At 46.7% G+C, this 121,896-nt stretch overlaps 6 protein-coding genes and 1 long non-coding RNA gene across 12 annotated transcripts in view; 4 read left to right on the top strand and 3 right to left on the bottom strand.

The window, feature by feature from the left end:
• Window positions 1-793: 793 nt before the first annotated feature.
• On the bottom strand, window positions 794-18,911 carry arhgef37 (Rho guanine nucleotide exchange factor (GEF) 37). Of its 4 annotated transcripts, XM_085287411.1 has the most exons (18): window positions 18,183-18,911; window positions 17,459-17,541; window positions 14,827-15,196; window positions 13,639-13,838; window positions 13,341-13,439; window positions 12,027-12,481; window positions 10,868-10,997; window positions 10,216-10,363; window positions 9,925-10,124; window positions 9,718-9,848; window positions 7,786-7,890; window positions 7,177-7,290; window positions 6,641-6,810; window positions 6,010-6,157; window positions 5,804-5,932; window positions 4,835-5,030; window positions 4,479-4,648; window positions 794-2,758 (listed from the first exon to the last, which is right to left on the bottom strand). In XM_085287411.1, the coding sequence occupies exons 6-18, from the start codon at window positions 12,468-12,470 to the stop codon at window positions 2,540-2,542; spliced, it is 2,304 nt and encodes a 767-aa protein (XP_085143537.1). In that variant the 5' UTR covers window positions 12,471-12,481; window positions 13,341-13,439; window positions 13,639-13,838; window positions 14,827-15,196; window positions 17,459-17,541; window positions 18,183-18,911; the 3' UTR covers window positions 794-2,539. The 4 variants fall into 4 exon arrangements, with proteins under 4 accessions (XP_085143537.1, XP_085143527.1, XP_085143554.1 ...); XM_085287401.1 differs by lacking the exon at window positions 14,827-15,196; XM_085287428.1 differs by lacking the exon at window positions 14,827-15,196 and having other exon boundaries at window positions 13,341-13,436.
• A 4,817-nt stretch (window positions 18,912-23,728) lies between these two features.
• Window positions 23,729-26,916, bottom strand: LOC146581838 (uncharacterized). The gene is made up of 3 exons (XR_014893943.1): window positions 26,254-26,916; window positions 24,117-24,284; window positions 23,729-24,016 (listed from the first exon to the last, which is right to left on the bottom strand). It is a non-coding gene; the product is annotated as an uncharacterized LOC146581838 (long non-coding RNA).
• stard15 (StAR-related lipid transfer (START) domain containing 15) lies at window positions 26,451-42,124 on the top strand. The gene is made up of 6 exons (XM_085287470.1): window positions 26,451-26,775; window positions 38,139-38,286; window positions 40,185-40,288; window positions 40,622-40,739; window positions 40,954-41,006; window positions 41,142-42,124. Exons 1-6 carry the CDS (start codon window positions 26,629-26,631, stop codon window positions 41,355-41,357), a joined length of 786 nt encoding a protein of 261 aa, XP_085143596.1. The 5' UTR covers window positions 26,451-26,628; the 3' UTR covers window positions 41,358-42,124.
• Window positions 42,125-47,358: 5,234 nt separating this feature from the next.
• arap3 (ArfGAP with RhoGAP domain, ankyrin repeat and PH domain 3) lies at window positions 47,359-76,124 on the top strand. 2 transcript variants are annotated; one of them, XM_085287381.1, is made up of 36 exons: window positions 47,359-47,489; window positions 55,955-56,117; window positions 57,022-57,951; window positions 58,327-58,367; window positions 59,895-59,977; window positions 60,074-60,138; window positions 60,299-60,538; window positions 60,627-60,749; window positions 60,896-60,965; window positions 61,287-61,407; window positions 62,269-62,453; window positions 62,529-62,635; window positions 62,915-63,114; window positions 63,916-64,001; window positions 64,315-64,497; window positions 65,237-65,372; window positions 65,727-65,831; window positions 66,525-66,678; window positions 66,758-66,860; window positions 67,040-67,238; window positions 67,322-67,385; window positions 67,471-67,634; window positions 68,986-69,198; window positions 69,378-69,483; window positions 69,623-69,770; window positions 71,924-71,992; window positions 72,324-72,398; window positions 72,483-72,600; window positions 72,677-72,805; window positions 72,886-73,022; window positions 73,294-73,376; window positions 73,753-73,788; window positions 73,943-74,006; window positions 74,083-74,220; window positions 74,320-74,358; window positions 74,433-76,124. In XM_085287381.1, exons 2-36 carry the CDS (start codon window positions 56,023-56,025, stop codon window positions 74,913-74,915), a joined length of 5,292 nt encoding a protein of 1,763 aa, XP_085143507.1. In that variant the 5' UTR covers window positions 47,359-47,489; window positions 55,955-56,022; the 3' UTR covers window positions 74,916-76,124. The 2 variants fall into 2 exon arrangements, with proteins under 2 accessions (XP_085143507.1, XP_085143516.1); XM_085287390.1 differs by lacking the exon at window positions 60,627-60,749.
• Window positions 76,125-78,984: 2,860 nt separating this feature from the next.
• Window positions 78,985-85,179, bottom strand: LOC146581835 (proteinase-activated receptor 4). The gene is made up of 3 exons (XM_085245796.1): window positions 84,731-85,179; window positions 84,046-84,605; window positions 78,985-79,871 (listed from the first exon to the last, which is right to left on the bottom strand). The coding sequence occupies exons 2-3, from the start codon at window positions 84,155-84,157 to the stop codon at window positions 78,985-78,987; spliced, it is 999 nt and encodes a 332-aa protein (XP_085101922.1). The 5' UTR covers window positions 84,158-84,605; window positions 84,731-85,179.
• A 288-nt stretch (window positions 85,180-85,467) lies between these two features.
• rnf130 (ring finger protein 130) lies at window positions 85,468-98,073 on the top strand. Its single transcript, XM_085287366.1, has 9 exons — window positions 85,468-86,091; window positions 86,227-86,529; window positions 91,023-91,214; window positions 93,367-93,617; window positions 94,433-94,504; window positions 95,205-95,281; window positions 95,444-95,540; window positions 97,443-97,629; window positions 97,845-98,073. The coding sequence occupies exons 2-9, from the start codon at window positions 86,256-86,258 to the stop codon at window positions 97,955-97,957; spliced, it is 1,263 nt and encodes a 420-aa protein (XP_085143492.1). The 5' UTR covers window positions 85,468-86,091; window positions 86,227-86,255; the 3' UTR covers window positions 97,958-98,073.
• A 6,113-nt stretch (window positions 98,074-104,186) lies between these two features.
• Window positions 104,187-121,896, top strand: part of tbc1d9b (TBC1 domain family member 9b) — a 22,421-nt gene continuing 4,711 nt past the window's right edge. For both annotated transcript variants that reach the window (XM_085287328.1, XM_085287320.1), the window contains exons 1-14: window positions 104,187-104,530; window positions 106,887-106,997; window positions 108,115-108,233; window positions 108,309-108,540; window positions 111,645-111,903; window positions 111,997-112,204; window positions 112,350-112,547; window positions 112,621-112,767; window positions 112,846-112,996; window positions 117,986-118,200; window positions 118,372-118,489; window positions 118,604-118,806; window positions 118,912-118,994; window positions 119,074-119,203. In XM_085287328.1, the coding sequence (XP_085143454.1) occupies window positions 104,413-104,530; window positions 106,887-106,997; window positions 108,115-108,233; window positions 108,309-108,540; window positions 111,645-111,903; window positions 111,997-112,204; window positions 112,350-112,547; window positions 112,621-112,767; window positions 112,846-112,996; window positions 117,986-118,200; window positions 118,372-118,489; window positions 118,604-118,806; window positions 118,912-118,994; window positions 119,074-119,203 (2,292 nt within the window). In that variant the 5' untranslated portion in view covers window positions 104,187-104,412. The remainder of the gene's footprint in view (window positions 104,531-106,886; window positions 106,998-108,114; window positions 108,234-108,308; window positions 108,541-111,644; window positions 111,904-111,996; window positions 112,205-112,349; window positions 112,548-112,620; window positions 112,768-112,845; window positions 112,997-117,985; window positions 118,201-118,371; window positions 118,490-118,603; window positions 118,807-118,911; window positions 118,995-119,073; window positions 119,204-121,896) is intronic.

Below are 121,896 nucleotides of genomic sequence, written 5' to 3'. Positions count from 1 at the left end.
CTCAAAGCACACTGTGTTCTGTTGATCTTATGTGCTGCACAATAATGTTTAATATTTAGTATTTACTGTCATATTCCCATATATCATTGTGATGTTGTTTATTCTATTACTCTTGTTTTCTTCTGCTTGTTTTCTTTTTTCTTTCTCAGCAGGTGATCCAGGTGATTGATATATGCATTTTTTTTTTCTTTTTTTTTTTTCTTTTTTTTTGCTGCCCATTCTGTTGGTTTTTGTCTTTTGCCCTTCTCCCCCGTCCCTCTTCTCAGCTGTTTCTCTTTCCCTCTTTCTTTCTCCCCTTCTTTCCCCCAGTCAAGTCTGTCCCGTATTCAGTAAGTGAAAATAAAATAAACAATAAAAGGTGAATCAAATGGACCATTACGGCAAGGCTGGGATGGTCAATTTGGTAAAGTAAATCCGTTGGGCATCTTTCTTTGCCTTTAGACAACAATTCTGATGGCAAAAGAGCCAAACGGGACAGGCAAAACAAAAAAAACAAAAAAAAACAAAAACACTGGCGTGTATGGGGACTGCTGCCTCTGCTGGACACCAGAGGAACTGCAGGTTCCTCTTTCAGCTTGTTATTCAGTAGATGGCGAAAACTTGTAGGCTGTGTGCAAATGTGCACACTGATGATGATGATGCATGAACAAGAACAGCTGTGTCTCCAGATGTTTAACTGTAAAAGGGGCTGAGTGGGTGTGGACCCCACAGCGTCGTAAATCATCACAAATATTCAGGTGCTTCTTCTCACAACTAACATCTGATTATGAAATGATGCAATGCCACAAAAAAGTTTTGAGTTTAGTTTTATTGAAGCCACACTCTCTGCTGCTGCTCAGCCTCCCACCTGCTGTGTGACTGAGTTCAATATCACAACTGTGGCAGCTCAGCAGAGGTCACGCAGCTCTGCAGCATCGAGGAAACAGAATGACTCAGCAGGACCGACTGAGCAGCAGGTTCGTGAAACCACACAGAAACAAAACAGGAAGTACACACTGTGGCCACGATTACCAAACATGCATACACACACACACAGTTAGTCTGATCATGCACACACGCTCCGAGTCTCTGCCTCCCTCTGGTGGTGAAAATGAGAACAGCATGTGAGGAAGATGCTGACCAGAAATGTTCCCTCTGTGGTTTCCGTGTGCGTATGGGTTCAAATATCTACTTCCTCCAAATAAGGAACGCTGCAGCTTCATCTGCACGTCTGTGGAATTAAAACTTCCCAAAATAACTGAGGAATGAACCGCTCCCCTCATCCTAAACCGGGCTCTGAGGAGGGGAAATCAGGTAAATGTTCTCAGGCTGAGGTTTCAGTCCATCTGACTAACCCTGAGGACATCTGGTATTTTAGGAGAGAAGAATCCTCCTCCTCCTCCTCCTGACATTCAGCCTGATGGGAACAGCTGAGCAGCTCTGACTCTCGGCCTCCCTCCCTCTGCTCCACGCTCACAGCAGCTGAGGCTGCTCAGCCCCACAGGAGGAGGCCAGGAGAGAGTCTGTGGTGCTCAAACATTCAAGCTGTTGTTAGCTGCAAAACTACTTGAGCTCAGCTTCCTGTTTATGACCTAAGAGCCAATCAGGAGGCTCAGAGATGCTTTCAAATGATTCTGACCCAAAAGTGCGGGAATCAAGAAATGCTGCTGCAGCTTTAGTCCGGCCGAGCAAATGCCACAGACGTGACCTGCACTGACTGAGCCGTATCCATAGCAACAAGCATCGTCAGGTGAATGTGAATGCAGGAGGAGGTTATTCTGTCCTGACCCATTTCACTCCTACGTAAAACTCTGGAATCAAAGTACAACGAAATTTAAATCCGCTCATAGGCAAAGCAGAAACTGCCGCTGTCCTTCGCCCCTCTCCCAGCTGCTCCTCCTGCTGAGTCTTGTTCTTCCTCGGCCTCGGAGACGTTTCACATTTACATCACATTACTCAGTCTGAGATGATGAGAGCGCTGTGTACCTGTCAGCGCTGCTGCAGGTGAAGAGGGTTCTCACACACACACACACACACACACACACACACACACACACACGTTACAGTTAGCTTGAGAGAGCTCACACCCTGCATGTATGCAGCATCACTCTGAGGTTCATGGGAAATGAGCGCTTCACCGTACAGCAGCCATGAAAATCGTCCTTCATCTTAAAAACAGCTTTGTGTCCTCGCCGCACACCGAACATCGTCCAAATGTTCAGGCTGTTTGAGGTGACACGCCGTCAGAGCTTCATGGCGTTACAGACGCCATGTTTGAAGAGCGTTCTTGGATGATTGTGCATGTTAGTGCAGAGATCACTGCAGACCAGTAAACCTTCATTATTAAAGCTAAAGTCAGTAAACTTCATTTGCTGCTCCTGAAGCTTCGATCCTGTGCACGCTGCACAGGAAGTGGAAGCAGGAAACGCCACAGGAGAAACTTTACACTTCCATTCGTAAACTGGATAAAGTGGCAGGATTAACACTGAGACTGTAAACAGCTGATCCCGGGAGGCTCTTCCATCCATCCTCTCATCTGCACCAGCTGCAGTTTCCCCCCCTAAAGGAAGAAGCCGGGGTTCGGGGGCAGCCCCGCTCCCACGGGCATGATTGCCAGGTAGTTGGAGGGCACGTAGCCTCTCTGACCTCCTCTGACCTCCACCAGGCTCCACTCGGGGCTCCCTCGTTTGTCGTGAGGCTCCAGGATACGAACGGGTTCTCCGGCCCGGAAGGATACTTCGTGTTTGGATCTAGCCGTGAAGTCGTAGGCGCCCACAACCTGGAAACATGAAAAAAAAGCAGCATTTAACAGTCTCCGCCTCCACACCGTCACTTGTATCCACACATCCTTCCTCCATCACGTACATGCACCTCCTGGCTGTCAGGAGGAACACACATCATCAGCGTTACAGAGCCCATCTGTGATTAAGCTCCACTCAGTCGCTCCTTTCATACCTGCAGACCGCACACAGGAAACAGAGGCAGGAAGTGACAGCGTCTTCCCTGACGGCGTTTAAATAAAGGTCAGAACAACACTGCGAGTCGCAGATGTTTCCAGCTGCAGAGGCTGATACAGCAGCATTACACACATCAGTGTGTCATCACACATCACACACACACACACTCGGCTGTAAACACCAGCGTGGGGTCGTTACTACCACCTGACCCGGCTCTTTCTAATGAACCGTGCTCAACAGCAGCAGCGCTTATTTTGCACTGAATTACGCTCAGAGAAGTGCAACGCATCAACACGAAGACAAGAAGAAGTACTCCGAGCACACATCGTCACGTGTAAGACGAGGGCAGCACAGAACATATCTTCTTCTACCGTTTAAGAAACAATCAGCAGATGATGGTATAAAAACCGTAGGTTTGAGAGACCGGTGTGGACTGCGCCTCTGAGGTACAGAAAGACAGCGTGTGAGGACAGGTGGACACAGGCCTGCTGCTGCTACTGAAGACGTGTGCATGCACTGGCACAAAGCAGATCTTTCCATGAACGCCTCACAGAATACCCACGGGCTGTGGGTGGAACAGGATTGTATCTGACATTCTTACTGATTCAAATTCAAATTCAAATTCAAATTTTATTTGTCACACACACACAACCATACACAGTATGACATGGGGGTGAAATGCTTGTAGCTGTACAATGCCCGACCATTAAATGACAGAAGAAAAGTTCTACAATATTTACAATTTACTACAAAAATCCCTACAAACCAAAATGATCCCTACAAACTTGTGCAAACACTGAATGAAAACGTGAAGCTTCCTTGGATGCTGTGTTGGAGCATCAGCAGCGTGTCGTAGGAGCCCAGAGCGTGTGACCGAGTCAGATCCACGTGAAGGCTGTTACTGGGTGGGCCAAACACTGTAAACACTGACAGCTTAGACAGGATCCAGTATCAACAACAAGCTACCTGTCTTTAAATCACCTGCTCAGGTAGAGCCACTCTGTGTCACATTACTGTTCAGGAGCAGACCGCTGAGAGTCCGGCGCTCCATCTAGCAGCGTATCAACGCGTACAAGGATGTGACAGCATCGCATTTGCTGTGCACAACAACAAATTCAGTCTTACTGTCGCGACCAGAGCCGTCCTCTGTGCTGCTGCATGCTGGGACGGCCAGTAACAGGCAGAGCTGGACGCTGTCAAGGTGGAGAGGAGGGTGTTGTCCAAGATAAGGACAACACCTCCCACCCACGCCACAACGTGCTGGCCAGTCACAGGAGCACACGCAGTCAGAGACTGACATTACCTATAATGCACCACTGAATGACACAGGACGTCATTCCTGCCCGTTTGTATATATCAGAGCGAACTTTGTAACATGTTGTATTACTTAATTAGTTCAGTCTGTTCTTATTATCTCGGGGCGACTGTCGGGATTATTAAAGTATTCTGACTGCAGCTGGATGATCAACCTGCAGCCCTGCGCTGGTGGACAGCACGTGGCCTCCGTCTCCTGGACAGTCTAATGCAGAGGAATTCAATTACCTGGAAGCAGGGCTGACTCATGGGCAGTGGGGCATTGCCCGCCGGGCTGTAGGAGTGTCTTCTGCGTGCGGTCACGTCTTCTGTCAGGTTCGGGTGTGGTGAAGGGGGCGGCTCGTCTGTTGGCTGGTGATAGCGAATGAGTTTCGAGGCAGCAGCGTAGCCTCGCTTCCCTGCGTGAAGATGTAAATATAGTTTAACATTTATTTGTTGACAGTGTCAGACCAACCCGGTGTGCCCTCACAGAGCGATCCCATTGGCTGCTCGTCTGTTTCAGTTGCAATAACAGCGGCTCGCCAGCAGATGGCACCACAGTTCTTCCTCTCAGGTTTTAGTGCAAACGTCATAAAAAGTCTCACCTCCTGCATCGACCAGCCACCTCCTCCTGTCTCCACGGCTGTCGGCCTCGCTGATCACTGCCACCAGCTCGCCCTTAGTCAAGTTCAGGTCCAGGTCCCGGGTGCCCACGACCGTGCTCATCACCTGGAAGATCTTTCCAGAGCCGTGCTTATCCGTTAGCTGCTTCAGACGGCGCTGAGAGGACGGGCTGAGAGGCTGAAAGACACGAGCAGACGTCAGATCTCAGAGAGGGCAGAGCTGCTGAATTACTCACACGTGCTCAAATTTACCTGGAAGGTGTTCAGAAATGAAAACAATGGCTCAGAAAGAGACACTTCTGGTTCTGCAGCTGCAAAGTTGAAGAACCAGAAGTGGCACATTCACCGCTTCCTCGTCTCTGACTCATTATCGCCTGCGAATGACGTATGATGGTGATTCGCCACATTCTTCAGCCAGAACCTTGTATTATAACCTCCAGCTAAGTGTGACGTGACTGGAACTTCAGATCTTTACTGGGACCAGTAGCTGAACCAGTTCACACAAAACACGCGGCAGAACAGGAAATACAGGTGGCGTTTTTTTAGACAGATTACTTCAGGAACGATGCTCGATGCTCACACAGCAAACTCCACTGCCCCCACCGAACACCAACAATCTCAGGAAACTGAAGCTCAGACTGGGAGCGTCGGTGTGACACCATCGCGTCGGTGTGACACCATCGCGTCGGTGTGACACCATCGCGTCGGTGTGACACCATCGCGTCGGTGTGGTTAAATATTCGGAGAAGGATGTTTGCTGGATGATAAAATCACTGTTATATTTTTTATTCTGACCTTTCAGCAGTAACCAATCAGCTGAAACATGTCAAACATGTCTGAGGTCAGCTGAGTGGTCCACTGTTGCCCATAGTGCTCTGTAGCTTACAGTGTAAAGCTCCCTGAGGTGGTTTGCTGCTGTATAAATGAATGAAAGCCGATCTGAACGCTAACCTGGGCATCTGGCGCGTTGAGCTTGTCCTCCACCATTCGACATAAATGCTGCAGCCTCCTCGCTCCTTCCAGCACCGAAGACTCTGCCCACTCCCAGAATGCACCAGGAGAAAGGCTGCTGTGAGGGAGCTGCAGGGAGACACGTGAAGGATGAGCACAGATATCCAACGTGTTTTTGTGCATCAGCCTGTCTGTAAGGACGTCACCTGCTGAGCGAAGCTGTGAAACAGCTGCTCCATGTCTGCTGCGAGATCTCTGTGCAGACAGCTGAACGTCCCCAACGTGCTCCACATCATCTGCAGAGCCAGCCCGTTAAACTGAGGGAGCTCCGTCAGGAGCAGTGTGTTCAACGTCCTGTCAGGAGGAGAGGGGAGTAGAGGAGGTCACTCGCACGATCTGATATCCTCGTGTTGGTGTTGTTCCCAGATCATCATACTAAATGTTGTTCCAGGATCAACATCGCAAGTGACCAATCAGAATGTTGTGACATCATACTTTTGCGACTTCGGGAAAAACTGGCGTAAAACAAAAAACTGTACTTAAGCTGCATGAAACCGCCTCTGTCCGCCGATCAACGGACCCTAACCCTAACCGTAACCCTTTAATAAACAGTGAGCAGAATTGATATTGTCCTTGCAACATTGGAATTTCATAAATGCACGAATGGCTTGGCGCGCAAAAGAATAACGTCACAACAATGTGATTGGTCACTTGCAATGTTGAACCTGGAACAACATTTTCACGATGGTCTGGGAACAACACCAACATGAGGATATTAGATCATCCGAGGTCACTCACAGCTCCAACCATCAGGAACCAACAGAAACCAGTTCCCACCTGTACGTGTTGGCCACAGCCTGCTCCTCGTAGCTCAGGTTGGGTTTTCCTTCGATCACCTCATAGTCGAGCAGCTTGTCGAGTCTCTTCCTGATTAGGTTCCTCGGGCCCACCAGGAGGTCCCGGAGAGCGCAGAGCGGCTGGTGGATCAGCTTCCTCATCCTCTTCTCCTGGAAGAAGGAACAAAGAACAGATCGACATTAGCAGACCGTCGTTCACTGCATCATCCTTTCACAGGGGGCAAAATATGCATGTCCACCTCTGCAGGCGCTCAGAGACACAGCGGCCTGTGTCTGACCTCTGATCATGTTCTGAGCGTGTGCAGAGGAGATCGGAGGTGGGATGCAGACCATCCACCAATCAGAAGCTGTTTACACAGAGAGAAGTCTGTGATGTAATCTGTAAAGTTTGGTGCTGTGTCTGTAATCGCAGCTCATCCTGTCCTCTTAACTGGACACGAGCTGACAGGATGCAGTGCTGCGACATTTCCTGCACCTGTAAAGACCGCAGCACCGTTCTCAGAGTTAATCACTCACAAACATCGGGAGGATCCACTGTCGAAGCGCCGTCGTGATCTCTTTGTAGCAGATCGGTGCCTTTTCTCCATCCATGTCCAAGTCAAAGTCCTCCGTGCGGCAGGACAGGAAGCCCTGCAGAGCAACCACACACAGCTGAGCACTTGGCTGTCCAAACACGACTCGCCGCCCTCAGCACGTTATTTTACAAACCAAACATGTACAATCAAACACATCAGAGTGAAGCTGAAGCAAAGAAACGTTTCTGAGCATTTCTTAAAGTCTGTGTTTGTGCTGCAGACGGAGAGCAGGAGATGTGGGCGGGTCATCCTCGCTAACGTCTAAACAAGCTAAACAGCAGAGAGATACAAAGAGCTGAGTGTTGGTGTGAAGGACAGAATGAGGAAAACAGAAAGGTACGTGTGTGTGTGTGGCCTCCTGACAGAGACTCACAAACTCATGACTGCACGTCTGTAATTATAGCGTCTGACCGTGAGTCACAGCCTGAAACAGTGACTGCTGCAAATTTATGTTTTACAAATGAGTTTATTCAGGTTTGAAGTTTTAGTCAATAAAGTCCACTAAAGCTTTGAAGTCGAGAGCCAAGACAAAGTGTGACCGTGAGTTTACCTGGAGGTGCTGCAGGTACATCTCCACGTTGTCCAGCAGCTCCAGGATGCCGTTTTCCAAAACATAGAAGAATCCTTCCAGGGCATCAAATTCCTCGTCCACCAGCTGCAAGACATCCAACACACCGGTCTAAAGAGATGCTCTGAGCTCACACACTGCTGCGCTACATAAACTAGCTGTGTGACACACTGCTTTAAAACGTGTAGTAATGGGGTCAGTGTCAGTAGGAGCCAGAGGTTCAGAGAAGACCTGCTGTTTGTGAGGCGCAGCCAATCAGAAGACATTTGTCTTATAGGAGGAGCACCGGGATGACGCACAGAAGGATTACTGTGAACTGTGGATCATGCAAAGCTGCTCTGGTGGAGTCCAGGAGTGAAAACAGCAGGTTACAGCTCATGCAAAGCCTCAGTCAATCATACACTGTAATGATACATGTGGAAAGATCAGCAGGGGGAGCAGGCTGCAGACAGGAAGTGTCTGATCAGACCTTCCACTCTCCCTAGTCCACAGCTGTGCTTCCACCTAACAGCATTTGGTCGATCAGACCTGCCAGTGGTCACCTGAGCTTCACACCAACACAAATGCATGTTAGTGTAGCCCGGCTCAGACTGATGCTGATCTCCCTGAGCCTAGCTCTGACGTCTATCTCCATCTCCCTTGTACAATCCGTCTCTGGACCCTTCCCAGATGAGTGTGAGTGAGAGTGAGCAGGGTGTGGACTCTGGATTTGGACTGAGCGTGCATTCCCCTTTTTCCCAGCCCCCTTCTCCCTGCCTCACTCTATACATGTACACATCACCGGTGTTGTAAATAAACCCACTTGTCTGATTCCACAGTTCAGAGTCCAGCGCCAACAAACTTGACAGTAACTTACTGCAAGACATCGATTGTAATTTTTATACTCATGGAGGACGTGTGCTGTACAGTCACTCTGGCTCGGACGTTCACACCCACTGTGAACACAGCAGTGGCCTGGGGAGAGTGGAAGGTCTGATCAGACACTTCCTGTCTGCAGCCTGCTCCCCCTGCTGATCCTTCCACACGTATGATTACAGTGTATGATTGACGGAGGCCTTGCATGAGCTGTAACCTGCTGTTCTCACTCCTGGACTCCACCAGAGTGTCGTGGTCTGGGTGGTTTTCCACAGCATCGGCTCCTCCCCACTGGGTGGAGTCTTTGTTGTTCCTCACCTGATGGCAATCGTACCAGCAGTATTTATGACCGGCGCACTCAACTGGTCTTCGCCAGATTATCTGCCAACTTTAGTCAGTTCTCGGCCTCATGTCCATTCCTTGGTGACTCATCGTGTGTATTAACCGTATCTCTGTTTTTCTCGTCAGCCTCTGAAACCCACCTACCAAGTTCTCCTGGATACCAGTTTGCTGCCGCCGGTAATCCCTCTCCGTTTTGGAACTGCCATTCTCTCCTGCCTGCCTCCCTGCATTGCATACAGCACCCACCTGGACCTCTCCTGCCTCCCCCTCCATGCAACCCCACCTGCAAGCTTTGCCCTGGCCCGCCACAGTTTCCCCTGCCCAGTACCTGCACCCAGTTATCCCTGCCATCTAGTTATCATCACAGTATTTTCTCTCGCCTCAGACATCTAGTTTATGTTCATTGATTCTAGTCTGCACTTTCTGTTAGCCTCTGAGCATTGTAAAATAAAATCTCTTTTCGTTACACCTCACCCCTGGCCTCCGGTTTTGAATCTGCACTTGAGTCCATCCCATTTCCACGGGCCACTGTGCCATGACACAGAGCAGCTTTGCATGATCCACAGTTCACAGTAATCCTTCTATGCGTCATCCTGGTGCTGTCTGACACAAGCTGTTTTAGCTCCTCCTCCTTTAAGACAGCATTCTGCTGATTGGCTGCTCCTCACAAACATGTGGGCGGAGCTTCCTGTGGATGAGGCTCAGGGTTCGGTCTACCTTAGGTTTGAGTCCGGCCTCGTGTTTGATCTGCTGACCGAGCCTGGCGGTCTTCTTGGCAATGCTGTGGGTGTTGAGGCGGACGATCTTGTCCTTGATGGTCAGCATTTCCGTCTTCCTGTATTTGTCAGCTAGAAAACACGAGTGACAGTTAAAACCTTCTGCTTTTTCACGCCAACATCCGGCCCCATTAGTCACGCTCCTCACCGACTTCCCGGAAGCGCTTGTATTCGTTGATACGACAGTTTAAGGCGACAGAGGTGTGAGCGGTCTGCTCCAGCAGGGCGTAGGCCGGGTGGGAGGCGTCGGTGTGCTTCTGGATGGTCTGCAGCAGCAGGGGGTAGCGGGCAATCCGCTGCACGGGCATCACCAAAAAGAAGCTCAGCGACGTGGCGTTGACGTCAGGCCTGAAGGTGAAGAGAGACACAAGACTCATCAGTCAGCTCCTCGGCTCTGAGCACTTCCTGTCCAAGGCGATACGAGGCGCCGTAAACTTACGCCGCAGCCTTGATGACTCTGACAACCTCGTTCCACAGAGCCTCCTTCTGTTTGTAGCTCTTCTCCACCTCCGTCACATGATTGTAGTGCGCCAGGTACTCCTTATAGGCGGCTTCCATCTCTGATGACAGGCTGAGAAACGAGTCACCTGTCAGCGAAGGAAAACACACCTTTACTCCTTTACAAGAAGCAGCAGAATGGAAGTTTTAACGTTCATCACGGGAAACGGCTGTGCCGAGTAAAGAGCGAAGACAATCATCATTTTCACTGTCTACCTCCCGGGTTTCTCGATGATGATCATCTCGTGTTTATCCAACAAAAACTGTGAGAAGTTAGAGAAACATCAGCTTATCAGACGTCAGAGCGCCACAACGTCTGACTTTAAGGTGGACTTTACATGCTGAGCTGGTCAGTGAAGAAGAGTCTTCCCCGGAACAAAAACAAAGAGGTGACACCTGTGTGATTCAGGAACTCACCTGAGCTGAATCACAATACTCCATCTTTAAATTTGTGTCAATAAAGAAAAAGGATAAGAGTCAGAAAAACAACAAAGAACAACCACTTCCTGTTTGACTTCCTGTTTACAACGACAGAAAGACTGAAGCTGTGAGGGTGACACGTCAAAGTAAATGTCTGGTGTCAGGTCGCTTACAGAGACTCTGCAGGAAGTCAGGCTCTCCAGACTGAAGCTGCTTCTGGTCCAGCAGGCTCAGGAGACGGCTCGATACATCGATCACCTCCTCAATGTGCAGAAACATGCTGTCCAGTCCAGCTGGAGGCGGCTTCGGTCAGAGCAGGTGGAGGGGAGACAGAAAATAAGGGTTTTTACCTGATATCAGACACTTCTTTAACCCCAAAGTCTGAAGGTTCCCCATTACAACCCATACGCTCCCATTATAACCCATATTACCCATTATAACATATTGTGTTCATGTATTTTGAGTATATAAAAACATCTGAGGAACGCTGAAAAAGTGATGGGGATGTGCTGCAGCAGCGTCAGAGCTTGGCTGACCTTTGACCTCTGATAATAAAGATGGATCTGTGCTCATGCTGGACAGACGGGGGCGCTGGGCGCTGGGAGGCTGAACAATGCACAATCCAGTGGCTCATCTGTCTCACAGAGCCGCCATTCACTCACGCCTTCACCCTGCTCCCTTGCTGTGTTTCCACAGCTCAGCTCTTCTTGCCCATAAAGCCTGATTTCATTATGTTTTATGAGGCCTCATTTCATTAGCACAGTGATAATAAGCTGTCATTTAGCAGTACTAAGCAACAGAACAGGCATAATGAAAAGCAGGTGATAAGAAGCCACTGAGAGGGCGCAGGATGCTAAAACCTTCACCTGCTGCACAGGTGAGCAGTAGCTTTACGTTCAGCCACTTTCTTTTTGCTTCTTTGTATTGTCACTATCAGAGTTTGTCACTGTGACTGTATACACCCCCCTGCATTTATTCACTGCTTATTATTAATCTCTGTCCCCTCCCTCAGCCCTTCTTCCTCCCCAGCTGGATGAGCTCGATGAACAAGTGCTTGTTCTCAGACGTCCTTGTTGGGGTGTTCTCTGTATTATTATATATTATCATTATTTAGCTTACAATATAAAGCAAATTGAGGCCACCGCTGTTGTGATTTGGTGCTATATAAATAAAGCTGAAGCAGCTCTGCATGATTCACAGTCGATAATAATCCTTCTGTGTCTGATCCCAGGGCTCAGTGAAGGCCCTAGGGTCGCCCTCCGTCTGAAACAAGCAGTTTGGCCCCTCCCCCTGCTTCCTGCTTCGATGGGCAGGTGTGTTCCTAGGTCCTACCTGTAGCTGCTGCTGCAGGTTGCTCCTGATGGTCACGGTGCTGAGCTGCAGCAGGCGCAGGTAGCTCCTCTCAGACTCCACAAGCTCTTGGATGGCCAGTTGTTGCCTCTGGGCCGCCCTCTCCTTGGCTGCTGCCTCCTCCTCCTCGGCCCTCCTCTGGGTCTCTCTGGCCTCCTCTTCCAGCCTCTCCTCTGATAACGAGCTCTCCTCTGAGAAACTGTCCTGAGAGGAGAATCGCCGAGCAGCTTTTCCATCTTCAGGTGGCGCCTCCACCACTACAATCACCCCTGACTCAGGCGTCTTCTCCTCTGAGATGAACTTTTCCCCTCCAGTTTGATCTTTGCTGCTTCCAGCTGTCTGACCTGCAGCTCCCAGAGGAGACCGAGCAGACGAGGCTGGTTTAGGGAGAACCAGTGGGAAGGACAGCCTCCTGGGCACCTCCATGATGGAGACGGCTGTGAAAGAAACAGACTGTCAGGTATTTCATTACATGTCTGAGCATTTTGCTGTCATCAGTCTGCTCTGGAGCTTGCAGACTTTACATTCCCTGATGACTGAGAGGACGGCGCGCTGTCTCCATGGGAAATAACAGCAAATGACAAAGACTCACACAGACGTCCTCAGCCTGACACAAACAACCAGGTCGCCAAAGAACAACTTCAGCTGGAAGGAGAGTTTTCAACCAATCAGCACTCTGCTCACACACAGCATCATCATTCGCAGGAAGAAAAGCACAGAGACGGTTGCAGTCGCCGTACAAACACAGGGCACCTACACGTCATTTAAACTAGTGTACTCTACCACTGTTAATCAATATAGATCATCAATAACTAATAAAGATAACTCTGAACTACAGACGACAGAAACTAAAGAAAAAGATTTTCCAGCACACACACACACTGAATAAATGACTGAGGAAGTGTGTCTGCACGTCTTTCAGTTTCCTTGAGAGGTGAAACGTCTTTAAGCAAACTTAAGAAGTCCAGACACACCCCGAGCTCCTTAGACTGCAATGACCTGGATGACTGAGAGCCTTCACAAATAGTCAGGAAGTGTCCACCCCCCCCCCTCTCCACCACCACGGCTGGAACATCTGGGGGGGCACGGTGACCCACAGAGGGGATAACTGAGATTTAAAATCCTCAGTCTAAACAGCCCCAAAGCACTGCCTCTGATGGTAAACTCCTTCACCCTCTGTAGAAAACCGATGATTCACAAATAATCCTGATCACCTAAAACCCTCAGACCGGGTCTGAACCGGGTCAGAGCCATTTTTATGCAGGCGGGGACAAACTGAAGGAAGCACACGCTCACCTTTAACCCCGAAACGCTGCGATCCCCTCAGCTCCGATCCTCACCCAGCTGCAGCGTCCTCGCTCACTCCTCTCCCCCGCTGCACTGAAGCAAAGTCTGCTGCAAGGACAACACACAGACAGACACACACACAGAGTGTAACTTTCTCCACTGACTCACACACACAGGCCGTGTGTGAGGAAGGGGGATGGGAGTGGAAAAGAAGGTGGGAGGGCTCACACAGGACAACACACACACTCGTGCTGCTGAGTAAGCTGAGTGACTGCAGCAGCTGGTGGGGAGAGGAAGTGGCGCTCACCCAGACAGAAACTGATTGGCTGACAGATCTTCAGACTGAAGGGAAGGACCAATCAGAGGACATGTTGATGAAACACGGTGGGGTCCATGCAGCAGAGCTTCAGGCAGCAGAGGCTGAAGTTTCCCTCTCACAGGAGACAAAGTGCTGTGGGTCCTCCTCCTCCTGCTCCTCCTCCTCCTCACAGGGATCACTCAGATTCTCTGAGAACAAAGAGGGTTTACATTTAGGTTCTCTCTGACCTCTGACCCTGACAGGAAGTGAACACCACCCCAAACATAAAGACTTTATCCTGTATTGTGAGTGAACTGCACATCCAGACTCTAACAGAGCAGCTTTGCCTGACTCGCAGTTCAGAATAATCCTTCTGTATCTGATACTGCTTCATCCTGTGTGTGAAAGAAGCTGCTTTAACCCCGCCCCCTTCCAGACGTCACTAGAGGGCAGTGCAAACACGGCAGGCCGGGTGGGGTGACAAGGAGCAGCAGGCTGACAGTAAGGGGGATACGTTTAGAAACAGAGAGTCAGATCTGAGGTCTGCAGCACATAGCAGGACTTCACCTGATCCAGGTAACCCCGGTAACTCCAGGTTTCTGTGAAGGGGGTTAAAAAAAATAAGCTGATGCTGTGAACCGAACCTGCTCCAGATTAGCGATCAGCAGGTATGAAATCCCCACCCAATCAGATCTCAGGAAAACAACGTCCCCGTTCCTAAGGATCCCTCAGAGCGTCGACAGCAGCAGGTCTGAAGTCTGTGTGACTCCGAGTGACAAATGTTCATTCTCAGTCACAACTTTGATGCGATTCGTTTTGGGTTCAGTTTCTGTTTCATAACCTTTAACATGCGATTCGGCCCTCACACGCACACGTGCCGCGTTTCTAACGGTTACTGACTTTACAGACATTTATTTGATAAAATGCCTGAATGATGGATGGTTTCCTGTCCAGGCTTCAAACTTTATTAACACACACACTGATGCAGAGCTGCTGACACTGACCTCTGAGTCGTCTTGGTTTTATACTTTATTCTTCTCCTAACATAACTGTGATTGGTCAGATTCCGCCAACTTTCAGGTGAGCGCCCTCGTGCCTGGATCAAGAAAGCCATGTTCAGTCAGCGGGCTGGAAACCGACCGCCCTGATCTCTGACGTCAGGATACCCGGGGAACCGAGAGGGAACGGTGGACTCACCTCGTAGCGCACACCATCCCATCGTCCTTCCTCAGTGACATCATCCAGGTCCAAGGGCAGGAACAGCTGACAGAAAGCGCCTCTCACTCGAAGCTTTCACTTCAGTTTATTATTCCACAGAGTTGGTGTGCGGCGCAGGTTCACACCTTCTCAGCCCGAGCTTCAGCCTGATGACCAGCGTGTCAGTGGGAATAAACAGGAAGACGTTTTCGTGCCGCAGCCCGGCAGGCTGATGAGATTCACAGCGGCGTGTTTGGGTGAGTGTGCAGGGCGGGAGCGGCTTATCCTGCTCATAACATCCTCGGAAATGTGGGCAAGGAATGCTGCGGGGCCGGATTCGGTCAGCTGATCGGCTGACGATTCAGGTGTGCTGCAGGAAAAGAAAGGCTTAAAAGTGACGTGACACTTCAGGCATTCACCACCTGCAGAGCAAACACGCTGCTCAGAGTCCAGAGCTCGTACGCTTCGTACCTGGAAAGCTTTCAGAGCCGTGCACATTCCAAGCCGGGATTAGACCACGCCTTCATATTAAATCACAGCAACTATGACAAACCTGAGAGTGAAACATGACACAGACAGGCCTTGTCGCTCCTCACCGATCCGATCGTTCAGCGAGAGGTTTCACTCAGCTGACAACGTCTACCTGTGAGCTTCCTGGGACGGACCTCTACATCAGCAGCAGATCCAGGGTTCCTGTCTCTTCTGCCACACTTCCTTCACACAGTGAGGAAAACTGATCCGATGCTTCGTGCTCAGTAAACTTCAATGTCCAATGACTGACTCTAACAAAGTTTTAGGTTTGGTGGGAACGCTCTCAGGCTGCGAGGTGACCTCAGGGAGAGGGGAGGATGGGGGAGGATGGGGGAGGAGGAGAGGATGCACTGATGATGGGCGGAGCTGCAGAGACGACAGGGGGATTCGCATCAGAGTGGATGAAAAGATGGAGGCAGATGATCCGCTGTGGCGCCCCCTACAGGCAGTGTCAATTTGGAAACGTTTATTTTACTGTTTAGTTTCAGTAAATATTATAATACGTGCTGTCGACAGGAATCTGACTCACAGCTGTACAAAGTGTCACCTGTCACACCTGACACACCTGAGCTCTCTGAGGTCTAAATCTAGACCCATCACAGCCTGACTGGACAGAGTAAAGCTACAGACATCTCAGTCTGGTTGCTATTGTTGTTCCAGCAGCTCAGGTGATGTCAGCTCGACTCTGACTCAGCGTGGGTGGATCGTGTCTCAGCCTGACCTCGGAGTCTGCGGTCACACTCTCCTGTCAGGCACGTCCAGTCGCCTCTTTGGGTCCACAGTGACCACGACCGGCCACAGAGTCACGTCACCACTGACAGAAACCGTCCAATCAGAGAGCAGAGTTCAAGCGGAGCGAGTGAATCACTCAGGAAACTGCTGTGAGTGTCTGTGACAGGGTCACAGATGTGTCACTGCTGATGTCGCTGATAGGGCTGGGTATCGTCACTGATTTCTAGAATCGATTCAATTCCGATTCACAAGGTCCCGAATCGATTCGATCCACGATTCGATTTAATTCGATTCGATTTGATTTAAATCTGGGAAATTTTGACAGTGAGAAATATTATAATTCAGATCAGTACATTTACATATTTTTGTATCAATAAAAAGGAAGCTGACACATGCAAGACTTTATCACAGGTGTGAGCGTCACAGCAGATACCTTTGTGTCAAAGTAGCTGAAGATAAAACACAGAAAAACATGAAGGTGATTTTCCTGGCCTGGGATTTTATAAAAATATTCTGCAGTACATCAAAAACGAACGAAAAACATTGATCACCTTATGAACATTACCTCTGAAATTACAGCGGGTTTTTTTACAGACACAGCTGAGCATTTTGCATTTTATATAATTTTAAAAAGTTTAAATTTGTTCAGTATTGAACAGCAGAAATGAGGTTGTCTTTTCGGAAGAATGTAAAAGGGAAAAAAACAGCGGCCGACAGCGCTGTAAACAACAGTAGACTTGTGCGTAACAAGCAAGCGAATAATGACGAAAGGGAAACTGTTCTTGAAGTACAGAGAGAGAGAGAGGGAGAGAGAGAGCTGTGCATCGCGGTGGAAGCAAAACAGTAAAAGTCAGAGTGAATTCATGATGATGTTTATGTGAAGCGTTTGGATCTTTTTTTGCTGCTGGTTCGGTCAATATTGTTTGGAGAGAGATCAAACTAACAGCTTTAGAATCGGCGCAAAAAGGGCGTGAACACAAAGCGCGAACCCGCCGAAACATCAGGATCAGCGAGCTGTCGGCTTTCAGCCCCGACCGTGAGAAAGGCGACATCTAACTGATTCTGATCCGCGGGTCGCGCTGTGTGTTTAAGTCTATGTGCAGAATCCGTGTTCCTGCTCTCATTTACTGTCTTAACTGTTTGGTGGTTCTTGAAATTTTGTGAGATGTCACCAGAGATTCTGGCATTTCGGGCAAAATAAATTTATATTAAAAAAATCGATTCAGGATTTTAATGAATCGATTTTACGTTATCCAAGCCAGAATCGATTTTAATCGATGAATCGATTATAAAAACCCACCCCTAATCGCTGAGCCGTGACCGTGTCCAGCTGCTTAAAGCGACGCCACAAAGAAGAAACACAAATTACCTTCATGGATCTTCATCGAGGACCGCGGGGACAGCAGAGGACTCCGCAGCACGGGACTCAGCAAACACCTGAAACACACACGTCTGCCGAAGCACATCAGGCAGGAGATGCACAAAATTAAGTTATTACTTAATTTTGTAAGATTCATGTGGCAAAATGGTAACAGAACTGAAGTCCATGGGCAGAGGGCTAAATCAACCCCATCATTTGTAGACTAAACCTGCTGATATTACCAAAGTGTTTATTTTAAGGAGAAAGTTTGGACTCTAAGGAAAGACATCTACAACATGAAAGTGATTGAAATAACACAATAAATAAGTCATACAAGGTTTGACAGAGATTGAATGAAACTATAAATGTGTTGAAACCATCAGTGTGTTACTCTGAGAGGATGGTGGAAGAACAGTGTATGACCTGACCTGTGTGTTTAATAATAACAATGAACAGCGATGTAACTGATGACTGGATACTGAAGATGACAGCGTCGTTAGATCTGAGCGCGGCGTTTGATTCAACTCCTATGACTCTGCTCGGCGCGTCGATTAACCGAAGCCTGGTCGATCATTAACGCGAGCAGGCGGAAACAAATCACGGACTGTTTTTCCGGAAAGTAGCGGACCTCCTCCTCCGCAGGTCTGCTACCCTCTGCCGTCCTCCGCTCAGAGAGGAGCGGAACCCCCTGACACCTCCTCCCCTGACACCTCCTCCCCTGACACCTCCTCACCTTCCATCCTCTCGCCTTCGCACCTCTCCGTTTCCTTTGAGCGCGCGCCGTCTCTCTCACCTGTTGATGTACTGCAGCTCACGAACTCGATCGACACACACACAGGACATCCGCTTTCTGCTCTACAAAATAAAAGCATTCCGGTTTTTCAGAATAAAAGCGGCTCACCGGTCTGACTTTCAGCGTGCTGTCACTGAGCGCATCAAGGCATCAACGAGGACTCACACAGAGGACCACCAAACACCTGCAAACACCTGAGTGATGACGTTCACCATAGATCGGCTTCACTGCTTCCTGTCTGTTAGAAACACCTCCGTGAAGTAAAGCATTAATTCAAATAAGGATTAAAAGACATGAAAACACTTTAAAGACAATAAATATATGAAATAAGTTTTAAACTGATACCTTTGGTTGGATTTCTGGGGAAATATTATCCAGTGTATCTGTCATCTGACCTCCAAAGGTACCTCCACATGTTCTCATGTGCTTCAAACCAGTTTCAGATCACAGCATGTCTTTCTGTCTGTCCTCAAAACGTGAGGAGGAGGAGGCTGATGAAGGCTTTAATTAACACACAGGCTCAGTTTGGCCTCACAGGAAGTAGTCTACATGTTTCTGTCCATGTTTGCTATGTAACACAGAGAAGGTTTCAATGTGAAGGCTGCGGATCGCGCTCAGTGTTTTCATCAGAGACAAAGGTTTATTATCGGTAAAAGCACAGACTTACACGCTCCTCCTGTTAGTCTTTGATTTTATTACTCAGATAATTATTATTGGAAGAAGACAGGAGAAGAGGGCTTATTATAAATAAACATGAAATGAGTTTTAGGCTCAAACTGGAGACCAAACAAAGATAAGCAGGCTCCTGTCTCTGCTCTCCTCTCGTGGTGGCACAGTGATGACAAGCTGCTTTTAAATAAATCAGGAAATGTGGATTATTAAATATTAGGTCTCTCTCTTCCAAGTCTCTGTTAGTGCATGACTTAATAATTGATCAACAAATTGATTTACTGAAACCTGGTTACAGCAGGATGATTATGTTGTTTAAATGAATCAAAAATCCGTCTGATTTCTCAGACTTTTTATCTGATTTAGTTCTGAGCTCAGATAAAATAATTATTGTGGGTGATTTTAACATCCATGTAGATGCTAAAAATGACAGCCTCAACATGGCATTTAATCTGTTATTAGACTCAATTGGCTTCTCTCAAAATGTAAAAGAACCCACCCACCACTTTAATCACACTCTAGATCTTGTTTTAACATATGACATAGAAACTGAACATCTAACAGTGTTTCCTGAAAACCCTCTCCTGTCTGATCATTTCCTGATAACATTTACATTTACAATAATTGATTACACAGCAGTGGAGAGTAGACTTTATCAAAGTAGATGTCTTTCTGAAAGCGCTGTAACTAAGTTTAAGAATATAATCCATTAACATAATCCACCCACTGTTATCATCTTCAATGCCCTGTACCAACATAGAGCAGAGCAGCTATCTGAACACTATCCCAACAGAGGTCGATTATCTTGTTAATAATTTCACTTCCTCACTACGTACGACTCTGGATACTGTAGCTCCTGTGAAAACTAAGGTCTCAAATCAGAAGTACCTGACTCCGTGGTATAATTCTCAAACATGTACCCTAAAGCAGATGACTCGTAATCTGGAGAGGAAATGGCGTGTCACATATTTAGAGGATCATCATTTAGCCTGGAGAAATATTTTGTTGCTTTATAAGAAAGCCCTCCACAAAGCCAGAACATCTTACTATTCGTCACTGATTGAAGTAAATAAGAACAACCCCAGGTTTCTCTTCAGCACTGTAGCCAGGCTGACAAACAGTCAGAGCTCCGTTAAGCCAACCATCCTTTTAACATTAACTAGTAATGACTTCATGAACTTCTTCACAAATAAAATTTTTATCATTAGAGAAAAAAATACCAGTAATCATCCCACAGATGTAATATTATCTACAGCTACTCTTAGTACCATTGATGTTAAGTTAGACTCTTTTTCTCCAATTGATCTTTCTGAGTTAACTTCCATAATTACTTCCTCCAAACCATCAACGTGTCTTTTAGACCCCATTCCTACAAAACTGCTCAAAGAAGTCCTGCCATTAATTAATGCTTCAGTCTTAAATATGATTAATCTGTCTCAGGCAGGACTCAGAATTGTGCCATTAAAGGGAGGTTTATTTACAACACCAGGTGACATATATACATATGTACTGTGACGAAGGGACTGGGACTCCAGGGTAAAAGTACAGGGCAAGGCTAACTCGTTCACACTCCTCTACACACAGTCTGTGACTGACACACTCTCAGTCCAGTCCCACGCAGAAACTCACTCATGCTCATCCAAACAGGGCCCAAAGGAAACAGGCAGGGGTCCAGGAAGGTCTGCTGGGGAGGAGCGCCACCCTGCTGGGGGAGGAGTGAAGAGGGAGCAAGAACCACAAAGAGAACACCAGAGAAGACGTGAGGACCATGAGACTATCTCTAATATTCACAGTAAAAAATCTTAGAAATATGGTGTCTAACCAGATTCTTACTCTGGATGGCATTACCTTGGCCTCCAGTAACGCTGTGAGGAACCTTGGAGTCATTTTTGACCAGGACATGTCCTTCAACGCACATATTAAACAAATATGTAAGACTGCGTTCTTCCATTTGCGCAACATCTCTAAAATTAGAAATATCCTGTCTCAGAGTGACGCTGAAAAACTAGTTCATGCATTTATTACTTCCAGGCTGGACGACTGTGTTATGGGAAGGCTGTGTGCAGGCAGGAGTGGTGACATGAAGGTAGTGATGGGACGTTCTGTATCGAGGCTTCGGAGCGTGTGTCGAGTAATGGAGGGGGCGTTTCCGCGAAGCGCGTATCGAGGCTTGCTTCATTTATGGGAGGAGCTGAAAATGATGACGTCCGAAGCCTCGCTGCCCGGCTGTACCACGTGACTGGTTCATGAAGTGGTTCGAACTTTGCCGCGAGATATGACAGCGATATAAACCCCTCAGACTTCATTCAAAAATGTGGGTGTTTGATGGAGAGTTGCGGTTAGTGAGAGTTTGGAGACAGTTTGGAGGTTTATGAGAGTGAGGAAAGTCAGGAGAGAATGGAGCCAGCTAAGAAGAGGAGGATGTCCTCCCCTGTGTGGGAACATTTTGATCTTATTCCTCCCAACAAGGTATGTAAATTTCTACAGAAGATGTATTTTCATGATACTGATGGTGCAATACAATTTATGTTGAGCTGTCTTGACTTTTGTACAAGGTGAAGTGTTTGCTATGTGCCAGGGAGCTGGGATATAACAACAACAACACCTCATCCATGCTTAGGCACTACAGAGCTTTGCATGAGAATAAGGGGGACACCGATTGTGGAGCAAGACCAGGTGAGCCATCAAATGCAATGATAATATAGGATGCAGTAATGTTACTAAATGATATAACAATATTATACAACTGTTATAAGTTACGTGTGTGATATTTATATTTGTGCTTTATCTTTATTGTCTTTCCTCAGGAGAACAATCTCAAATAGATGAAGACCTGGTCAGCATGGTGATTGAGGACTCCCAGCCATTTAGCATTGTGGAGGACAAAGGATTCAAAAGATTTGTTAAATCATTAAATCCTAGCTATGTTCTCCCCACTAAAAAGGTCATAAAAGCAGTGAAAATTTTGTTTTTACAGAATAAAATGTGAACAGGCAGGACTGAGGCTCAAAGCCTCAGTGTGTAGCTGTCCATACCTCAACGTTACAAAAGCACAACCACTGTCCACACCCCAACCACACCTCACCTCACAGTAAATGATCATTTCCATTTCAAGCATTTCCAAATAATCATTTCCCATACTGCCACTATAAATATACACAGTATACTGCCATCACTACAATATACATGTTTTACACACTCCTTTTGTTGTTGACATTTACAGGCTGTGTGCAAAATGCCACACTCTTCAAATTCATGCCAGCTATTATTTTTACGTCCAGTAGGTGTCCTGCTAGAGCAAATGAAGCTTCATGAAGCTTCGCGTTGGGGTGAACCAATTGGATGAAAAGCTTCAGTGCTTCATGGGGCTTCATCTGCCCATCACTACATGAAGGACCCAAAATGTAGACTCACAGAAATCAAAGGTGAACTTAAATACAGCTTTAACGCTGAACTCCAAAAAAGTAACAAAACTGAGACTACAAGGTAAACTTTACACAGACAGAACATACAGCAAAATAAGGGTAGATCATGACACGGACAAACTGAAACACAGGGCTTAAATACACAGAGGGAGCAATCAGGGAATTGGTAACAGGAGGGAAACACAGCTGGGGCAAATCAGGCCTAACGAGACACAGGAAGCACAACCAGACGCATTTACATGAGACAAGGACTTTCAAAGTAAAACAGGAAACATAACACAGACTGAACTTACAGACACAGACTCACAGGCAGGCACTACAACAGGGGGAACAGAGACGTGGGACCAGGGAGACACAGAGACATAAACCATAAGATAGAACTCTAAGAAACCAAAGACTACAAATGATAAATAATATAATAAACTCAAAACTCTGGGTCAACGACCCAGGCATCCTAAAAACTCCCTGAAAAGCCTTCAGTTAATCCAAAATGCTGCAGCAAGAGTACTGACAGGGACTAGAAAGAGAGAGCATATTTCTCCTGTTTTGGCTTCCCTTCATTGGCTTCCTGTTAAATCCAGAATTCAAAATCCTGCTTCTCACATACAAGGTCTTAAATAATCAGGCCCCATCTTATCTTAATGACCTTGTAGTACCATATCACCCTATTAGAGCACTTCGCTCTCGCTCTGCAGGCCTACTTGTTGTTCCTAGAGTATCTAAAAGTAGAATGGGAGGCAGAGCCTTCAGTTTTCAGGCCCCTCTTCTGTGGAACCAGCTTCAGTTTGGATTCAGGAGACAGACACTATCTCTACTTTCAAGATTAGGCTTCAAACTTTCCTTTTTGCTAAAGCATATAGTTAGGGCTGGACCAGGTGACCCTGAATCCTCCCTTAGTTATGCTGCAGTAGGTGTAGGCTGCTGGGGATTCCCATGATGCACTGGGTGATTGATTGAAGCAATAATTCTGAGTACAACACAGCTGAAACATAAATTTCAAATGTTTATGTTTTCCAATAACCAATCATTAAGGAAAACGAGTCTGTTATAAACTAAGAATCTGCACAGACACGTGTTATTACACCACACCTCATCCTCTTATCAACGTGTGTAAACAAACATAGTAATGTTTGATTGTGTTATAAAGTTCAAACCGTTCAGCTCAGACCTGACCTTAAAACACACACACACACACACACACACACACACACACACACACACACACACACACACACACACACACACACACACACACACACACAATAACATAAGATAATCTTAGAGTTTATTTATTCTAAAAGTTGGTATTTCCTTTACTGAATACATGAAATAAAATAAAATATAATTTTAATCAATAAGTCACTAAACTGGAAGCACTGCAACAGAACTCTCTTAGATCTAATAGAAACAAAGTAAAGCCACACTCAGCAATAGCAGGCAGCAGGCAGCAGGGGGCAGCACAGGCTCACAGCTCTGAAGCTGAATCAGTGTGAAGTCTGCAGCTCTGAAGCACGTGACACACTCACATACTAACTTTTAACCTTTACCCAGACACAGCACACTTAAAAAAAAAGCTTTATTTGACAAAAGGACAAGAGCGGAAAGTTTGATAGTGTCAGTATAGTTGTGCATTTCCATCATGACAGTGAGGACATGGAAGATAGAGACGAGTTTATGCTGCTGTCCTGATGTGGTCCAGATAAGACGTCGTTCCAAAACCCCTGAGAGTCACGTTTTATAGCAGTTTTAAGGACACCTTTGGTAGGACACACCTGTGGACACGTTTAAAGGACACGTCCTTCTTCCAGTTAATAGCAGAGATGAGGTGATTCCAACAGAAGACTGTATATGGTTAGGAACAGGATGGTCCAGGAACAGAGCTCTGACCGCTTCACCTACAGCAGAGCAGGAGGGTGGTGCTCATCCAGTCTGGGCCCGTGATGAAACACTGATTTTAGATGAGACACACCAAAGACATGTTCCCATGAGTTACAGGAAGGTGACGAGGTGTTCTTTAATTTTCAATAATTAAACACATAACGGTCTATAACAGTCTATCACAAGGAGTGTTTCAGAACCAGGAGTCACAGAATTGTGATTTTTTCTTGTTGTTCCAGAAGAAATCGTGATGATGGGAGGAGTTATGATTTACATGAGCGACCAGAATAAGAAGACCTGATGATGAAAACCTGAAAGCTTAAAATACATTTTGTCAACATCATAATTACAGACAAGAAATTAATTTAAACCTGCGATTTTAGAAAGGATACGAAGAGGATGACATTACACATATTTGTAGGAAGCTCAATAATTGTTGAATCCAGCCAACCTTAAATGTGAAATGAACAGTGGGAGGAAGCCGGAGTACCCAGAGGGAACCCATGCAAACACCAAACACGGGGAGAACATGCAAACTCCACACAGAAAGACCCCGGCCTGATGGTGGAATTGAACTCAGGACCTTCTTGCTTTGTGGCAACAGTGCCAACCACCGTGCCACCATACTGCTTGCACCAAAGCATGAAATCTCATTCTTAACAGGAACAATAATATCTGAACAATATTTAATTTGCATTAATTCACATTTATTGGTGTTAAGAAGGAGACCTGATGCTGTTGAAAGTACATGAATGGTTTTAATTGCTAATGAAATTTGGGTGGTCCCCAGCGAGGCCCCGGGGCAGACCAGGACACGCTGGAGAGATTGTATCTGTCGGCTAGCCTGGGAATGCCTTGGCGTTCCCCCAGAGAAGCTGGAGGAGGTGGCGATCTGACAGCGTCCCCGTGACCCAGATAAGCGGAAGAAGATGGATGGATGAAATTTGGGTCTCATCGTTTTAAAATAAACTTGCATCATCTGCCAAGCTTGTGCACGTATGCAGCACGCTGCTCTGAACAGACAGCACCACATGAGATCACACGCAGCTTTAGTTTGTACAGCACAAAGCACAGCAGCTGGAAACAGCTGGAGAAACCACAGCAAACCCAAAAGAAGCATTTTCAGAGACAGTCCAGCACTGAGTTCGTTACAGTGGAAATGACCCCTGAACTGGAAAATCAAAGTGCAGAAGTTAAAGGTTGGAGCCGAGTTCTGCAGGTTTCAGTGCACTGTCAGCAGGGGGCACACTCACATCACATCACACTCACTTATCCAGGTAATCTGTTTCACTGACAGATCAGGCAGTACCTGAACATGACACTCTGACCTTCATCACACTTTACTCCTCCTCTTCCTCCTCCTCTCTGACCTTCATTACAGACTCAGTTACATGATGGAAAATAACACCTGATCTGACTCACACGCACACACTTTGCTCCGCCCACTGCTTCACCTGGAGAACAGGTATCAGTTATCGATGCCTTCAAGAGCCTCTGGAAATCAAACAGTCAGCATTAAAGGAAGCGCTCAGACATATTTCAGCCCTCTGTCTCTCCACCTTTCGGGAGATGCCTGCCTTTACTTCAGCGTGATGGAGCTGACTCCCAAAAATAAATACTGAAACCTCAGCAGCTCCATCAGGGGGTCAGGGCAAACAGTTTTATGTAGGAACTATTTTCTTTCAACCAAACTACACCGTCTCACTGTCTATCTGCTGTACCAGGTGACAGGCGGAAACGCTGACTTGTGTTTTTAATCTAAAGCTAATCTAGAGCTCAGATTAGAGAGATTCAGGTAGCTCTCTGCGGCCGGGGAAGCTCACATTTCCAAAGGAACGTGAAGGCAGCACGCTGCAGGGCCTCAAAGGTGATGCGCGAAGACAGATGACTCCCTCCGCTCTGATTCCTGCAGCTCCTCGCAGGCAGGAGGAGGAAGACACACAGACAATCACATCTTAGTTACCATTGAGATTTCACCCCGCCACACCCATCGGATGGCGGGGTGAAATCTCCAAATGTGTGTGTGTTTGTGTGTTTACCTCTTTTTGTTGGTTTATAGCTTCTCTGTGTCTTTGTGTCCGTGTAAAAGTCGTATTTGTGCATCTCCTGTTGGTGTTTCTGTCCTCCATCTCATTGGTGAACCTTCCACCTGGACTACTTCAACTGTGCCTTCACCTGTCCAGCAGGTGCTCAATAGGCCCCGCCCTCGCCGAGCCTTGTGGGTATTGTAGTGTTTGAGCAGCAGAGTGGGACCTCTTTCTCTCCGTCCTATCTGTGTGCTGGAGCAGATAAAAGCGGCATCATCAACCGCTGCCGCTCACATCCCCCCGCCGGGACAGCAGCTACCTGTTAGTGGTGTGAGGGCGGCGCGCAGGCGCAGTGAGGTGCAAAGGTCGGTGGGCAGCTGATCGGAGATGCCGGTGCAAATCCCGGACGACTCGGACTTCTGTTCGTTCAGAGAGCAGTGCCTGAGCACGGAGGGCTGGACCAGCCGCTACAGCAAGGGAGGGGTGACGGTGTGGGGGCGCGAGGAGGACAGCAGCACCGTGCAGAAGCTCAAGGTGAGCGCTGACGCTTTTACTGCGAAAAGACCGCGCTCCTTCACAATAAAAGCAATACTCAAAGTAACTGAGTACATTTACTCCATTACTTCATCCCAGAGTTACTCTGGAAACATTATGGTGAAAGTTTCCTCTGAGAACTGCACGGGCTAGCGCAGACGGTCAGTTAGTCGGTGGGTTGGTTAGTCCGTTAGTCACTAACTACAGGGTTTGATCATGTGTCATCATCTCTTCAGAAAGTTTGATTGGTTGTTTTATTTTGGAGTTTGAGGTCACCATGGTGATTCACAAAGATTTGATGCTGAAGCTACTGGAGTAAATGAGGTACTTGGACTGTAAACACAGAAACACATCCATCAATCAATCGAATGATCGGTGAAATCTGATCACTGATCAATCGATTGATGACTTTTACTGATTTATCTTTAAGGTGGAAACAGGAAGTTGCTCAGTGTAAACACCTGAAAGTTCCTGGAAGTGGTGCAACCTGTGAATCTGTGTTACTTTGGTACAAACAGGTGAAATCTACACCTGTCACAGGGCGTCAGCCTCATTAAAGTGCCAGCTGTCAGAGGTCCAGGTGCATTGTGGGTAACAGAAGGGTTAACAGGCCTGCTTCATCAGAACTCCTGTTACGGTTCATGTGTGATGCTGCCCACCTGACAGGTGTCACCTGTACCTGGAGGCAGGTACCTCAGCAGCTCTGCAAACATTTAACCAGCTCTCCTCCCGAACCTGCTCAGCCAGTTTCAGCTTATTGACGACCAATCAGATCTTGGGAGCCACTGTTTGATGTGAGAACAGGGGCGGATCACAGTACTCTGGGTCCTGGACGCTGCAGTGGGCCCCCAGACTGCCTACATTCACTTTATGGAGTGTGTGCAGTTTTGTTTGGTGCTTTAAGACTTGAAACAAACTTGAGCGTTTGTTCATGTTTAAGTATTTTTACAGTTTCTAACAGGCTCTTTCGATCCTCGGAGTAAGCTTCATCTTTCAGCCTGTTAACCCACTCGCAGCCGCAAACTGGTGCTGAGGAAAGTCAGAGGTTCCTCAGCAAGAAGCTCCTTTGTAGGGTCTGTTTTTTTACAACATGAAGCTTCTCTGGGCAACTGTTGCTGTGATTTGGTGCTATATGAATAAAGGACGACTGAATCGGTTTTGAATCCAGATCCATGGTGTGCAGCTGGATCACTCTGATGGATGCAGTCACACCTGAAGGTTCATTTTCAAATACACAAAGAACATTTTCCATGAAGTTAAAGGCGAAAAGTGTGAAGGAGGTTAAAGCTTTGCTCAGTCACTTCTGTGAGGGTGGGTGGTACAGAACTCTGATGTTACAGCAACCCACTGAAGGTTTGAATCCCTACCTCAGGCTAGAGCAGCTAATGCAGCATGGGGACAGTGACGAGTGAAACCAAAGCTCTCGGCTTCAGTCAGAGCGACTCTAAATTTGAGGATTTCTGCAGAGGGAAAGTCGGATAGCTTGCTGGAGAAGGAGATTCTTCCTGAGAACAAGGGCAAACAGGTGAAAGAGGGCACCCCTGACGGGTGGGTCACTGGATATGATTTTGGTCCACTTGAGAAAAGTATTACCGAAACTGAATGTGGGTAACTCCTTGAACAGAGCTGACAGCAGCAAAGGGCCGTGCATCACACTGGAACCTGGGCCGGCCGCTCCCAGTCATGTGGCACTTGGTCACCTGCTACTCTTTACCTGTTGAGCAGTCCATCTTGTGATCTAATCTGAAATCACCCCCAGTTATACATACGCCAGCACCCAATGGGGACACTGATTATTTTGGGCTGTGCGCACTTATCAAGTTCTCCTTTGAAGTGTTATAACATACCCCCCAGAAGTCCTGAATGATCTCAATAACCTGAGCCGGTATTGTCCTGTGATTAAGTACTCTGCCACAATAGGTGTTAAAGGCTGCGTATATCACTTGGTCGGGCCATCTAGACTCGATCAAATTAATATCTGTAACAGTTAAGTGTATTTCTTGATCAAAAGCTTTTTAGATTTGCACCATATTGCATCTATTTATAACCTCTTTCATTGTTTCAGTTTCCTGAATCTGCCATCATTCCTTCCTGTAGTACTTACAGTCATCTCACTCCTCTTGTCCATCCCTACCATTGCACTGTGACTGGCTGTGGTTAAACAACACATGTGGCTGTACATTAGAACACAAAACATACAAAGGTTATTTAATAAAAAATGTTCTTGTAACTTAAAAATGAGAGTAAATCTGATAAATATGCATACAGTCTTGTTGTTTCGTGTTCAGCTGCTGGAAGTGTTGTAGCGAATCTGCAGGACACTTATGGATGGTGATAAATGAGCCAGGTGTTGTGCAGGTGGATGTGCACACCAGCATTTCCACACCTAAGGAAGAGAAGTGAAGTGAGCATTCAGCATTAAGGCTCACTCCAAATACCTTCATGTGAAGTTACCTGGTGACTCTAAGTTAGTTAAGTAGACCTACTAGTGAATGTGAGTGTGACCGTTGTCTTTCTCTCTGGGTTAGCCCTGTGATGAGCTGCCAGCCCATCCAGGTGTTTCCCACCTCTGTGATAGGCTCCAGCCTGGCCATGACCTGGATAAGAAGATTGGAAAGTTCTTGTTAATGGACCTCACTGAGCTGAAGACATTTTAAAGTTTGCTTGTGGTTAAAATGTGACACAGTCATTGGTCGTTGGCTGTAACTCCAGTTCTGAGTCTTGCCAGTTACCTGACCAGGTAATTGGTGTGTTTTGTTAGCGCTGCTGGTGTCTTGTTTACACCCAAGGTGTCCTCTGGCATCTGAGTCAAGACATCAGCAAGATGACACGCTTAGCTGGTATTTGGTGAATTCAAGGGACTTCTTTGGGTGATTCTCTCTCACGTCTTTTCTCTGGTGACCCAGGCCCAATTACAGAAAGTCTCTGAGCAGACGGGAGGAAGTGTGAGTGCGAGGAGGAGTGTCTCTGTTCTAAGTACACAGAGGTGATGGTGAGGTGATGATGATGATTCCTGTGTGTAAATAATTTATAAACTCTTTGGAAAGCAGCGAGGCATTTCTTCTTCTTCTGCCTCATGACTAATTCAGAGCTGCTGATGGAGCCAGCGACCAAACAGGTCACATGATCACCTGCTGATTTACCTAAGTCACAGCTTCCCGTCATGTGAAAACCACAAAACCGAGATTAAAAACATTGTCCTGCAGACTGATTTGTCTTCCTAGCACACGTGGATTCAAACACGGACATGCTTACTGGTTACTGGTTAATGGTTCCATGTAAGCTTTCTGCATGGCCCAGTCAAAAACACGGGCTGCTTCCTCATGTCTGACCTGCAGAAGCCCATCTATGTGGGGGTTGGGGGGGGTGATACTCCTGTTATCACCAGCTGAAGGGCGCTGTGGTAATTCTGGGCACTGACAGAGCTGTTTTACCTGTTCAGCTGATTTCTGTCATCTTATGTGACTGGCTGTGGAGTCTCTGCCGTTTGCGAGTCACATCTCTTGCTGCTGAAGGCTGTAAAGAGTAAATGAAACTCTCCAGCACCATAAATGACCTCGCCCTGCTGATGAAAGCTGGAGATGATGGGTGGAGGGGGACGTGTGGATGACCTCAAGGGGGAGGGGACGTGTGCACGACCTCGGGGGGAACTTGTAGGTCTTTGTAATCGTGGTGTCTTTATTTTATCTGAAGTAAATGAACCTCTGCTCGTCGTCTCCAACGTGCTGTGAAGCAAGGCAGTGCGTAGAACTACAGACCCTGGCTCAGCTCCTGAGTGAGCTGAAAGGTTTCCTGCAGGAGAGACGGACTGAGTGACAGACACAATGCCTCGGCGCTCGGGACTTTATGAATGATTAACGGCGAGCGGAGTCTCGCTGATTGAGTTACACGGAGAGTTTACAGCGCTTGCCATCACCATATCAATGACCGCGGCTCCAGCACGATTACAGCAGTGGAAAAAAGTGACGTCCTACAGTAACAAACCATCTCACATGACCACTGTGAAACTCTGACAGGTGGAAATCTGGAGCTCAGATCTCTCCATGCCTACAGGGGGAAATTACAGTCTGGTGTTTCCTGGCTGAGAATATTTTACATGAACACTTTGGTTTGTCATCGTTCAGGCTGCGCTGCAACAACGATGCAAACAGTGACCAAAGCAGCAGAGCTGGAAATGGTACAGAGAAACTTCCTGTGGTCCACATGAACGGTCAGCTCCACGTTAATAATAACCTGCTCCACATAATCATTCACAGGGGGAGGCAGCAGTTGTCTGTCTGATTAATGTTCAGATGGTTCAGTTTGTTTCAGGCAGACAGAGGAGCTGATCTGGATTAGCTGGTGAGCTCTTGTACAGTGGGGCAAAAAAGTATTTAGTCAGCCACCGATTGTGCAAGTTCCCCCACTTAAAATGATGACAGAGGTCAGTAATTTGCACCAGAGGTACACTTCAACTGTGAGAGACAGAATGTGAAAAAAAAATCCATGAATCCACATGGTAGGATTTGTAAAGAATTTATTCGTAAATTAGGGTGGAAAATAAGTATTTGGTCACCTCAAACAAGGAAAATCTCTGGCTCTCACAGACCTGTAACGTCTTCTGTAAGAAGCTTTTCTGTCCCCCACTCGTTACCTGTATGAATGGCACCTGTTTGAACTCATCATCTGTATAAAAGACACCTGTCCACAGCCTCAAACAGTCAGACTCCAAACTCCGCCATGGCCAAGACCAAAGAGCTTTCGAAGGACACCAGGAAAAGTATTGTAGACCTGCACCAGACTGGGAAGAGTGAATCTACAATAGGCAAGCAGCTTGGTGTGAAAAAATCAACTGTGGGAGCAATCATCAGAAAATGGAAGACATACAAGACCACTGATAATCTCGATCTGGGGCTCCACGCAAGATCTCATCCCGTGGGGTCAAAATGATCATGAGAACGGTGAGCAAAGATCCCAGAACCACACGGGGGGACCTGGTGAATGACCTGCAGAGAGCTGGGACCAAAGTAACAAAGGTCACCATCAGTAACACACTACAACGGCAGGGAATCAAATCCCGCAGTGCCAGACGTGTTCCGCTGCTGAAGCCAGTGCATGTCCAGGCCCGTCTGAAGTTTGCCAGAGAGCACATGGATGATACAGCAGAGGATTGGGAGAATGTCATGTGGTCAGATGAAACCAAAGTAGAACTTTTTGGTATAAACTCAACTCGTCGTGTTTGGAGGACGAAGAATACTGAGTTGCATCCCAAGAACACCATACCTACTGTGAAGCAGGGGGGTGGAAACATCATGCTATGGGGCTGTTTTTCTGCCAAGGGGACAGGACGACTGATCCGTGTTAAGGACAGAATGAATGGGGCCATGTATCGTGAGATTTTGAGCCAAAACCTCCTTCCATCAGTGAGAACTTTGAAGATGAAACGAGGCTGGGTCTTCCAACATGACAATGATCCAAAACACACCGCCCGGGCAACAAAGGAGTGGCTCCGTAAGAAGCATTTGAAAGTCCTGGAGTGGCCTAGCCAGTCTCCAAACCTCAACCCCATAGAAAATCTGTGGCGGGAGTTGAAAGTCCGTGTTGCTCGGCGACAGCCCCAAAATATCACTGCTCTCGAGAAGATCTGCATGGAGGAATGGGCCAAAATACCAGCTACTGTGTGTGCAAACCTGGTAAAGACCTATAGTAAACGTTTGACCTCTGTTATTGCCAACAAAGGTTATGTTACAAAGTATTGAGTTGTATTTTTGTTATTGACCAAATACTTATTTTCCACCCTGATTTACGAATAAATTCTTTACAAATCCTACCATGTGGATTCGTGGATTTTATTTTTTTTTCACATTCTGTCTCTCACAGTTGAAGTGTACCTCTGGTGCAAATTACTGACCTCTGTCATCATTTTAGGTGGGGGAACTTGCACAATCGGTGGCTGACTAAATACTTTTTTGCCCCACTGTAGCTCTGTTTGCCTCACACGTGATGCAGAAACTCATCAGGTCCAACAAAACACCAGAACTGCAAATACGACCCTGATGGACTTAAAAACTCAATACAGCAGGTAACCTCATGGAGGAGAATGGAGACGACTGCAGTCTGGTTATTACAGAGAATCAGAGCCAATCACAGCCTTCAGATTATCAGGGATTATCCTCACTAACAGATGAAGTTTCTGTCCCTGTGCAAGGAATAAAGTCTTGGGCTGATAATATTGGTCGACTGTGTTAGATAAGAACACGTGATTAGTTTTTTTGGAGATTTTGTGGGAACGATGAAATCTTCTAACCTGAGCTGAGCTTTGTTAGAAACCTCGGTCTGAGTTGGTGAAGCTGCTGAAATAAGGAAGCTGAAGATGATCTTTTGTGTCATCACAGTAGAAATGGAGCAGATGTTAAATGTCTAACTATAAAAGAGCAGAGGACCTGAGATGGATCCTTGTGGAGCTCCCTTTAGGATGACTGATGTCCGAGTTTGAAGATGGTCTGAGCCTGAAAGAGTTCAAAGAGATAAAACCGGATGCTAAAGCACTGAAACCTGAGAACACCTGATAAGGTCAGAGCAGAGAAAGTGAAGCTGCTCAGGTTAGCTGCTGAGATACCTCTGAGCAACACTTGATCAGGTGTCTCCTCTGCTAACAGGTCACTTTGGTTTATCCTGAAAAGACCCAACAGGAAACCACACGAGAGCTCTGAATGAGGCGGATTATTCTAAGATGTTGGCCTTACAGCACACAGCACTGTTGGGATTTGGCGCCATTTGAATAAAACTAAATGGAAGCCGCTGGTTCTTTTATTCAGAAAACACAGGAATCAAACTATTATCAGCCAGAACCAGAAAACTGTGACGTCACATAAACCGCAAAAGAAACTGAAGGGTTTCTCTTGCACCGCCCCAACACTGCAGTTGTGACACTGTGAAACTGAAATCATAAAATATAAAATCTTAGTTATTTAAATGTATCTGTCAAGTATTCCATGTGTGTGCGTGCGTGCGTGCGTGTGTGTGTGTGAGCACATTTTAAGACAAGAATCTATTACAAAGTGTTTTTCAGGGATATTAAAAATAACAACATATTACACAAGATTATTATCCAAATGTGTGCCTGAATAGATGTTTTCAGCCACAGAGCCACTGGTGCACAGAGGGGGAGATGAACTGTTCCACAGTTTTGGAGCTGAGATTTAGACAGCATGATCCCCTCTAGTTTTCAAACAGCTCTGTGGAATTACCAGAAGACCACGATCTGTAGATCTAAGGATCTTATAAAGATGATATAAGTTGGGCTCTCTCCTTGTAAGGCAGTCAAAGTAAGAGTTTAAACTGGTATCCGAACCAAACTGGAAACCAGTGCAAAGATTTTAACAATGAAGTGAGAATTTCTGAGTGATTTAAAAGTGTTACTGCAGCATTTTCAACAGCTTGTAGGTAATTTATAGAAGTCTTTGACAGACGGGAGAAAGGAGCATCAAAATATTTTAAGCGGGAGGAGATGAAGGCATGAACAAGCCTCTCTAATTCATTTATGGAGACAGCAGTTCTGAGTTTAGTGATATTTCAAATTCAAATTTTATTTGTCACACACACACAACCATACACAGTATGACATGGGTGTGAAATGCTTGTAGCTGTACAATGCCCGACCATTAAATGACAGAAGAAAAGTTTTACAATATTTACAGTTTACTACAAAATTTACAAATTAACTTAGGAATTTACAGTAAAGACTGTGCAAATAGCAGAAGAGATTATAAAGATTATAAATTCTAGGAATTATGGGATTATAGGAAATGTGTGGTGGTGCGTGTGGTGATGTGTGGGAGAGTCTAGTCCTACACCTGGTTCAGGGCCCGAATAGCCTGGGGGAAGAAGCTCCTCCTCATTCTCTCTGTTTTGGCCTTAAGGGAGCGGAAGCGCTTCCCAGACCTCAACAGTGAGAAGAGTCCATTGTTGGGATGGGAGAGGTCCATCATAATCTTCCTAGCTTTGGACTTGCACTGCTTGGTGTAGATGGACAGCAGGTCAGGGAGCTCTGATTGATATTTCTTAAGTGGAAAAGCAAGAGTGGGTCACAGACTTCATGTGAGCATCAAAAGTCAAAGATCAAAAATCAAGATTTTGAGCAGCATCTTTCACCATCAATGAGAAAGAACCAGGATGTTGTCTAATTTGGGGCTTAATGAAACAGTTTCGTCTGCATTAAGCTGCAGAAAATCGTTTGCCAATTGTCTTAAGACAGTTTGTCAGACTACTAATTGGTAACTTTATTGTCCCCAATGGGAAACATGTCCACACATCAAACAACACAAACATTTAAAAAATTAAAGAACAGCCCAAGTTTTATCAGTAACAAAGTGCAATAGTGATGGCAACAACACTTATAGGTTAGCTTTAATAACCATCATATCAGCAGCAGGTATAAAAGACACTCTGTGGTCTCGTCACTGCAGGCACTTTATACCAACGACCTGAAGAGAGGATGTTCAGACCATCCTCTCAGACATGACAGATGTTTCCTTCCTCAGCACCTGTCCAGAAACTGGACCTGAGACCTCCCTGAAATCTTACTAACCAGGTTACCAAGTCTGGTTGGTCAAGGACAGATTACTGTAGCCAAGCAATGGTACTAAAAAAAACCCTCTTTTTTTTTTCTTTTTTTTTTTTAATAAATGGTCATTTCAAATGAAATGTTAAAAACTCTCAACCTCAGGAAAAAGTCCAATTATTGTTGGAACTTTTTTGTTGTAACAGCACAAGTTGATTCAAAGGACAGAGGCTTATCAAGAACACCCCCCCCCCAAATACAGAATATCCACCACCATCAATGGCTGCACCCTTTACTACTGTCAGGGCAAGATGGGGCGGCAGCCCATGGGAATACAGGGAGTGCAGAATTATTAGGCAAATGAGTATTTTGTCCACATCATCCTCTTCATGCATGTTGTCCTACTCCAAGCTGTATAGGCTCGAAAGCCTACTACCAATTAAGCATATTAGGTGATGTGCATCTCTGTAATGAGAAGGGGTGTGGTCTAATGACATCAACACCCTATATCAGGTGTGCATAATTATTAGGCAACGTCCTTTGGCAAAATGGGTCAAAAGGACTTGACAGGCTCAGAAAAGTCACAAATAGTGAGATATCTTGCAGAGGGATGCAGCAGTCTCAAAATTGCAAAGCTTCTGAAGCGTGATCATCGAACAATCAAGCGTTTCATTCAAAATAGTCAACAGGGTCGCAAGAAGCGTGTGGAAAAACCAAGGCGCAAAATAACTGCCCATGAACTGAGAAAAGTCAAGCGTGCAGCTGCCAAGATGCCACTTGCCACCAGTTTGGCCATATTTCAGAGCTGCAACATCACTGGAGTGCCCAAAAGCACAAGGTGTGCAATACTCAGAGACATGGCCAAGGTAAGAAAGGCTGAAAGACGACCACCACTGAACAAGACACACAAGCTGAAACGTCAAGACTGGGCCAAGAAATATCTCAAGACTGGTTTTTCTAAGGTTTTATGGACTGATGAAATGAGAGTGAGTCTTGATGGGCCAGATGGATGGGCCTGTGGCTGGATTGGTAAAGGGCAGAGAGCTCCAGTCCGACTCAGACGCCAGCAAGGTGGAGGTGGAGTACTGGTTTGGGCTGGTATCATCAAAGATGAGCTTGTGGGGCCTTTTCGGGTTGAGGATGGAGTCAAGCTCAACTCCCAGTCCTACTGCCAGTTTCTGGAAGACACTGACACTGAACTAAACCTACATTAAACACAAGAATGCAAAACCTGAGAACAAAACCCTAAACCAGAATAAACTGAAACATAGAATATAATATTCAAAATAGGATAACTAAAGAATCAGAACATAGACCATTATACAGATAAATAAAACAGCAGTACCCCACAGCGTGGCTGGCAAGAAAGGGTATAAAAGAAGAAAAACTAATGACATGGCCTCCTTGTTCACCTGATCTGAACCCCATTGAGAACCTGTGGTCCATCATCAAATGTGAGATTTACAAGGAGGGAAAACAGTACACCTCTCTGAACAGTGTCTGGGAGGCTGCTGCACGCAATGTTGATGGTGAACAGATCAAAACACTGACAGAATCCATGGATGGCAGGCTTTTGAGTGTCCTTGCAAAGAAAGGTGGCTATATTGGTCGCTGATTTGTTTTTGAATGTCAGAAATGTATATTTGTGAATGTGGAGATGTTATATTGGTTTCACTGGTAAAAATAAATAATTGAAATGGGTATATATTTGTTTTTTGTTAAGTTGCCTAATAATTATGCACAGTAATAGTCACCTGCACACACAGATATCCCTCTAAAATAGCTAAAACTAAAAACTACTTCCAAAAACATTCAGCTTTGATATTAATGAGTTTTTTGGGTTCATTGAGAACATGGTTGTTGTTCAATAATAAAATTATTCCTCAAAAATACAACTTGCCTAACAATTCTGCACTCCCTGTACTCTTCACCATGGAGGAGGCTTACAATGCCTGTTAGCCTGTGTACTACGACAATCATTAGTGTATAAAATATATGGTAGCGGAGAGAGACAACATCCCTGTGGTGACCCAATAGAAGAATTCAGCTGATTAGAAAAACAGATGCTGACTCTCACACACGGAGACCTGTTAGTTAAAGAGTCTAAAATTTAACCCACAGGTTTAAAATCAAGTTTAAACAGTTTAAGAAGTTTATCAGCTAAAAGATCTGTGAGTCTCTGTGAATGCAATTAGACATGTATCCCTGAAGTCACATAAATGTGTGACATTCAAATGCAGTTCATTTACTCCTCAGACTGCACATTAGCCATGAATATTGGTGGCAAGGGAATAAGATTGTATTATATTTGCTTCCTCAATAGCTGAGCTAGACCTCCCTTCTTCATCATGAGCAGCGTGCTCCTGTGAGTATGGGATAATCCTGTGCTGGGAAGCACTGAAGGGTGTAAAGAATCTCCAAGACAGGCTGTTCCACTGAAGAAACTCAGTGTGGATGTAGCTCATGCAGCACTCCAATCAGCTCCTGTAGAACACAGCACACCTGCTGTTTCCTGGGTCATCACACCCTCCCCTTAAAGATAGCACTACCAGGGAAAACCTGGACACCAGGTGACTCAAATTCATGAACTTTTTTTCTTAGGAGTCATCACTGTGGGTTCCCTCTGAGTTCCCCGTCTTCCTCCTACAATCCCAACATATGTATGTTTCTAACATTTCATGCAGTTGCAGAGTTCAAGTAATAAAATCCCATGGCACATCTAAATGTCACAGTACACCATCATGGAAACTGGTGGTTAGAGTTGAGCGTGATTGGTCCTAACCTCTGCCTGACTCTCTCCCTCTCTCTTTCTGTGCCTCAGATGAGGATAGTCTGTAAGGACGTGACAGCAGAGACATTGTACGACGTCCTCCATGACACCAGCTACCGGAAGAAGTGGGACACCAACATGATCGATACGTATGACATCGGCAGGCTGACGGTCAATGCAGACGTGGGATATTACTCCTGTTAGTTCCTTTACTGAGCGGTGATGTAATACATGCAATAAAACACCTCAGCACAGCACCAGAATGGTGAGACAGGCAGAGGGAACAATAAGGTGAATGGTGGACAAAGACCTAAGGGAACAAGAGGAAGTAGCAATCGATGTTGTGGAAGTAGGGAGACCCAGTGATGTGGTTTAACATGACACTCAAATGACAGGTATAAAAGATACTCTAACCGGTTGGGCCTTTTCCGGGGGGACGGGGGGGATCTTGGGCCTCTGGGCCTGGGCTCGGCCCGCTATGGCGCAGCTGGCTCCCGGCAGAGCCTGTGGGCACATCACCCCAGCCCGCTGTGGCTACGCCGTGGCTGCTGATAAATAAATACATAAATAATAATAAAGATTTGATTCAATTTCAATTAAATTTTATTTATATAGCACCAAATCACAAGAACAGTCGCCTCAAGTTGCTTTATATTGTAAGGTAGACCCTACAGTAATACATACAGAGAAAAACCCAACAATCATATGACCCCTATGAGCAAGCACTTCCTGTTAAAACTCCCTTTTAACAGGAAGAAACCTCCGGCAGAACCAGGCTCAGGGAGGGGCGGGGCCATCTGCTGTGATTGGTTGGGGTGAGAGAAGGAAGACAGGATAAAGACATGTTGTGGAAGAGAGACAGAGGTTAATAACAGGTATGATTCAGCGCAGAGAGGACTGTTAACACATAGTGAGTGAAGAAGAAACGCAGTGCATCGTGGGACTCCCCCAGCAGCCTACACCTGTTGCAGCATAACTAAGGAAAGTTTGAAGCCTAATCTTAAAAGTAGAGACTGTGTCTGTCAGGCTTTTCAGGGAGTTTTTAGGACTTCCTGATAATAATGAATTACAGTCGTCCAGCCTGGAAGTAATAAATGCATGAACTAGTTTTTCAGCGTCACTCTGAGACAGGATATTTCTAACTTTAGAGATGTTGCACAAATGAGAGAAAGCAGTCTTACATATTTGTTTAATATGTGCATTGAAGGACATGTCCTGGTCAAAAATGACTCCAAGGTTGCTCACAGTGTTACTGGAGGCCAAGGTAATGCCATCCAGAGTAAGAATCTGGTTAGATACCATATTTCTAGGCTTTTCGGGGTCGAGTACAATAACCTCAGTTTGATCTGAATTAAGAAGCAGAAAGTTAGTGGCCATCCAGGTCTTTATGTCTTTAACCCCCTAGGACCTGGCGTCCACATATGTGGACATCACATTTTGGGTTGTCTAGACCGAAATACAAAATTTTGCTCTACATGGGCCTGATATCCACTTATGAGGACATACTGCCACTGTTCTATTGAAATTTTAAATGAATATCCTCATGTGGATCTCATTTTTGTGGTTGGGCCTTTTCCGGGCCAACCACCCCAAAAATCAGGTTTAAAAAAAAAAAAAATCAGGCAATACTTTGTTTTTACATTCATCAGGTCCCAATATGCCCAAATATCAAAGAGAAATTAAAAATGCATGCTGTGGAAGAGTTTGGGTCTTAGGAGGTTAAGACATTCCTGCAGTTTAACTAATTGCCGTGTGTTATCTGGCTTCATGGACAGATAGAGCTCGGTATCATCTGCATAGCAGTGCTAGACCTCAGTGCAGCGTTCGATACTGTCGACCATAATATCCTATTAGAGCGATTAGAACATGCTGTAGGTATTACAGGTACTGCGCTGCAGTGGTTTGTATCATATCTATCTAATAGACTCAGGTCTAAAGGACCTGGGCGGCCTCTAACTTTCTGCTTCTTAATTCAGATCAAACTGAGGTTAGGTTGAGCCGGAGTCTGTGCTGGTCCAAAAGGGTTAGCTGGTTTTTAGTTGCCAAATATCTGATTCTGTCTGAACCTTTGTGGATGTGTTTGTGTTCTGTTTGAAGGGAAATGCCCGAGCCCGCTGAAAAACAGAGACTTTGTGACGATGAGATCTTGGCTTCCACTCGGCAACGACTACATGATCATCAACTACTCGGTCAAACACCCGGTCAGTATTTCACTGCTCTGACTGTGACTTGGTGGGTTTTATACTCATTTAGTGACATATGGAGCATAAAGACACAAAAACATTTTATTAGAAGAGCAGACTCCATAGGGGAGCTTTATCACTAGGACCCAGTCAGACCCCAGCAGATTCATGGTTGCACAATCAATCACAGACTTCAGATCAGTAGGTGAAAGTTTTAATTGTAAATACCACTCCAGAGAATAGAGCACAGTATCATCAGTATACAGATGCACACTGAGGTGTGATGTGTGAGGTTATATCTGCCAAGTGGACAGTGCAGTCAATCACTCACTGCTCCTTTGTCCACCTCAGAAATATCCTCCAAAGAAGGACTACGTCCGAGCCGTCTCTCTGCTCACGGGGTACCTGATCCAGTCCAACGGAGCCACCAGCTCCACCCTCTACTACCTGACTCAGGTGGACCCCAGAGGTGAGACCTGTGGCTAGTGGAAGAAGTACTAAATACAGTACCTCTTCTACTGGCCAAATACAGTGTGTGTGTGTGTGTGTGTGTGTGTGTGTGTGTGTGTGTGTGTGTGTGTGTGTGTTATGTACAAATGTTCTCTCTGTAAACTCGATCTGTGCTTCATGTTTAAACTGAACTGACTCAGCCTGACCCTCGGCACCATTGTCTCTGTCTGCAGGTTCTTTACCAAAGTGGGTGGTGAACAGGGTGTCCCAGTTTGTAGCTCCAAAGGTAAACGACCTCTATTCCCATCAAGCTGTGTCTCTGTCCCATCAGGCTGTGTCTCTGTCCCATCTGAACGTGTCCTGAACGTGTCTCTGACCCATCTGAATGTGTTTCTGTCCCATCTCATTTTGGTCATCTTAGGCTATGAGGAAGATCTACAAGGCTTCTGTAAAGTACCCGGAGTGGAAGAGGAAACACAACCCGGGCCTGAAGCCATGGATGTTCCCAGAGCAGAACACGCTGCCGTGCATCAGCGTGTCAGAGCTGACGGTGCAGCGAGCTGACTCTCTGGAGAACATCGATGAGAGCTGCTTGAGCGAGGAGAAGACGCAGCAGAGTGACGACGAGGAGCCGTAAAGATGGCGGACTCTGTCTGGTTTACTGTTTGTTGGTTTGTTTGATCAGGTAAACTCATGCTGGACACCTTTCTGAATGCAGCTGCGCTCGCTTTGCTGGATCTCACAAACCTTTTCACAACTTTCTGAAAACCTTCTGTCAGCTCACAGTAATCGGACGGAATCTGTTTCATGGCAGCTACAAACATGAGACCGCCCTCACAGCTGTTTCCAGGTGTTCCGCGATGGCCTCTGCTCACATTGAAGGTGGCTGGAGTTTCATCTAATCTTTCCTTGAATTGTATTTGTGTTGCAGTGAGACAAAGAGCGTGCAGCAGAAACTCGTCTGTGAATCTACTTCCTGCAGTCTGTTTAGAAGCTAATGACAATCAGTGTTAGCCTCCTAACAACATCCACTTCCTGGTCGGGTAGGGGTTTGGTTCAGGTGGGTGTGGATTTCTAAATATTTACCCCACTCATAGAGAGTTTCTAACCGAACAACTGTGCGATGTCTGTAAGAGTTGATCAGAAAGGTGAAAGCTCTGTTTTCATCATGTGGGTAAAAAAGTAACCAAACTATAACCACGGTTCTGAGAGGGTCGCTGTGTCCTGGTAGATGTTCAGAGTGTAAATAATAATAGTAATGATGTGTTGATTTTGTCAGGGCTCTGTGCTGAATATTTAAAGTCTGTAATCTGTGTGGGACAGAAGCCACATGAATCTTCTGCAGGTTCTCAGATTTGTTTTCCTGGATGTTTAACCTGAGCAATAAAACCACATTAAATCAGCTCTGCAGTGTGTGAGTCAGTGTCAAGTCAAGTCAAGTCAAGTTTATTTATAGAGCACATTTAAAAACAACCAAGGCTGACCAAAGTGCTGTACAGTAAATACAGATAAAATACAATAGAACACAATTTCGTAATAACACCTCGCTGATAAAAATAACATAAAAATATATAAAACAAATAAATTAAACCTTTCTAAAAGCCAATGAAAAGAGGTGAGTTTTAAGAGCGGTTTTAAAAGTTTCTAGGCTTTTGGAGAGTCTGACGTGAGGAGGTAAACTGTTCCACAGTCTGGGTGCAGCCACAGCAAACGCCCTCTCTCCCTTTGTCTTTAATTTATACCTGGGAACATCTAAAAGCATCAGGTCGGCTGACCTCAAAGATCTCCTGGGGCGATAAGTACTAAGGAGTTCTGACAGGTAAGAAGGTGCAGTGCCATTTAAAACCTTAAAAGCCAGCAATAAGATTTTAAAATCAATCCTAAAGGCAACTGGGAGCCAGTGGAGAGAGCAGAGAACCGGAGTGATGTGGTCTCTTTTTTTTTGAACCGGTCAACAGGCGAGCGGCAGCGTTCTGCACCAGTTGAAGGCGATGTAGACAGGAACGATCTAGGCCAGCATAGAGGGAATTGCAGTAGTCTAGCCGTGAAGTAAGATGTGTGATCACATGATCTACGTCAACAGATGATGAGCGAACATGTTTCAGCTCACTGCAAGTCCATCTTTACAAATTTCTATGTTCTTACAATGGCAGCTGATGGAAAAGTTGCAACCAGCCTCTTTTTTTTTTTTTTTTTTTTTTTTTTTTTTTTTTCTAGTGTCGGGTCGCAGAGGCAGTTCCAGAAATCTCTGCTGATCCCGAGGCATTCCCACATAACATAAATTACCTCATCAGTTAGTTAGGTTTCTCCTCACAGAGGCCAGAAAACCTCTACAGGGCGTTGACCAGTGCACTCTGGGCACCCTTTCCTCGTATTGTAAAACACATGTAAAAAACCTCGGTGTCTACATTGATGGTTCTTTTAAATTGACTAAGCAGGTGAGTTCAGTCCTGTTTTTTTCAGTTAAGACAGCTAGCCAAGGTAAAGCCATACCTTCTGGCTAACGTCTTTGAGCGTGTTATTCACCTTTTTCTTACTTGCAGATTAGACTACTGCAATTCATTGTATTATGGTCTAGATCAGGCCACCATCCATCGTCTTCAGATGGTTCAAAATGCAGCTGGTCGCCTGCTAACTGGTACCAAACGGAGAGAGCATATAACCCCAGTTTTAGCTTCTTTACACTGGCTTCCTGTCTCCTACAGGATCCAATTTAAACTTCTACTTTTTGTTTTTAAGTCACTTAATGCCCGAGCCCCTCCTTACCTGTTTGAGCTCCTCTCTGCCTATGCTCCAGGAAAAACCACGAGGTCTAGCTCAAAACTAATGCTGTCCATCCCACGGACTAACCTCAAATCCTGTGGTGATAGATCCTTCTCTGTGGCAGGTTCCAGACTTTGGAATAGTCTCCCCTTAAATATCAGATCTGCACAAACACTTGAGCAATTTAAATCATTACTAAAGACACATTTCTATGCCCTGGCTTTTAACACACTATGACCCAAGCATTTTGGCCTTATTTGAATTAGTTTAGTTATTGTTTTAATTCTTTTACTGTCCTATTATTGTTTTTTTACTGTTATTATTGTATTATATTGTTGCTTTTTAATACCATTTTTATATTGTTAAGCACTTTGTGCAGCATCAGCTGTTTGAAATGTGCTATATAAATAAATTTGACTTTGACCTTGACCTTCATCCTGGCTCTCCTCAACATGACACCCTGAGCCACCAGCACACCTCTCACCTTTCTGCCTGATTCAAGCTTTCTTTGTCTCAGTGCTCTTTCAAATCATGCTATTGTTGGTTTTTGTTATCACAGCAACAATAATAATAATAATAATAATAATAATAATGGATTGCATTTATATAGTGCTTTTCGAGACCTTCAAAGTGCTTTACAATTCCACTATTCATTCACTCTCACATTCACACACTGGTGGAGGCAGCTACAGGTGTAGCCACAGCTGGGGCAGACTGACAGAAGCGAGGTTGCCATATCGCACCATCGGCCCCTCTGGCCAACACCAGTAGGCGGTAGGTGAAGTGTCTTGCCCAAGGACACAACGACTGTCCAAGCCGGGGCTCGAACCTGCAACCGGTGCCTACATCCTGGAATATACTATAAATGTAAAAAAAATAATCTAATCCCTGTGTTTATTCCATTAATTAAAGATGTGAGGACGAGGACAACAACAAGCTGCCTCTGTCTGTGTCAGACCTCATGTTTGGGTTTTTGTTAGTGAGTCTGCAGGAAGCTGAAAGTGTCCGCTTACCTCCGATCATCCAGAAAACCAAAGATTGTGTTCAGAGCAGGAAACACCAAGTCTGAACCTCACACTTCCCTTCGGTAATCTCAGCACAGACGGAAGAAACCGTGTCAGTTTTCTTCTGTCTGCGTGAGGCTGCAGCGCCCCCGAGTGGACTCAGTCTGAGCTGCAGAGTGTGTGCCCAAATCTCTGGCCCAGCTGCTTCCCATTAAGGTGTGTGAGTGAGGCACAGACACAAATCCACAGACAGTCACTGCCTGAGGTGTCTCTGCAGCTCGTCTTTGGTGCAAACAGGTGGAATGAAGCTGGACAGCTCCTCTGATGAGAAGAACTGAAGCTCTTCATCCTCCTTCTGTCTAGGCTCAACTCCCACACTTCATCCAGGTGACCCCAGAGGGACACACCTCTTTCCTGCCGTCACATTTACAGGTACGTTATGAAGACTCAGCTCACCTGGAACCCTGCTCAGGTGAAGCAGTGCCTCCACCTGAACAACTTCCTGTTCAGAATCAGTGTGTTTAAATCCTTTTATGAGGTGTAGAGGTAACCCTCCAGAACACACTAGGAGACAGGTGAGACGACCTGAGGCTGATCACGGTGGGGATTTTAAAAATATCACAGTTAAAGTTACTGCAGGAGGTGGCACATGTTCAGCTTACAGCGGTACAGTACTGATTCAGCGGTGACCTTCGACCTTTGATCTGAATCAGTCCAACCTGGTGGCCGTGGCAAAGATGAAGCGTCTTCTGATTCATGAAGCCTGCTGGGGGCGATGCAGGTAACCCAGGAGAGGTAGGGGGTGGGGGTGTGTGTGTGTGTGTGTGTGTGTGTGTGTGTGTGTGTGTGTGTGTGTGTGTGTATATATATAACAGGGCGGCCCTTAGTGGCTGGAAACACAGTGAGGGAAGTGTAGTGGAACAGAAAGTATTTATTTGCCATACAGCTCTCCTTACAACAATTCACTAATCGAGCTTCTTCACAGCACAATTAACCCTCTAATGACAACCGGCAGCCTTAAATATGTTCAGCTGTCACAGACTAAACCATTCTTCCACTCTCAGGTAAATTCTTAAATCCCAACCTTCCACCACAGTATACAATATACCAGTTTGAATAAATAAATGCATAAATACATTTCACATTTTTATATTAATAAATATTTCACACTTTAATTTTACACCAAACTCAATATTATAAAAACCCAAGCACAAAAAGATTCACCACACTCGCTTAACCCATGGTCTCTCCCGGAATCTTTAAATGGTGTCTGGACCCCCAGGGAAACATTTGCCCAAACACCTTGAAGAGGACACAGGCAAGAAAGGGGAGTAATCACTATCGTACAAACACCTATTTGCGCCACTTTTATTCCTAGATTTCTCTCTCACTCACACACACACACACATTTGCATTAGTTTTCCTTACTGGTAAACCTCAATCTCAGTCACCTTTCTTCTCTCCTGACAGACAACCACCACATTCCTTGATGAGGAGCAGCTGTGCAGGATCTGAAACAAGCCTACCAACTGATTTTAAAATTCCCAATAAATAGTCAATAAATATTTAAACTTCTTGTGTGCAAATGTTTTACTGTGCAAATCCATGCTTAAAGTGCAATGCTAAATAAAGTGCTTGAAAATGTGCTTTTAATGAAGTGAAAGGTGTGCTCTGAAGTGCTATACAGATAATATAAATAAATGTAGTAAGGGAGTCCTCTTCCTTACACTGTGTCTGTGCATGTATGTGTGGTCTCCTGCTGTCAGAGGGCGTGTGCAGCCCGGTGACCTCCTGTGTGGTTTTGTTTGAGTGCTGCTGAGCGCGCTCTTCCTGCCTTGATGAGGAAAGCTTCATGAGGACTGCATCCTCCTTTAGAGGCAGAAAAATGCAGCTGGGCTCCGGATCCTCTCAGCGCTGTATTGTCTCAGGCACTTCCTGTTTCCTGTCTGCTCTGCTCAGATTGTTGTTTGGGCAGCAAGGAGGAAACTCCACCGCTGTCCAGCTCCTTAGTGCTGAGAGGACAGGACACAGTGTCCACGAGGACCTCTGAGCGCCCACGGGACAACTCCCTCATGTTGTGAAGTGACTGACTTACCTGCAGACGAGTGTACATGAAGCCATGAAACCCACAGAGCAACTGTGAAACCTAATTAATGCAAGTGGTTTATTTACCTGCTCATCTCACGTTTTACAGTTAAATAGCAGAAAGGCTGTTGAGCGACTGAAGCCCGAGGCCAGCATGAAGGGGTCTGTGATAAAACTCCTGATTAACTTCATTTTACAGCTTTAACATCTTCTTTATATTTTAGGAGCTTTTTCTTAAATCACAAATGCATAAAGATGATATCACAGTTTTCTTTTACATTACAGAAGCACGAACATGTTAATTCTGTATGATCAGAAGTGGAATGAACTGAGCATGTGCAGTTTAATCATTTTCCTGATGATCATAAATCAAAGCTGCGCTGGAGAGAACTGAGAGTTGACCTTCTTGCAATACATAGCTATATGAATATGTGCATTGTTCCTGACTACTTTTGTTGTCTTTTTTATATGTATTAGTGAACATTTAAACGATTTTTAAGAAATAAAGAAATTAATAATAAGAAACAATCAGAATAATAATGATAATAATAATAACAGGTTTAAACAGAGCAGGTGAGAACAGCTGTACTTTGCTCAGGTTTTTAATGCAAACGCCTTAAAGCACGTTTAAAAAGAACGAAGACATGAACATGAACCTTTACTGATGATCTGGAGAACTTACGGATCAATGCCAGCAAGTGGATCTGGAGACACAGTCTGACCGGAAGCTGTACTTCCTTGGGACTTTTATTGTGAAAGTGAGCAGAGGTTGTACCCGCAGTGGTCGCGTGTAGCTTACCGTAGCTGCTCAGAGTTTCTCCTCCCGGCGCACTGAGAGCCGCGCGCACTACTTACCGGACTGAACCGAGCACAGAGACCGGAACACGGAGCAGGAGGCAGGCAGAACCGGGTCGCAGGTAAGGCGCTCCCAGTCCTTCAGACTTTACTTAAACAGTCTCTCAGAGTCCCGCAGGAAGCGGCTCCTCCTGCCGCGGAGCCGCGCACAGTCCGCGGGTCCGACCCCGCCACAGGTTCGAGTCTCTGAGGGTCTGGATTCACACAAGGGGTCTGAGGGGATCCAGACTGGAGTCAGAGTAAATTAGTGTGAGGGACAGCAGGACTTCTCTTATGTTATTGTATTTTTACACACCTCTGTTGCTGTGAAGCTCGCACACAAGAATTTCACTCGCATGTACCGTACCAGCGTACCTGCACATGTGATGTGACAATAAAAGTGATTTGATTTGACTCGAGCTTCTGATGTTAGTGGATCTCTGAGGTTTTGAAGGTCTAGGTTTGCTATCCTGGTCCTGGTTTTATGGTCCTGGCTCTGGTTTCAGGGTCCTGGTTCTGGTTTTAAGGTGATGCTGGTGTATTTGGTGCATGATCTGGTTTCAGGGTTCTAGTTCTGGTTTTAGGGTGTGTGCTGGGTTGTTGGAGTCCGTCTCTGCCTTCACTGGCTGCAGGACAACATCGTGATTGCTGACATCATGATCACAGCTGATCTTGTCCTCTGAGCAACTTCATCATGACATCATCAGCTGGTCATTCATCAGTTCCTTTTCCTGTTTTTTGATTTCAGTTGATCAGCTGATAATCAATGAAAGGATTGATTTCTACAGCCGAGTGTTTGAGGTGTTACACACACACAGAGCAGCACCGTGTGTGTGTGTTTGTGTTGAGAAGAACAGAACAGGAAGGGAAAACTCCCTGTGATGTAACATCCTGTTTATCAACGTGTCATGGCCTCTGATTGGATGTTTTTGTGTTTTATTGTCCGGTTATTGCTCAGCATGTCTCTGCTTCGTAATTCTGTGTGTGAATATTTGTAAAATCATCACCCTGTGGGATTATATCTGACCTCTGACCTCAGCCTGGACCGTTATCTTTGGCTCTGTGCTGATTCGTACCTCAGGTCTCTGATCAGAGTGAAGCGTCTCCTCGTTCGTCTCACTGTTTCAGGGCCCTGAGACGGGTTCAGGGGCAGAATGATGCTGAACGTGACACACAACAGGGTCAGAGGTCGGTGGAGCCCAGTTCCCCCGACAGCCATCAGTGTCAGAGAATAATCTTTGTTTTCAACAGAGGAAAGCAGGTTTCCTGATTTTAGAGCCATCTGTGAATGTCCCACCTGGTGCCCACAGGTAGTCATGTGCGTTCCTTGGGCTTTAATAGTTACCTGCAGCCTCACACAATGTACACCACAAACTTTAACTGTTAATCCAGTCCAGTCAGTGATGATGCTCCAGGTCAGAGTTCAGGTTCACATCAGCCTGTCTGTAAAACACACCTGAATAAATCCTGTGCTCCACCTGAACACGTCACTCTGCCCTGAGAACATGTTGCTCCGCCGGTTGGTCTGAAGGGCTGCTCCTGGTTGAGTTCTTAAAGTCAGACATCTGTCTTCATAGACTCGCTCACTGAGTTCTGCTGTGATCCTGCATGTTTGGGATCTCCTGCATGTGGAGGGGATTTCAGGTTTGGCTCAGTTTTGCCTTTCTGTGATCATGTGATGTATTTATCCTGAGAAGCTCGAACTGTGAAACTCCTGTTTATCTGATCACCTCCTGATGGCTCGCTTTGATTTCCAGGGAAGCTGTAAAATAGTTTTTTAGTGTAAGAGAAGCGTGTGTTTCTGCACACACTCAGTAAAACAGGAGGTCGCTCTGTGTGCAGAGGGCTTTTTAAACCTCAGCAGGTAAAACTGAATGCATCACGACATTCACTGCTCAGCTGACCAGTTTTCTTTTATTTAAATAAAGAATTAATCAGACTTTAGAGCTCAGAGGAAATCTATAGAGGTGTAGAATCAATAATAACCCAGTGTTCCCAGTGTTCCCAGTGTTCCCAGTGTTCCCAGTGCGCGTCAGTGTGTGGTTCCAGTCACAGCTCAGGAACAATCAGCCCTCTGTTTCACACAATAGAGGCTCACTGTTATTATACTGCCTCATTCGCCCACCCTCACTCTCCCAGCCTTCCTCTCTGCTGCTCCTCCTCATTACAGAGCAACGCCTCGGTCCGACATATCTGCAGCAAGCACAAACCTGCAGGCTCACAGAGAACCTGTAGACCCAGAGAGAACCTGCAGAGAGAACCTGCAGGACCAGAGAGAACCTGTAGACCCAGAGAGAACCTGCAGAGAGAACCTGCAGGGCCAGAGAGAACCTGTAGACTCAGAGAGAACCTGCAGAGAGAACCTGCAGGGCCAGAGACAACCCGCAGAGAGAACCTGTAGAATCAGAGAGAACCTGTAGGGGCAGAGAGAACCTGCAGAGAGAACCTGTAGACTCACAGAGAACCTGCAGGGATAACCTGTGGACTCACAGAGAACCTGTAGACTGAGAGAGAACCTGCAGGGCCAGAGAGAACCTGTAGGGGCAGAGAGAACCTGCAGAGAGAACCTGCAGGGCCAGAGAGAACCTGTAGGGGCAGAGAGAACCTGCAGAGAGAACCTGTAGACTCACAGAGAACCTGCAGGGATAACCTGTGGACTCACAGAGAACCTGTAGACTGAGAGAGAACCTGCAGGGCCAGAGAGAACCTGTAGGGGCAGAGAGAACCTGCAGGGCCAGAGACAACCCGCAGAGAGAACCTGTGGACTCACAGAGAACCTGTAGAATCAGAGAGAACCTCTAGAGGCAGAGAGAACCTGCAGAGAGAACCTGTGGACTCACAGAGAACCTGTAGACTGAGAGAGAACCTGCAGGGCCAGAGAGAACCTGTAGACCCAGAGAGAAAGCATCGCAGCGGCTACAACCATTATCGTCTGCAAATTATGCCAGGCGGCAGTCATAGCAAAGAGATGAAGTACTTTTGAAATATGGGGAAAGCCAAAAATTGCGCTTCCTCCACTTTCGTAACATTGATTCCTTAATGTTGAATTCTCTCGCAGCTGCTCTATTCCCATGTTGTTGCAGTATATTAATAACTAACCTTGTATTGTGGATGAAAAATCTTAGTTGTTCTCCTGACTGAAGTTTGGCCCGTGTATAGTATCCTGATATGCGATTGCATTTGTCCCTGACCACCAGAATCCCTCACGTTAACTTTTATCGAGTGGAAAACACGTTGGCGTTCATCCTCCAGCTTCACTGTGCTAATGTTATGCTAACATAGCTGTGTCGCTAGCAATCATGTAGCACAACATTATATACCAGGTAGTCCAACTTCAGTAACCCTGCAAACGTCACTGCTGTTTAGTTTTCTGTCTTCATTTATGTTGGAAGTAATAGCAGAGCTGTACGTTTGAATTAGTTTCAAAAATCTCTGTCAGAACATGGTATGAAATGTTTAGGTGGAAACTAGCGAGCTAACTTCCTGTTAACTTCTAACTCCGTTAAATTTAATAAATTCTGTTTTCATGGATGTATGGATGTTAAACTTAATTGTTACACCTGGTAAAGCAGCAACGCTGATGATTTTATTAAAGATGAAAGAATTTAGACTGTTTTTAACTCTCAGTGTTCGTTTGACTTTGGGACCTGAAGTTAAAGGAGTTTTGGACCCAGATTACTCCGCGAAGCTCCTCACTACGGCAGCCGTAATGCTCTGACAATCCATTAAGCAGTGCGGCTTACCAAAGTTGTACTAAAATTTTTTTAACAGATTTCTGCACGCCCAAATCGGTTCAAGGTCAGTAAGCACAACCAGAATTCATACATAAGGCACTCTCTCGATTTTTGAGAAAATTAAAGGATTTTAAGTGTGCCTTATAGTGTTGAAAATACATTATACAGAATAAAAGAATATATCGTGATATATATCGTTACCGCACGTGCTTCAAATTATACCGCGATATGGATTTTAGGCCATATCGCCCAGCCCTAGATGACAGCTTTTTGTCTTCCAGCTTCGCTCTCCCAGGTCTTTATCATGTGAAAAATCAGCTAACATACAGAAACACCAGTGATGAGGCGGGCGGCATGGGAGCAATGTCAGGGAGGTGAAGAGGGAGGGATGGGACGAGGACAGGGTGTGTTTGGTGTTTGGGGAGAAATGGGAACGGCAGAGGTAGCGCAGGTGCGTCTGAACCAAGACGTTTTTCTGCGTCTGATTTCAGCTGTCAGAGCAGGACCGCTTCAGCCAGGCCAACCAGGTCTCCATGAGAGCTGCACTTCACCGGACAGACTTTCACCGTTTTTACCAGATTTGTCTCTCAGGCTGCAGGCTGCGAGCCTTCAGTCCTCCTGAGGAAGTCTCAGACAGCCTAACATTTGGCACAGTGTAAACAGGGTTGTTATGCAAGCTTGATGTTGTAGCACTTTAACACCTTTGTACGTCTTTGCTGTTTTTCTTGGTTCAGTAACAGCGAAGACAGTGATGTTTGTAGGGACTCTTTTAAATAGTCAGTGCCAAAGTTTGAGCTGTGACAAGGAAACTGGTGCAGATACGTGTGCAGTACGACCAGCTGCTGAAAATCCCCGCGTCCATCCTTGCAGCGTGTCACGGGGTGTCATCAGGAACAAACACAGGGTGACCTGCGCACATCATTCAGGGGTTATCAGAGTCACATGATGTAGTCACATCTGAACAGAACATGGACATGCTGTAGTAATCCATGCTGCCTCACAGAAACCTGCATAACAATAATAAAGTAAGATTATTTTACTTTTTTGGCCTTTATTGACAGGTACAGTAAAGAAATGACAGGAAAGCAGCTGGGGGGGCTGCGGGTCAGACTCAAACCCGGGCCGGCTGCTCACGTGCTGTTAGCGATGGTGTCGTGCTGACCGCACAGAGCTGTGCGTCTGCGTTACTGCCTGTTTGTGTGTTGGAGCTGTGAGCTTGTGTGTCTTTGCAGTTTGGTCGGCTGACACTTAGCCAGCAGACAGAATCGGCTCTTTTTAACAGCCGCCATGAAGAACTCGTAAAGTTTCCTGTGAAAATCTGTTCGAGGAGTTTGACACCTGGTGTCTGCTGTTTGTGGCCCATTGTGTTCAGCGTGACTTTATTTGGGCCACGCGGCGTCGATGATGACCTAGTTCTAATCAGTAATCAACATCCAGTCGTGTCAAAGACCCCCACTTTGGATCAATATCATCGGAACTAAAGCAGCTATCATAAATTAGACTCCCAGCATGCATTTCCAAGCCCACTCTCTGACCTCAGGTTTGACTCTTGTCATTTATTGGATTCTTCTTCACAATCACATGGAGGGTCAGTCCCCTGCAGACCCCGCACTGTGCACCCTGAATCAGCTGGTGTGTGGAGGGAAACTGGTTCGAGTAGATCACACCACAAATGTGATTTTGGTGCCTTCTACCCCTCGCTCATGAGGACCAGCACCATCAGCTGGAGACACCGACAGAGCTGATGGTTTCACTGATTTTACACCGTGGGCCACGTATAACCCACTGTGATGTTTAGTGGGCCGGGCCAGTGAAAGATTTTTATGTACACATTAAATCAATACAGGGACAGATGTGTTGGATCCAGTGGTCAGAATATGAACGTCCTTCGATGTCCTGACTCTGACTGGGTTTTACACCCAAACCTCAGACATGAGCTCCAGCTGTAGCTTCAGTCAGCCTGCGCTCGGCCCTCCTCTCTCCTGTCTCAGCTGCAGTGTTTAAAAGTGGAAGTCGGATGGGAGGGTCTGTATCCTCTGGCTGCTTTTCCTTGGCTCGGTCTTTATCTGTGGCCTTCACTGACTTCCTGCCTGGTTCTTTAACGTTTTTCCTCCTCGGCCGCTCTTTTTCCTCTCACACCGGACTTTCTGTTTTCTGTCACTGCAGTTTTTCTCAGGCTCCTGCTTTTTACTCCTGCTGGATTTGAGAAACTCTCCAGTTTTACATTAAAATGTCTCCCACAAAGTTGATTCTGTTCATCTGGACGTTTTCAGAGAAACGTTTCGTCATCATCAGGTGACTTCTTCAGTCTCAGCTGACTGCAGGTCTCCCCAACCTTTAAACAGGACATTTACACAATGACTGACAATGAGCTATGAGATCAGTTTCATCATTGTTAATATGCAAATTGTCATGATCAATGATCAACAACCACTAATCAAAGAGCGCTGATCACTGATCGTGACAGTTTGCACATTAACAAAGATGTGACCTCGCAGCCCATTTTCAGTCATGAGTAAATGTCCTGGCTGGAAACCTGCAGTCAGCTGAGACTGAAGAAGTCACCTGATGATGATGATGAAACGTTTCTCCCACCGAGCAGATGCATGTGCTTGTATCAAGACATGAAAAGGTCTCATGTGGAAATGTTTGCAGGAGTCATGTTGATATTATTACTCAGTGTGGTTTCCTGTGGATTAGTGTTGATTCACCACCATCTGTGAACATCTCTGAGTGAACGGTGAGTAAACTAGACTGCAGCGACCGACCTCCTGTTCCCCTTTTACAAAGTGCCTAAAATGACTCTCCTCTGTTTCTACCTTTATTATCCTGGAAAAAAGTAACATGAGGAAGTTTGTGAGGGTGGTGCAGGACGTGTGTGGGGACAGAGACAGTGGTGTGCAGGTGGAGTGACAGATGGGTTAAAGATGGGAGTGGGATACATCAGGGATCTGCTCCGAGCCCCTTCTTGTTTGCAGTGCTGATGGACAGGCTGACAGATGAGGTCAGAGAGGAGTCTCTGTGGACGCTGATGTTTGCAGACGACACTGTGATCTGTAGTGAGAGTAAGCAGCAGGTGGAGGAGAGCCTGGAGAGGTGGAGGCATGCTCTGAAGAGATGCAAGACAGAATACATGTGTGAATGAGAGGGTGGATGTGTAAGGAGTACAGAGGGTCAAGGTGATGAGCCTAAATACCTGGGGTCAGCCATCCACAGAGACGAGAGAGTCCAGGTAGGGTGGAGTTTGTGGAGGAGGGTATCGGGGCGGATTTGTGACACGAGGATGGCAGCGACAGTGAAAGGGAAGGTTTAAAGATAGAGCACGATCCAGCACACATGTCAGCACGAGGCATCGAGTCTCTCAAAATAAAACCAGCTTCAGTCTGTGAGCGTGCGCTGTGACGAGTCCACGGACGCTGCAGATTTCAGCTCTGAGACGAGGTGCTGCAGCTGTCCTGCGTTTTCTTTCCTCCTGTTGGTCGCCGGCTTCAGTCTGAGGAGACGTCAAAGTCCTGACAGAGAGATGCTGGCGCTGACGACACTCGGCGGCTCTCTGTGGTCACGTGACTGCACGGAAGCATGCATTACTGTGTTATTTATGATACGATCACATCATTGACACAGCATTGATCATGTTGTGTGTCACAGCTGTTGTGTAACGTGTTTCCTGGCTGTGTGGCGGCTGATCTCAGAACAGACGCAGCTTTTGTCTGAAGAGTGGAGGAGGAGGAAAAAGGTCGGCTGGAGGAAGCTGCTGTGACTCACTTCCTCCTCGGCCTTTGTCTTCCTGCAAGACGCTGCAGCCGTGTGTGTGTGAGTGTGTGTGTGAGTGAGTTATTTTTACTTTGGTGTTAGACACATGCTCTTCTGTCTTTCTCTGAGTGACGTCCTGATGCTGACAGAGAGCTCTCCCCAGCTCCATCACACCTGCAGTTTTACTGTCACACCTGGACTTCAGTATATCTGCTGTGTTCACAGGCTCTTATTGTTAAAGGTCCAACAGGAAGCTGCATCTGCTTCTTAGTTGACATCTCCTGAACACATCACAGAGAGGTGACACACACTCACACACACACACACACACACACACAGACCCACACACACACACACACACTCACACACACAGACACACACCCACCCACACACACACAGACACACACAGACACACACACACTGGCAGGATGCAGGGAGCCGCTGAAGTGAAGCGTGCTGCTCCGAGCTGGAGAGTTCTCCTTGTCTCATTGGCTGTGTGTGACTTCCAGCTGTTGATCCAGCAGATGATCCAGATGTGGGTCTGTTTTGGGCCCACAGTTTGTTCCCTGAGTTTTTCCTTGTAGCAGCAGGGGTGTCAGGGTTTCATGGCAGGAACCCTCAGCCTTTATCCCCACAGTGACCCTCTGTCTGATTCTCTGCTGCTGTGCAGAGGTCAAAGGTCAGCCTGCTGCAGACGCAGAGAGACAATCGTGCAGCTGTGTCTGCCTGCTGACATCATACTTTCTTCTTCTTTTGTGGTTTTAGTTCTCAGAAAGAGGGGCTCGTGAGCTCCAGAGGTCAAAGGTGACAGTGGTGCCATCTACACGGTGTGTGGAGGCAGTTTGTTAATTGATCTTAATTAGAGGATGCGGTTCAAAGAAACATTTAACGCCCCCTGCTGGAGGAATGAATGGTTACAGAGGCTGGCTCCTGTTGTGTGTGTGTGTGATCCAGTGTTTCTGGTTTTCTGGTTTCAGTGTGGGGTTAGTGAAGCAGCAGAACTTAAACCAGTTTCTGATGATATCTAAAGCAGATCAATCTTTCACCTCTTTCTCCACCAGATGGACGACCGCCATCCGCCACTGCTGTAGGTCAGCGATGGCCCAGGTGTTTCCTGCTGGTGGAGGAGATGAAGCCCAGTCCGGACTCTGTGTTGGTCATCATGGGCTCCCTGGATGGAAGCACGCCGGTTGAGAGGCTGCTTTCTGCGATTCATCTGGAGAGGTCAGGATTGAGTGCAGCATGAAATGGGGGGAAACCGAAACGGCACAATCATCAGATAGTTTGTGTGGCAATGTTGTATCGATACAGGGACTCCAAATATTGATATTCTATTAAATAAGTTAAAATACAGCCGGGGCCTCTCTGTGTGGAGTTTGCATGTTCTCCCCGTGTGTGCGTGAGTTCTCTCTGGCTACTCTGGCTTCCTCCCAAAGTCCAAAGACATGCAGTTAGTGGGGTTAGGTTCACTGGAAACTCTAAATTGCCCACAGGTGCAAATGGTTGTCTGTGCCTATGTGTCATCCCTGTGACAGACTGGTGGCCTGTCCAGGTTGTACCCTGCCTCTGGCCCTAAGACAGCTGGGATAGGCTCCGGCTGGATGGATGGAAATGAACATACTGGAGGGCTCGTTACCTGCACTGCCATCCGGAGATAATGTATACGTACTGAGCTCGCCAAAGCTACCTCCAAACTCGGAGTGAGCCGATGGCTCGGCCACACGAGGAAAATCAGGGCAGCATCCTCCTCACAGCTACAAAAACAGTGTGAGGTTGTCTATGATTGCCATGCATGGTTAGCTCGCCGCTTGTTGCTGCTGCACACTCACCGTTCTGCGATCGCACAGGAGACAACCTGTCTGCGAACAGCCTCAGGCTGACTGCAGTCATTCTCACAGACTGCTTTTCTACTTCAGAAATGCAGACAGATGAAAACACGTGGTCCTCAGTGTGACTGAGTGGGCTCAGCTGCCTACAGAACTGGGTGCACGTGTAACAGTTAAAAATGAACTTCTGTCCATGTCAATAAATGTGATTTTTAACACGTTATCACAGAAACTGACAACCAATCAAAGGGCAGCTCCCATCTAGCCAATCAGAATTACTTTAGGCCTCTGTCTTCCTGCAGGTACCTGGACACCTTCCATCGAGCCGGTCTCCTATTGGCTAGAGACTTCACACACCTCGACAGCGATGCATTGGTCAGTCTGGGCATAACTGCCACAGGACACAGGAAGAGAATCCTACGATTGGTCGGTTACATCGAGAGGACAGAAGGCCAAAGAGCCAATCGGAACGCAGATCTCCCTCGTGACCGCTGTCAGTCAGTTTGTTCTTCGAAGCGCGGTCGCACCGAGTCGCCCCGTCAGGAGGTGATCAGGAACAGCTCTGCTCCCGATCTCGCCGCCATGCTGGCAAACTCCGATGGCGGCAGGCCAACAGTGAAGCCGGTCCCCAAACCGAGAACTGTCTTCAATCGCCGCAGGACCGCGCCCATCCAGTTCACCCCAACACCCGACCCTGCTCCACCCCTACCCAGGAGGCTTTCCCAGGAGTCCATCTGCCTCACTGTGCTGGAAAGTCTGAGCTCAGCGGACATGCCCACAGCAGACAGTGCTTTGACCTCTGACCTCAGTGACAAGGCGCCGTCACCAAGCCGAAGGTCGAGCCATGGGGAGAGAACTGGGAATGGCCGCTGCAGGTCTCTGTCAGACACTGGAGGGTTACCGCCGGTTCCCCCGAGGCTGAACCGCATCGTCCCCCCCGCCTTGATGCAGGGGAATCCTCGCGCTTCTTCTTCTTCCCCTGTTCCCACAGAGCATTTGCAGGCGCCGTCCTTCATTTCCTGCACGGGTAGTCATGACAACAGCAGGCTCTCTGGATCCTCCCCCTCCGCTTCTCCCCGAGGAGGAGGCCTAGAGATGGTCTCCAATGAGATATATTGGGGCACGTTACACAGCTCTGCTGCCCCCGGTGGGAAGAGGAATTATTGCAGCCAGCAGTCGGCTCCTCCCACTCCACCCAGACAGACACCTGAGAGGAACTGCGAGAGGAACAGGTTAGTCACCGTGATGCACCAGTATTTGGACCGGGGTACGTTCCAATACTCAGTTTCATTTAGCAAGGTTTGCGACTCGGTCCGAGCGGTCTGAAGTCCGCACCTCCTTTAGCGGAGGAGACACGTTCTTCATGAAAGCATCCCACAATTCATAGCTACAGACCATCTGATCATTCCTAAAAGCGATCATCTGGATGTTTTTGCATTAAAGCATCTTTCCTTCACCTGTATCGAGGTCAAGGAGGATGGGTTAGGAAAAGGAGTTTTTGCGTGTTCGAGCGTACCCCAGGATCCATGATATGTTTGTTAAAAATCAGTTTTTATGTGAAGGCCCAGGCCTGACATGATTCATCATTTTCACTGTGTTTGTTTCAGTGGCAGCACTTTAAGTAACAACTCTTCAGGATCAGCCAGAGGTGAGTTCAGAGCTCTGAGTCGCACAGAACAGCCTAAAACCCAGGCAGGTCGAGCCTTGTCTGTAAGCTCTGCCTACAGGAAGACGTCATTACTCGTTTCCTGTCAGCCTGATCGAAACATAAAACTATTTAGTGACTGGTGTGTGAGACTCCTAGTTCCCAGACAGTGCACGCACACTTGAGAACAATGTTCCCTCTAAGCTGCACGCGCGCGCAATTGCGCACTGCTGTCACGGTGTCCGCACACAGGAAATCTGCATTGCACACAAAAAAAAAAATCTAACCTGAATTGCAATGAAAATAAATACGTTAACAATTGATTCTGTTTTACAGTGTGAGTTTGTAAGTGACCGGCAACTGGCCGCTCCAGCCAATAATGCGATTCACATTCGTATATACGCAGCTAATCAACGTTGACAGGCTCTGACAGCGTCCTTATGTGCCGACACCGGTGTTTTAGCGAGCAAAGCGGCTGATGTGGAGTGAAGCCACGTTAATGACAACGTGTACAACCATTGGAGATGTGAGCAGGACAGAAGGAACAACTGACGGAAAAAGTGTGGACTTTATGCCAGTTTTTAAATTGTGTTGATCGGCCACGTAAAACCAGTCATGATAAAAATATCTGCAATGTTTGGTTTTCTTCCTGAATACTGTCGTTGTTTATATTTTATATAAAAACTGCGTTTTATAAGGAAAACGCTCGAAAGCGCTCTCTGCCTGTGAGCAAAAACAACACCAAAAAAAAACCCCACCCTTTCCTATTGGTGGAAAAATGCACCATGTTGACCAATCAAAAAATGATATGGCAACATGGCATTTAGTTGTTTAGGAAGGGGGAAGTTTTAGGAGTGACGGCGGTGTTTGAGATGTGAGAGATTTGCGTTTAGCACAAATCTTGTGTAGTTAGCGTGTAGTGTAGTCAATAGTTTTGTTGTGTGTGTCAGAACAAAGAGGCGACTGCTGAATGTTACAGGTGTTACAGCAGTGATACATCTGCTGCTGTCAGGCCTGCAGGTATCAGGCTGTTGTTCTCCTTTATCTCATAGTGGACAGAAATTATTTTTTGGAGCGGCACAAATAATTTGTGTGGCATTAGATTTGATGCAGAACAGCTGATTGTTCTGTAAATAGTTTGAAATGTTTATTTAAAAAACGCCTTGGCTGCATTTTTAGGTAAACAGCTGCAAAAAACTTTGTTGTTTGCAAAACTCAGTTACTTTTTTGAAGAAGTAACTATATAATTAATTGCCCAGCATTGGTCATTATTTACTGTATTCAGACAGAGTTACAGACTCTCTCCCAGAGCACAGACTCATAATACAAGTCAGAGCTTTATTTAAAAAAAGAAAGTTGTGTTTTCAAAATTGGAGTTCAAGTTATTTTTACTTCCAATAGTGTTAACATGCTACACAGATCGGCTTTGTCATACTGGTCACAGTTTATTTTAACTTTGATGTTATCAAATCAGAACGGACAGGGACGGGGCGCAGGTGAATCCTAACTCCGGTCATTTCTGTTTGGCAGCCTCCACGGACGACCCCGAGGACGAGATCAGCCCGTACTGTGAGACTGTTTTCCAGACCCGGAGACATCCTCCTGCCGCTGAGGTCAGACCGCCACCGCTCCTCCCCCTCACTGACAGAGACGCTCTTCTGACTTTCACAGGTCTGATAAAATGTGCTGCTTTGATCATTTATGTGCAGAGCGAGAGAAGCAGACATGAAGGAAGGGAGGCGAGGAAAGAGGAGAAGCACGCAGAGGATCATGGGTAAGGCGGCTACTCATCCTCATGAAACGAGCATGTAAACGTGGCCTTGGAACCGATTCAAAATGCAGAAACATTTGCACGAATTACTTTAATGGACGTGATGATGTCATGCCCACGCTGTCTGCTTCACGTGCGTTGATAAAGTTTTTTGTGTTTTCAGGGGTCACAGGTTCTCGTGGACGAAGCGTTTTTCGCAGCCGTTTCACCCCGGGGACTCGCCAGGTTACAGCACTGTGGGAGAAGCTCCACCCTCCCTCCGCTGCCTCTCGCTGCCCCACCACGCCCTCCCCTGCGAGGCCGACGAGGACCTTACCATCTCCCCCTACGCCAGTTACACCTCCCTGACCGAGAGAGCCCCGCCCATCATTAGCGGCTGGCTGGACAAGCTGTCTCCGCAGGGGTGCGTTTGTTTCACACAGCTGATGGGGCCTGGATGTGGGAGGAGACTCTAAGTCTGACCCTGTTCTCTCTGTCTTTGTGGTTGGCAGGGGTCAGAGGTCATCTCTGCCCGTTCTGCTGTGTGTCCTTCTGTCTGCTCCTCCCTGTGTCTCCTTCCTCCTGAGGACATGCCTCTGCCTCGTCACTGTCCTTTCCTCCTCTTCCTACACTCGGTGTGTTTCCTTCCTTTCTCCTCTGCTTCCTTCCTTCCTTCCCTTACTGAAATTCACTCAGTGTGGTGGAATTGGATGAAACCTAAATGTGTCTCCTCTCTTGTGTAAGTGGTAATGTGACCCTGGTGTGTGTTTGTGTTTTTCAGGAACTATGTTTTCCAGAAACGCTTCGTGAAGTTTGACGGCAAAAACTTGATGTACTTTGGCAGTGAGAAGGTACTCAGATCTTTATGATGTTGCTGCCGTCCTCGTGGGACGAGCTTAGAATTTGTCATCCTGCAGGTCAGAGGCGTGGGTCACTCTGCGCCCTGCGTTCAGCCTGTCAGGCTTCGTGTTCCTAACGTAACAGTCACCCCGACAGGTTCAGGAGGGTGGGCCCTTGTTAGCACCCTCTCATTAAGCTCCTGAACATTTCAGAGCTTTATTGATCCCAGCAGCGGAAAGACAAAAAAAAGGAAACACTGCTATCACCAGAGCTTGTCGCCCTGCTGACCGCACAGTTTGGACTCATCTCCTCTGACCTGTTCTCTGTTTCAGGACGCCTACCCAAAAGGAGTCATCCCATTGGCTGCCATCCAGATGGCCCGTCCAGCCAAAGACAATAAATTTGAAATTGTGACGAGTCACCGGATCTTTGTGTTCAGGACGGATAACGAAGGTAAACACACGATGTCAGATTCTCTGATTTTTCTCTTCTTGTTGTAAACGTTTTCCCAATAAAAACACAAAATGCAACAAAATTCAAGGTTGATGATAATGATGGTGTTGATGATGATGGTGGGGGTGATGATGATGGGGGTGATGATGGTGGGGGTGATGATGATGGCGGGATGATGCTGATGGTGGTGGCGATGACGATGACGATGATGCTGGTGATGATGATCGTAATGGTGTAGATGATGGGGGTGATGGTGATGATGGCGATGACGATGATGGTGGTAATGATATGTGATGACATGGTTGTGATGTGAAGATGATGATGATTAAAGCGCCTTAAGGCGACTGTTTTGATCTCATGCTGTATGATAGTGATGATGATGATGATGATAAAGATGATGATGATCATCATCGTCATCACGACCATGATAGTGATGATGATGATGGTCGTGCTGATGGTCGTGATGACGATGATGATGATGGTCGTGATGATGATGATAGTGATGATGATGATGATGTTGGTCGTGATGATGATGTTGGTCGTGATGATGATGATGGTCGTGAAGATGATGATGGTTATGATGATGAGGCTGATGATGGCTGTGATGATGATGATGATGATGATGATGATGGTCGTGACGATGATGATGATGATGGTCGTGATGATGATGTTGGTCGTGATGATGATGATGATGATGATGATGATGGTCGTGATGATGATGATGGTCGTGAAGATGATGATGGTTATGATGATGAGGATGATGATGATTGTGGAGATGATGATGATGATGATGATGATGATGGTCATGATGATGATGCTGTTGATGATGGCAAAGCAGTTGATGTGTTTCCTGTGCGTCAGTGCTGCGGCGGCGCTGGGTGTCCACGCTGCAGGAACACGTCAGAGATCAGCTGGTGTTTGGACGGCGGCGTTTTGGTCCTGGAGCTCACTGCCAGAAACATGGGGGCCTGGAACTCAAAGGAACAAAATCCAAAGTGTACGCTGCCATCAACACGGACCAGATCTGGCTCTACAAGAGCGAGCAGGTGAGGGCGCCACCAGTTGACTTCCTGTGACTTTCTCAGGGTCCTGTGACTATTTCACTTCCCATGTTTCTCCAGTGTTTCCGTAACGGCATCGGCATCACGGTGATTGAAGCTCGCGGAGCAACGATCCGAGATGGAAAACACAAGAGCTTCGACCTCATCACGCCGTATAAAACTTTCAGGTGGGTGAGTTGAAACTCAGCTCAGCTGCTGCTTGATTTTGTCAGTACTGTCTGCAGTTACCAGCCTCGCTGACGCTGCATCAATCAAACTCTTGAGAAAGACTCAGGTTTGAGTCTCTGGGCTTTCCTGCTCTGCAGATCAAACTGAGTCCTGCCCTCAGCATGAGAAAAATCTCTTATTGTCCCACACAGTTGGAGTTCTGAGTAATTCTGTTTTAATGAGAACGCTGAGACAAACAATGTAGATGTCGTTAAATGACCTTTGCTGCGCCTCCTCAGCTTCACCGCAGACTCAGACCGGGACAAACGGGACTGGATGGAGGCACTGCAGGAGGCGATCGCAGAAACTCTGTCAGATTACGAGGTGGCCGAGAAAATCTGGTCCAACCGCTCCAACAGGATGTGCGCGGACTGCAAGGCCCTGAACCCCGACTGGGCCTCCATCAACCTGTGTGTGGTCATCTGCAAGAACTGCGCAGGTACGACCTGCTCTCGAGGCTCGACATCTTCACTGATACCAGAATCAGAGTCCTCTTTCTCTGCTGTCAGTTTAGCTCTGATCTAATGACGGCGGCGGTCAGCTGTCAGCTAACATGAGCTAGCGTGACAGAAACACATTTACAACCTGCAGCAAAAGCCTACATTTCATCTCATCCGCCCATCGATCTCTTATTTACAGTCTGTGTCATCACAGAGAGAGAAGCACACTGACTCACGTTATCTGGGACATCTGGTTAGGCAGGCCAGATGTTATCTCTTACCTGTCACAACAGGTAACAGTGGCCCAGTAACATTCCCAACAAGCAGCAACTAACAAAGCAGAAATGTAACCAACAACAACTGTAAGAACCTAACAACATGCACACACGCACGCACACACAGGTTCCCCACAGATCGCCAGGGAAGCTGCTCTGAAGTCAGGAGGTCAGCATGGAGACCTGCAGCAGAAAGAAAAACACCACATGTTGAAGGTGAGGTTGTTTCTGTGGCTCACTGAAAATATCAGGCCAATAAACACACCTGCACAGGTAAACAGGAGCCTGTTTACCTGTGCAGACACGAATCACTGCAGGTGAAACTGCCACTTAGGAGACAAGTCTGTTAAGACTGCAAGATCGTCACCAGGTGATACATTGGTATTGTGCTAGTGTTTGGAGAAGTCAGTGATGAAACACACCAGTGTGTGTCACAGCTGTGTTTCCCACTGTGTGTGTGTGTGTGTGTGTGTGTGTGTGTGTGTGTGTGTGTGTGTGTGTGTGTGTGTGTGTGTGTGTGTGTAGGCCAGCACAGAGGGCTGGGCACGATGGTCTCCAAGGTTCAGAGTCTGAAACTGGACACGAGCGTGTGGAGCAACGAGATCGTTCAGGTGAGAGCGGCTTCAGGTGGCCTCTCGATCTGAGGTTGGTGTCAGTGCGGCTCTCTGCTGTTACAGGCTTTCAGCTGTAGGGGGGGTTAGTGGCAGGTGTAGTCTAACATCCACCTGTTTTTATGAAGTATTCACCTGTAAAGGTGGAAAAGCTTATTAAAGGACACTGAAGCTACTGAGAATGTGACAGAGAAGCTCTAAAGTACCAGCTCGGAGCAGCCGGTTCAGAACCAGCATTCACAGACGCCTGAAAGCAGAGCCGTGCTGTTGTGTTTGTTTGTTTGCTTATACTGTGTGTATGTTTGTGGGCCAGCTCTTCATCATGCTGGGGAACGACCGGGCCAACGACTTCTGGGCGGCCCGTCTATCCGTCTCTGAGGAGTTGGACTGCGATGCGTCGGCTGAGCAGAGGAGAGAGTTCATCGCCCAGAAGTATCGCGAGGGTCGATACCGCCTTGCCCACCCGGCGTTCAGCAGCCAGGAGGAGCTGCTCAAGGTTTGCCCGACTGCTTTCATGAAATAAATACACTTAATGTTGGCATGCTGGGGTGAGAAGGGCCACAACAAGACGGGTCATAAAGGTTCATGCGTGAAATAGCTTCATGCAGCTTTAACTACAGCTGCATGCAGCTGCAACTGTGAACATAACTGAAGCTAGTTAGGACGCTGTAATGCACACATGTGGTGTGTGCGGTGTGGTGCTGGGAGAGCGCGTCAGCCTCATAGATCGTAATGTTGTAGATGAGGTCAGACTCAGACCGCAGCAAATCATAAGCAGCTGCTCTTTGTGTGGGGGGAGCCTTTTTCCAGAGTGCACAGGGGCTCAGTGACCAAATGTTTAAAGCATCAGAGACGAAGATAAAAGCAGCTGGTAGATAAAAACAGGAGGCTTCGACTCACTCACACCTTTCGTCTAAGAAACTTCTGCATCAAAAGGTCAAAGGTTACCCTGATCAGCTGACATGCTGATCCAAACATTTAAAGCCTTAATAAACAATCGCGAAACAGAATCACAGCAGCACAGCCATGAGTCTGTCTCAGACACGCACACACTGAGTTACTGTCAGTCTATAGTACATCTGTGACATCATCAGAAGATGGCTCCTGCGTTTTGTGTGTCCGGGTTCGCAGGGCCTGAGGTTTCCATGGCAGCAAACAGCAATAACAACGATGATGATGTGATAGTGTGCAGAGATGGTTCTGGTGTTGACGATGATACTTCGTGTCTCCAACAGGTTCTGTGTTCAGCCGTCTCTGAGCAGACTCTCCTGAAAACGGTGACTCAGATTTTCTCAGAGGCGGAGTCAGCTCACCTCGCCAACGACTCCAACGGCCGCCACCCCCACCTAGCGGATCACTGCAGCACATCAGGTTGGACTCTACTGTGCTCTGCTGTACTCTAATGCACTCTGCAGTGTTGAGCTGCGAGGAAGCAGGGCGTTGTATTTGATCCGATTAAATTCAACGTGTGAAGTCGGTGACTGAGCTCGGTGCGGAGCAGCGTTGGCGCTGAAGGTCAGCCGCTCCGTTATCAGTGCTGTCCTGCAGGGAGGCTTTCTCACTGTCACGCTCGGCTTCACTGAGCAGTTTTCCGAGTGTTGGCTCAGCAGAAGAACACCTGCGTCAGTGTCAGTTTGCTCCAGACGCAGCTGTGCAATATTTCTCTTTCGTTGATGTGATTGGCTGACGGTGTTTATCTGATAATGTTGTGCTTTTATCGGTCAGATCCCAGCGTCTACGATGAAATCATGCAGCCGATTCTTCACTCTGGGTACCTCTACAAGTCGAGCTCTGCCAACAGAGGAACAATGTCCAGAAAAAACAGAGAAGGTAGGAAGAGGCGGGGTCAGAGGGTTTAAGGTTTAAACAGTCCTCAGATCAGAACAAAGAGGCGGTAAACGCCTCCAACACCTGCCAAAATTCACCTAAACCAAAAACTGTCAGAGACGTTTTCAGGTCTTCAGCAGGTTTCTGCTTCAGTGTTCAGGCTCAGAGCACAGGGCGGGATGTTAGCTGTGTTAGCTCACAAAGGCTGCTGGCTTGGTACCACAGACCAGGACGTTGTAGCACGAGCTTGAAATGTGGTGTTTTTTAACGTCATCTCTTTTCAAACATCTCTTTTCCCTCAACATAAGGATTATCTGATTTCTGAGCAGTGCTGACAAAGTAAAAGTTGCTCCTTAGACGTTTATTCAGATTGTGGTTTTGTTTCGTCCCGACGGCTGAAGCGCAGCTTCCAAACTCCATCAGATTCTCTGAGCCGTGTGCGCACTGGCAGCAAACACAAAGGAATTCTGGGAATTCTTGTGGAATTTGAGGCTACGCTGATACGATAACAATCAGAGCAGACTACAGCCACTCTGTAGCATCGTGACGTAGCTGTCGACGTATGCAGAATCATTTATGGCACTGACAGTTTGCTTCACCGCCCGCCTGTGAGCAGCACTAATGTTGCAGATGAAGAGGAGGGGAACGAACATTCATAGCTGAGTCTCGTGTAAAATTCTCTGTTCTCATCATCAGACTTCCAGAAGTTCTGGTGCTCGGTGGATCAGTCTCTGGTCTTCTACGAGTCGGATCGATCAGCTGATCCCAGCCTGCAGATCAGCGCTAAAGACATCGTGTGTTTGGGCGTCAGTCGACCCGACTCCTCCAACAACAACGGATTCATTGACAGGTTTTTATTCGCCAAGCTCCACGGTTAAACAGAAAGCTCAGATGGTCAGCCTGGTCAAACTCAAACTTTTCTCCCTCAGGTTTCGTTACACCTTCGAGTTGTATCTGACGTCGGAGAAACTCTTTCAGTTTGGCTTGGAAGCGTCCGACGAGCTGCACAGCTGGACCAAAGCCATCGGAAAGGTCTGCGCCGCATTTCGTCTGCATCCTCCTCACAGAGCAGCTGAACACGTTTGTTCTGCTGTTCATGTTACAAACAATCAAATAAATAATGTTACAAAATTGTTCTAACACAAAATATTTTCCCTAAAAACTTCCTTGAATAAAAAACTGATCCATGTTTGTGCTGCGACCGTCACCAGGCTGCCACGCCGCTCAGCTGTCACTGCCTGCTGACCCGAGAGTTTGAACGGGTCGGGCTTCTACGGTACCGGGCGATGCTGGACCCTCAGCAGTGGAAGGAGGCTTACTTTGTCCTGCAGAAGTCCAACCTGTTCATCTGTCCCCGCAACGACGGCGCCGCCGAGGACATCATCAACCTCAACCGCCTGCAGGAGCTGAGTATGTGTGCTGGTCCCGGTCCGGGTCCTGGTGAATAGTTCTGATGGAGTCTGATTGTTATTGACGGAGCGCTCTGTGTTCAGGTATCACCTCCGAGATGGAGAACCAGGAGAAGAAAGACATCCTGGTCCTGGTGGAAAAAGGAAGGTGAGTCTGGTCTAGGCTTCAGTTTGTTGTCTGCTTCACATTTTGCTTCACATTTTGACGCACATGCGTTCGGTGTTCCCGTCAGAACGCTCCACCTGCAGGGCGTCGGTCGCGCAGACTTCTCTCTGTGGTACTCCGACATTCAGCGAGCAGCCGGCGGTAAAGGAAATGCTCTGAGAGACCAGCAGATGAGCAGGAACGACATCCCCATCATCGTGGACAGCTGCATCGCCTTCATCACACAGTACGGTGAGGAAGACTGACAGACTTTCCTTGTTGGTAAGGGTTGGGGTTAGGAGACTGTAGCTACGCCACTGTGGGCTCTGCTGCTGATGGAGGATCGTCTGATTAAACTGAACTGAAGAGGTGGAGGAAGCTTCAGGTCTCAATGGTGACAGGACAGTGAGATGAACAGAGCCTCTAACCCTCCTCAGGTCATTTTAAATAAATGAAAATATTTGGAAAAATGCACTTCTGAAGTACTTTTATGGCACCGTGCTCACTCACTCGTGAGCTGCTGCAACATGAATCAAATGGCTGAATTGCCACCTCAGCATGCAGGCAGCTTCTATAGAGTCTTGCTAATGACCTGCTAGTTGTATTCAGGTGTGTTGCAGCAGGGACACATGGAAAAGTTTCAGGACAGCGGCCCTCGAGGACTGGAGTTTGAGTTAGACGATACAGTTCACGTACTTCCTTTTGACCCTGGGGCCTAACCATGTAAACACTGGATTTCAAAGGATGTGAAGACCTTTTATTCGCTCACACATGAGAAAACGATCATTTAAAGACTGATTATCATCTTAATAATTCAGACTATTTTAGATATCTCCAATTGAGGACCTACTTCCAGCAGAACATTGTCACCAGAACTGATCTATATGATCCAATACTGATCCTTCTTCGTGGAAACAGGTAAGGCTGCGAGGGTTTTGACAAAGAAGCCTCACTCTACGGGCTGTGATAAAGAAAATGAAGGAAACATTTCAATATTAAATGAAGAATCGTTGGACGAATGTTCCTCCTTGTGGAAATGTACAAATTCCAGTATATGTCCAGCTGGAAATGTCTGATGTGTTTTTTCATCTGGACACAGGTACACTGTTGGAGGTTAGGTGGGCCGTTGGCACATGTTTTGGGGCTTCCCTATTATTAAACCCGTAAAAGTTTAGTCAGTATATTTAAGGTAAATAACATACCTTTATAATTTTCTACCATACTCGTCTGCTGGGTAGAAAAGGTGCTTCTAGCAGGTGATTAACCCAAGCAAACCTGCGCTCCTCCCCGATGAGCTGCTTGAGTTTAGGAGGAGGAGGAGCAGTGTGTTAGATGCATTGTGAAGACTGAACCTCACTGCATGGTTCTTCTGCCGTTGTCATCAGGACGACTTGCTGCCGGGTTGAACTTGGCGTGTTTTTCCCTGCAGGATGTTTTAGAGCCAGAAGAAAAACCCTGCAGACCAGCTTATGTGTGATTTTACTGTTTCTGCTGATAAATGATGTGCTCAGATGTGATGAAAGAGGCACGCAGCTCTGTTCCCCTGGTTTCTCATGTCAGGATAACAGAGCCGTGTGACCGAAGCCGCTCTGGGTCTGTGCAGGTCTGGGTCACGAAGGCATCTACAGGAAGAACGGAGCCAAATCCAGGATCAAGCTGCTGATGGAGGAGTTCCGCAGAGACGCTCGAAACGTCAAGCTGCGGATCGGGGACCACTTCATCGAGGACGTGACCGACGTACTGAAGAGGTTCTTCAGAGAGATCGATGACCCAATCTTCATGGTCGACCTCCACCCACTGTGGCAGGAAGCTGCCAGTGAGTCCACCTTTCTTCTGAGCGGTGCTTCTGCTGTCAGGGTTCAGGTCCAGACCACAACCCGAACATCACCTGATTTTACTTATATTTCAGGGACGGTCGGCGGTACACCTTCAGCTGATTGTAATTTGTCTAAATGAGTGATTGGTGTCTGTAACGAGTTTGTTCTTCATGGTCAGAAATCCCTCAGAGGCGTGCGAGGCTGGACCGTTACAAAGACATCATCCGCACTCTACCCCGAGTCAACCGGACCACCCTGGCTGCTCTCATCAGTCACCTGTACAGGTGAGCTCCCTAAGAAGCTGCACTGGTTACACCTGGTGGGGGTGGGACTTAGGAACTTGCCTTTTTGTAGAAAACAGCAGGTGAGTGTAGGACACTGAGCCAAACGATGAGTCTAAAGAGGTTACCTGCGGTTCTTCAGGGTCCAGAAGTGCGCAGATCTGAACCAGATGTGCACCAAGAACCTATCGCTGCTCTTCGCTCCAAGTCTGTTCCAGACGGATGGGAAAGGTGAGCATGAGGTGAAGATCGTGGAGGACCTGATAGACAACTACCTGTACGTCTTTGAAGTGAGTAAGCCGTAGGGGCACACCAACACGTTCCCCCGTGTGTGACGTTGTCCTGTGTGTGACGTTCTCCTGTGTGTGACGTTCTCCTGAGTGTGAGGTTCTCCTGTGTGACATTCTCCTCTCTGTGTCATGTTCCCCCGTGTGTGACGTTGTCCTGGGTGTGACGTTCTCCTGAGTGACGTTCTCCTGTGTGTGTCGTTCTCCTGTGTGTGACGTTCTCCTCTCTTTGTCATGTTCCCCGTGTGTGACGTTGTCCCGTGTGTGACGTTGTCCCGTGTGACGTTCTCCTGTGTGTGAGGTTCTCCTGAGTGTGAGGTTCTCCTGTGTGTGAGGTTCTCCTGAGTGTGACGTTCTCCTGTGTGTGACGTTCTCCTGTGTGTGAGGTTCTCCTGAGTGTGAGGTTCTCCTGAGTGTGAGGTTCTCCTGTGTGTGACGTTCTCCTGTGTGTGACGTTCTCCTGTGTGTGAGGTTCTCCTGAGTGTGACGTTTTCCTGTGTGTGACGTTGTCCTCTGTGTCATGTTCCCTCGTGTGTGACGTTTTCCTGTGTGCGACGTTCTCCTGAGTGTGACGTTCTCCTGTGTGTGACGTTCTCCTGAGTGTGACGTTTTCCTGTGTGTGACGTTGTCCTCTGTGTCATGTTCCCTCGTGTGCGACGTTTTCCTGTGTGTGACGTTCTCCTGTGTGTGACGTTCTCCTGTGTGTGACGTTCTCCTGAGTGTGACGTTCTCCTGTGTGTGACGTTCTCCTGAGTGTGAGGTTCTCCTGTGTGACATTCTCCTCTCTGTGTCATGTTCCCCCGTGTGTGACGTTGTCCTGGGTGTGACGTTCTCCTGAGTGACGTTCTCCTGTGTGTGTCGTTCTCCTGTGTGTGACGTTCTCCTCTCTTTGTCATGTTCCCCGTGTGTGACGTTGTCCCGTGTGTGACGTTGTCCCGTGTGACGTTCTCCTGTGTGTGAGGTTCTCCTGAGTGTGAGGTTCTCCTGTGTGTGAGGTTCTCCTGAGTGTGACGTTCTCCTGTGTGTGACGTTCTCCTGTGTGTGAGGTTCTCCTGAGTGTGAGGTTCTCCTGAGTGTGAGGTTCTCCTGTGTGTGACGTTCTCCTGTGTGTGACGTTCTCCTGTGTGTGAGGTTCTCCTGAGTGTGACGTTTTCCTGTGTGTGACGTTGTCCTCTGTGTCATGTTCCCTCGTGTGCGACGTTGTCCTGTGTGTGACGTTGTCCTGTGTGTGACGTTCTCCTGAGTGTCGTTCTCCTGTGTTTGACGTTCTCCTCTCTGTGTCATGTACCCCCGTGTGTGACGTTCTCCTGTGTGTGACGTTCTCCTGAGTGTCGTTCTCCTGTGTGTGTCGTTCTCCTGTGTGTGACGTTCTCCTGTGTGTGTCGTTCTCCTGAGTGAAGTTCTCCTGAGTGTGACGTTCTCCTGTGTGTGACGTTCTCCTGAGTGAAGTTCTCCTGAGTGTGAGGTTCTCCTGTGTGTGAGGTTCTCCTGAGTGTGACGTTTTCCTGTGTGCGACGTTCTCCTGTGTGTGAGGTTCTCCTGTGTGTGAGGTTCTCCTGTGTGTGAGGTTCTCCTGAGTGTGACGTTCTCCTGAGTGTGACGTTCTCCTGTGTGTGATGTTCTCCTGAGTGTGACGTTTTCCTGTGTGTGACGTTGTCCTCTGTGTCATGTTCCCTCGTGTGTGACGTTGTCCTCCCTGTCTCATGTTCCCTCGTGTGTGACGTTTTCCCGTGTGTGACGTTCTCCTGTGTGTGACGTTCTCCTGTGTGTGACGTTCTCCTGAGTGTCGTTCTCCTGTGTGTGACGTTCTCCTGTGTGTGACGTTCTCCTGAGTGTCGTTCTCCTGTGTGTGACGTTCTCCTGTGTGTGTCGTTCTCCTGAGTGAAGTTCTCCTGAGTGTCGTTCTCCTGTGTGTGACGTTCTCCTCTCTTTGTCATTTTCTCCTGTGTGTGACGTTGTCCTGTGTGTGACGTTCTCCTGTGTGTGACGTTCTCCTGAGTGTCGTTCTCCTGTGTGTGACGTTCTCCTGTGTGTGTCGTTCTCCTGAGTGAAGTTCTCCTGAGTGTCGTTCTCCTGTGTGTGACGTTCTCCTCTCTTTGTCATGTTCCCCTGTGTGTGACGTTGTCCCGTGTGTGACGTTCTGTTTTGTGTTTCAGATCGATGAGGAGCATCAGACCCAGATTGAGCTGGAAATCAGCCTCATCACCACCTGGAAGGACACTCAGGTACACAAACTCACTCTTGCACAGACACACAGGTGAACCATAGAACGTAGAACATGTGTTAAGTGTTTCATTCAGCGTCCTGGTCTCTGGGACCAACGTGATCATCCGTCTCTATCCCAGCATCCTGTTGCCCCACCCTCTGCATGTCCTCCTTCACTACACCCATGAACCTCCTCTGAGGCCTTCCTCCTCTCCTCCTGCCTGGCAGCTCCATCTTCATCATCCTTTGTGCGATGCGTTCCCTCAGCCGGTCCTCGGCGGTTCCTTTTAAAGTTTAGCTGATTTTGCCTCTGTGTCTGAAACCGCCGCCTGATTGGTTGATTCTGTACAGCTCTCTCAGGCCGGTGATCTGATCATTGAAATCTATCTGGAGATGAAGATACCCGACTGCTGCATAACTCTCAAAGTAAGGCTGGGCATCGTTAATCAGAACTTTTATTGATAGCAATAATGACAATTACTAAAGCTGTGTGACCTCTGACCCGTGCAGGTGTCTCCCACCATGTGTGCTGAGGAGCTGACCAATCAGGTTCTGTACATGAGGAACGTCCCAGCTGGGGACAAAGACGTCTGGATGACGTTCGAGGCCATCGAGGACGGTCAGCTGGGTGAGCAAACACTCCTGTCTCTCTCAGGAGGTCAGAGGTCACCTGTCTCACATGTTGGTTGTTGTCATGTTTCTAGAGCGTCCGTTACACCCCAAAGAGAAGGTCCTGGAACAAGCTCTGCAGTGGTGTAAGATGGCCGACCCGAGCTCCGCCTACCTGGTGGTGAAGAGGGTCCCTAAAGGAGAAGGCATCACTCTCCTCACCTGTAGGTGGACACAGCTGTGCAATAATAAGCTTCTGATGTTGCATTAATGGCTAACGTGTCCACCTGTGTGTGCCTGTCAGCCTATAAGAGCGAGATCATGAAGGTGGGTCTGCTGAGGTGTCGCGAGGAGCCTCCGAAGCTCCTTCAGGGGACCAGGTTCCAGGAGAGAACGTTCCAGATTCGACACCACAAACTGCTGCTGCTCAAAGACAAGAAGGTAGTCGGGAACAGTAGACAGCAGTAAAACAAACAGTTAAAAAAGAATAGAATAGAATAGATATCATTGTACATGGACAACAAAACTGTAGGCGCTCCACACCAACTGTGGCCGAATACTTAACAAACAGGAGAAATGTGTACAAAATACTGGAGAACAAGAAGACGAGTAACACCTGGGAAAACATTAAAAACCAAAATAAGAACAGAAAACCAGCAAATCTCAGTAAGACAATAGTAAAAAACAAAAGTCTCAACATCTGTGTCTGCAGAGCATCAAACCTGAGAAGGAGTGGGCTCTGAAGTCCTTAAAGATCTACATCGGCATCCGCAAGAAGCTGAAGGCTCCAACCAGGTAACACACACAAGTCTGGTTTGCTATCCTCGTGGGGACCTCCCATTGACATAATGCTTTTCCTAGCTGCTTACCCTAACCATCAAAAATGAATGACTAACACTGACCCTACACCTAAACCGAACTCAAATGTAGCTTCACACATAAACCACATTTTGAGTGTGAAAAATGGCCTCAACCCTGGGCTGTTGGTCCCCACCAGTATAGTAAGAACCCGTACACACAAACACACACACACAAACACACAGACACACACCCACACGCACATAGACACACACATACACACACTCATGCACACACATGCACACACACACTCCTGCAGTCTGAACTGAGCACTGAGCGTCAGAGGCTGATGGCTTGTGTGTTTCCTGTGCAGGTGGGGCTTCACAGTGATGTCAGACAAACACCAGCTGTAAGTATCAGGGCTCACCTGTCCTCCTCAGCGTCACACTCACCTGCAGCTGATGTTTGACTCAGTCACACATGGACGTTGTGCATTAAAATAAAAGCTCTGAGGGTTTGAGTTTTGCATGAAGTCAAAAGTATCTGCCCCTCCCCTCCACCAGGTACCTGTGCTGCAGCAGTGAGGCCGAGCTGTGGGATTGGATCACGAGCCTTCTCAGAGCTCAGGTACGTTTACCTGCACACTGGTCTGGGATCAGCCGTCGCTCCTGTGCTGGCCATCATGGATGTACTTCTGTTGCAGAACGATGACCCGGGTCCTCCAGTGCTGCGCCGCCACTCCTCCTCTGACATCTCCAAGCAGAAGTTCGGAACGATGCCGCTCGTCCCCATCAGAGGAGACGAGAGCAATAGCAGCATGCTGTCGGCCAATCAGACGCTGGTTAGGGTCCAAATCTCTGCTGTTTCTCAGACATGCTCAGTAAACTCTCACAGGTCAAATGCACAAACCCGTCATCTGTACTTTGTCTTCCCCCTGCAGAGGAAACTACACGACCGGAGAACTCTCTCCATGTACTTTGTAAGTACTCTGTACTTCCTCTCGTCTCACTCATGAGCCTGTAGTTTAACCTTGGGTCTCGTGTGTGTCTCCAGCCCATGAAGGTCCAGCAGGACTCGTTCGAGGAACGCTCGGAGTCTCCTGACCTGCCTGAGCCGCTCTATGAGGAGGTCGGCGACTTCGGCCTGCAGGTCCTGAAGTCTCTGGAGACCAGCTTCCTGTCCAGCAGCATCGCAGAGACCCAGGAAGTGCCAGACCACCCCCCACTCAGGTTGGTTCCCGTGGAGTCCAGAGATTTGGATCACATGATCATCCCGGAAGTAGTCCGGATGGCGAGAGGCTCCGTGGAGACTCTGGAGCAGAGCAGCAGCAGTAGCGGAGGAGCCGGCGGAGGCGATGGAGATGCAGGCTCTCCAGATTCAGATGCTGCCAGCCAGCCTGCAGTGAGAAGCAGGCAGACGCTGATGGGAGTCTGCACGCCATCGCAGGAACTGCTCCTGCAAGAGCTGTCCTCCGCCTTCATCAAGAATACCACGGAGGAGGAGCGGGAGGAAGAGGAGAGGCCCTACGATGTCTGAGGACCGAACAGTGGAGTCACATGATCTCCCTCCATTCACAGCACGCCAGCAGTCGACTCAAGGTAGCCATTCAGGTTACAGAGACAACGATCACATGACCTCATACAGGACCCGTCAGGCAGACTTTACTGTAAAAGCTGCGGCTGAGGAGGGCCATGTGATTCGGCCGCCTGTAGGTGATTGGAGCTCAGTTCGGGGCTGTACTAAACTCAGCGGCTCTCTGACTTTTTCAGCCTGTGTGTGTGCAGCGTCCTCTGCAGCCAGGAGAGGGCGCTGTATCAGTTTGTACTTAACAGACTGAGAGCTGAGTGTTCTCTTTATGTAACAGGAAGTTTGATCACACGTGTTTAATTGTGAATGACTCACAAACGGTGAAAAATGTTTTTATGATATTTTAATGTTTCCAACGAGTCTAATCTGATATCTCACATCAGTAACCTTCTCTAACCTGTCAGTTCAAATACTCGATGAAGCTCACACAGGTAAAGGAGGAAGGTGTCACAGGTAACCCACAGCGCTGTTCCTGCGGATGTGTTTAAATAAAGTTAGAAGAGACTAAGTGACAGAGAGCCGGCTTCAGTGACGACTCTGGGATTACACATCAGATTACACAAACGATGACATCATGGAAACGCGGAGCTGTGAAGATTAAATTGAAGTAAACGAGCTGCAACGTGTGGAACAAATCAAACTGTGAACACAGTTGGTCACATCTAAACGCAGGCGCCTCATTGGTCAGTTCTACACGTCTGTGTGTAAAGTGACCAATGAGGCGCCTGCCTCAGTCTTAAATTGGCTGTCTGGAAGTCATGCGTTGGTTTGGCGCCTCCTGCTGGGACAGTGTAACGTGTTCTTCCTGTCGCTCTGTCAGTGCTAATGCTGCATTTCCTGTGAGGATTTCATAATAAAAGTCATGTGATGATCCAGCTGGAGTTCATAGTACTGCAGTACTTCCATCAGTTATCACTTTGTATTAGTTTGGAAGCTGTATGAACATTTTTATAGACATGTTAATCATATAAAGACACTTGTAAACATATCTGCAGTAACACACACGTGTGTATTTATGGGAGTGTTTCCCAGTAGCCACAGTGTTCCAGTAAAGCTGCTGGTGAGGCCAGACTGGCCTCACTGGTTTGTGTTGCTGAAACCTCTGTGTGCTCATGTTCCTGTACAGATTTGGGATGTGTTATTAAAATGCTGGTTTGCTGCAAATTGATTGGTTCAGAGCTGTCATGCCTTATCCAATATTTCCTCTTATTCTGAAAAGCTTCCTCTTGATGGCTTGGCAGGATGTGATGCAGAGAGCGAGCAGCAGGTATTCAAACATTCTGCAGGGAAGTCTTCTTACAGAGAAACTGCTTCCTCCGAGGGAAGGGTCCTCGTGTCAGAGTGTGGACAGCCTCTCAAAGAAGCCGAATTAATCAGATCTGAGAGCAAACTCGAACACAAAGATCACATCCAACTTTATTTATTCAGACTTTCCTAACAAAGACACAAATTTCCCAAAGGAACGTCATAACTGTGCCGGCACTGTTAGCGATCCATCCAGAAGCTCGCAGAGAACCCATAGCATCGGTTTGTCAGCTAAAATACCAGCTGACTGATCACAGGGAGGGGTCAGTGATGGTCGGTTTTCACACGGACCTCTGTTTCACAATCAGAAGGTTCGGCACCTGCTGGATTTTAGAAGGAACACGCTTCCATGTTGGCTTCACTCTTAAGATCAGGAAGCTACGTCCAATTTTTAGACTTTATCACTTCTAAACTGACAAGTTATTAATGTGTACATGAAGCAAAGACCATGATCCCACCCGCTGGCTTTTAAAGAGCTCTGTAGTTATCTCAGTGTCCATCGTCTCTCCTGGTCCGTCACTCTGTAGAGAAACACAAGCTCCAGCAGCTGTGAGGAGGGTGTGCGTGTTTCCTGAATCAGTAACAGCTCACAGGTGAACAGGATGTATGCAGGTAAACCGGAGGGTCCGTCGAGCTGACACCGCCTGACACTCTGGCAGACAGACACAGACACCCTTAACCTGAAACACTGGCACAGGTTAACGTGGAGTCGAAGTCTGAATAGAACAGAATAGAATTCAGCTTTATTGTCATTGCACATGTCCAAGTAAGGCAACCAAATGCAGTTTGCATCCATCCAGAAAGTGCTTCAGCAATAATACAGATATATTACAGAATATGGATCTATGTTACAGTGTACAGGGTATGAAGGTATGTTATGAATATGCTATAACTACAAGCTACGCACAGTATATGAACAGTCTGTTTACACACCATGAAGGAGGTGGAGCCATGAGTGAGACTTTGAACTCATGCACTGTTCCTTTAACCGCCAATAAAACCTTTACTGGAAAGGCAAGCAGGAGCATTCTTGCCAACCTTGAGACCTCAGAATTAGGGAGACATTCAAAAGGGCTGCTGGGGGGTGGTGTATATGTATATATATATATATATATATATATATATATATATATATATATATAAAAACTTGGATTTTACAGTGTTTATTTATCGGATAAAAATGTCACCGTTATTATTGGCTGGCCGGAAACAGCGGGGGTGTCCAAATTCAGAAGCTGCGTCCTCCTGAGGACCTGGCCTTAGCGGTCTAAATGGACCGGGTCCTCCGAAAGCTGTGTAGGCCGGAAGTGAGCGACGGTCTAGCCTTCAGAATTACGTCACGACCTCTCTCGGTGGAGTCAAACTCAGCTGTCTGCTCCTTGCTATCGAAAATATAACCAGACGCTGGCGTAAATTTTTGGCCGTCTCACACTTCTGTTTAATCAGTTTTCTGTTTGACGTTTATTCAGCTGTGTAAAAACACCCGGAGGAACCCTCCCAAGGGATTAATAAAATTTAATTTAATCTAATCTAATAACTTATCTCAGCCAAACTGATTTACTCACGAACAAATAAAAACTGAAAAAAGCCAAACAATAACATTTTTAAGTTATCAAAGTGACTTATATATCATGTTTAACCTGATAGCCAAAGACCGCGGGGGTTTGAAAACGATGTGCCGGGAGTTTGCTGTTCTCATCGGCTCAGATATTTGAAGTTTACACAGTTACATTCTTGCCTGAAAATATGTTAAAAGTTTATTTTGCGACCCAGAAAGAGCAATAAGAGTAATATTAAAACTAAGTAGCTGCCACCATTGTTGGAAACCGGAATTGGCTGGGCCGCGCTATGAATTCTGCAATATGGTTTTTCAATTTTGTTGTCCGGGTGGAAAATCGGGAGAATGGAAATTTTCGGGAGGGGCACTGAAATTCTCCCAGTGGTTTCATCTGACCACATGACATTCTCCCAATCCTCTGCTGTATCATCCATGTGCTCTCTGGCAAACTTCAGACGGGCCTGGACATGCACTGGCTTCAGCAGCAGAACACGTCTGGCACTGCGGGATTTGATTCCCTGCCGTTGTAGTGTGTTACTGATGGTGACCTTTGTTACTTTGGTCCCAGCTCTCTGCAGGTCATTCACCAGGTCCCCCCGTGTGGTTCTGGGATCTTTGCTCACCGTTCTCATGATCATTTTGACCCCACGGGATGAGATCTTGCGTGGAGCCCCAGATCGAGGGAGATTATCAGTGGTCTTGTATGTCTTCCATTTTCTGATGATTGCTCCCACAGTTGATTTTTTCACACCAAGCTGCTTGCCTATTGTAGATTCACTCTTCCCAGTCTGGTGCAGGTCTACAATACTTTTCCTGGTGTCCTTCGAAAGCTCTTTGGTCTTGGCCATGGCGGAGTTTGGAGTCTGACTGTTTGAGGCTGTGGACAGGTGTCTTTTATACAAATGATGAGTTCAAACAGGTGCCATTCATACAGGTAACGAGTGGGGGACAGAAAAGCTTCTTACAGAAGACGTTACAGGTCTGTGAGAGCCAGAGATTTTCCTTGTTTGAGGTGACCAAATACTTATTTTCCACCCTAATTTACGAATAAATTCTTTACAAATCCTACCATGTGGATTCATGGATTTTTTTTTTTTCACATTCTGTCTCTCACAGTTGAAGTGTACCTCTGGTGCAAATTACTGACCTCTGTCATCATTTTAAGTGGGGGAACTTGCACAATCGGTGGCTGACTAAATACTTTTTTGCCCCACTGTAGGGCATGTAGAGGTCCTCTCCATCTCCGTCCAGTGAGCTGTCAGCATAGGTGAGGAGGAGGAGGATGTTGCTCGGCAGCAGAAACACGATGAAGACCAGCAGCACCAGTACCGTCACCCGGATGGCGTGACCGTAGAATTTTCCCCCGGCCAGCAAGGTTGCCAACACAGTGCTGTGGCAGTACAGGACGATGGCTAAGGGTAGCAGGAAGCAGGTGGCGAACAGGGTGGCGAAATACGGCAAGAAGTAGTTCTCATGCTCATCCTCTGGAAGCGCATCGTGGCAAGTGGTGATCTGCAGCGTGCTGACTTCGTAGGTCTGCCGTGACAGCAGCAGTGGCAGCATGGCAACCAGAACCACTGTCCGCACCACCAGTGACATACACAGAGACACCTGCTGGCTGCGCAGAGTCCTGGCGCGAAATGGGTGGACCAAAGCGATGTATCGGTCCAGGGACACAAAGGCCAGACACCACATGGAGCCGTACATGTTGCCGTAAAAGATCGCCATGACAAAGCGGCAGAAGGGCTCGCCGAGCTCCCAGTTGTTCCCCCGGAAGTGGTAGACGATCCGAAATGGCAACGCCATGAGTAGCAGGCAGTCGGCCACCGTCAGATTGATGAGCAGCGTGGTGGACGGCAGCTGTTTGGTCCGGAACACCAGAACCCAGAGAGCCAGCAAGTTGGAGGGCAGACCGACCACAAAGGCGAACAGGTAGAGGATGGGAAGGTACAGGTTGGTGGCTGGAGCCTGGATCTCCTTCAGCTGCTTTTCCTTCAGAGTTGTCCCATTACAGGTAGGCCTGAGCCGGAAGGTCCGCAGACCTGCGGGGACACGACACACATCAGAGCGTAACAGGTCTCCCCTTAACCCGCTAAAACTGATGGGAGTGCGGGCACTCCCATTGGTTTTAGGTCAAACTTTAACCATTTAACCACTGGCTCAATTGCAAAATTCCAACTGTTCCTGAAAGCAGCAACTCTGCGCTTGCATTGCAAGTCGCAACATCCAAATCTTGGCAAATAACACAGAAAACAACAAAAACAAAACAATTTTAAAAAGATGGTAAAAAGAACTCAAGAACCCAGATGACTGATAAAATGTCTACAGCTCCATCACACTCACTCACTCTCTCTTCTCTCAGCCAACCTCTGTCTTTGCAGGGTTGCCTGAGGGTACCGTAATGACTCCAACTTTACTGAAAAAGCGAGGAGTCGCTGCTATGAGTCAGTTGTCTGTGAAGCTTCTCAGTCATCCAGGTCATCGTAGTCAAAGGAGCTTGCAAAGAAAAGCGTCTGGACTTCTTTAAGTTACTTGAAGATGTTTCACCTCTCATCCGAGAAGCTTCCCCACTCCTGCTCCAAAGCCTAACCTGTCGCTGCCATCGGACAGGTGTTTTTTTTTTTAAATATCTGTAACTCAATTGAAAGAATTCCAGCTGTTCCTGAAAGCAGCGACTCTTCGCTTTTTCAGTAAAGTTGGAGTCATTACGGTACCCTCAGGCAACCCTGCAAAGACAGAGGTTGGCTGAGAGAAGAGAGAGTGAGTGAGTGTGATGGAGCTGTAGACATTTTATCAGTCATCTGGGTTCTTGAGTTCTTTTTACCATCTTTTTAAAATTGTTTTGTTTTTGTTGTTTTCTGTGTTATTTGCCAAGATTTGGATGTTGCGACTTGCAATGCAAGCGCAGAGTTGCTGCTTTCAGGAACAGTTGGAATTTTGCAATTGAGCCAGTGGTTAAATGGTTAAAGTTTGACCTAAAACCAATGGGAGTGCCCGCACTCCCATCAGTTTTAGCGGGTTAAGGGGAGACCTGTTACGCTCTGATGTGTGTCGTGTCCCTGCAGGTCTGCGGACCTTCCGGCTCAGGCCTACCTGTAATGGGACAACTCTGAAGGAAAAGCAGCTGAAGGGGATCCAGACTCCAGCCACCAACCTGTACCTGCCCATCCTCTACCTGTTCGCCTTTGTGGTCGGTCTGCCCTCCAACTTGCTGGCTCTCTGGGTTCTGGTGTTCCGGACCAAACAGCTGCCGTCCACCACGCTGCTCATCAATCTGACGGTGGCCGACTGCCTGCTACTCATGGCGTTGCCATTTCGGATCGTCTACCACTTCCGGGGGAACAACTGGGAGCTCGGCGAGCCCTTCTGCCGCTTTGTCATGGCGATCTTTTACGGCAACATGTACGGCTCCATGTGGTGTCTGGCCTTTGTGTCCCTGGACCTATCATGCGAAGGTATGCATGATAAGGTGGGGCCAGGTTTCACAATGAACTCACCCGAAACTCTGGCTGATTGGGACCCACACCCAGTTTCACACCTTGGCTCAGGCGATTAGAGGATCACCAGGGGGTCCTTTTGTCCCCCTGTGGGGGGATACTCCCACTAGGTTTATATCTGGGACTCTCTACGGCAACTTCGCCCAGCGTGGCTGGGCACCAGTATCAGATTTTCTGTTTGTGCTCAAAGATTTAACGATGTTACACAGAAAGGTCATGTCGCTCCTGCGAGAACCATCATCACTGAACGGTGGCATACTGCCCAAGTTCATTCCAAGATGGCTGCCGAGTGCCAAGACCTCTTTTAAAAAGACTTTTTAGAGCTTGTCGTGTCCTGTTAGCTGCACTTCCTGCTTCCTTTGAGATAAAACTGGACAGCTAACAGAGTGCTCTGTGTTTCTGTTCAGCAGGAACTTCCTTCTCTCTGCAGACCTCTGTATCTCACCTGTCTGTTAAAGACCCACTTTACTTTGGATGAACGCTAACCTTTTACATCCCAAATGGTGAGCTGTGGGATTTTGTTATTACAGTGTACAAAGACACAAAAAGTTATGAGTGAACTGTGTTGGTACTTTACATGCACATTCATTTTCCATAAAGGTTTCCACAAAGCTTCAGTCAAGGGGAAGTGGATGTGTTTGCACAGAGAGGGCTAGTGAGGGGGGGTTGTTGATGCCTTGTGATCAGCAGTCCAGACAACCCACCGTCACAGAGAAACCAGAGGGGTGTGACCACAAACAAAGTTCAGGACAGCTTCCAGCTACTCAAACCAATCAGAGATGTTGTCAGATGAAATCTATAAAAACCATAAAACTCTAACAGTAATTAATGTTAAACCACGATTTGAATGGATGATTTTGTGTCTGAGCGCGCTCAGTGCTGCTGTTTATTTCTAATGTTTATTTCCACATTAGAGCTGTAAGACTTTAAACTGGATCCATGGGAACATTAAAGCTTCCTGTCCCACAGGCTGATGAAGGAGACCTGGAGATCAGGTCAGAGTAAAGTCAATGTGATTGGTTGAACAGGTGTTCAGGTGTGTTCTGTGTTTCCAGAGACTCATCACCAAAATAGAACCGTGTTCTGCATCAGCACATGATCACATGCAGGTTCAGACAGACTATAATTGATCTTGGACAAGCCTGTAACTTCAGAGACATTTACAATATGATTATTGATTAATGATTGTTGGATGTATCCTTCGTGGCCCAGTGTATCCCAGAATTGATAGCGCGGCCCAGCCAATTCCAGTTTTCCTGTTTTTCAGCTTAGTTTTAATATTACTCTTATTACTCTTTCTGGGTCACAAAATAAACTTTTAACATATTTCCAGGCGAGAATGTAGCTGTGTAAACTTCAAATATCTGCTCGGTTTATCAAGATATCACATATTTGTAAAAGTGCTCCGATGTTTTCTGAGACGTCTGTTACCCACCTGCTCCATAGGGCACATCGTTTTCAGACCCCTGCAGTCTTTGGCTACTCAGGTTAAACATGATATGATATACAAGTCACTCAGATGACTTAAAAATGTTGTTTGACTTTTTTCAGTGTTTTATTTGTTCCTGAGTAAATCGGTTTGGCTGAGATTAAAGTTATAGTTTTCACACAGCTGAATAAACGTCAAACAGAAAACTGATATCACAGAAGACCTTACTCCAGTGTCCTGTTATATCTTAGCTAGCAAGGAGCAGACGGCTGAGTTTATTAAACTCCTCCGAGGCAGCGGTGCCGTAAACCTAGACTGTCCCATTTCACAGCCGCTCACTTTCGGCGCTCTCGATGTTCGGAGGACCCGGCCCACGTAGACCGTGAAGGCTGGGTCCTCAGGAGGATGTGGCCTCGGAATTGGGGCACAGCTTGTGTCTGTAAAAAGTAATTATTTAAATAAAGTTTACATTGATTGAACAGAGGCGGTGGTTTACGACACCAACTATGCCATCTATAATCCAGTTTTGAGTTCCCTCCCCAGACGCCTTAACGCCCACTCACATCCTGGGCCATCTGACCTCAGGAATTCGCATGATAAGGTGGGGCCAGGTTTCACAATGAACACACCCGAAACTCTGGCTGATTGGGACCCACACCCAGTTTCACACCTTGGCTCAGGCGATTAGAGGATCATCAGGAGGTCCTTTTGTCCCTCTGTGGGAGGTTACTCCCACTAGGTTTAAATCTGGGACTCCCCACCATTTGACCTTAGAACTGAAGAAGCTTCTCGGATGAGAGGTGAAACGTCTTCAAGTAACTTAAAGAAGTCCAGACGCTTTTCTTTGCAAGCTCCTTTGACTACGATGACCTGGATGACTGAGAACCTTCACAGACATTGATTGGTATTGGTATTACACACATATACAGCCGGTCCTAACTGAAGGTCATTTAATAAACACAGCAGGTGTCTCTCCATGTCTGATGACCTCCCCTGGGGATCAATAAAGTATTCTAATTCAGTTTAATTTGAGAGGTTTGATTAAACATGTGAATTTTATAAAAGTGTCTTCAAATGCACACAAAGTATTTTCAGACTTTTAAGTTTGTACATGTTTTTTCTCTGCTGTCTAAAGTGTCAGTAAATGATCGACCCTGAGGAGGAGGCACTGCTTCCCTCTGTAAACACTGTGCATCCTCACTCTGTTTAAATGCCCTCAGGTTCAGAAAGCTGCCAGTAAAAACTGTCAGCCTGCCTACGCGTTCACGGGAAGAAGAGAAGAAGACTCATGGATGGCCATAAAAGGACATTCATCTGTGGGGTGAGGAAGAAGAGGAGAGACGCTACAGACGAACGCCAGCAGGCAGACGAAGAGCAGGAGAGTCCCAGTGAGCCCCCTCATTGTTTTTCTTCTTCTTCTTCACTGAGTCACAGCTGCAGCAGATGTTTTTCAGCTCACCTCAGACTAGTACTGACAGTACTCTCTCCCAGTATCAGTGGTACTGGTAGCATTGGTAGTAATGCTGTCAGCAGTAGTCCCGTCTGTGGTCTGAGGCGTTCTGTCTGATCTCAGAGCTGCTGTGCTGTCCCCTCCCCTGGTGATGCAATCCAAGTGTGTGTCTGTGTCTGGTATGTGTGCCTCTGTGAGGACCCGTGCGTGTCTTCCTCTTCTCACTTCAGGCTAGCTGGTTTTGTTTGTAGACTTTTAAAAACTGTTATGTCCTCAGAAGTATAGAAGTCCTGACGTACCTGCTTCCTACTACCTCCCCGCCATCCTCTCCACAACCCACACCCAATCAGAGCTCAGCGGGGCAAGCTGCGTTTCTACTCTGAAGCATTTTCCACTTTTACTGCGAAAAGAAAAAATACATTAAAAAACTGAAACAAGAAACTCTGAAAACTGAAAATCAAAAACAAAACTGAATAAACAACAAAACCTGTAAAACATGATGAGGCTTACCTGCACTGCTCTCACCTGGCCTCACACTGACGTCACACTCAGACGTGCAGCTCTGCTTCAGTCCTCAGAAACTAACTAGTGAGAAACTATCTCCATCTTCCCGAGCGGTTAGCAGCTGATAAGCAGACTTCCCGTCTGTGGCTGATGCAGAAGTTTAGGGCGTTGTTCATGTCTGATGCTCCACACGAGCTCAGGCTCAGATGGCCTCTGTGTGCCCTGCAGAGCACAGCAGGAACATCTGGAAGGAATCATAAAGCAGGAGCTTGAAGAAAATTAAAAATTCAGAGCAAGAAGAAAAGACGACAACACTGCACAAAATAAAACCTGAGAAGGGTCAAAGGTCACCTGCAAAAGAGCAAACTGGACTTTAGCTGCTCTGAAAGGAATCAGTGGCTCTCAGGTCACTAAAACAACCTCATGTACTGCATTTACATGCACAGGTAAGAGTTTATACAGGAGTGAGATATTTCAGGACGACTGATCTCATCACAAACACTCATGACGCTTCAGCAGGTCTGCTCCAAAGCAGGGCACCAGCAGCGCCACCTGTCTGATTTACCTGAAGCCACACACACACCTGTGAGCTGCTGTCGGTCAGACTGAGCCCACCTGCATGTACTGACGGTGTCCAGCAGGGGGCTCAGTCTGACCGCCTGCTGCTGCTCATTCACGTTGCACTGTTACAGCTGACATCCACAACCTGTCGGTGATCAATAAGCGATCGATATCGTCGTCGTTGTTACTATTAGCTCCGCCTCTCTGCAGCTATCGCGACAGCTGATCCAAATCTCAGCTACAAAACATGAAGCCCGGGCCCCTCAGTGTGCGCCTGCGCAGTTCTCGCTGATCGGAGAGACGGAGACGGGGCTCGATCCTCCGCAGCGCGCAGCTTTCACCGGCGACAAACCGGAAAAAACACCGAGCACGAGCCAAATCCTCTCACGAGCATTTCATCGAACCTCTGGGGGAGCGCGGCGAGCGGGAGCCCGCCGGTGTGTCTGCTTGCACCTGGCGGCAGACGGCGGAGGCTCAGTCACTGTTAACGGAACCGCAGGCGGCTGCAGTCCGCTGAAAACGAGCTATTCTGCCCCGACCTCCGAGCTACCATCCGGGCTCCAACCAGCGCAAGGCTCCGGGATGCAAACACCAGATATTGGCCTGCTGCTGATGCTCCGACCTTCCAGATGTCCGAGCTGCACCTTCCAGCCTGAACCCAGAGATTAACGAACACGAGCTCACATCTGGAGACAAAGGATCATCTGGAGGACAAAAGAGGAATAACACATCATCCTCTGGAGAGCCAACCGGGAAACAGCATCCGGAGGATTAATGTAAACAAAGAGACCAACATCTGGAGGACAGACTCTCAGTGACAGGTGAGAGCCCGCGTCTCGTTCACGGTGATAAATGACAAATCCACAGTGCTGAGGACTTCCTGTTTCCTAAAGCAGAGGAAGCTCCCCAGCCGTTGCTGCTGCCCGGCTCATAAACTTTGTTTCTCTTTCTCACAGTTTGGATGTGACCAGGAGACGCTGTGAGGATGCGGACCCGTCTCCCCCTCCCACCGGTCCTGGTCCTGGTCCCGGTCCTGGTCCTGGTCCCGGTCCCGGTGCAGGCTCGCTCTGTGTCAGCAGGGCGCTCTGACACAAACATGGTGGTGGAGGAGTCTGTGAGCGCTACAGTGAATGCGACGGTGCTGGACGGGCGAGGAAACGCCATCCATGTGATTAGCAGCGATGACGGGAAGTATGGACAGAACTCCCCCAAGGTCGACACCAGGGGTGTGATCGTCGCACCTGCACCGCATCACGGAGGTATCTGAGCACACACACCTGTCACCTGCAGTGTCAGTAAAATGAATGCTGAGTGGACGTTTCCACATACTTCTGGTCAGAGTCAGCCCTCATTTGGTTATGTTTTGTAGGAAAATACATGGAAACACAGTAAATGAGGCAAAAACTTCATGTACTTTTGTAACGAGTTTGAAAGTGAATATTTGGTGTGAGCAGCTTCATCCTTCAGCTCTCTGAGCAGGATCTTCAGGAGAGGTTCTTCAAGGACATTCAAAGCTCTCTGGATGTTTCTGCCTTGTTGTGTCCTCTGTCAGGATGACCCCACAATGCTTCAGTGAAGTTTACAGTGATGCTGAGCTCCAGGCTATGGGGAGGCCCATCCATGACCGATACTGTTCATGGCACTTTTCATAATTCATGAGTTTATCAAAAATCTCCAACACCACTGACTGACCTGCAGCTGAAACCATGACCTCCACCGTGCCTCACAGATGGCTGCAGACAGTGGGAACACCTCCTGATCTCCTCGTACACACTGACCATGATGTGGATCCATCTGTCCAGCAGACCTGTTCCTCTGGTCTTCAGTCCAGTTCTCGTCATTTTCCCGTTTCCCTTCATTAAGAACGTCTTCCTGACAGCTGTCCATCACTGAGACATTTCTGATGAGGCTTCAGTGAACAGTCGACGATTGGCTGAAGGTCCAGATCATCTCTGAGCTCTCTGTTATTTTTTATAGACTAATAATATAATTTAAATCAGGTTCTTTGATCAAATGGGAGGACCAGCTGATCGAACACGAGCCGTGTTTTGTAGCTGGCTGTTATCAGAAGTTCATCCATTCATTGGATGTGGGTGTTCTGCCTCCACGGTGGAATAATTGTACAGCACACATTTTGGATTTTGGAGGCTTTCAAGCGTAAGGACTCTGTGCGACTGAGGCATGGTGGTGGTAGCTTCATGGTCTGGGCTGTCAGTGGTTCAGGTACAGGAGGAACACCTCAATATTCTCATCAACAGCTACTCGGTCGAAGCTTGGACACAGTTGGGTGTTCCAATAGGACGATGATCCCAGGCACACGTTTGGATAAAGAAGGCTAACGTTCAGCTTCTTAAGGGGGAGTGTAAGTGCACTTGGTTCTCAGCCACAAAGGTGGAGGGCAGACTCTGAGTTTGGCAGGGGTTCCTGGCTCAAGGAGTTCGGTCACTACAGGGGAACAGGAGATTGACAGAAGGAGTAATGTGGTGTGATGTGGATGCTGTACTGGTCTAAGGTGGTGCAGACTGAACTGGGTGTGAAGGTGTAGCTGTTTAGTTACCTCCCAGTGTATTAGGGCAGGGCGATATCGCTAAAAATGTTTATCGCAATATATATTTGAAAATTTGCGATAACTATATAACTGATGATATAATCGACGCGAGACAGAATACTTTACAACTCTGCAACCTTATTAGTGCAAAAAAACCCATCCATGTATTTTACTTAAACAAGCAGCTGTTTTTATATAGAAATGTTATATAGAAATGTAACAGTGCAAATACAAATTCCTTGCTGACAGTTTAACCAAAAGGCACTTCCAGTGGAAACGGGCCGACATATCCTCAGCATAACCATGTAGAATATCCACAAAACTTAAGAAGAGGTTATACACACACAATACGGGAATATTATGTTGAAGCACAGTACGTATCACTCCGCGAGGCTCCTGCCTACGATAGCTGTAATGCTCCGACAAGCCGAGCGGTGCGGCTACGTAGCTTAGCAAAGTCGTACTAAAACATTTTTGAGCGCCGTGTACATAAAATCAGTTCGGTAATAACAACGGCCCGCTAGCATGCTCTACCAAAAATAGTGCTTTGCTGTGTATCTGATGGACGAAAGCTAAACCTGTTCCACACCACGGAAGTTGCAGCATTTTTACAAACAAATTATGGTTCATCTGTTTCATTCAACGATCCACTTTCGCTCTTCTCATTCTCCGCTAACATTTCATTTTCTGCCTAACATTACATCGGTATTACCGTGAATGGTATGATATGGCCCAGTCCAACAGTGTATGTCCCTACCCCCACCTGTCACCACCAGGTGAGTAGCGACCAAAATGCAGATATCAGAGATACAACAGCTTCCTCTGAAGGCTGTGTGCGCTTGAAGACAGGTGAGGAGTTTTCAGGTGCTGCTTGTCCACGCTGACAGGAAGCAATTTAAAAACACCCTCATTCAGCTGAACACAGGAAAAGAGGCCAAATGTAAAGGTAGCTCAGAGCCTCGGTATGAGCAACGCATCAAAGCTGTTCAGGAGAGAAAGAGAAAAGGTGGATGTGGCCTAACCCACTGATGGAGGATCCTGGAAGTTACTCTGATTATCTCTTTGTTTCAGAAAAAGTTGTGAGTTTAAGAGAAGCTGATTTGTTGTTTTCTTTGCCGTCAGAGTAATCAGCCAAATTCAGCGACACACACCAACATTCACTGTCAACAAAAACACACACACACACCATCCACTCCATCAGCTGCTCCCATGAACACTAGGAAGCAGCTGATGAAGTGGATTGTGTGTGTGTGTGTGTGTGCGTGCGTGTGCATGCATGTGTGTGTATGTGCACGTGTGTGTGAGACACTGCAGAGGTTTTCTGGCTGCTGAAGGTCGGAGAGTCTCTGCTCCGAAGTGTCAGATTACAGTCAGATGGTCCAAGGACACTGCAGCTGCTGGATGGAGCGCCAACACAGACACAGACTCACACACACAGACCTTCATGTCACTATAACTGTGACCAATCAGACGTGTAACAAAGTAAAATAACTGAGTTCAGTGTTTTTCCAGCTCAAACCACAGCAGCAGCTGAATGCAGCCGTTCCACAATAAAGACAATAACACAGTAGGGCTGGGCTATATCATACCGTTCACGGTAACACCGGTGTAATGTTGGGCAACGATAAGAAAATGAAATATCGCGATAGAATATGGGTAAAACGCGCATGCGCAGTGCCTTTGTTTACATACGCACATGACGGTGACGCAGAATGAGAAGAGTGAAAGCGGATCATTGAATGAAACGGATGAAGCAGAACTGGTTTGTAAAAATGCTGCAACTTCAGTGGTGTGGAACTGGTTTAGCTTTCATCCCTCAGATACACAACAAAGCACTATTTTTGGTAGCACATGCTAGCAGGCCGTCGTTATTACCGTGTTTGGAAAATACGGCACACTTAAAATTAATCCTTTGATTTTTCTGAAAATCTACAGTGTCCCTTATAATCCCGTGTGCCTTATGTATGAATTCTGGTTGTGTTTACTGACCTCGAAATGATTTTATGTACATGGCGCTCGAAAATCTGTCGCACCGCTTGATGGATTGTTGGAGCATTACGGCTATCGTAGGCAGGAGCCTGGCGAAGTGATACATACTGTGCTTCAACATAATATTACTGTATTGTGTGTGTATAACCTCTTTTTAAGTTTTGTGGATATTCTACATGGTTATGCTGAGGATATGTCGGCCGGTTTCCACTGGAAATGCCTTTTGGTTAAACTGTCAGCAAGGAATTTGCATTTGCACTGTTAAATTTTTATATAACTTTAATGCACTTAAAAAAGCTGCTTGTGTAAGTGAAAATATATTGATTTTTTGGGGGGGGGGTTTGCACTAATAAAGTTGAGGAGTTGTAAAGTATTTTGTCTCGTGTCAATTATATTGTAAGTTATATCGTTATCGCAAATTTTCAAATGTATATCGTGATAAATATTTTTGGTCATATCGCCCTGCTCTATAACACAGAGAAAAGCATGTTGGAGCACCTGCTAGTGAAACCTGAGCTGAGTTCAAAGTTCACGGTACAGCTGCTGCACATCTCCTTGGTTCTGTTAAAATCAATGAGGTACTATAAGTGCTACAAAATGTCATCTTCTTGTCTGTCCATGTGTGTAAAGTCTGGTCAGCTGATTTAAACCAGCCTATAGCGTGCTCTGTCCCACGAGGACTGGACTCACACAGGTGGGCTGTCAGCTGACTCCCATGATCCTCTGCAGCAGGCCGACTTTCAGATTCACTCCTTTGAGGAGTTTCATGACATTCGATTCACGTAATCAACTCCCAGAAAATAAAAATAACTGAAAACCTTGGGAAAACCTCAAAAAGTCTGAAGTTGACCCAGCGGGGGTGGGGCACCACACGTGGGTCTGAGCCTACAGATCGGCTGATTTTTGTTGTTTTCATTATAGAGAACGATCAGCTTCACATGAACATCTGAAGTGATTGACCCGTAATGTGTCGACATGCCTGTTTTGGGGTTTCATGTGTTTTAACTGATGACACGCGGATCAGCAGCCAGCTTTGTTCTTGTTATTATTGTTTATGTATTGATTAATCTGAAGTCTCAGTGTTTTTATTGATCATCGTTGTTTGATCTGGGAAAATTCACTCGATTAAAGATGAGTTATTGATCGAATGTTGAGCAGCTCACCTTTGAGTCGTTTTAGTTACACTTCATTAAACTGACTTTGGTTTCCTCTCAGTGGTCGACCGGCAAGGATGCGACCCAAACACTCACTTCCTGGTCCCGCCCCGCAGTGTCCACTGGGTGGCGCTGATGCAGAGAGGTAACTGCACCTTTAAGGAGAAGATCTTGAAGGCAGCTGCGTACAACGCCACGGCCGTCCTCATCTACAACAACTCCCCAGAGTACACCGTCAAGATGGGACACGAAGGTCAGATCGCTCACCGCACGAGCCAATCAGAGATGAGCGTTCACACACACAAGCATATTACTCATCTGAACAGGTGAAACGTTTACCTGAGTGTTTGCTTCACACTGCAAAGATGGACGTATTCTCCACCCTCTGGTTTGTGAAGCACCTCCACATTTAGTCGTGTGTGCAGAGCTATGAGCTAAAGCTAGCTAGCTTTGTTAAACTGGCATAGCTGCAGACAGAGCAGGGAAGTATCAAAGTATTTGTACTTCCTCACTGTACTTCTGCATATCTGTGCTTTACTTGAGTATTTATTTTTCAGATAACTTTTGACTTCTACTTCCTTCAAACTAAATGTTTCTATCACATCAACAAACATCAGCACACAAACTGTTTGTGTGCAGTTTGACTCATAATGTGTTGCAGCTGCAGATTTCACAGGAAGAGCTAACTTCACTCAGGGAAGAAAGACAGGAGAAGAAGAAGAGAGCTTAGAGTTAAAGGGAAGGATGCTCACTTACAGCTCTATATGATGGGATGTTATATTTCTGTCTTTTGTCCTGCAAAACAAACTGAGCTGACGTGTGAGTCAGAGGCTGCATGAAACTTTTCTGCAGTTTGGTGAATGACAAACGGCTTAGTTGGTGAATTTACAGTAAAGCTCCGTGTTGGACGGCACACAGTGGATGTGGTGATCAGAGTTAGCTTACATGAGTTTTAGCAGAGATGAAGCTAAGCTGATGATGCTTAGATTCAGTCATTAAATCCCACCATCATGCTAACTTTGTATAAACTGTGTACTGTTGGTGTGGGGACTGAAGCATTGGGTTACATCCTGTTCAGTTGTGTACATCCACAAAGAGCTGCAGCAGCAGGTCAGCTGGTCACAGCCTGGACATGATTATTGAGCCAGGGTAGAGGCAAAGTAAAAGTATTTGAGTACAGATCTCGTACACTTTCACTTTGACTTCAACTTTTATCAGAGTATTTTGTAACACCAGTATCAGTACTTGTACTTCAGTACAGAATCGCCATACTTTTGGCTACAGAGACCAAAGAGCGGCAAAGCTTTAACGACTTACTGTGGTCCCCCTGGTGGACATTAGAGGAACTGCAGGCTTTGGTGCTGGAGTGATGGCTTCACTTATCTGGAGCTGGTTGGTGTTGGCGTAGCCCTCCGCCCCCTCATCAGAGCGCGGCCATGTCTGCGTGTAAAAAAGACGCCATGGCGGCAACAAGGACGCTGGTGTCCAGGTGTCAGGGCGCCTACAGCGATATCAGCGAAACAAAATTTCTGCTGTTTGAGTTCATAGCTCAAGCTCGTGTGCCACAATGTGATGGCATGCTGGGGTCACTGATCCTAGCATATTGATTTATTGGTCGCAGGATGGACTCACATCAGAGTGTTTCTGTTCATTAAAGTCTGACACTGGTTTGTGCTGCAGCATCGTCCCTCAGAGATGTTCAGGTAAGTGACGACTGCCGGGCGGGGGGTGGAGTCGATGTTCAGTCTAAATATAGATCAACGTGTCATTCGAGGCTGAGGTCACTGTGACCTCACACTCTGTGTGTGGGACAGAGCGAGGTGATGATGGGGAGAAACATCAGCATGAAGAGATCAACAGACAAAGAAACAAATTACAAAGCTGATGTCCAATTAGAGTTTCAGAAAACACAAACAGGAAGTACTCCATGTTAAGAACAGATTATTTATCTCGATTGTTGGGTGGTGTAAAAATAAATTAGACCCAACCGTGCTGGTCACGTGTGCACTGAGCTGATCGGCGTGATGCGTGCTGCCTTCTGAACGTCCTGGTCTTTTGTATGAGCTTAGATTTCAGCTGGTCTGAGATCAGGGTTTACAGTGTTATGTTGGGCTGATTCGATAATCTGACCTGGAGTCTGGGTTTAACAAACATCGAGCAGTTTTTAACAGAAGAACTGCGACGCCGTGTTTAAATGATCTGAAGCGTCTGAGCAGAGACCGTCACCAGAGTAACTGCTGTGTTTAAGCGCTCATGATACACATGCTTTTGTTTTTGCAAACACTTTTAAACTTGTAATGTGTGGTCAACCCATTAAAGCCAGTATACCCAGTACACTTTACTGTATGACTGTTAACACGGCGTCCCCGTCCCTGCTGCCACCCTGTTTCTGATTCTGTTTGCAGGCACGGGTGACATCGTGGCGGTGATGATCACAGAGGCATACGGTAAAGAGATCCTGGCCCACCTTGAGCGGAACATGACGGTTCTGGTCTCCGTGGTTGTTGGTCAGCGCGGGCCCACCAAGAACATCAACCGAGGCTCGCTGGTCTTCGTCTCCATCTCCTTCATCATCCTCATGATCATTTCGTCAGCTTGGCTCATCTTTCACTTCATCCAGAAGATCCGCTACACGAGCACTCGCGACCGCAGCCAGGTAACACGTTAGCCGCGGGCTGATGCTACATTCAGGTACCAGAGTCTGTGATATCCGCTGATGTGAGTGTTGTCCTCCTCCTCCTGTGAAGACTCTGAGCTTCCAGGATTTCTGCTCCTGAGCAGAGAGAGAAGCACTGTCTGATAAACAGTCTGTCGGGCTCTTCAGCAATCGATCGCCCTGATCTCACTCAGTCCAGCTGGAGAAACCTTCTTCAGACACTTCCTGTTGTCACTTTGAGATCCTTCCTTCACCTCATCAGTATTTCCTGCGATGATCAATCAGCCCTCTGAAGGGTTAACTTTCTTCTTTACTGTATTTCTGTACCAGCTGACCGCCCCTCTTCTCATGTTCTGCTCCCCCGATGTTCTCCTGGGACTTTTGTTCATATAGTTTGATTCGTTTTCCACCTCCAACATGGCCCTGCCTGCCATGTTGGTGTTTCCAAACCGGAGCCGTGTTTGTTTGGAGACCAGCAGTTTCCTTCACGGTGTGCTTCATGAAAGCATTCTTCATTTGACACACATTTACAGCTGTTACTCAGATGTTCTTCTTTTTTGGTGTTTCCTGCCTCATCTTTCACTGGCCCTTTGAAGAACAAAGGGCCAGTGAAAGTCAGTCTTTCTGTAGAAGAGCAGACTCTGAGTCCAGGTAGCTTCAGAAGAACACATTTGCTCAGAGGTTCACTGACTGACTTGGTAAAGATGAAGTTTGTTTAGTCGTGTGACTCTGATCAGAACACATTTCACAAAGAATCAAAACCCAAATCCTGGAAATGTTTGTGACTCTAACACTCTGTCCTCTCACTCTGTCAGCATCGTCTTGGAGATGCAGCGAAGAAAGCCATCGGAAAGCTGAAGACGAGGACGGTGAAAAAAGGAGACAAGGTGAGCACATGTGTTGGCTGTTTCTCCTTCACATGTGATGTAGGACCCGTGAATGAGGTTCCGAAACCCAGAAGGTTAAATTTACGTGAGCTTTCAGGCAGCGAGTGACTGCCTCTGCAGAGCTGTAATACATGGAAAGAGAGCTGATGGAGCAGAACTGTCTGAAAAAGGTTTTTGCTCGATGAAGTTTCCACCTCACTCGTTCATAGACAATGAGCTCAGCGTCTGGATCCTTCACATCCTCGTTCTTTGAATGCAGCATGTGAACATCTGGTTTCCTCACAGCCGTTTGGTTAACGTGTCGCTGACGTTCAGATGAAAGAGCAATGATGTTGTTCAGAGGAGAAACATAAATCAGAAAGACTTCTAACTGCGAGCCACTATCACAGAGGTAGGGAACGTTAGTCCTCGAGAGCGGGTGTCCTGCAGGTTTTAGATCTCACCCTGGGTCAGCACACCTGAATCACATGATTAGTTCATTACCAGGCCTCTGGAGAACTTCAACACATGTTGAGGAGGTCATTTAGTCATTTAAGCCAGCTGTGTTGGATCAATGACACATCTAAAACCTGCAGGAAACAGCCCTCGAGGCCTGGAGTTCCCCACCCCTGCACTATCAGAACCAGCAGAGACAACATCACAGCAAAGCTCTGACCTGTTTCCTGTGTGTGTGTGTGTGTGTGTGTGTGTGTGTGTGTAGGACACAGAGTCAAACCACTGTGCAGTGTGTATCGAAGTGTACCAGCTGAACGATGTGGTTCGAATCCTGCCCTGCAAGTGAGTCTGACCTTGTTGCTGCAGGCTCTCCAGTCTCAGACCAGTCTGGCTCTGTAATTAAAAGTGTTTTATGAACTCTTCCTCGTTCTGTCTGCTATGTCTAATGTCGTGCTGATAACACGTAGCGTGATGTTTTTTGATAACACGCCTGTGTCTTTGCAGACACGTCTTTCATAAAGCGTGCGTGGACCCCTGGCTGAAGGAGCACTGCACCTGCCCCATGTGCAAACTGAACATCCTCAAAGCTCTCGGCATCACGGTGAGTCCTCGCTGACACATGGGCATGTTTGACACACAAAAACAGAGACACCCAGATGTGTTGTAATCCAAACCAGCGTTCACACCAGGCTGACGTGCCCTCACCGTACACCAAGCTTGGCTAACGTGAGAAACTGGGTCTGTTGCGGATGGTTGCAGCTGAACTCGGTATTATTTCGATGTCTTTCTGCTGATAGGGTAGATTTTACAGTGAGGTAACAGAAATGTGAGTTAGGTAAAGAGACCAACATTTCCTCACTGTTTGCATTTATGTGCATTTTTCTATTAAATGTTAAAGACTTTTAACTTTATCCACGTTTTGCTTGTAGTTGAATGACTTTGTCTGCATTTCTGAGCTCTTTGTCTTGTTCACGGAGACAGTTCTGGGCTTGAACATTAAGGTCAATGTCTGAGGTGGAAATGTGAAGGATAGCAGATGTGTGATCGTCACTGTTTCATCACTGAGAAAGTTTTTCTCCAAAGAGAGTTAATGTCTCCTGACGTGTGGACAGTTCTCCTCTCTGGGACAAAAAAATAAAAACAGCACCAGTCTTCAGCATTGCTGATTTTTAGATTTGACATTTTGAACACCTGCCAGTTTGTCCCGTTCCAGCCTCCGACTCTACAAACACACCTGCATGATCACGTTCCTCCCTGCAGTCCTTTCACTGAGTGCATTGCTGCCAGCTCCTCACAGTCTTGAGCTCTTTGGTTATCCCTCACGTGGGCGGCGTCACAGACATCGCAGCTCTCGTCCAGAGCTAGCGTCCGCTTTATTTTTCAGCTGGAGCTCCAGATCTCCTGCAGTGTCATCAGTCCACCTGAAGAGGCACGATCTAAAATGCTTCTTTTTAACATGACAGAGTCCACCGAACGCTCTTTGATAAACTCTGAGAATAACCTGTTGTTCTTTTAAGAAAAGATAAAGCTGGTCCAGACTGCTCCATGTGAAGCTGCAGTTTTGGTAGCAAAGGTTCAGTTTTCCATTCCTGCTTTGCTTCGATTAAGTTCTTGTGATTCACTGCGTTGAACCAATATTCAGACTGTAGCAATCTGCTGTCTGCACACAGCGTTACTTCACTGAATACCTACTGTCTCATCAAAAACTCTAAATTCATCTTTGTAGGCTGACAAATATCGTGCGCATTTACAGTAAAGCTGTGTCATGAGCAAACGTAAATATTTTTATTGTAAAAAGCACATTGCTTTTAAAAGCATCAAAGTTGTGATGCTTTGTCCAATAAAACTGCAAAAAACAGTAAGCCTTTCTCTAACTGAAATGGGACAAACTGCATATGTGCACGTTTATTTATCCCACTCATCAGCTACAACAGGAAGTCAGGAGAGTCGAAATGACATTTGGATTGAAGAAGAGCAACGTGGTTTTGTTTTTTTGTTTTTTATCCTTTTAGGGGTATTTGAGAGTGTACAATAGCTTTTCCAACCAGCCCATGTGTGTTTTGTGGACTTTGAGAATGCGTTTGACCGCATCTCTTGCTACACTCTGTGATGTTGTTTCAGGAATTTGGGGTATCCGGCTTGTTATTACAGGCCACTAAGTCCCTGTACAACCGTAGCAAGACTTTGGTTTGCACTGTCAATTATAACTCAGACTTGTTAAGTATCTGAAGTGTAAAGAAGGAGATGATGGATGGATGATGGATGGATGGTAGAACACTGGAATTCGTGCATTTGTCTGTTTTAGTTTGATCAATTATAGGAAATATTCTTGCTTAAATATGTATTTAGACACAGAACTTTTCCCTTTGTTAAGCCCTGGAAATAAAAGTGCAGGCTGCATCAATGATGCAACGCAGTGTTTCTGAAGAAGAAAATTTCCATCTATAAGACATCAGGTGTGTCTGAATTATACCTGGGAGTGACTGCCTCTGTCTGTCCTCAGACCAGTGTTCCCTGTGTGGACAGCGTTGTGTTGGATGTGGATCGCCTCGGTGCCAGTCAGGCACCTGGCAACCAGAGGGCGCCCCTTAGTGACAGCAACCAGCCATCCATCAGCCTGGAGCCACTCAGCCCCACCCATTCTGAGGCCACGCCCAGAACACCTGCCGATATCACTATCGCCGTGACCAGTAAGTGACACAACAACATCTGTAATTCACTGTCACTGCAAATAAATGTTCTAGGCAAGTAAAAGACAACTTCATGTGGATGTAGAGCAACAAGTTTACAGTGCAACTGAGCAACGTTATCCAGCAACCAAAGTAAAACTGAAAAGTAAAGAGTTATGCGTCTGCATCTGCTGCTGAGTGAATTAACTCTGATGGACGTTCTTCTGTCCTTCCAGGCGGCGGTCGCTTCTTCAGCAGGAACTCCATGTCTCCTCGCAGCGTCGTCTGTGAGATGGAGCTTCCGGATATACAGGCTTCGCTCGACCTCTACGATGACAACAAGTCCTGAGACTGGTTGTCATGGTTACTGCCCTCCAGCAACAACACCATTCCAGTTGCTGAGAGATGTAGGACATTTTATGGACACAGGAAGTCTTCATATAGTGTTTCCTGTTTCAGGGGCGTGCGGGCGGGGGGGGCGGGGGGGGGGGGCGTTGAATCTGATCTTTAACCATCATTTATTCTACCAGATTTTCTACAAACTGAACACATCCGGGTCTGAATCTGGGTCTCGATCCTGGTCTGGATCCCACTCTTGAATTAGAGATTCTCGTGTTTGTTTGTTTTTTCCTAGTAGAGGGAAACTAGAAGACGTGGAAGCAAACAAATCAGCCTGAACTGAACCAGAGCACCTGAATCCAGACTTCCTGCCCACATCTCTGTGTTCAGGCATAGCTCTGGCTGACTGATGGTGACATCATTAACAGGCTCCTGAACCCTGTAAAGACCTGGACCTGGACCACAACTTTTTCTTGTTTGTAAGTGCTGAATGAGATCTGTAGTCCTCTGTGTCCCTGGACAGAACAAGAGCCAGATGAAATTCTGGACCCGGATCTGGACCTGAACACTAGACCTGGACCCTAAACAATCATGTGGACTTTAATAGTGTTAACTATTAACTCCCTGTAGCAAAAAAATAATTAAAGAAAAATTTAATAATGATCCAGTTTGTCTGTAGATCAAGCGATGTTATATTAAAGGACTGATCCACCACTTCAGGAAACCTCCCAGTGGGTGTGGCGTTCCTCAGGAAACCGTTCTGGGTCTTCTGTCCTCAGATTTAAAGAACAACGCAGCATTTTCAGAAACCTCACGTTCCCGTCTCAGAGATGGGTAAAGATGAGGAATTTAATTCAATCCAACCTATGATGTTAGCATAGTTTAGCACAGAGGCTGAAGCCGAGGGGAAACTGTTAGCCTGCTGTAGACCGTGACAGACTAAATCTAACGTGGACACCGAACACTTCTAAGAAGTTGGAGGTTTTCATTATTTTTCAACTATAATGTGATGCACATACTGTTTAGTCACTATTAATACGGGTACATCAGTCATCCTGATCAACAGTAAGCAGGCTGCTGAGCTGCTAACTAATACTAACAAATGCTGATCATTGCTAACATGTCTGTACAGTAAAGACTGGAGGTCCTGAAGTGAGGGACTGCTCCGTTAATGTGTATTAAACAGCTTCTGAATTACTCATTCTGTTATTCTAACAATAATAATAATCAGTATATAAACAGCATAATACAATCTGTAACCTGACTGATCGATCAGTATTATCTCTGAAGTGACCTGAAGTCCTGCAGGACGCTCAGCTGCTAACTGTCTCTCTGTCTTTGTCTCTTTGTTTCATGGTGGTGGTGATGAAGAAGGACGTGGCGCTTTTAGTTCACTGTGTCTGTACTGCCTCAGCATTAAATGTCATCTAAATGTCATCAAAGTGTCTTCAACATGCAAAGTTTCTGTTTCTTTGTGGCCAACTGAGCCAACCTGAAGAACCTGCTAAAAAGAGTAATCTGCATCAGAGATGGGGTGTATATAAAAAGAGCCGTGCTACTGGTCAGATAATGTCATTAAAGGATAGCCGGAGGGTTAAAAATGCTCCAACAGCACAAACACGGTCCAGATGTCCGGTTTGGGGCCTAAAATTAGCAGAGTTTAACCATCCACCTGTCACTCAACAAGGCCACGCCCCTAATATTGCCTTATTACAATTTAAACAGGTGAGTTCTAAAAACATACGAAAATGTACGCAGACAGCTACATAATGAAAGGACGTGATCGCATGTTAATCAGAATCAATACTTTATTGATCCTTCGGGGAAATAATTTTTTGTTACAGTGCTCCATTATAAACAAACATTAACAAAGACAGACAATACACTAACTAAGAATAGCACCATATATACAGGCATATATGTACATAAAAGTCACTTATTAATAAATAGCTGAAAAAGAACAAGTGCAAGAAGGGTGTAGCTGTTGCACTAAACAGTGTGTTAGGTGGAGGAGTTGTACAGGGAGCCACAGGCAGGAATGATTTCCTGTGTCGTTCAGTGGTGCATTATGGGTAATCTCAGTCTCTCACTGAACGTGCTCCTGTGACTGACCAGCATGTCATGGAGTGGGTGGGAGGTGTTATCCAACATTGTCTTTATCTTGGACAACATCCGCCTCTCCGACACCACCTTGAGGGAGTCCAGCTCCATCCCCACAACATTGCTGGCCTTACGGATTAGTTTATCGAGTCTGTTGGCATCTGCGACCCTCAGCCTGGTCCCCCAGCATGCAACAGCATAGAGGATCGCACTGGCCACAACAGACTCGTAGAAAATCCTGAGCATTTTCTGCCAGATGTTGAAGGACCTCAGTCGCCTCAAAAAATAGAGACAACTCTGGCCCTTCCTGTAAAGTGCTATGGTGTTTGTAGCCCAGTCCAGTTTATTGTCAATGTGTACTCCAAGGTATTTATAGTCCTCCACAATGTCAACACTGACCCCCTGGATTGAGCTGCAGATGATTCTGCTCACGTGACAAAGGAGTCGACCACAGCCCGGTACTCTTTCTCATCATCCCTGCTGATGCATCCAACCACCGCAGAGTCATCAGAAAACTTCTGAAGATGGAGGTCTCTGTGCAGTGGCTGAAGTCTGTGGTGTATAGGGTGAAGACGAAGGGAGAGGACAGTCCCCTGTGGTGCCCCTATGCTGCTGATTACCTTGTCAGACACACACTGTGGGAGACGTACATATTGTGGTCTTCCTGTTAGGTAATCAACAATCCAGGACACCAGAGAAGCATCCACCTGCATCGCTGTTAACTTATCACCCAGGAGGGTCGGCCTGATGGTGTTGAAAGCACTAGAAAAGTCAAAAAACATGACCCTCACAGTGCTCGCAGGTCAGTGCCACGGGCCTGTAATCCTGGGGGCCACTGGGACGTGGCATCTTTGGAATAGGGACGAGGCATGATGTCTTCCACATCACTGGCACCCTCTGCAGACTCAAAGAAAGACATGCAAGAGTAGTTGCAGACAAATATAACCCTTTAACATGTTCCAGTGAAACATGGAAAACAGCTTAATGTTGTTTTGTAGCTCCTTCAAGTTATAGGCAGGAAAGCTTTTCCCAGTTCAGTGTGAAAAACAAGTTAATGTTAAAGTGTCCTGTAACCTGATTGTAAGTATTCTGCTTTAAAAACAGTCAAAGCAGGCAGTCTGTGCAGCTGAGCCTGGAAATAGAGTCAGCTGTCAGGAATCATAATGCACTGTGATACACAGAATCAAAAGGCTTCAATGTGGATGTAGAAGCATATGAACAATCAACCATGAAAGATTTATCTATGAACTATAAGCCTGATAGTTTCAGTCACCTAAAATATCATGCACTTTTTTATATCACCGTTCACAATACGTAAACAGGTGATGAGGGAAATGATCTTTTGTGCTGTCTTAACTACACTCTGAAGCCTCGCTCTGTCCTCCTTAGTGCAGCTGCTGTACCATACTGTGCTACAGTAGGTTAGCAGGCTCTCAATGAACGAGGGGTAGAAGGTCAGCAGCAGGTTGGAATTCAGCTTGTACTTCCTGAGGACCATCAGGAAGTGCAGCTGCTGTTGGGCCTTCTTGACGACCGCTGAAATGTTGTCTGTCCAGGAGATGTCAGCAGAGATGAGGACACCAAGGAACCGGAAGGCGTGGACCCTCTCCACACACTCCCCGTTGATGTAAAGGGGGGCTAAGTCAGTGCTGTACCTCCTGAAGTCGACAATGGTTTTGTTAGTGTTCAGTGTCAGGTTGTTCTCCGAACACCAGGATGCCAACTTCAGGACTTCCTCTCTGTAGGCTGCCTCGTCTCCCTTTAAGATGAGTCTGACTACTGTGGTGTCATCAGCAAACTTGATGATGAGAATGTTGTTGTGGGTCGAACTGCAGTCATGGGTGTAGAGAGAATACAGGAGGAGGCTCACCACACAGCCCTGTGGGGAGCCGGTGCTCAGTGTGCGAGTGGAGGAGAAATGAGGGCCGAGACTTACAGTCTGGAGCCGGTTTGTGAGAAAGTCCTTTATCCAGGCACATGTGAGAGGAAGGAGGCCAAGAGTGACCAGTTTGGTGATGAGGATGTCCAGGATGATTGTATTGAAGGCTGAGCTGTAGTCCACAAAAAGCATTTGGACGTAGCTCTGCCACCTCTCTAGGTGACTCAGCACAGAGTGGAGGGCTGTGGCGATGGCGTCTTCTGTGGATCTGTTTGCGCGGTATGCTAGAGTGACCAACCGTCCTCTTTTTCCTGGACATGTCCACTTTTCATGTTCTGTCCGGGGCTTTCGGGGGGATTTTCGAGACTGATGAAAATGTCCGGGTTTTCCTATAGGCCTACATATGTATGATGTCATCTCCAAGCTGCTGCTTTCCAAGTCACTTTCTGCACTCGCAGACGGGACAGACAGCGTGCAGCAAAGCCCCTGGTGATGTTTAAAAGATGCCAAAGTGCAACTGCAGCTTTTCAGACAAACTGCAAAAGAAATTTCCCTCGTATCGTCCCGGTACTGGTAATTTTTCTCATACAGATGAGGCCTTGTTTCGGTACCCTTATTTAATTCCAGAGGTTTTTAAGTTGGGGGTTTTTTTTGCCCTTGTTGACTTGTAAAAGCCTATATGACATTTTTTATATCACCATTCATTAACCGCACAGAGAAGGCCTCATTTAAATATGTTAAAAATTTCTTTAAGTAAACATTATTGAAGTTCTTCAGTACTGGGCCAGGTGTCCTCTTCTTTGGAAATCAAAATATGGTCACCCTATGGTATGCAAACTGGTGGGGTCGAATTCTGGGGGGAGGAAATCCTTGATGTGCTGAAGGACTAGTCCAGGGGTCGGCAACTTTCGGCTCCGGAGCCACTTGCGGCTCTTTAGTCTTTATACTGCGGCGCCGTGGTTTGGAAAAATAAATTGTAAAAGTATTTAGCTGCATGAGGGCCACAGAGCGCTAATCGTTCAGGCTGGAGACTTTTTTGGCACTGGGATGATTGTGGCTGATTTTAGACAGGATGGGATCAAATCAAATCTAAATGTATTTATATAGCACATATTAAAAACAACAAAGTTGACCATAGTACTTCCCAGTCAGTAAAAGCATAAGACAATTAAAACAAAACAATAAGAAAACATAGCAAGAAACAATAGGTGACAACACAACAAGCCAGATAACAGCCAACTAGTTAGAATCAAAAGCCAAAGTAAAAAGAGGTTTTATAATGGGATTTAAAAGACTGGATAGACTCAGCGGTACGAATATGAACAGGGAGGTTATTCCGGAGTCTAGGTGCCACAGTTGCAAAGGCCCGGTCACCTCTCAACTTCAGTCAAGACCTTGGATGTACTAGGAGCATCTGATTGGACGACCTTAGTGCTCTATTGGGATTGTACAAATGGAGAAGTGAAACTTTCTAGATCCTGGTGTTCAAATATGCCCCAGTCTGTCTGTGTGAAGCGGTCCTGTGATTTGAAGAGAGCATTTCCAGGTTGTAATGGTCTTTGTGGTGGGCCTGACACTGCGTCTGAGGGGGGTGTAAGGCTGGGAGAGCAGGAATGGTAAATGGTCTGTATTTGTATAGCGCTTTACTTGGTCCTAAGGACCCCAAAGCGCTTTACACTATACACAATCATCCACCCATTCACACACACATTCACACACTGGAGGGATAGGTAGTTGGACTGACCGAGGTGGGGGGAGGGGTATGGCTCTATGCATGCTTGATGTTGGAGTAAACATGGTCTAGAGTGTTCTCTCCTCTGGTGGGACATTCGACATGCTAATAGAACTTTGGGAGCACAGTCTTTACGTCGGCCTTAGTAAAGTCACCTGCAATTATGTGAACGCAGTCTGGGTAGGCCCGCCGCTGTTAACATGCTGGGAACTGATCTGATCTTTAGGCAGAAGTGCATGTATTTATCTGACACAACGCCTCTGACACGGTCCCTAAATACTGGAGCTCCTAAGTTCACGTGTGGGATCATGTAACCTATCACATGACTGTGGGGAAAGCTTGAACGTGGCTTTGTTCGGCTTTTTCTAAATTACATTTTCTTCTGCTGAAATGTAAACTTTAAGCGGTGTTTTTGTAAAATACACTCACAGCCCCTAACGCTGACAAAACAGCGCCCCCTGTTGTTTTTCGCTTTAACGTTTTATAAACTGCAGACATGTAAACGTCATGACGCAGCGGGCGCAGGGGGAGTGGCCTAACACCCGGTAGTAAAGTGCAGTCATCAGACTGAGTGAAAACAACAACATCAGCTCGATGTTTGCGTGACTCTCGCGGAAGCTTCAGCACCTTTTTCCTGCCGTTTCCCCGGGGGAGAGACAGCCCTCGCACGCCGACACTCCGGCCTCTGTCCCGCTGACTCCCCGGCCTGTGTTCCCCTGAGTCCCCGGAGGAGGGCCTTCGGCAGCGGGCAGAAATGTGGATCCACCCGGAGGAGGTGCTGCTGGCCGGGGCTCTGTGGGTGTCCGAGCGGGCGAACCCGTTCTTCGTCCTGCAGAGGAGGAGGGGGCACGGCCGCGGAGGGGGGCTCTCCGGTGAGCTGGTATTTCAAACATTAGTTCTGCGGCAGATGGAATAATCGATTAGTGATCGATAAGCTGAAACTTGAAGATCCGGGGGTGTTTGCTGTTTTGTACGGAAGCGTAGAGCTGCCACCCAGGCAAAAGAAAAATACAAGTGTATCACGTTATAACGTGAAAGGTTTATTGTTCTAACAAGATACTTTTCCTGTTTGTACAACATACTATCATGTTTGTACAATATAATATTTATATTGTACGAACGTGATAATTATGTATATTGTAATAACGTGATATTATGTTGTTCAAACGTGAAAAGTATCTTGTTAGAACAATAAACCTTTCACGTTATAACGTGATACACTTGTATTTTTCTTTTGCCTGGGTGGCAGCTCTACGCTTCCGTAGTTTTGTGAGTAGGTGATCTGCACGAGCAAAGATGGAGGCAAAGTTTGTAAATGGCCTGTATTTGTATAGCGCTTTTTTTAGTCCCTAAGGACCCCAAAGCGCTTTACACAACCAGTCATCCACCCATTCACACACTGGTGATGGCAAGCTACATTGTAGCCACAGCCACCCTGGGGCGCACTGACAGAGGCGAGGCTGCCGGACACTGGCGCCACCGGGCCCTCTGACCACCACCAGCAGGCAACGGGTGAAGTGTCTTGCCCAAGGACACAACGACCGAGACTGTCCAAGCCGGGGCTCGAACCGGCAACCTTCCGATTACAAGGCGAACTCCCAACTCTTGAGCCACGATCGCCCGTGTCTACAGGGTAAAAATGCGGTTTGAACTTTAGCACACATCAGCAAATTTCCACGTGATTGAACGTGATGCTGTGCAGCTAACCCTAACCCGGAGATCACCGTTAGCTCACACAGTGCTGTAAAATAACTGCCCGTCTGCCGTACCAACATGGCTGCTGAGTGACCTGCACACTCAGCCCACATGCTGCTGTCTGTTAGATTTAACTGTGTGGATGTGTCTGAGGTGGAGCTCCTGCAGATTGTGTTCATTCATGCTGTGCAGAAAGTGACTTGCAGTTCGAAAACCAGCTGACAGGAAGTATGATTCATGGTCTGACCGCAGGATGCAAGAAAGGTCCTCAGGGGTCAGCTGACAGGAGTGTTTACTGTCCCGGTAATCGAGTTTGTTGGGTTGAAAGGTCATAGTGTTTTTAAAGGAGTGGGGGTGGACAGGTGGGAGGCCTGTTCAGCATATCACAGGTGTCTCATGAATTGTTCATAAGTGGCTGAAAGCATGGAGATGAAATGGGAAGATGAGCAGAGATGCAGCGAAACAAGAACATATACAGGGCTGGGGTGGCGGGTCGTTTCATCATCGCAGCAACGTGAGGAAGAAGGCCCACTGTCCAAGTGAAGGGTAAAGAGAAGAATCCGTCAGCTTCAGGAACAGAAAGGTTAGAGTTTAAAAGGGCTGAGCAGCTGTGGTTCAGCCTGCAGGACGACGAGGAGGAGGTCTCACTGATGCTGCCACAGGGAGGTGCAGCAAAGCTTCACATGGAGCCAGAACATGGAGGAACAATCAGAGGTGAAGACCACACAGCAGCAGAGACCCACCCTGAGCTGAGGTGTGTGTGTGCTCAGTGTGGAGAGGATCCTCCATGATGATCTTAATGTTGCAATTGGTTTAATTTGTAAATGAAAAGAATCTGTGGTCGGGGGCGCTGGTTTGACAAGGCTGCAGTAACGCCCAAGACGACCTGGGGCAGGTGATCAGGGAGAACAGGTGTGTCGCCCTGCACTGTATGTGTAGCTGGCTCAATGGGAGACAATGCTCTCATAGAACGATGAATTCATATGCACGGTATAACTAATTAAAAATTTTGAGAGTTTTTCAAAATTACGTTCAGCTGGTGGACGTGTACATGAGGTCACCACTGAAATGCTGAAACGATGTGTCAGAGTAATGACCTGGATGCTGCTGGGAGTTGGTTTAAGTCATTAAATGAATTATTTAATAGGTTTTCAGGTGCGAGTCCACCTGGGGAACCAGAGCAATCAGGGCCAGCGATTGTAGCACCATAACAGTTTGACAGAGGATCAATCAGGTGTGACTTGCACTTGTAGTTAAATCGCAGAGGGAACCATGATGTTAGACTAGAGATGTCTTTCAGCTCTGTGACTGTCTCTGAAACTCGGACCGACTCGGCTCTGACGTGTCCGAGCTCTGCCTTCAACAGCTGTTCAGTCAGAACAGAACAAATAACTGTCTCCCAAAATCAGAACCATGAAGGTCTGGAACAAGAAATGCTCTCTGATATGGTCCAAGTCCAGAACACCTTCAATCCAAACACTGATCAGATCCAGATAACTGCCCAAGTTGCTTCACCTGTCTGTCTCTGTGCAGGTCTCCTGGTTGGGACTCTGGATGTGGTTCTGGACTCCAGTGCCCGGGTAGCACCATACAGGATCCTGCTGCAGACTGCGGACTCTCAGATCTACTGGAACATAGCTTGTGGTGAGTGGACCTCGTCGAGCTACGACCGTGAATGCAGAAAATGTCATTTCTGGTCATGTTTACAGGTAAACGTGTAGAAACACAAAGGCGGGAGTCATAAAGCAGAGCGGCGCTCCGATGCAATGCGCTCGGGTTGATGCTTCCAGCAGTTTAACTTGCGGCCTTCGACCGCTGCTGTTAAAGATCTCTAACATAAGAAGTTGCTCGTCATTTTGGTGTGACAGTCACCATCCCAGAGGTGAGGAGACTTTCTGAGCCAGCTCACCTGCTGCAGAGCTTTTTCAGTCCAGTTTTATTTAAGAAGTGTGAAATCTCAGTAACAGCTGCCTGGAAAAAGCTTCATATTGCGAGGTAAGAACTCCACAATAGCTCGACGATTAACAGGTGTATTTTCCCCAAAGCTCCTGTTGGCTGGTCTGTTCCCATGTTGGCTTCAAAAGCATGTTTGTTTGTGGTGTCAGTGCTGCCGTCACACTGTCACATGAACGCCGAGCTCAGTGATCACTGCCTCTGAGAGCCTCCAAAGAGTTCTGATGCATGAACCTCTTATAATGACCTGGAGGTCACAGTGGACTGTGACCTCAAACAGATGGAGAACATTTTGTCCTCAGTCTGCACAAAATATCTGCTGCCGTCGCTCGAAAGACCTCTGACTGGTGAGGGGGAGGATGTGACCTCTAACAGAAACTCACAAGTTCATCGTCACTGAGGTCGACACCATGGGCTGAGGATGTCTCCTGTCCAAAGATTGCCCAGATTATCCTTAACTTGATGATATCATAGTGGCTGTAAGCATGTTGGTTAATTTAGGTTAACATAACCGTGACTCTGTGGTCCAGCTCCACTTTACCAGCTCGGGCTAAGATCTAAATCATTTCACAGATTTGTAGTTACCTGGTTAGCTCACCTGCAGCGTTCCTGGTGGACGGCGCTAATCTAAGAAGCTAATATGAATTTCACTGAAGAAAAGGTCGTCGGCTTTCATTTGTAGTTTGCGTTCTTTGTTTTTGCGTAATGACATCACAGGCACTGATTGGCTGATTGTGTCAGGTGTGTAACATCTAATTGTGTCGTGTGAGAGGAGCCACCTGGTTAAACCCTCAGCTGTGTCTTGCAGGTTCATCTAGGAAAGAGATCACTGAGCACTGGGATTGGCTGGAAGCCAATCTCCTCCAGACCATCTCCATCTTTGACAACGACGAAGACATCACCACCTTCGTCAAAGGAAAGATCTCTGTATGTCACCTCCTATTTGTTCAGACTGTCTGTTTTTTGCTGTGTGCTGCTGCTGAGTGATGTCACTTCCTGCAGGGCATCATCGCGGAGGAGAACCGGTTAAAGCCCGGAGAGGAGCACGAGGAGGACAGCGGGAAGTTTCGGGAGGCAGAGTTGAAGATGAGGAAGCTGTTTGGCATGCCTGAGGAGGAGAAGCTGGTGAATTATTACTCCTGCAGCTACTGGAAGGGCCGAGTGCCACGACAGGGCTGGCTCTACCTGTCCGTCAACCACCTGTGCTTCTACTCCTTCCTGCTTGGAAAGGAAGGTACGAGCAGCCAATCACAGGCCAGCATTTAGTCTTGTTTTTACACTGAATGCTTTGTTGCTTAAAGCTCAAAGAGAGAGCTCAGACATAAAACAGCTGGATCATATACACCTGACTGAACAGCAGAGACCAAAGTTAGAGGATAAAGTACTCCTTTTTCTTCTCTTGTTGATGATCATGACGTGAAGGAATCGATTCTGTGGGCGTGTTTTACCAAGATTTGATATAAAACAACCAGGGCAGAACGTTTGAGTTGGTTCAGATAGATCATAAAAACGACTGCATCCACAGGAAGTGCTAAGGTTTGTGTCTTGTGTGGCTTCAGGTCTTACTCAGAATCAAGGTTCTTGCACATTCTTTCTTTGTGTGAGGTTGGTTTGAGCTCATTCTTGCCTCCATCTCGCCCACACTTTGATATCTGGACCTGGTTTCTTTGATTTTATCAGCTGTAGCTTTGTCCCCAGAGGTCTTCCAGGTTCTCTTGGGTTTGGATCAGGACTCTGGGTCAGCTGTGAGGATTATGTTGTAAAATAACTGTGTGAAGGAACGGACCCTGCTTCAGAGTAAGACCTGAAGCCACGGGCGACCGTGGATCAGGGGATTGGGAATCGCATCTGTAACCGGAAGGTTGCCGGTTCGATCCCTGGGCTCTCTGTCCTGGTCGTTGTGTCCTTGGGCAAGACACTTTACCCTACTTGCCTACTGGTGTTGGCCAGAGGGGCCGATGGCGTGATATGGCAGCCTCGCTTCTGTCAGTCTGCCCCAGGGCAGCTGTGGCTACAACCGTAGCTTGCCTCCACCAGTGTGTGAATGTGAGAGTGAATGAATAGTGGCATTGTAAAGCGCTTTGGGTGCCTTGAAAAGCGCTATATAAATCCAATCCATTATTATTATTATTATTATTATAATAAGACACAAACCTCAGCACTTCCTGTGGGTGCAGTCGTTTTTATGATCTATCTGGACCAACTCAAACATTCCTCCCTCACTGAAGGTTCTCCTCACATCATATGTTCCCCAGCCTTTCTGGTCGTTCTCTTGATCGTAGAACGGGTCAGTGCAGAACATACACGCATCCATTCATTTCCTATCTTTTTTTTATGCTTGTGTGCGTTTGAGTCACGGCGGCAGCAGCCTAAGAAAAGTTTTCCAGTCCTGCCTCTCCCTGGCCACTTCCTCTCTCTTATCCAGGGGGACACCGAGATGTTCCCAGGCAGGGGTGGTCCTGGCCTGTTTGGTGCCCTGGGCGAACACTTTCTCTATGCCATGAGTCCCACTCACAGAGAGTTGGGGAATGGCTGCAATCATAGCATTGTAACATGGTGACAGATGTACCCTTAGGCCCCCTCCTCGATTCAGATGGTCTTTGCTGGCCCTACTTATGAATGTTGTTTCAGGATACATAATACCTGCCATTATCCAAAGACACATCTGCTTACCTGTGTCTGACCTTCTCTTGTCCACCTTCCATCAGTAATTTTGCACTCCAGTATTAACACAAACCCCACAACATAAACTAATAGACCTACACCTTGGATAGGGTCTTTCTTTCTGGGATTGCACACAACCCAGGAAAAGTAATTTATGCTTAATGGACTTGGATTGACAACATAATGAATGAAATGTGCACTATTCAAAAGCACCCCCCTCCCCCGACTTCAGTGCAGCAGCAGCAGGCGCCCCGAGGGCCCTCGCGTTCATTTTTCGTGTAATGTGTGTGAAAGAATTTAGAAAACGCAGTCGAATGCCTTCTCCAAGTGCACAAAACACATGGACTAGATCGCCAAACTCCCAGGCACCCTAAAATATCCTCCAGAGGATAAAGAGCTGGTCCAGTGTTCCACAACCTGGACAGGTACTACATTTGATGGTCGGGCTGTCCTCTCAAGCATCCTGGCACAAAACGTCCAGTGGAGGCTGAGGAGTGTGAGGCCCCTGAACCTGATGTCCCCCTTCTTGTGAAAACTCCCAACCCTGTCCCTAGCAGGGGAACTTTTGATTTCTCCTTTGACCAATTTGCCACAGGAGACCTTATCAGGGGGATGGAAACCCACCACAACTGCGAACATTATATTTGTCTCATGTCACTGTTGTGTTTTGGGGCTTTCTTTGATATCCCAGAAATCATCCTCTTTGAACAACCAGATTCAGGTTGATCTCTTCATGTGAACAAACAAAAGTGAACAAACTTTTACAGATTACAGGTAACTCACCTTGGAGTCCAGGGAGTGCTTTTAAATACCTTCTATCACTCTGTGGTGGCATCTGTCATTTTTTTACAGTGTTGTATGTTGGAGCAGCAGTTTATCAGCGGCTGAGAGGAAGAGGTTGGATAAACTCATCAGGAAGGCCAGCTCTGTTCTGGGATGCACCCTGGACCCAGTGCAGGTGGTGGGAGACAGAAGGACTCTGGCCAAAATAACATCTCTGATGGACAGCCTCCCACCCCATGCATGTAAATGTTGCTGAACTGCAGAGCTCCTTCAGTGACAGACTGCTGCGTCCTCGATGCATGAAGCTGCAGATCCTTCCTCCCTGCAGCTGTCAGACTGTACAATCAGAACTGCTCCCAACAAACATAGATGTTTACATCAGTGCTGTAACTGCACTATTTTATCAAGCGATTCACACTAAACCTGGTTTGCCTCTTATCTGTATTTAATTTAATTTAATTTAATAACGGTACAGTACTCTGTTTTTGGTAACCATTGTCCTTGATGTAAATATGTAAATATGTTTCTGTTCTTGTGTTTGTTTGTATACCTGTCTTTCTGGCTGCTGTTACATCCAAATTTCCCCTTGTGGGACAATTAAAGGATTATTCTATTCTATTCTATTCTTGACCAGGTAACAAAAACTCATTGTCCTTCAGGGTCTTTTGTTTTCAGATTTAGGAGAACCTTGAATCAGAACTAGTAGTATGTTGAAAATGTCAGAAAACCTAGGTTTTTCTCTACTTTTGGTCTCTACTGTAGAAACCCGTGCATTGTCTTAACCAGCTCTGCGTGTTGGAGCTTCTCCCAGCTGTCTTTATGTGTGAGAGGTGGGGTTTAGAAGCATTCAGAAGTTCTTTGTTGATGTCATCCTGTGACCTCTGACCTCAGTGACTCTGGTGGTGCCATGGACCGAGGTGACGCGGCTGGAGAAGAACGCCACCCTGCTGTTTCCAGAGAGTGTCCGCGTGAGCACTCGCGACACTGAACATTTCTTCTCAATGTTTCTCAACATCAACGACACCTTCAAGTTGATGGAGCAACTCGCTAACATTGCCATGCGCCAGCTGCTCGACAACGAGGCATTTGCTGCCGACCTGTCGCTGCCCAAACCCAGCAAAACGTTGAAGAACGTCTCTGCGCTGAAGAGGTGTCCCTCTGTTTGCACCAGACGGGTTTCTTTTCCTTAAGTCTGTTTTCAGCGCACTCTTGGTTACCATCAACATCTCTCTCTTGTCTGCAGGGATCTGGACGCCCGAGCGAAGAACGAGCGATACCGGGCGATGTTTCGGCTGACGCAGGAGGAGCGGCTTGACGGACACACGGACTGCACCCTGTGGACGCCGTTCGCAAAGATGCATGTTGTCGGACAGCTCTTCATCTCCAACAACTACATCTGCTTCAGCAGCAAAGAGGAAGACCTGTGTCAGCTCATCATACCCCTCCGAGAGGTGAGCTGGGTCAGCTGGTGCTGCAGGAAGTAGATGAGCTGTGGTCAGAGGTCACATGATGGCTACAACATCACATATTACAGAGTGTTGCAGATGAACACAAATACTTTCATACTGTGGTCACTTTACCCATCGTCCTCTGCAGGTCTCCATTGTGGAGAAGGCGGACAGCAGCAGTGTCCTTCCCTGCCCTGTCTCCATCAGCACCAAGAACAAGATGAACTTCCTGTTTGCCAACCTCAAAGACAGGGACTTCCTGGTCCAACGTATTTCTGACTTCCTGCAGCGAACCCCGGACAGCTCGTGGGGTGACACCAACCCGCTGTCTCAGATTAGTCACTCGGTATGTCCATCACAGCTCGTACCATGGTTCAGCTGCTTTCACAGAGTCCTCATGGTTTTGTTTTTGTCCTCAGGCGTCCTCCTCCGTACCCCCATCTTCTTCTCCAGGTTCTGAGTCCGTTCAGAAGGCACGCCATTATCACCCTGGCCTACCCACAGCCATCCAGGGTCTCCTGCAGCTCTACCACCGAGACGACCCAGAGGACCTGGGACCCAAAGCCGTGAGTACAGATCCGCTCAGTACTCAGCAGTACTGATCAGGCAGTCCTGGTACTGATCTCATTTCCTCCCTCCTGCAGATGAGGGAGAAGATGAAGGAGGAGTCATGGAACATCCATTTCTTAGAGTTTGGTCGAGGCGTCTGCATGTACCGGACTTCCAGAACCAGAGAACTGGTCCTCAATGGGATCCCAGAGCGCCTGAGAGGGGAGCTGTGGCTGCTGTTCTCTGGTTCGTGTTTAAGCGTCATTCAATTCAATTCAATTCAATTTTATTTATATAGCGCCAAATCACAACATAAGTCGCCTCAAGGCGCTTCATAGATACAGAGAAAAACCCAACAATCATATGACCCCCTATGAGCAAGCACTTTGGCAACAGTGGGAAGGAAAAACTCCCTTTTAACAGGAAGAAACCTCCGGCAGAACCAGGCTCAGGGAGGGGCGGCCATCTGCTGCGACCGGTTGGGGTGAGAGAAGGAAGACAGGATAAAGACATGCTGTGGAAGAGAGACAGAGGTTAATAACAGATATGATTCAATGCAGAGAGGTCTATTAATACACAGTGAGTGAGAAAGGTGACTGGAAAGGAAAAACTCAATGCATCATGGGAATCCCCCGGCAGCCTACGTCTATTGCAGCATAACTAAGGGAGGATTCAGGGTCACCTGGTCCAGCCCTAACTATATGCTTTAGCAAAAAGGAAAGTTTTAAGCCTAATCTTGAAAGTAGAGATAGTGTCTGTCTCCTGAATCCAAACTGGAAGCTGGTTCCACAGAAGAGGGGCCTGAAAACTGAAGGCTCTCCCTCCCATTCTACTTTTAAATACTCTAGGAACAACAAGTAAGCCTGCAGAGCGAGAGCGAAGTGCTCTAATAGGGTGATATGGTACTACAAGGTCATTAAGATAAGATGGGGCCTGATTATTTAAGACCTTGTATGTGAGGAGCAGGATTTTGAATTCAATTCTGGATTTAACAGGAAGCCAATGAAGGGAAGCCAAAACAGGAGAAATATGCTCTCTCTTTCTAGTCCCTGTCAGTACTCTTGCTGCAGCATTTTGGATTAGCTGAAGGCTTTTCAGTGAGTTTTTTGGACATCCTGATAATAATGAATTACAGTCGTCCAGCCTGGAAGTAATAAATGCATGAACTAGTTTTTCAGACAGGATATTTCTAATTTTAGAGATGTTGCGCAAATGGAGGAAAGCAGTCTTACATATTTGTTTAATATGTGCGTTGAAGGACATATCCTGGTCAAAAATGACTCCAAGGTTCCTCACAGCGTTACTGGAGGCCAAGGTAATGCCATCCAGAGTAAGAATCTGGTTAGATACCATATTTCTAGGCTTTTCAGGGCCGAGTACAATAACCTCAGTTTGATCTGAATTAAGAAGCAGAAAGTTAGCGGCCATCCAGGTCTTTATGTCTTTAAGACATTCCTGCAGTTTAACTAATTGGTGTGTGTTATCTGGCTTCATGGACAGATAGAGCTGGGTGTCATCTGCATAGCAGTGAAAATGTATGCGATGTCTTCTAATGATACTGCCTAAGGGAAGCATGTATAATGTAAACAGAATTGGTCCTAGCACTGAACCCTGTGGAACTCCATAATTAACCTCAGTGTGTGAAGAGGACTCTCCATTTACATGAACAAACTGGAGTCTATTAGATAGATATGATACAAACCACTGCAGTGCAGTACCTGTAATACCTACAGCATGTTCTAATCGCTCTAATAGGATATTATGGTCGACAGTATCGAATGCTGCACTAAGGTCTAGCAGGACAAGCACAGAGATGAGTCCACTGTCAGAGGCCATAAGAAGATCATTTGTAACCTTCACTAAAGCTGTTTCTGTGCCGTGATGAACTCTGAAACCTGACTGAAACTCTTCAAATAAACCATTCCTCTGCAGATGATCTGTTAGCTGTTTGACAACTACTCTTTCAAGGATTTTTGATATGAAAGGAAGGTTGGAGATTGGCCTATAATTAGCTAAGACTGCTGGGTCTAGAGTAGAGATGGCACGATACCACTTTTTTATGTCCGATACCGATATCATAAATTTGGATATCTGCCGATACCGATATGAATCCGATATAGTGTTTTTTTAATCAACAAAACTGTTTTTTAAAATATCTTGCTGCATTTTGCAAGTCTGCAAGTTCATACTCAAGTTTAAAACAACAACTACACTAAAGCTATTCTGTTATACCTGTATACAAAAAAAATATTTCATAGTTCAGCAATACTGATCAATCTAATAAACTTAGACCTACACCATCCTCCCTATTCTGGTATTTTAAAGAGTACTTAGCGTAAATATTAAGCAACCTAACTAATAGGGTTCCAACTTCCAGCAACAACAAAAATAAATAAATGAAAAATAGGGAACCACCCCTCACGCGCCACCTCATGATGCTTAATCGACGTAATCAACCTTAATTTGATGCAGTGTGAAAAAAAATGCACAGAAATCAATTATTTTTCAAGAAATATTAAATAGATTCAACATCTTTCTTCAACAAAATTGCAGACTGCACAGATGGTACCTTCCCAAAGGAAAAAGTACTATAGCTTACTAGGGTATATATATTAGACTTAATAGTTACTATATACAGTAATTGACTTCTATTCATTTTACATCAAATTAAAACTTTGGGTGTCAGATAATTATTTATTAAAAGCTAGACATTTTAAATGAGAATAAGAAAGAAAAGTATGTCTTTGTGCCCCCTTTTCCCAGTTAATGCCCTATCGGCCCCCCTGGGTAAACTTTGCTAGATCCGCCCCTGCACAGTTACCAGCCGTCAGCTACGTAGAAAAAGATCCTGGTGTAGAAAGTAATATTAAATAAATTGTAACAACAGCTTATCAAGCTTAAACGTGCTGCTGTTGTTCAGCCGCTGGTTTGCTCTTTCTGGCGCAAAGTGGACCAAAAACAAACAAGAGAGACTCGTGACAGAAAAGCCGATCAGCTGATCATTAGCAGTTTCACGATTGAAGTAGCAGCCGGAGAGCGAGAGGCAGTCGCTCGTTAAGCTTAACGTGGGAATGCTTTACAAACATTCAGAGATGGACTTACACACTTGCTTTACTTCTCTCGGGGATAACTTTGTCGGAGATGAAATGCCGGGTTGCTAGCGAAGCTCCAAATGCTATCCAGACCACCACAGGTCCGCATGCCACAGCTGCTCTATCACGTGATGCATACTGCTCCGACGTGCTAACGTTCTGAGGTGAGTTACGGTGTGTTGCAAGTTTTGTGAGGTGCTTTCGTGATATTTAATGGATCGGATTACCTTTTTTATTTTTCTCCGATATCCGATCCAGTAATTTAGGTCAGTATCGGACCGATACCGATACGTAATATCGGATCGGTCCATCTCTAGTCTAGAGATGCTTTTTGAGTAAAGGTTTAACTACAGCTAGCTTGAAGGCCTGTGGTACATAGCCGATCATTAGAGATAGGTTGATCATATTTAAGATCGAAGAATTAATTAATGGCAGGACTTCTTTGAGCAGTTTTGTAGGAATGGGGTCTAAAAGACACGTTGAAGGTTTGGAGGAAGTAATTATTGAAGTTAACTCAGAAAGATCAATTGGAGAAAAAGAGTCTAACTTAACATCGATGGTACTAAGAGTAGCTGTAGATAATATTACATCTGTGGGATGATTATTGGTAATTTTTTCTCTAATGATAAAAATTTTATTTGTGAAGAAGTTCATGAAGTCATTACTAGTTAACGTTAAAGGGATTGTTGGCTCAAAAGAGCTCTGACTTTTTGTCAGCCTGGCTACAGTGCTGAAGAGAAACCTGGGGTTGTTCTTATTTCCTTCAATCAGTGACGAATAGTAAGATGTTCTGGCTTTGCGGAGGGCTTTCTTATAAAGCAGCAAACTATTTCTCCAGGCTAAATGATGATCCTCTAAATTTGTGACACGCCATTTCCTCTCCAGATTACGAGTCATCTGCTTTAGGGTACATGTTTGAGAATTATACCATGGAGTCAGGTACTTCTGATTAGAGACCTTAGTTTTCACAGGAGCTACAGTATCCAGAGTCGTACGTAGTGAGGAGGTAAAATTGTTAACAACATAATCGACCTCTGTTGGGGTAGCGTTCAGATAGCTGCTCTGCTCTATGTTGGTACAGGGCATTGAAGATGATAACAGTGGGTGGATTATATTCTTAAACTTAGTTACAGCGCTTTCAGAAAGACATCTACTTTGATAAAGTCTACTCTCCACTGCTGTGTAATCAATTATTGTAAATGTAAATGTTATCAGGAAATGATCAGACAGGAGAGGGTTTTCAGGAAACACTGTTAAATGTTCAGTTTCTATGCCATATGTTAAAACAAGATCTAAAGTGTGATTAAAGTGGTGGGTGGGTTCTTTTACATTTTGAGAGAAACCAATTGAGTCTAATAACAGATTAAATGCCATGTTGAGGCTGTCATTTTTAGCATCTACATGGATGTTAAAATCACCCACAATAATTATTTTATCTGAGCTCAGAACTAAATCAGATAAAAAGTCTGAGAAATGAGACAGAAACTCTGTGTAAGGCCCAGGTGGACGATAGATGATAACAAGTAAGACTGGTGTCTGAGTTTTACAGCTGGGGTGGACGAGGCTAAGCATCAGGCTTTCAAAAGAATTAAAAGTCTGTCTTGGTCTTTTATTAATTAACAGGCTGGTGTGAAATATTGCTGCCACACTGCCCCCTCGGCCTGTGCTTCGAGATTTCTGGTAGTTAGAATGACTCGGGGGTGTTGATTCATTTAAACTAACATAATCATCCTGCTGCAACCAGGTTTCTGTATGGCAGAGTAAATCGATTTGTTGATCAATTATTAAGTCATGTACTAACAGAGACTTGGAGGAGAGAGACCTAATATTTAATAATCCACATTTCACTGTTTTACTCTTTGGTTCAGATGTGGATACTTTATTGTTCTTTCTTTGTAATTGTTTATGTTTAAGTTGTTTGTTGCTGGTTTTTAGTTTGTTTTTTGTCTGTTTGGGAGCTGACACAGTCTCTATGGAGATGGGTTTTTGGGGGGGTAGCAGGAGGAGAGAAGCTGCAGAGAGGCGTGTAAGACTGCAACTCTGCTTCCTGGTCCCAACTCTGGATAGTCATATTCAGAGTTGGGACCACGAATTTCTGTTTATGCTCATTTTCGCATACTCATCTGTCCTCCCGTCCATCCAGGAGCGCAAAACGAGATGGCAACCCACCCTGGTTACTATGGTGAACTGGTGGAACAGGCCATGGGGCTATGCTCATTAGCTACTGAGGAGATTGAGCGCGACCTTCACCGCTCGATGCCTGAACACCGAGCCTTCCAGAATGAGATGGGCATTGCCGCCCTGCGCCGCGTCCTCACCGCATACGCCCACCGCAACCCGGGCATCGGATATTGCCAGGTACTCCCATAAAGCAAAATGAAACAGAAGCGTTGTGTTTCCCCATCAAGCTCAGCCGGGTGCCTGAAACAACCCCCTGACACAGCTGATGACGTCTGCACTAACATGATGTGTAAGGCGTCCTGAGGTGGTGTCGGTTTGTTGTTTCTGACCTTCTGTCTCCTCCACCAGGCAATGAACATCGTCACCTCTGTCCTGCTGCTCTACTGCACCGAGGAAGAGGCCTTCTGGCTGCTGGTGGCGCTGTGTGAGCGTATGCTGCCCGACTACTACAACACCCGAGTTGTAGGTCAGTAGAAGGCAGGATCACAGCACCAGAGTAGATCCATCCTCTGGTGGAGACGGGTCTGAGGAGTCCTCCTTAGGCTTGGGGATAGTGACGTGGTTTCCGTATGTCCTGCAGGAGCGCTGGTGGATCAGGGGGTGTTTGAGGAGCTGACCCGGTCCTTCCTCCCCCTGCTCTATGAACACATGCAGGAGCTGGGGGTCATCTCCACCATCAGCCTGTCCTGGTTCCTCACCCTCTTCCTGTCTGTGATGCCCTTCGACAGCGCCGTCCTGTTGGTCGACTGCTTCTTCTATGAGGGCATCAAGGTCATCTTTCAGGTAGGAGTGCTGATGGACCCAGGGACACCCACAGATCCATTATTTTGGATGTGAATGAGATTGTGCTATAGCTGAATGACTTCCAGTCTCTAAATGTACCCGCAGGTGGCGCTGGCTGTCCTCCATGACAACATGGATGCCCTGCTCTCCTGTAGCGACGAGGGAGAGGCCATGACCATCCTGGGCAGGTACGAGTCCAGAGCCAGAATCGGCTCACTCCGAACTGTTCTGTGTACACCTGAGGAATAAATCCAACTTGTGTTGCAGGTACCTGGATAATGTGGTCAATAAACAGACGGTGGCTCCGCCCATCCCTCACCCGCACGCCCAGCTGACAAGTGGAGACGAGCCGTCGCCTGAAATCGATGTCTTTGACCTCATAAAGTCATCGTACGAGGTGATGCCAGAGTGGTGGTGGTGGTGGGGGGGGGGGGTGGGGGGGGTCACTAAGCTTTCTCACTGGGATAAATTCAGACGGATGACGTGAAGGTCAGAACCTAGAAAAACAGACTACTTTATGTAGACAGCCAATAAAACGATCAGAGCTCTACGTTGTGACTGATGTTGGAAACGTAAATGTTTTCTAATATTTAATGAATTATTCCGCCTTAAGAACACGCTGCATGCTGCCTTTGAGCTGCACGTTAGGTCTTCACCCAGAGCTGCAGGAGGAAGGGCCACAAACCCCACAGAGTCAAATACACACGGAGTACAAGAGGAATAAAGGACGATATAAATCACAAAATTTTTACATTTTCTGTAAATTCTGTGAATTTCAGGCAGCTCAACTTGCGTGAAGTGTTTCCAGCTGGGCGTTGCGTACCTGGAGTCGAGTGTTTTAATTGAAACGATACATTTTTAGACATAAGTTGTAACGGCCGCCGTTTTCTTTGTGAGTGTTTCTTACACGGCGTGCTGCGGGGAAAAGCCTGTTCTAACGTTTGAGTCTAAGGTTTATTTTTTTAGCACCTGGCGGCTCTTTTTACTTCTCATCCATAAACACTCTGCATCTTTCACGTGATTCAGTTTATTTTGAAAAGTCTCAACAGGATCTTGAGCTTTATTGTGAAAGGTTTATGTGGAAAATAAACAAGCGGACATGTGATGCGGTTACCGTCATTGTTGCTAACGACAACGCATAAAAACAAGCACTTCTGTCTGTAGTGTGGTTATATTAAATATAAGAGAACTTTAAAGAAAGAGAGAGCTTTAAGAAATTAATATGGCCACTACAGTGACCATCAAAATAATGAACAAATATTGCCGTAAACAGTTTATTTTGCGACACCATGAAACAAACGATAGCGTAAAATGAAACTATCAACGTTTTTATATCGTCATCCGATACATATCGTTATATCGAACAGCCCTAGCGGCCAACACATCAGGACGGTTAGCCCCGTGGGGTCCACCTCCACACTAAAGCTTTAGTGCTGCTTGAGCGAAGCGATTCTCCAGGACTTTTTCATTTCGAAAGCACAAATAAAATATTCACCGTTAACTTAACTGGCTGAAAGTCAGCTGTCACATTAAGGGCTGTGGTTGTGACCTTTCAATATGAAGCATCTTAAGGCCACTGTTATTGTGATTTGGCACTGTGTGAAAAAACCTGAATCGAAAATAGAGTTGAATAGATGACTGTCTGCACCTAGGCAGAGACCCTCAAACACCAATGTTGGGTTTTTGTACTGAACATGAACTACAGTGGGGCAAAAAAGTATTTAGTCAGCCACCGATTGTGCAAGTTCCCCCACTTAAAATGATGACAGAGGTCAGTAATTTGCACCAGAGGTACACTTCAACTGTGAGAGACAGAATGTGAAAAAAAAAATCCATGAATTCACATGGTAGGATTTGTAAAGAATTTATTCGTAAATTAGGGTGGAAAATAAGTATTTGGTCACCTCAAACAAGGAAAATCTCTGGCTCTCACAGACCTGTAACGTCTTCTGTAAGAAGCTTTTCTGTCCCCCACTCGTTACCTGTATGAATGGCACCTGTTTGAACTCATCATCTGTATAAAAGACACCTGTCCACAGCCTCAAACAGTCAGACTCCAAACTCCGCCATGGCCAAGACCAAAGAGCTTTGGAAGGACACCAGGAAAAGTATTGTAGACCTGCACCAGACTGGGAAGAGTGAATCTACAATAGGCAAGCAGCTTGGTGTGAAAAAATCAACTGTGGGAGCAATCATCAGAAAATGGAAGACATATAAGACCACTGATAATCTCCCTTGATCTGGGGCTCCACGCAAGATCTCATCCCGTGGGGTCAAAATGATCATGAGAACGGTGAGCAAAGATCCCAGAACCACACGGGGGGACCTGGTGAATGACCTGCAGAGAGCTGGGACCAAAGTAACAAAGGTCACCATCAGTAACACACTACAACGGCAGGGAATCAAATCCCGCAGTGCCAGACGTGTTCCGCTGCTGAAGCCAGTGCATGTCCAGGCCCGTCTGAAGTTTGCCAGAGAGCACATGGATGATACAGCAGAGGATTGGGAGAATGTCATGTGGTCAGATGAAACCAAAGTAGAACTTTTTGGTATAAACTCAACTCGTCGTGTTTGGAGGAAGAAGAATACTGAGTTGCATCCCAAGAACACCATACCTACTGTGAAGCATGGGGGTGGAAACATCATGCTATGGGGCTGTTTTTCTGCCAAGGGGACAGGACGACTGATCCGTGTTAAGGACAGAATGAATGGGGCCATGTATGGTGAGATTTTGAGCCAAAACCTCCTTCCATCAGTGAGAACTTTGAAGATGAAACGAGGCTGGGTCTTCCAACATGACAATGATCCAAAACACACCACCCGGGCAACAAAGGAGTGGCTCCGTAAGAAGCATTTGAAAGTCCTGGAGTGGCCTAGCCAGTCTCCAGACCTCAACCCCATAGAAAATCTGTGACGGGAGTTGAAAGTCCGTGTTGCTCGGCGACAGCCCCAAAACATCACTGCTCTCGAGAAGATCTGCATGGAGGAATGGGCCAAAATACCAGCTACTGTGTGTGCAAACCTGGTAAAGACCTATAGTAAACGTTTGACCTCTGTTATTGCCAACAAAGGTTATGTTACAAAGTATTG

The sequence above is a fragment of the Mchenga conophoros genome, linkage group LG2 (assembly GCF_057382185.1).
Source record: "Mchenga conophoros isolate Kocher_MC1m ecotype Shallow Benthic linkage group LG2, M_conophoros_male_GT1.1, whole genome shotgun sequence".
NCBI lineage: Eukaryota > Metazoa > Chordata > Actinopteri > Cichliformes > Cichlidae > Mchenga > Mchenga conophoros.
Note: the sequence above shows the minus strand (reverse complement) of the source record. Positions and strands in the feature narration are given on the sequence as shown.

Excerpts from the sequence above, each read along its gene's own strand:
- arhgef37 (XM_085287411.1), bottom strand. The coding sequence starts at position 12,470 with ATGGAGGTGCCCAGGAGGCTGTCCTTCCCACTGGTTCTCCCTAAACCA. Across the intron at positions 9,849-9,924 it reads CAAGCGCTTCCGGGAAGTCG|CTGACAAATACAGGAAGACG; the intron begins GTGAGGAGCGTG and ends CGTGTTTTCTAG. Across the intron at positions 5,933-6,009 it reads TTCACAGCTTCGCTCAGCAG|CTCCCTCACAGCAGCCTTTC; the intron begins GTGACGTCCTTA and ends GTCTCCCTGCAG.
- stard15 (XM_085287470.1), top strand. The coding sequence starts at position 26,629 with ATGCCGGTGCAAATCCCGGACGACTCGGACTTCTGTTCGTTCAGAGAG. Across the intron at positions 40,740-40,953 it reads GACTCAGGTGGACCCCAGAG|GTTCTTTACCAAAGTGGGTG; the intron begins GTGAGACCTGTG and ends CTCTGTCTGCAG. Across the intron at positions 41,007-41,141 it reads CCCAGTTTGTAGCTCCAAAG|GCTATGAGGAAGATCTACAA; the intron begins GTAAACGACCTC and ends TGGTCATCTTAG.
- arap3 (XM_085287381.1), top strand. The coding sequence starts at position 56,023 with ATGAAGCCCAGTCCGGACTCTGTGTTGGTCATCATGGGCTCCCTGGAT. Across the intron at positions 67,239-67,321 it reads CAACCGCCTGCAGGAGCTGA|GTATCACCTCCGAGATGGAG; the intron begins GTATGTGTGCTG and ends CTCTGTGTTCAG. Across the intron at positions 73,789-73,942 it reads ATGTCAGACAAACACCAGCT|GTACCTGTGCTGCAGCAGTG; the intron begins GTAAGTATCAGG and ends CCCCTCCACCAG.
- LOC146581835 (XM_085245796.1), bottom strand. The coding sequence starts at position 84,157 with ATGAGGGGGCTCACTGGGACTCTCCTGCTCTTCGTCTGCCTGCTGGCG. Across the intron at positions 79,872-84,045 it reads ATGTCCTTTTATGGCCATCC|GTCTGCGGACCTTCCGGCTC; the intron begins ATGAGTCTTCTT and ends GTGTCCCCGCAG.
- rnf130 (XM_085287366.1), top strand. The coding sequence starts at position 86,256 with ATGCGGACCCGTCTCCCCCTCCCACCGGTCCTGGTCCTGGTCCCGGTC. Across the intron at positions 91,215-93,366 it reads CGTCAAGATGGGACACGAAG|GCACGGGTGACATCGTGGCG; the intron begins GTCAGATCGCTC and ends TTCTGTTTGCAG. Across the intron at positions 95,282-95,443 it reads GTTCGAATCCTGCCCTGCAA|ACACGTCTTTCATAAAGCGT; the intron begins GTGAGTCTGACC and ends GTGTCTTTGCAG.